We start from the raw sequence: 144,179 nt of genomic DNA, 5'->3' as shown, positions 1-144,179 counted from the left end.
CTGAGGCATCAGTATGACCTGAGACCAAGGCTTCCCCTTCCAGACCTCCATTCCTTTCTCTCGGCGGTGAAGCATTGAACCAAATGACCTCCTGTCCTCCAGCTCCCAGAGCGCTCCCCGCTCCGTGGTACCCATGCTGGTCCGGACAGAGCTGGAGGGTGTAGAGTTTGAGCAGCACCTGTGTTTACACTGTACAATCTGCAGTTTACTGTAATAAAATCATTTAATACAGTCATAATTTTTTTGGCAAGGGGTTGTGTTTATGGTGAGCAAGACGGAGAGGGAATGATTGACTACCACTGATTAAAACGATAAATCAAAAACAAAGGAGGGAGGACTCGAAGAGCACAAAGCCACAGGCAAATCCAATTTAAGTCTCAAGTTCTGTGCCTTTGTGGGAACAATTGTGTCTGATGATGAGCCAGCCCTGGAGGTGGGGGCCCGCGGCGCGGGGTGGGCGAGGTGGAGGCAGAGACTCCAACAGCACCTCTCACCAGGGTTTATCCTCTTTGGTTGGAAAAATAAGGAAATGGTTTTACAAGAACCAGTTTTACAAGAACTAGTTTCCTTGGGCCTCCATTTTCAGAAAGGATTTGGAGGGAGGGCCCGGGAATAAAGGAGTGCGTGTGCGCGTGCATGTGTGTGTGTGTGTGTGTGTGCACGCGCGCGCATGTGTCTAGATAGAATCATTTGAACAAGACCTAGAAGGACTTCTCACCTTCGGAGCTGTCCCTCAAATACAGTACGTGAAACTCCACCACCAGCAAGGATTGCTTAAGATCGCAAACGCTTCTGACCTTGCAAACACTGTCCTTCAACGGCACAGTGCTGGCGACATGCCGGGCGATGTGCCCAGGTAGAAAGGTTACGACAGATTGTTCGCTCTCCAAATGCTAACTGAGTGCCTACTGCAGTGCCAGCACTGTCCTAGGTCCCCGGGGGCGGGGACGGGGTGACAGCAGCGGGAAGGACTCCCTGACAGCACAGAATGGCTCTTCTGGCGTTTACAGCCTCATGATTACGCACCACGTTGGTCCCCAAAAGAGAAGACTCACAGGCAAAGAGGACTTTCCACAACAGTGTGATAAATCCTGTAATCCCAATGTGTGCAAGGGGTCAGGAGCACCGAGGAGGTGACTTCTGAGCTGGCTCCCAAAGAATGAGAAGAGCCATCCCTTCCCAGCTACAAGGTAACGGTGCTCCAAGCAGGGGGTCACGGCTTTGGCAAAGGCACAGGGTCGTGGAAGAGCCTGCTCAAGTGGGGAGGGAGGGAATTGAAACTCCAAGGAAGGGCTGGGTCGTGAGCTGATTGTCGGGTTATGGGCTGGTGAGTTAGGTGGTCATTTAACTGCTCTCTGAAAGCGAGTCTTCAAGAACAGTCAGAGGCCAGTGCCTGGAAGGGGAGAGTCACAGCATCGGGAGGCTGAATGACGTCAAGACAGACCTCCCATCTTCCACAGCATTGCTTAGGATGGTGCGGTGTAGACAACGACTGACCCCTCCAGGTTCCTGCCCCCTTCGACACAGCGACGCGTTTCTGGGGGGTGGTCTTCGCGTCCACAGTGTTCAAGTCCCACACCCCTTCCCCGGCCCACACATCTAGGTCTGTTCACATGACTCACCAGCGGAACGTGAGCTAAAGGGATGCAGTCACGTCCAGGCCCGTGTGATTAAGGACCCCGTGTGCTCCCCGGATAGAGACCCCTCCACAGAGACAGTGGAAGCCAGGCAGTGAGGCTGGGGCCAACCATCTTCAAGGACTCAGGGGAGCCAAACGACCGGAAGCAACCTCATCAGAATTCACATTAGTGATAGAGACACTCATCAGAATTCTCGTTGGTGTTAAGCCACCGAGATTTTGGCATGGTTTGTTAGAGCAGTTAGTCTGCCGTAATACAGCTAGCCAGGTGCCAAGTGAAAAATCAGCCGACGGGCATCCCTATCATAGCCCAGGATCCCCAGGAAAGGTCCGGGACTGAGAAGTGGGTGCTAGGTTTATTGAGGAGTACCCTTGAGACCGACGCCTGTGATGGAGTGAGGGAAGCAGGACGGGGCACAGAGAAGACTTGAACTACGAGGCCGTCACAGCAGAGGCCTGAGCCAAAGCCCCAGGAGCTCTGAAGCTGGCCTGGCCTTTGGTGATGTCCTGCATTAAAGTAAGGCATCCAGGCTCTGGAACCCTGCCTTGACCAGTCGTTGGATGCAGGCCACCACTGAGGAGGGGATGTAACCTTGGGCGAAGCAGTGCCCTTCTGCAGAGGGCCATCTCTGGAGCGTGGGACCCAGTTATGAGCCGGCAGCAGTGAACAAACCAGCAGCTAGAGGTAAAGCATTCCTCAGGCCGAGTGCACCCCATAGCATCCACTGCAGTGCGCGCCCATTGTGCCGCCGCCATTCACTTGCTGAGTACAAGTTCACACCTCCAGGACTCTGGCTGGTCTCCTTTCCCAGGTAACCCAAACCATAGCTCCTACCAGTACACCCGGTCTTAGGGCTGCCACTGATACTCCTCATGTCCTTCTGCGACTACCCATTACAGACTCCCCTCACCCCCCATTAGTACTTCTCCTGATTTAGGAGGCTTATCTGATGGGGCGACTCAAACCTTCACCTTTGAGGAATCTAAGCCCCTGGTCACCATGCCCTTCTCAGGACATGATTGTCATACTTGTCCATTTGCCATCAAAACTGGGCAGGGAAATACCAAGAGATGCCCAGGTGACAGTCAGGCCCTTCCCTGCCCTCATTGTATATCAGCACCCCTGCCCCTGCTGGTGATCAGGGTCAACTACACCTGACAGGGTGGCGACTTCCGCCCTGGCCTTCCTGTCTGTTGGTAATAAGGAGTAGGAAGTTTTTGACACAGAGATTAACATTTGAAGATGAAAGAATCTGTAGTCTATTTTCTTTTTTTTTACTTTATTTTTTTTATTATGTTATGTTAGTCATCATACAGTACTTTGTTAGTTTTTGATGTAGTGTTCCATGAAAAACTGTTTTTTTCTCCCAATATAGAAAAGTTCAGTTATTCACTTAAGAGCTTTAAAATTTTAAATAATACATAATATGACAAAAATAATGAGTTAAAAAAAAAATAAGTAGAAATTGCCCAGGCAGTAGCCATCAGGGGAGCTCAATGAGACGTTTGCTTTGTTTCCTGGCGGCCCTCTCTCAAGAGCGCTACCTCGAGCCCCACGTAGCCTCAAGTTGTGAGGATGGGAAGCAGGTTCCCCCAGTGGGTCGCTAAGAGTGATGGCAAGCAGGACCACTTCTATGTCACCTCAGTTCCTGGCCGCATATATTCTGCCTATCAGAGACATGTACCACATAATGTCGTTAATTTGGAGTGCATACTGCATGTTAGAGAATGTGCTTTATTCCCACTGGGGATCAGCTCTACTGGCACCTCAACTATGTCTTCAGAAGCTTTTTTCCAGGCCAACAATTTCTGGGTTGTATGACCTGTAATAGGACCAGCTCGTATCCTGGTCACATGCCCGCTGTCACCCCTCCTTTACTGTAAGTGGGTCCCTAGGCCCAATGCCGTATTGTACAGGATACCATATGAGTCAAACTTTGCAAGCCCTCAGATACTCATATTAGGTGACATCTCAGGGGCAAAAAAGTCAAACTCATGCCCAGAATACATGTCAGTGCTTGTCAAGATGAATCCCTATCCCTTTTGGGGTAGAAGAGATCCCATATAATCAACTTGCCACCAAGGGGCTAGTTGGTCTCCTGGAGGGACAGGGGCTCAGTGTTGGAATCCTGTGCTGTCAGTGTAGACGTTCAGCAGCAGAAGTATCGAGTTCAACCTTAGTGAGTGGCAACCCAAGCTGTTGGGCAGGCGTAGTCTCCAGCTCTGCCACCTTGGCTACTCGGTGTATGCCCCCCATGGGGCTGGCATGGAAAATGAGGTCAAGAGAGGGAGCTGATAAGAAAGGACCAACTGGCCGAATGATTCTGTCAACCAGATTAAGTGCTTCTTCCATGTCGGGCCCTCCCTAGTGGGCTTTAATATGTGATACAAAGATCACACTTCATGCCTGCTTCCATTGGTCCCGCCCACACATCTCTTCCCCAGAACTCCTTGTCCTTCATTTCCAGTATTTCTCCTGCCAGGTGCATGACCAAGCAGCCAAGCCATTCGCCATTCCCCAAGAGTCGCACATATTCTTACTTCAGGCCGCTCCTCTTTCCACACAGAGTGAGTCACCTGGTGGCCCGCCCACTGGGAGCACGGCTCTTGGCTGCTGTCTTTCAGGCCTCCTCCTGAATGGCACTGTAATTCAGGTGCCATCCAGGTTTGGCTCGCACACACCTACGAGGTTAACCTATCCATGAACCAAGCTCAGCTCTTTCCTCCTCTGTCACTGGTCCTAAGGGAACCCGCTGGCCCCCTGCAGCCACAAGTGTGAGCAGGGACAAGGTCACCCATGAAACATCAGCAGACATGAGAGTCTGAGCCACCTGCTCAAGCAGCTTGTTCGTGTCCTCTGGCACTGCCCATGCGTACCCGCAGATGTCCCACTCCCATCTCATTTTGGATTGCTGTTGGCCTTTCCAGCGTTTGCCTTGGTGGGCCAGACAGAACCCAGCTCCTGATGGCCAGGCTCTGTCTCTACCAGTAACATGCCAAGAGCTATTTTTTCAATGGTGGAGATGGCATGGTCTTACTCTAGAACCCTAGAGGTCTGTATTGTGACTCTCCTATTAAGAGAATGACAACTGTTCCTTTCATAAATACCTCTGACATCATAAAGACCACCAGGTCATACAGCCCAGAAAACAGGGATCTTGCATCTTGGACCTTCTGCAGAGTCTTCTCATGTCTGGGCTCTACCGAAAGCTAAACGCCTTCTGGGTCATTAGGTAAATGGATCAGAGCTATATTCCCAAGTATGAAACATACTGCCTCCAGAACCCAGGTGTTTTAGTAGGTGTTGTGCTTACTTCTCAGGAGTAGAGAATGAGAGATGTAATAATCTGTCCTTTACTTTGAAGAGAATCTCCCAGCCGTGTGCCAGACCACTGGACCCCTAGAAGTGTTTCAGATATGGTGGGCTCTTAAATATTTGCAGGATTTATCTCCCACTGGCTATAGTCTATGCGTCTTACCAATGCCTCCAATATACTTGCCACTTCTTGTTAATCCCAGGTAAGATTATCAAAATAGTGTTAATATCCAGATGGCCCAGGTCCCTTTAGACTTTATTATGACAGAGGGCAGAAGAGGTCATGCAGCCCTGGGCCAAGACATAAATGTATACTATTGTCCCTCTCAGGTGAATGTGAACTGCTTCCCCGATAGGTATGGAAAAAAATGCATTCGCCACATCAACGGCTACATACCCCGTACTGAGGCCATTCTAATCTGTCTAGCACAAATACCACTTCTGGCAAAATAATTGCAATTGGGACTCCCACTTGGTTGGGTTTTCAGGAGTTCCCTGTCATCCACCAGGACACATGTGGGTTTTGTAGAGGCCAAAGTGGTGGGTTAAATGAGGACATGATGGAGACAACCACCCCGGCAATATTTATGTCTTCAAGAATGACACTAATTTATGACATTTCCTCCTTTCAGGATGCAATATTGGTTTTTATTTACTGTTTGGCCAGAAGGGGAGGGAAGATTCAGGGACCACGTGGTCATTCCTATTCCAGTAGCTCTTACCCAACATGTTAAGGAACCAATGCTGTGGTTCTGCCAGTGACTGAGTCTATTCCAATTACACCTTCCTGGCTCAGAGAAATACCCACTGGGTGACTCTGAGGACCCAGTGGACCCACTGTGAACCAAAGGGACTATACTGAAGCTTCAGCTTCCTGGGTGTCAATTTTAACACAGATCCTGTGTCCAAAAGTCCTTGACAAGTCTGAATATTCCCTTCTCCCCAGTGAATGATTACCCAGGTAAATGGCCATATGTACCTTTGAGGAAAAACTGAAGAAATGATTGCCATTATATATTTGCTATGGCAATACAGGGCCCTTTCTTCTGGAGACCTGACCTCTCCTTCAGTTGATGGGTCCCTGGTCTAAATACTGACTCAGGTCTAGAAACTAGGCAAGAAATAACTTTTTATTGGGGGCAACTGCCCTCAGCTTCCTGAGCATTCATCCATAATTTCTTTTGGTTGTATACATTGCGCAATACCCATATTAGCTGCCCATCTATTGTGCCCCTAGGGACTATGTTCTATTAACTATGTTCGTCATTCTCTGCAGGCCAGGCCCCCCTGGCTACTACTGTGTCCTCACTACTCATAATAATTGTGCCTACCTTGCTTCTAATGATTAATTGATGCCAGGTGGCCTCTCTTATTTGGGGATCCTACCATCCCTACTGCTATCAGGGAGTGAGATTCTGTAAGAGAATCTCCCATGGTCAGCCCTAGCCTACAGAGGACAGCCCCCGCTGAGTTTCTCAACAACGCTGCTGATGAGGATATAGTCCTTGTCATTTTCATCAAGGAGGGTTGGGTTGGGGGGGGGTCCTTTGACCTTCTTAGAGAACAGTCAGTGGTGGGTTTTCTAGCCTTTCACAGTCAATCTGCTCCAGCATGCTCACTTCTTTAGCCTTTCCATCCATTTGTCCACTGTCTACCATAGCAGTTCTAGAACTTCTACTTTGCTGAGTATAGGGTCTTCACTTTCTCCAAGCTTCCAGGAGTCCCCCAGGCAGCATGCTAGCACCGTCCTCCAGGGTCCTCATCATGTGGTGAGATCCTGAACAAGAAGAGAGTGCTCCCATAGCAAAAAACAAAAACTGAACACCAACAGAACTCTCTCCTTCCCCCACACCGTTCTTGATCCAACACCTCAGAAGGCAGCTCCAAACACACTCGCCCAGCTCCTGAAAGTACCTGCTGGCTTTGGGGTGTATTCCTTTCTTCCCTTAGCAGGCCCAGATTCTGACCAAATTAAATTGTGACTTTGTTGTTGTTGTTGTTAGGCTGGTGGCCAGGAGGGGAGAGATGGTTGAATCCTGCGGGGCACATGCGGTCTTCAAGGCTGAGGCCTCTGCACTGTCTTCAAGCTGGGGAAAAATGTGAGCCTTAAACAGGAAAGAGTGGGCTGCTTCAGTAGGCCCAGAGGGGTCAGGGAAATCTGGGGACTCAATATTTTTTAGTGTGTCAACTTCAGTGTCCCCATCCAAAATCTCAGGACCTTGGTTTTGGCATGACAGACTTGCTAGGTTTGAGAATCTGATCTTCCCTGGAGCTCTGCTGTCCTTATCATAAAATCCTAGCCCTAATCTTCACCTTTTTTCTCCCCCTTAGCTTCAGGCAAGAAGATTCTCTTTTTGTGCTTCCAAGGAGGTCCGAGGTGTTAAGTTAGTGATTAATGATCCTCAGCCTCTCATTGTCTTTCTCCAATGCATCAGTAGCTCCCAGGAACTAGTTAGAATCACTGCTGCCCCCCAAACCTCTCAAACACCTGAGATACAACACCTGAGAACATTTCCTTCCATCAATATCCCATCTCCTCTCACCGCCAGGGAGAGGTTTAACAACTGAACTGTGGCCGCACACCAGGGTCAATTAGCGCATCCCCACCACCGGAGAGGGGGTCCTGCTTACCAGCTGGCTGGTGGGTGATCCAGCTTCCAGATCCTATTTTAATGTGTGCTTCCTTGCACCCCTTCCCATACCAAGTGTTGTATGTGGGTCTGTCTCCTCCGGAAACAGACTTTGAGGTGGAGATTTACTAAGGAGTGTCCTTGGGAGGGTGTGAGGAAGGAAGATGAGGCAGAAGTTGACGTTCCTTCAGCAGCAATGCAGCTGCATCGGGCCTTAGCCCATCCCCCCAAGAGCTCAGGAGCCGAGATGGCCGTCAGAGATGTCCCACATTGAGGCAAGAGGACCAGATCTTTATGTACCACCTTGCCCAGTCCCTGGACATGGGCCACCCATGGAGAGGGGACACGACCTCAGGGGGGCCACTCCATTTCAGGGCAGTGCCTGCAGGGGGACACACAGAAGCACCATCAGTAGCAATGCTTCCAGCAGCTGGGGAATCCGTGCCTTTGTCCACAAGGGCCATCTGACCACTTGACAGGGACATTTCACCAGAGCCCCCAAACTGGCACAATTATGGGCATCTCTGAAACCTCTATATAAAAATTTGGCCTGCACCCCCATGCCTCAGTGTGTGACAGTTGGACAAGGAGAGTTTGGTCACTGACTGTCTTCACTCCAGCACCACGAGGGTGATCCTCGTGGATATGACGGTCACAGGAAAGAGGGGGCGGGGTGGAGGGAACAGAGGGTATGTTTCTCTTTCATCTTTCCATGCCAAGCACATCTGTCCTTGGAAATGATGCCGTATTACTGGTTCTCAACCTCAAATCACAACTTAAAGCAGAGTGGCCAAGTATTTACCAAAACTTCGCAAAGCATTCTTAGACTATTGGCCCATTTGCCCAACTGCCCACCGAACGTGCGGCAGGGCAGGAAATGAGCAGAACTGCTGGAGAGAAGAGTTGTTGAGTGAGAGAGTCACCCTTGCAGACACACACACACATTCACACACACACAAATGCTATTCTACACTCACACCCAACAACAGGAGGGGAGGGCATCCCCTGGCAATAGAGAAGGAATTATATTTGCTGAATATCTTTTCTATAACACCAGCACACCAGGTGCTTTAAATACACTAGTTCAGTCAAACCTCATAACTCTGTAAAGAAGGCCTTACCTTTCAGAGGCGGAGAACACTAGGGCTCAGGGTGGTTAATGACCTGTCCAAGGTAATGCAGCTGGTAAGCGGAAGAGCCTACATTTGATGGCAGATCCATCTTACTCTGAAGCCCATGCTCTGTCTTCAAGCCAAGTTCCCCCAAAGATGTCCACTCTGCAGAGATAACCTCCGCTGCCTCATCTTCTCCCCTATCTGGCTCCCAGAAGGCCACGCTGGGCCACGTGTGGTGTGCTATGGGCAAAATGTCCTCATCCCCTAAAATGCACTTATATTTGCAATAACAAAAGACTAGGAGTGCCACAGGAGCCCCAAATAGCCACTATAGTAACTAAGCATAATATCCAGCGTTTTCTAGTCTTACAAACTAGAACACGCAAGTACTCAGAACTGGAAGTGTCCTCACTCTGTGATCTAGAATGGTTTTCCGGGTAACAGGGGAGTCTGTTTCTTGAGGAATGCAATTTTTCTGTTAAGCTTTATGCAGTGTCCACACATACTTTCCTACCTCCTTAAATAGGGGTGATAAATTATAGAGCATTAATTAATGTTTATTATATAATAATGACTCCCAGGGTTCCTTGAGCTAAATGACCCAGACTTTTTGCTTTTGGAGTTCACACATGTCAGCTTCTTATAGTTTCTCTGTCTCCTCCCGTGATGGTGGTCACCTCTGACTGGTGTGACCGTCCTAGATCAACCTTTGTTTCGCTGCTTCTACACAGAGCGCGCCTGGAAACTGAATAACCAGGCTTGCAGGAGTTGCGTGTGAAATAACACTAACTAGATTCTAAGGGAGCAACTGAGGGTCTATTCTCTGAGAAATGTATGAAAAGTTAGTGCATTTATTCATTTCACAGCGAGGCCTCCAGCACTTGCTATGGACCACCATGGGCTGGGGACACAGCAGGAAGCAAAAGAAAGAAAAACCACTTCCTTCGTGAAGTTTACATTCTATTGGGACCAAGGACACATTGGCTGCATCTATTCTAAATATGCACAGGCCACTTTTGCCCCTTTGCCAGCTCTGTCCTGTGTCCCACGTGGGTGGGACTGAGAGACAGCCGCGTGGCCTGCAGGTGAGGTCTTGCTGTCCCGTCGGCGGCATGCACACGAAATCTGCAGCACTGATAGGAGCACAAAGCTAACAGAGAACCGTGAGTTCCAGAATTCCAACACATTGTGGATTAAAAAGGCTTTTGTGGGCTGGTCTGGGAACCTAGCCACCATCCATACCTCTGTTTCTATAGGAAAATACATTCCAAGTTCCAGACAGCTGACTTTCAGATGAACTTCTGGAACAGAAGTCATTTGTAAGTCTGGGACTGCCTGTACTTCTCTATAAATGTTCCAAATAACCAGGCCATATTTGACCTAAGGGTTAGAAATGAGAATGTCTGGATACCACCCAGCATCCCCATTAACTAGCTCAGATGCCCCGGGCAAGTACCAAATCTCTCTGAATTTCAGTTCTGACCCATATATATTGGGTTTCATGAAGATTTTATTAAAGAGGCAGGGGTTCTGCTTTAAAAAAAAAAGTTTGAAAAGCACTATGTAAAAGAATCAATAAATATTCTAGGGGCGCCTGGGTGGCTCAGTCGATTAAGCGGCTGCCTTCAGCTCAGGTCATGATCCCGGGGTCCTGGGATCGAGCCCCGCATCGGGTTCCCCGCTCGGCGGGAAGCCTGCTTCTCCCTCCCCCACTCCCCCTGCTGTGTTCTTTCTCTGTCAAATAAATAAATAAAATATTTTTAAAAAAAAGAATCAATAAATATTCTTGCAATGAAAAAAAAGTTCATTCACATTCCCAATACACCTTGAGCAATGTCCCAAAATGAAGAACATTTCCTTAAGAACTGTTTTCTCTTTTTGTCCTTTTATGGTGGCTTCTGATCCAAAGTCCAAATGTTTGTGAAAGAAATAGAATGGTTGTCCTCACTCCTGGGGATCCCAACTGAGACTCTGGGCTTCAGCAGGACCCAAAGGAGAGAGTTATGTATGTGAGGCCATCTGATGCATTATGAGGGCCCAGAACGGTTGGCAATTGCCAAGGGGCGTGCACTTTTTGGCGAAAGAGGCAGAAAATGTGGGATGTGAGAAGAAAATCAAACCAAGAGCGAGCCTCGAAAATAACCATTCCCCTCCCCCCCCACCCTACCCGCCTCCAGGGCTGGGACCAGGTACAGTTCCACCAGCCTTCCCCTGACAGGCAGGGCGGTGCTGGGAAGGGTGGGATGGGTGGGACAGGTGGCCGGCCTGTGCATCTCTAGGCCAGGCAGCTGTTAAAGCCCCCAACCTAGGATTCCAAGGTCACGTTCAGCCTGGATGGTCTTTCTCCCACCTCCCTCTTCTTCAGGCCCCCACCGCTCACCTTACCTGCTCTTCTCCAAAGAAGGATGGCTTCGGGGGAAGGCAGGAACACCAGGCCTTTCTTCGTGCAAACAACACTAATGGGAAAACTCGGCGAAGAAAGTGCAGGAGACCAGGGGAGCTGTCACCACACGTGCCAGGAGGGGAGATTTATGCCGAGGACCAGGATGTGGACATACCAATGAATTATCCTTTTGTGCCAAGGTAAACTGGACAAGGGGAAAAAATGTGTGTCCAGGAGGTGGAGCCTGGGCTTGGCTATAAGCCTCCCAGCACCTGGGGAAGAGATCCTCCCCTACGTTCTCGTAACTGCAAAACTATCCAGAGCCGGTGATTCTCCCAGCTCTCCTGCACAAGAATAACTAGCAGGGGGTGAGGACTTTGTAAGCCCAGCATCTTACTTGCATTAACTCATTTAACCCTCTAAAACCCTATGAGGTCGGGACTATGACTCCGCCCCTGTCAGAGATGAGTACACTGTGGCACAAGGAGGTTAAGTAACTTGTCCAAGATCCCACACCTAGGAAGTGACTAAGCAAAGACAGGAGCCTAAGTAATTGGACTCGAGAGCACGCACCCTTCCCTGCCAAACCACTTGTACTATAGCTACAGAAAGTCCACGGGAAACCTCAAAGCGAGGGATGGTGGTACATCCCCTCTCTCCTTAAGGAAAGACACTTCCAAGCTCCCCCACATGGCCCATGCCAGCATTCAAGGACAAAGACAGCAAGAACTTTTACAAACAAGAAATGTGCCCTGCTTGGTCACACAAGAGAAACTCATTATCTTCTATAGGTGCTTTAAAAAAAAAAAAAAAAAAGGTTTATTTATTTGAGAGGAGGGGAGGGGCAGAGGGAAAGAGAGAGGGAGAATCTCAAGCAGACTCCCTGCTGAGTGTGGAGCCCAATGCGGGGCTCGATCCCACGACCCTGAGATCATGACCTGAGCCGAAATCAAGAGTCAGATGCTTAACTGAATGAGCCACCCAGGCGCCCCTCTCCAATAGGTTCTTAGCAGCCTGTAGGAAAGGACCAGAAACAGAAGAACCCAGGGATTCTGGATGCTTTTTATTTGTAACCTTTTCAGGGGTAACCACTATAAAAATTGTGGTATATTTTCCTCCATCTTTCTCTATGCATTTACAGATGTACCCATAGATTCATAGAGCTATGTATCCTCTGTAAGGACTGACGGGTAACAGACCATGCCCAGCCCACGTCTCAGCTCTTCTTCAAGGGGAGGAGGAGGGGAGGACATGAGAACGAGCATCAGAAGCCAGGGCTCCGGTCTCAGAGCTGACTCTAACTACAGGGACCCCAGCAGCCTTCCCAGCAGCAATATCCCGAGACCCAGATTGCCATAGTCGTCGAACTTCACTGCAGGCCCCAGACGTGAGCATGGCTGGCTTTAGTGACAGAACGCCTTTCCAGCCTCTTTGCTACCTTGTGGGTTCTGCAGGTGCCCCCACTCCTGGGACCCTGCCATGCCCCTCCCAGCATTCTTTTCTTCTTCGTTTTAACAGCTTTATTGAGATACAACTCATATACCATACTTTTCATCCCTTTAAAGTATAAAATTCGATGGTTTTAGTATATGTGCAGATATGTGCCCCCATCTTACAGTCTATTTTAGAACATTTCCATCATCTTCACAAGAAACCCCGTGTCCGTGAGCTACAACCCAAACCCTCCTGCCTCTCCCTCTCCCCTGACTCCCGCCTCTCTCTCCACCATTTGCTTTGACTTGGACCTTGCAGGTGGAGGGAAATCCTGATCCAGAAAAGAAATGCTCTTCTTCATGAGAATCTCAGCATCTTTTCCACCCAGGGAGAGGAAGTGACTGAAAAGTCATCCTTTGTAAGGGACGCAAGAAGCTGGTCAGATGAGAAGACAAAGAGCAGTTGCCACATCCCTTTGCAGACCTTCCAGCCAAGCAGACAGACCCTGCCTTGGGGAGGGGAGAGGGGAAGCTGGGGGCTGATAACCCCCCCACTTTCTTCCCCTTCAAACCACCAGCTCCCCTCCAAGCAAGCCCTTCTGTACTTCTTACACACAACTCAAGCAAGACTTTTTAACTTTTTCCCCTCAAAGCTCTGTATCGTTTGCACAGCACAAAGTTCTGTAAGAAGGAAAAACTTGGAGTAGTTAAAACCGGGTTCTCCACTGGTCTGGGGGGGAGCAGAGAGCGGCTGGAGGGAAAAAGCGACCATCCAACAAGCCAACTGTAAGCAGGGGAGGCCAGGCTGAGAAGGAGCCATGGGGTCCGCTCCTGGGTCCCAGAGAGAGCCCTCCCTCCCCCCCCACCCAGAGAACCCCCTTCTTCTTCCATCCCCGAAGGGCACCGCAGTACAGGGACCGGCTCCAGGCAGCGTGAGCCTCGGAACAGCACAAAAAGAACTCTGAACCCCCCCTCACCTCTTCCCCGCGGGCCTCGGCAGCTTGCAAGCGACCCTGACTTCTGTACGCGTGTGCTCATGTGTTATTACAAAGATACTGTCCGCCTCCCAAGATTGTTAAATCTCTGCTGCACCCAATTATATAAGTATGAACTGTTTCTGCTGGAGAGAACTAACTCTTTCTGTACAATGAGGGAGATCACCACCCCAGTCACGGCCCAGCGGCCCCCAGGGGCTCCCGGGAATGGAGCTTCTCTGTCTGGCTCACCATGTTATATGTTCCCGTATTTTCACGATGACTTTGGTGTAAGAAGCATACACTCCTGGGCCTTTCTGGGTCCACCCTGCTTTGCATGTGGAACCTGACAGGATGGAGTCCCCGGGAACATGGTGTGGCCCCCGGTGCCCATGTCCCTCGCAGACCCGACACGCCCCGTGTCCCGGCAGGCTGACTTATGAGCATCAGCCTCCAGATCTCAGGAAGGGAAGGTGTAGTGGTGTCTTGAGCAGATGGTGGGTTCTCCAAAGCAGTCGGAAAGGAATGGAGGGTCAGGCGTGAGAGGGTTGAAGGGGACAAGGGGAACTGGAGAGCCGTGGGAGGGGTCCTAGGCGGGAGCTGTGTTGTGGGTGACCCTCGGGAGAGGCGGGATTCATGGTGATTTCCTGCCAAAAGCCCGACCCCAGCCGTAGACAGTTCACATGCTAGATATCAGAGGGCTCTCGATAACAAATGGACTTCCTGCTGAGGCTCAGAGACTGAGCTTTGGAACTCCAACCGTGTGGGGGGCAAGGAAAGAGACAGAGAGTGGGTGTTGGTGTAAAGTTTACTCACAGGGCAGCCGGGCCCTGGTCGCTGGGATGCCCCCAGCGCCCCGCGGAGCAGGCTCCAGGCTCCCCGCCCCTTCCGCCCCCCAGGAATGGAGGGCACGCTGGTCACATGCTGGCGGTGCCGGTTCTACAGGAATCTGTGAAATGTTAGCTTGACGTAGGGGGGCACCTCTCCCCCTTTTTTGTCTTTTCCCACTCCTTTTCAGAAACAGGACCTGGGCCTCCACGCCTCTGTTACACATATTGGTTCTGACAGCTCAAATTAATATGTCAGTTGCTATGATCCTCGCTGGCGACAGGCCTTTTGACCCTATCAGCGCAATCTGCCTCCCTGATTGAAAATCTCTGCGCCTCAAATTGATTCAGAGTTTTATAAACATCCTGCAGCCACGATCCAAGGAAGCCACCGATGAAAAACCTGAGGGAGCTTAATTTGCCCCGCTCCCGCCCCAGCCCCTCAAACCAGCAGGGTGGGACAAGCAACAAGGTTAAAAGGAAGGCCTTAGACCAGGCAACCTTGTAAGCTAAGAGTCCCAGGGCACCCCCCCCCCAACCGAGCTACCCCATCCTTGCCCTGCCTGCCTCCTAAAATGCAGTTGGAATGATACGGTAAGAGGGAACCGGATTAGGCATCAGAAGGCCTGGGTTGTCCGGCTCTGCTACTCACTAGCTGTGTGACCTTGAAAAACTTCCTTAACTTCTCTGAGCCTTGGTTTTCTCTTTGTAAAATGAAAATAACCACTCTGCTGTAAGGATGTGTAATAACAGGACTGCTGTAAGGATGGGGTGAGGTGATGCTTTTCTAAAGCACTGATGAAAAGCAGGGAATTTTGACTGGTTTTTATAATACCCCAGGGAGAAGGAGGAAACGAAATTGGCAAAATGTTGATAATTGCAGATGCTGGGAGATAAGTACTACGGAAGGATCCACTCTGCTTTTCTCTCTAATTCTGTGTATGTTTGAAAATTTCCAAACTAAATCCTTTTAAACAATATACGTGGAGCCATAAAGTACGTAAGTTTTAGAAGTGTGTGTGTGTTTGTGTGTGTGTGTGTGCGCATGCTTGCACACATGCACACAGAGAGACAAGAAATCATTCCCCAGTGAGCCCTTCCCTTATCACACATTTAGCGGTCTTGAGAACCACCCATCAGAATGGAGTCAACTAAAAATGGTGATGAGATGAATTTGGATCAACGCAGACAAGTATTTGTGATACATTGTTGGTTTAAAAAAAAAAAAATAGGTCATACAACATACCAGGAAGGGACAATTCCCTGAAAAGGGATCCCAGTGGGAAGGGGCAGAGCTCTGTGCACAGGGATTCCCTGTCTGTGAGGATTCTTCCATGCAGAGCCCACCTGCCATCCTCCGCGTGCACCCAGCATCCTCGCGGGCCTCCAGCAGTCCCTGGGTGCTCACGATGATCATCTGTCCGCTTCCCTGCCCACTCCAGCACAGCTCCGGAGCCCCCGGAGTGTAGGCACTGTGGTGTGTGGTGGAGACCTTGGTCCCCGGCAGCCGTCACATCACATGGCCCATTGCTGACGAAATGTGCAGATTCACTCCTCACAACCACTCAGGCACTCTGCTGGTTTCTCAATGCCGGCAGCGCCCCGCTCCCGCTTCCAGCACTTTCTATCCTGATGCTGCTTTCCCTGCAGCGCGGCCTCCTAGGCGCAGTGACCCCCCCGGGACATCAGTCCCATGACAGGAGCACACTAAGGGTGCTCAGAGGCCACGGGGAGGGCTCCAGGCTCCTGCTTTTGCCTAGCAGGCCCAGCTGATTCTGCTAGGCGCACATACTCTGGCCCAGCCTGGCCGCCATCAGCAGGAGTGTGCCCTTGGCTCGTCAGCCTCTGAGCCCCCCACCCCCGATAACGGCTGCTCCCTTCTCTGTTGATACCGCAAGGGAAGGAATGCAGAATTTTCTCCAAACTTCTCCAGGGCCTCAGGGAAACTCCTGTGGGTCCTCCATCACCCCCACGGAGAGGTGACTCTTCATCCCTTCTACCCACACCTCCTGTGGCTGTCCCACCAGGTCGTGCTTGAGAGGGAGACAGCGAAGGCAGGAGAGGAGAAAGGCAAGTCTGTCACTCTTGGTGATCCTAGAGACACCAACCAAAGGCACACCCACAGCAGGGCCCCAACCTTCACCAGAGCCCATCTTAAACCATAGGGAAGTTCTCACCAACCTTAGTTCCTCGTGGTGGAGGCTGATGGTCAAGAATGTCATGGCTCAGCAGCCCAGCAGACCACTCCTTCCCCCCGGTCACCTCCCTGGGGCCCCGGAGAAATAATGAAGACAGGCACCTCCCTTATTTCCTGACCCTCCGCTTCCCAAGCTGTCACAGACCAAAATGCCTTCCAGCTGGTCTCCTCAAAGATACATGAAGCTACTCACGGCAAGATGTCTCCAAGTGGACAATGACAAATGGATTCAACATTCGTGTCTTCGATCCCATCTGGCTGGAGTGTTCTCGTTCTGCAGCCCAGCCTACCTGGTCCCAGGTGTATCAGGTCTAGGGAAACATGTAGCCCGGGGCTCAGATGCTGGCTCCCCCACTCACTGGCTGTGTGACCTGAGGCGAGTTACTTAATCTCTCTGTGCCTCAGCGTCCTCTTCTATAAACCGGGAATAATGATAGTATTTACTTCCTAGGGATGTTCAGAGGATCCTAGCAGTGTCTGACACACAGTATATGCTCTGCGAATCAGTCCTCCTCATCCTCATCGCCATCATCATCATCACTATTAAGTGTTTGTTGGGAACCCTTGCTTCTGGCTTTCTTGAAATGGATCATTTTTTTTCTCTACTTCCAAATCAAGCTTCCCCACCTCTTCATTGACCAAGAAGTCGGTTCTCAAAGTCCAAATTATTTCTCAAAACTAAAACATGACTTCTCTTTCTCAAGCTCGCTTCCCTCCCACGGGCCAGCCTCATTCGTTCATGGTGTTTTATGACTCTCAAGACACTGGATTTTCTCCTGCAAAGGCAACAAGATATCCTTTGTTCATCCGTGAGTTTGTATTAATAATCGCTGCCGGTTTACAAAGCTCTCTCACTTACACCATGCCATTAATCCTTTACGAAGGCCCCGGAAATGGGAAACAATTGGCCCGAGGCCCTTTCCTTCCCGGTTGATGGCTTGTGAGGGGCAGGGCTGCAGCTAGACCCCTGCCCTAGGGACTCCAGTTCCGTGTGCTCCAAACTTCACCTGCCTCCACGGAGACACAGGGGTCCGCAGGCCTGAAAACAAACCCTCCGACACATGTAGGGGTCCCTCAAACTGCCTGCCGGGAGAGTCCTAACTAAAAATGGTGGTGGAGATGAATCTGGGTCAATGCGAAAAGATGTCTGTGACACATTGATGATTTTCAAAATCGGTTCGGAAACATTATGCACAACAGGACTTGATTTTCGTGAAGAAATAAACACACAAAGAAGCGGGCAGGATGTATACATTCAGTGTTGACAATGGTAGAGATGGCAGAAAATAAGATCATTTTCTAATTTTTCCACAAAAATGCATTATTGCGTTTATAATTTAGACAAATCAAGACTCGGGGAAATGGACACAGATGCGCGAATGCTTTACTGTCCCCCTGAGATGCCCCAAGGTTAGAGCTTTCTCCTCAGTGAGGAGAGACGACCCCTCAGGAGGAGCCTCACCCCTCCACGGGCTCTCTGCCAGATCCCGCCGACATTTCCCCCATTTCCAGAAAAACCTTGGTTGCTCTTCCCCAGAAGAGCGACACCAGGGATGAGCAGCAACGTCCCCAGAGGGGAGAGCAAGCGCCATCACCTCCATCACCATCACTAACCCGGGCAAAGCACTACACGTTTTCTCACGTCATCTGCCCCACAGCCTGTGAGGTAAGTCGGCATCACCTCTCCACGCCACAGATGAGGAAACTGAGACCCAGAGAAGTGAAGGAGTCTGCATGAGATCCCACAACGGGAAGGACCAGGCATCCATAGAGCCCAGGATTCCTGGCGCTGCGTCCGCCTCACTCATACCAGATCCGTTGACGCATTGGATGGCTCAGGCTCTTGTGGCAGGGATTTGAGAAGCCATACTAGATCTCCTGTTTCCCAAAACCTTCTCCCTCGGGGCCTGCCCGGGAGCTTCGCAGCCCCTACCTGACCTCGGAACTTCCTGCCTGCAGCCACCCCTGAGCCAGGTGACCGCAGAAGAGCCCGGGTGTATTTGTTGGCCATGGCTCCCCGTGTCTCCACGTGGTCCCTGTGCATCCATCTGTGATTGAATTTCCCCTTCTTCTAAGGATACCAGTCATATTGGATTGGGGCCCCCCCAAATGACCCCATTTTAGTGACCTCACTAAAGACCCTATCTCCAAATAGTCATGTTCTGAGGTACCAATGGTTAGGATTTCAACGTATGAATTTGTGGGGGACACAATTCATCCCATAATACCAGGTAAAGTCCCCCTTGCCCAGGAAGCGTTCCCCAAACCTCTCTTGGTGGCACCGCAGAAGGGATTGGATGACCAGTTATGCTAGTAACCCCGTGAGTGCTGAGAGGGATGACGTGCCAAGAGGCAGCCGGGGAGAAAACCGGCAGTGACAAGTCCCAGGATTGGGGGCAGAAGATGCAACACAAGGGAGCTGGGAAGATGGGTGCTGAAGGCCGGTCGGTCCCCCACAGGCTGGTGTGAAATGAGAAGTTGGACCAGGGCCTCTGATGGTCCACAAGTCCATGGAGACAGTCATCCCAAGCGAGGCAGATGTATCATAAAACACTTGAGTCTATAAAGGAGGATTATTGTAGGACAATTGCTTTCCTAGGAAGAAAAACTGTTTCAAAGCTCAGGGACTCTGGGCAAGTCGCTTCCTTCGCAGTAAGAGAAGAATAGACCACGTGGTTTCTAGTTTCCCTTCCAGCTTGAATGTTTTCAAATTCTAAGACCATGATTCTCCCTCATGATTTTGCTGGAACAAAGTAGGCGCTCAAATGAATTCAGCTTCCTTCCTCCATCTGCTGCCTTCCATCTCCGTGGCTGTCCTTGGTGTCCAGTTCCTGGTCCTGGATTAAACAACAGAAGACAGAGAAAGAGCAGGGGTTTTCAGGAAAGCCCCAACAGTGGGGACCAGAAAAGACAAACCTGAACGGAAAAGAGAATGATATCTGCGCACACTGACCAGGTTGAGATGCCTGTCCACTTGCAGAGAACCTGGGCCAGACTCTTCTGAAGGTGGCAGGGTAGCTACAAGGCGGACAGGAAAGTCGATGTGTTCCCGGCCCCAGGGACCCAGGGGGAAGGCTCTGGTCTGTCTCTCTGCAGAGCCTGACAAAGCTCTGTCACTCAGCTCACGAGGGCTGGGGCAGAGGGAGGCAGGGCAGGATCAGAGGCCTAGCAGGTCCCAAAGGTGATCCTGACAGAGCCGATCTCATCTCCATGTTCACCAGCCGATTAGTCTCCCCAGATGAGCATGTGGGACCCTCTCATACTTCTGCAGAAGCCTTCCCAGTGCCAAGGGGCACGGGGAAAAGGCAGCTCACCACTCGCTCAGTGAGTCAGAGCTTCTGTCCCCCCAACCTGGCTGAGCCCTCTACACACAACCTCAGAGCTGGGGACCATGGGGCTGGAGGGGGAGGTGGTGCCCAGGAGGACAGTGAGGAGAGGGGACTCAGCTCCCACCGCTGCCGGCCTGAGCTGGGTGTGGGGCATGATGAAGAGGGTGGCAGACCCCTGGGATCAAACCCCTATTCTCACTCCAGGTAAATGTGGTACATCTTTCTGAGAAGTTGATGACAGGGTGCTTTCATCTTCAAAGCATGTTTCCTTACATCATCTAATTTGAGTCTCGCTGTGATCCTATGAGATACTCAAGGCAATTATCATTCCCATTTTACAGATTTGGAAATCAAGATATGTGTCCTGTGTGGGACCATATGACTCATACGGAGCAGAGCTAACACCAGAGCCCATGGCTTCCTGGGCCCAGAAGTACCCTTCCCACTCCTCTAAGGGGCTCCGCTCTGAACACCCTAGCCCTGGGAAGCTAAAACTAATAAGCAGTCAAAAGCCCTGAGTAAACGAGTGCCCTGTGCTTGTTTTCAGAGGCACCCTGAAACATAGATAGGACAGAAGTAGAGTGACCGTCACCCAGACCCAGGCTCTAATGCCACCACTCACTAGCAGGTGACCTAGGACAAGCCAGTGACCTCCCCTGAGCTTTGGTTTCCCTGGGGACCATGTGAGAGGCAGTGTGATTCCCAGGTGAGAGTATTCGTGTCAAACTAAAGGCTGCCTGCGTGAGCTGGATGATGAAGAGGGAGGCAGACCCCCGGGAAGCAAACCCGGATTCTTGCTCCAGGGGAACGTGGTACGTCTTTCTGAGAATGTGATGACGGGGCGCTTTCATCTTCAAAGCATTTTTCAGAGTTTGGGTTTTAATCAGAGCTGCCGCTTCTTAGATGTGTGACCTTGGGCAAATCACTTAACCTCTCTGAACTTCAGATTCTTCAGTTATATAATATGAACAACTGCTAGCACCTAGGCCACGTATCTGTGTCCAGGGCTTTACAGAAATAAGCACTGGGCATAAGCACTAGACCTGGTGCCTCTTGGCACCTCTCACCATGGCTAGTCCCTATATCACCTTTCCCCTCCTTGTCCTTGTCAACCACGGTCCTGCAGACATTCACATCCTGTGCTCCATCCCGTGAAGTCTTGGGCCTCAATTCCAGTGTCTCTCCACCCTAAGTGCTGCCATCATCCACAGTGACGTCCATCTCTGCTTTGGATGACCCATCCCCCAACCTGCCCCTCGGTTCCTTGACTCCATTGCATTGACCTTTAAGCCCACTCCTCTTTAGCTACTCCTTTCCAAGGCAACATCCCTGACGTCATAAATTCATAGCCCATCCTCCTGACCACCCTCTCACTGATCCCTGCCTAAAGCCTCTGGATCTTTGACCCCACCAAACTCGTCAGCCCATAATCACATCCACTCTACTTTCTCCTGTGAGCCCCTTCTGTCTTCATGTTCTTCTCTTTCCAGCCCAGATCCAATGGCCGCCACTTCACCCTCTCTTGTCAACATGCTTAGCTGGCACATCTTGGCTTTATCCAAAGTCCTTGCATACACACCTGGCCAAACCCCAAGCCAGAGAACCCAGGTGTCTGGTCCCATCATGGCCACAGTGGAATCACCAAACACAGATTGAGGAACTCCTACAGGGGTATATACTGGCTTCCATGTTGCCCTTCAGACAAAATCGAAAACCTTACTATGGTTTTGGACAAGTTGATACATTGCACAAGTTGATACCTACTTCTCCAGCCACATCTCATTAATCCATTCAATGGACAATTACTGAGCACCCACCCTGTACCTACCAGGCGTTGTGCCCTTCCTCTTACCCTCTATCTCCAGCCATGATAACCTTCTTCCAGTTCCTGAAATGTGATCCTTCTCGCTCTAGGTTCTATCTGTTTAGATGATTCTTTCATCTACTTCCCCTGACCAAACACCCTCTCATTCCCTCTGCAGGTCTCAGCTTAAATATGGCTTCCTCTGAGCAGCCTTTGTTGACCCCCTACCCTAGATTCAGTGGCTCTGCCAGTCTGCACACACGGCACTGTCCGTTCCTCATTATAGCCCTGTTTTCTTTTTTTTTTTATTTTTTATTTAAATTCAATTTAGTTAACATGTAGTGTATTATTAGTTTCAGGGTTAGAATTTAGTGATTCATCAGTTGCATATAACACCCAGTGCTCATTCCATCAAGTGCCTTCCTTAATGCCCATCACCCAGTTACCCCCATCCCCCCACCCACCTCCCCTCCAGCAACCCTCAGTTTGTTTCATAGAGCTAAGGGTCTCTTACGGTTTGCCTCCCTCTCTGTTTTCATCTTATTTTATTTTTCTTTCCCTTCCCCTGTGTTCATCTGTTTTGTTTCTTAAATTCCCCATATGAGTGAAATCATATGGTATTTTTCTTTCTCTGACTGATTTATTTCACTTAGCATAATACCCTCTAGTTCCATCCATGTTGGTGCAAATGGCAAGATTTCATTCTTTTGATGGCTGAGTAGTATTCCTGTGTGTGTGTGTGTGTGTGTACCACTTCTTCTTTATCCATTCATCTGCCGATGGATATCTTGGCTCTTTCCATAGTTTGACTATTGTGGACATTGCTGCTATAAACATCGGGGTTCAGTTCCCCCCTCGGATCATATGTTTGTATCCTTTGGATAAACACCCAGTAGTGCAATTGCTGGATCGTAAGGTAGCTCTATTTTTAACTTTTTGAGGAACCTCCATACTGTTTTCCAGAGTGGTTGCACCAGTTTGCATTCTCACCAACAGTCCTCATTACAGCACTTTTTGATAAGATATATTCAATTGTATGATCTGAATTGCTCACTATTGTATCTCCAAGTCTCAGGAAATGTTTTTTATTTTTTTCAAAGAAAGGAGGGACATGTTGCAGATTTTAATAAATATCTACAGAAATAAAGACTTTGCTGTGAAATCGCTATGCCTGCATCTTGGGCCACCCATTTGTCCCTGGGGTTGGCCCGCCAGATCCAACTAGGCTGCTGGCCAGTGCTAACCCGGTGTGTCCCTTCATCTGTACCCTTTAAAAGGAGGACCACTTCTCGGTCCCCCAAAAGAAGTCCAAAATCTTTCAAGGCCCATCTGAGAAGAGTATATAGAAGTTGTACTCCCACTTCTGCTTGGGTCCCTATTGGGCCTTGATTTGGAGACCACCCTCTCCCCAACCCCCCACCCCCACCCTAAGGACAAGAGACCAGAGCATCCCTACTCTGACCTTCTCTTTCCAGAAAGCTAAAGCTAAAGAGAAGCCCCCTGGAGTCCACCTGCCCCATCTCAATCTCTCTCCCACTCTCCCTGCCCATGAACTTCTGCTCAGCAGTCTGGTTTCCACACTGTCTCCTTGCTCTCCCTCATGCACAGCTGCTCGTGCTTGTCCCCCACCCCACCATTTTGTAATGACAAAAGTGCTAGGCGAAGGGTCAGGAGCCCTGACATGGTAAAGTACCAGCTTGGGACTTGTGAGATTTGGGGCAAGTCCCTTAGCCCTTAATAGTTCTGCTATTCTCCTCTATGAAAATGAAGGTAATAATACCTAGCTCATGCTTCTGGGTTGTGGGGGGATGGAGTGAGATATGCAAGACTCTTTGTGAAGTGTTCTGTAGATGCTAGACAGTACAAGTCATATTCTTCATCATCCTTCCCCATCCTTGCCAGCCTGTTCTTAGTGAGGTCTCCCCAAATCACCGTGGCCCATATTCTCCCTAATTTCACTGTTGTCTAGGGGTCTTTTCTTATGCATTGGGATTGGGAGGATGTAAATAAATGTTTCAAATGGAAAAGATGGAGTAAAAGTGTTTAATCATATGTTATATGTTCTGAGGAGTGGGGATAATAATGGTACCTACCTTAGAAGCCGTTGTTTTGAGGATTAAATAAATTAGTATGTTATATATAGGAATAGGAATTAAATGAATTAATATGAACACTTAAGACAACGCTGGGCACCTGGTGAGTCTAAACGAGGATTAGCTATTTTTATCACCATCGTCATCACCGTCATTGTATACAGTACCCCAGAATCTGGTGACTGCAGCTGCACCTGGGACAAAGGAACAGACTACTTAGGGGCCAGGGCAGGTGGTAATTTTCCTTTTCCATCCATATTTCTTTATATCTTTTAACTTTTAAGCCACTCGGATGTATACTGCCTATTAAAATAAACTAATTTAAAATTTTTAAAAACTGTAAAAGAACAGTATAACCAACACACATGGAGCCCAGAGCTGACAGCCATTTGGCTCCTGGTCAGCTCCAGCCTGGCCCCACCTGTGGGTCCCAGCTCCCCATCTTCATCACCACGTGGGTGATATTGTCCTACTGAGCTACTGACTGACCCAGCATGGTGCTAACCTCAAACACAAAATCATTTCACCTTCCTATCGGCCTCGGGAGCTGGACAACACCAGGATTTCCATTTCAGAGGTGGGGAAAGCGAGGAGCCCAAAGGACAAGAAACCAAGCCGGGACCCCCCGGAGAGGAAGCAGCAGAGCAAGGATCCTGCCAGGTGATCCTTGGATCCTCCACTCGGGACCCTTGGTGGCAGCGGGCCCCACCCCTCCCACCCCCACCCCACTCCCACTCAGCCAGTGTGGCTGTGTCCCGGCCCCTCAAGCTTCCAGAGAAAAGGTCCTGTGTCATCTCTCTTTACTTTCTCCAGGCCTTTTCCTCCTCTCCATCCCGTAAATAATAATAGCTTTCCTTGCCCTTGGCAAGAATAGGCGCTCATTAAATATTTGCTGAATTGAACTAAATTAAACTTGTCCAGGCCACAGTCTTCCTCATCATTACCATTCTCGCACACAGATATTACATGAGTGTCTACACGGCACCAGGTTCAGGAGAAGATCCACCATGTGTAAGTTCTGGCAGATCTAGAAAGAGCTTCCAGACAATACTTCAGGGAAGGTAGGGGGTAGGAATTTACTGAGCACCTCTGGAAACTTTCTCCAGACGGCCTCTTCTCCCTCCCCATCCCACACACACCCATGTATGCTCAGATGAAATATGCTCTGTTCAGAAAAGGGATTTCAGCCATAAATCTATCATGGGCGGGGGAGGAGTTTTATTGAGCAATTACAGAGCTGCTATTGCCCATAGTCACCAGCACAAGGAGGAAAGCGCTCGCCCTGCTCATCTCCCTTTCCTGCAGGCTCTGGAGACGCCTGTCAGAACCAGCAGAACCAGAGAGCTGCCTTTCAGGTTTGACGTCCGCGTGGCCCTGCTACGTGGGGCTGACCCAGTGGCCAGGCATGGCTTCCACACGGAACGTGGCTTAGCGGCCTCCTCCCATGGAGGGGAGTGTGGTGTAGCTTTCGGAAGACCCCCCAAAAGCAGGGTATGCTCCTTCACCCCCTTGATCCTTGGAGAAAGGGGCCCACCCCGCCTGGTAACCCGGGAATCTGGTCCTTTCAGGCAGGAGTCGGGAGCATTTGGCCCCTGGAGCTTCCTCAGAGAAGGTGGGCGGTCTAAAAGAGCTTCCAAAAGAACTTGGAAAGTGGGCCCTATAACAGAGTACGAGTCATCATCATGGGAACTAACTTGCTCCTATATCACCCTAAAGTTTACAAAACACCTGCCATCCATGATCTGATTAGCCCTGACTCCCCAACAATCCAACGAGGTCGGCAGATCAAGTGTGATACCCCTATTCTTCACATGAGTCACGTGAGATGAGGTGACCTGTCCAAGATCACATCATCGGATAATGACATAGATTAGCTCAGGCCGTCTGAAATCGCCAGGAAAGGGCAGGGGGGACCACAGGTCTTCTCCTCCCTCTGAATTCAGAGGGCAAAGGCAGGTCTTGCCCTGGCAAAGCTCCCCTAGGAGTGGGGGCCAGTGTGTCTGGGGCAGGACCACACACAGCCAGCCAAGCCAGAGGTCTCACCATGGACACGGGGGCAGGGAAGAGCAGTGTCCCCGCCATGGTCCTTCCTCATCCTCCACTCCTCTCAGTGCTCCAGGACCGAGGGGCTGGCTGGTCAGCCTCAGCAAACCCTCCAGTGACCGCCCAGCGAGGAACTGAGTGAAGACAGCAATGCCACTCCTCATCCCAGCTCCGCTGTACGTGCCCCGCTGGGCACTGCACGTCTCCTCCCCACGGAGATCAGCTCTCTCCTCACAGCTTCAGGCGCCGCCTGTGTCCGCCAGCTTCAGCCCTGCGTGTCCATCTCGGCCCCGTCCCCAGGCTCCAGGACCCTCCTCCAAGGCCAGCGTGTGGCTGATGGGTCTCTCTGCAATCTACACGCCTAAAATCAGAGCCATCCTATTCCCCGTCGGTCCTTCCTTGCCTCTGCTTTCTCTCGCTCTCATTCTCTCTCCTCGAGCTCAGTAGCGGGGATCATCCCCAAATCCTCTCCACCCCCTTTGCTCAACCAGCGAAGGTCCCAACCATCATTTACCAGCGTTAAATCTCATCGCATTCTTTTTTTTTTTTTTTAAAGATTTTTTTAAATTTATTTATTTGACAGAGAGATAGCACAAGTAGGCAGAGCGGCAGGCAGAGGGAAAGGGAGAAGCAGGCTCTCTGCTGAGCAGGGAGCCCGATGCGGGGCTCGATCCCAGGAGCCCGGGATCATGACCTGAGCCGAAGGCAGCCGCTTAACCGACTGAGCCACCCAGGCGCCCCAAATCTCATCGCATTCTACGAGAGGTTCAAGGTGACCTACAGAGAGAGCACCGTTGTTCACCTCGTGGGCAAAAGCAGGGAGGCCCAGCATATTTGCCACAGAGAAAGTCTCCCCCTCTCCCTTGCCTGTGGCCCTGACTCTAAACTTGAGCTCTGCGGGGTTCAGTGGGGTCTCTTTCCCTCACCACCCGCACACAGGACCGTGCCTGGCACACAAACTCTCCCTGCACCAGAAACTTGGAACTTAGAGTTCTTAACACGCAGTCCGCCTGCTGGTGCTCTCCAGCTACGGAAAAGAAAGCAGAGAACAGAGAGAAGGGGCAGGTGTTGTGTGCAGGGACTACCTTCACTCTGTCGGGCTTCTTCCCATTTTTAAATCTGTCTGCTGGTTTTCCATTTTTAAACCTGCCTGACCCCATTCATCTGTGCAACCCTACTCCCTGACAGGTCCTGAAAAACATGCTCTGAAATATGAACACATAGATCTCGGTCCAGAGCAGTGCAATTTGGGAAGCAGGGCCCAGGCCTTGCTGCCCTACAGAGTAGGCAACTGGTGTGATTTCAGGGGATAAGAATCATGAGTCCTTGCCTCAAAAATGCATTACCTCTCTTCTCCCCAGTGCTAGAAACTTCATTGACAGGGAAAAAAGGCCCAGCTCTATATGACCAGGGATGAGGCTACAAAAGCAAATACATCTGAGAGAACTAAATATTGGCTTCAGTTCACACTAGCGTGTAAATGACTGCTAGCAAATCCTTTCTTGAGAGGTAACTGATGAGGGGAGCACCTGAAGGGAGGGGTGAGGTCTCCTTACAAAGGAAGAGAAAGAGCAACCCGAGTCAAAGCTGTTGAGGGGCTTCTCCCAGTGGAGAAACCACTGGACCAGAGTCAGAAACCAGAATTCTAGTCCCAGCTCTGCCTATAGTTCACCCGGTGACTTTAGGAATGTTGCTCTACCTCTTAGAGCCTCAATTTACAAATCTATAAAGTGGGATAATTAAACTGGCCAATCTCTAAAGTCCTTGCAAGGTTTGGCAAACTTTGATTCAATTATTTCAGTTTTGCCTCCAGCCTATTCTGTTCTGCATCCTTAATGCAGCAGTGTACATATAACAACTATTTGTCGTGATCATGCCTAAAAATTCCCATTGTTCAGACCACAAGTCGAACAATGCCTTCCAGGCAGACTTAGAAACCAAGGTCATCACGACCTTGAGAAATACAACGAAAAACAGGAGACTGAATCTCGACGTACTTACAACCCTTCGGAGTAACAGGAGTCGAGGCTCCATCAGCCCTGAAATCAGACCCTGCCAATGGCACAGATGAAATGACAATTACCCCTCAGATCTGCAGAGCGATCTACCATCAACCATCTTCTTTCCTGCCCGTTGTCTAATTTGATCCTCTCTAGAACTGCGTGAAGTGGAGAGGGCGAGAATCGTCACCCCATTTTATAGATTTAGAAACCCAGGCTCTGGCACATGAATGGCAACCAGGACTCAGATCACGTGATCTCTCTCCTTCCGCGCAAGCCCCCCCTTCCACCACCACCCACTGCTTCCTGCCTTTTCTGTTTTCCACCTCTAGTTCCAGATCCAAAAGGGAGCTAGTAAAAGGCGAAGGGCGATAAACTCTGGAGAGAGACCCAGGGAAGCTGTAGAGACAGAGGAAGCTCCTGTACCCTGGCAAGCTCTGTCTTCCCTTTCCTCACGCCCCCAGGGCTGGGGAGCCAGAAGCCACCCACCGCCTCCTGCTTCTGGCTGCCTGGACTGGCTCAGCTCACGTCCCCATGACCCGGGCTGGCTGGCTGCGGCAAGCAGCAAGGTGCTTCCTTCTCCTGCAGTGCACCCTCCCGTGAGCTCTGCCCAGCCAAGGCCAGGTTTACTTGGGGATAATTGCCAAGCAGGAGGCTCCTGCCCATGACTAATCAAGCAAGTAAGACAGAGGTAAGAACAAACCCAACCAGGAAAGGGGGTGGTGGGGGGGGAGAAAGAGAGAAAGAAAAATAAAGAGAGAGAAAGAAAGAAAGCCGCTTTAATAATAGGGTAATTGCCCTGTTTAGGATTACAATCTGCCAGCATTTCACTAAACTTTATGACACATGATGACAAGTTAATAAGCCAGATACCTCACTGTGTGCGTTAAACAGATGCCCCAGCCTCCTTGTGCAGGGACGTAACCCCCACAGCACACACACCACCCCCGACAAAAAAAAAAAAACCAACAAGGTGTGGGGGGAGGGGGCCAAGAAGGTGGGGAAACTGGTTATTTCTGTTGTCAAAATGGCCCCGGCAATAAATCACCATTAATAATACTGTCATCTATCAAAGAGGAGCTCTGGTTGCCAAGGCCTTTGAAGTGGCAGCACCTATAATTTCCCACCTATAAAAGGTACCTTTGTGCATATGTCATGCTGGAAGCTGACAGGAGCAAGATGTCGGGGAGTTCATAACTTCTCCACGCCCATCCCCACAGTGAGCCCATGAAGCTCCCCACTTACTCCTGCTCCGCCATAGCCTGGGGGCCAGGCCTGCCTCCACTCACTCCAACACCGGTTTGAAAGGCAGACAGGCTGCCAGGCCTCCAGCTGCCAGTGGGATTGGCAGGCAGGGGTGGGGGAGCGCAGGGGGAGGGCTCGTGTCCGGGCAGATCCGGGAGCTGCCAGCCCCACCAACAATCTAGCCTCTTCGGTGACTGAGGAGTGACATCCACCAGCTTCCCCTGGGGACCAACCCCCAAGAAGGAAGACCTGGGCGAGCCCACTGCCAAGGCAGTGCCCCTCATGGGGTGGACCCTGTCATCAGAGTCACCAGGGAAATGGCCCCTGGGGGCTTCCCCAGACATAACTAGATAAGGCTCACCACGCGGGGTCTGGGCGTGGACTCGGCATCTTTAACAGGCTCCCCTAGAAGAGAGTTTCAGACACACACAGCTCTGAGAAGCACTGGTCGGTGGGCCCTTCCCCTCCACCAGACAGGAACCGGGGAGCCGTGGAAGGGCAGCCATGTTGCTACTCCAGGTCGCAGGAGGAAGATGGTGGAACCCGCGTTCGTCGGCTCTAGCTGCCGGAACCAGGTACCCCAGGGAGAGTGGCTTGAACGACTGAAATGTACTGTCTCACCGTTCTGGAGCCTAGAAGTCCAGGATCAAAGTGCCAGCAGGGTTGTTTTCTTCTGAGACTCTGGTCTTGGCGTATAGATGGCTGTCTTCTTCCTGTGTCTTCACATGATCTGCCCTGGGGGCCTGTCTGTACCCAAATTTTCTCTTCTTATAAGGACACCAATCAAACTGGATTAAGGCCCACCCTCATGACCTCGTTTTCATTTAATTTCCTCTTTAAAGACACTATCTCCAAATACAGTCTCCTGAGGTAATGGGGGTTAGGACTTGGATAGATGACTTTGGGTGGGGGGGTGGCAGGGGGGAACACAGTCCAGCCCATAACAGAGCCCTAAAGCTCAGCATCTGGGGATGAGTCCCCAGATTGGAACAAAGACCCTAAAAGCCACCAATCCACTGGCAACTCCTGAAACTGGGATAAATCTTCTGAATGGATTGAACCCAGTCTTCTCATGTCTTCCTTCACCTTGTAGGTGATTTGTCCCTAGATTTCAGCAGACCCAGCATGTCCATATCTTATGCAAGAGGGGAGAATCCCAGAATGAGGTCCCTTTCATTGTGACTTAGACCAGGACCCCAAGGTGTCTCTAAAGGTGGACATTTAGAGGCACCTGGGTGGCTCAGTTGGTTGAGCATCTGACTCTGGATTTCAGCTCAGGTCATGATCTCAAGGTTGTGAGATCGAACCCTGTATCCGGCTCCACTCTGGGCATGGAGCCTCCTTAAGATTCTCTCTCCCTCGAAGCTAGCAAGTCCTGTTGGGTCAAAGTTCTCTCTATGTCCCATTGTTTTGGAGTGGCCCCAGCAAAGATATACTTACCAAGCACTTATTCTTTCTCCTTTTCCTGCAAATTCCCTTCCTTCCCTTTAAAGCCCCTGACACCTACCCTCTTCTTCTCAGTCCAGAATAACATATATATTCTCTCTCCCTCTGCCTCTGCGCCCCCCCCACCCTCTCTCTCCCTCTCTAATAAACAAACAAGTTAATTAATTAATTAATTTAATTTAAACAATAAAGGCGGACATTTACTGAGCACATACTATGAGCCCAGCACTGCCGTAGGGACTGACATCATTTCCAACTACGAACGAGAAACTGTGAGCTCATTTGGCCAAGGTCAACGGTTAGCAAGAGCCTAGCCTGGCCTGGCCCCCAAGTCTTTGTGACTCCAAATCCCATTCTTCGTCCCTTTTGCTTCTCTGCATCCTCTTCCTGTACGGAGATCCTGGATTATCACCATGTGGCTGCCTCTTTGAGGACCTGCTGAGCAGCTAGGAGTTAAGCACTGGACTTTAACATTTTATAGGGCATTTAAAGCTGCTTTTATCTGCAAGACATTTTCCTGAAATCTTGGCTATATATGTTTATGTGCTTTATATAAGCACAGATGTAGTTTATCGACACCAGTGCTTGTTGTATATTTGTTTTGTGAAGCGGCTTGGGCTTGAGCTCCTAGGAACCGCACACCAGCCCAGGGCCGCCCTCCGCCCATGGCTCTCCCTTCTTCTCTTGTTCCCTTCCTTTCTCTGCACCTCATTTTCCACGGGAATAAGTGAACATCTTAAGCTAAGGTATTTTTATACACCCTTCCTTCACTAGCACTTCTGACTCTTCAGGAAGCCCTCAAGAGGAGAGGGAATGGTGACAGTTTGCCTAAGTGGTCCTTCTACTCTTTCCTGAAGAGTTAAAATAATTAGCACCCAAGTCTCCTTGTGTCCAGAGGCAAATCGAGGCACTTCAAAGCCTCCCATGTATCAGCACAAGAAACTCTTAGAGCCTGCCATGACTGGGATGAGAAAGTCTGTCCAGGCCCCTCGCCATCCAGTGATCTCTGAGACCCTACAGCCTCATTCAAATTCCGCACCAGCCTTGCATTTCTTCAGTCACACAGTCCCTGGGGTCTCTCTGAAAACCCACAGACACCGGCTCCACAAACTAGAGCTTCGGGGCTGGCTCCTCGTTGGGGTGCTGTGAGCAAGCCCCTCATGCTTCTGGGCCTCAGTTTCTTCTTTAAAATGAGAGGCTTGGGTCCAAAAGTTCTTAGGGCGCTTTTGGCTCTGAGTCTGTCTCCCCCACCCCAACCTTCCACTCGCAAAGGAACCCATAAGGCATCTCACGACCCCACGGGTGATGGCACAGTCCTCACGCACACGCACACGCACACACAGGGGCTGCTTCTGTCCCGCTCCCCCTTGCCTCTCTTCCCACTGCTCTGCCCTCTCTCCCCCACCACAGACAAGCTCTTCGTGGCCTCCCGAAGCAGCTCCCAGGAATGGAATGGCCCGCAGTGGCTCCTGAGAGGACAGCTTCTTGGCAGAGATGGGGGTGGGTGGAGTAAAGCAAATTTTTTCCTTTGAGGCCCAAAGGGCTGTCAGCCCTCTTCAGCTGCCCTGGGGCCTGACAGCCACAGAGAGAGAGATTTACGACCTGGGCAGCTTTGATCCAGGCCTCTGATAAACATCAGGCACAGCTCGATGGGAAGGCAGCCTCCCAGAGGAGCAGAGCTCAGGAGGGGGTGCCTGGGGACAGGTTGGGCCTCAAAGTCCTGCCACCAAGCAGAGCCTCCAGCATGCCCCCCCATTCTGGGGAGAGGGAGGTAGCCCCTATAGGATGTGGGGCCTCTGCGGCCACCAGCCACACAGCTCAGAGAGATTCGAAGAGCCTGTCCGAGGCTCAACCTGGAAGGGATGGAGGTGCCGGCCCCGGCCTCCAAAATTCCCTCCCACTTGCTCACCTGTTCTTCCAAACACACTACCCATGTTCCTCCAAACATAAAGAGGCCAGGGAGAGAAAAAGAACCAGATCAGATTTGGCGCAGCAGCCCTGTGCGGTTCGTTGTTCAGGTTCTTGTTGTCGATACTGTTGTTCCTAGCCATGATGGGGGTGCTAAATGGTTGGATTGTATTTCATATCCGCCTCCTGTCAGAAAGGACACGAGGCCAGGACACCCTGTGTGGGGTCTCAGGAACCCCTCGGCCCTTCCGCCTGCCCTGGACTTGGTCCCCCAGGTGGGGCAGGGAATCTGTACACCCTCGTGGAACATCCCCAGCTTTGCCGATTAAAGCGAGATCCCTGCAACTGAGCCACATCCAAGTTTGCAGGAGCCAGAGAGGGTCATCTGGACAACCTCGCGGATGGGCTGTCTAGAGCTTCGAGGGTCAGCCACCTCCACAAAACCATGGAGCCACGGAGCGCCGCAGAGGAGCACTGACAAAGCCAGCCGGGCGTCCGGGGGCCGCGGGTGACCCAGGCGTCGGGAGACAAGCCTCTACAGGGGCACCCAAAGGGTGTCCTCGCTGCTCCTCCTCGTGCCCAACAAACCAGTCTGCGGCCGGCGCATGCAAGAATAAATACATATTTGCTGAGCACCAAATTGGGTCTAATGACCCTGGCCGGTCTCATAGGGTCATCTTGAGAAATAGCTGATGTCAGACGATGAGTGCGAGCAGCTGTTCTCCATTTGCACTCAACAAGAGGAACGGGCCTTAAATTACAGCAGGAGGGATTAAGGTTAAACATTAAGAACAGCTTCCTGGTGAGGAGGGTCGTGAAACTCTGTAATGTGTTACCCAGGGACAGCCGTCAACATTCCTTTTTCAATGAGACTTTAAAGCAGGAGGCTGGTGATCTGCGCAGGCAGTTTTATTAGGGACTTTATTAGGTCATCTGGCCCATCCTCCTGAAGACAAGGGCCTGGACTAAATACCCATCAAGCAAGCCCTCTCTGTGGTTCTGATGCCCGACAAGGTGAAAAGAGGATCCAGAGGCATCCGTGAGCAGTGGTCAACATTAACAATGAGGGGGAAATGGGGTGACTTCTGAACCTTCTGGAGACCAAGACGGACATTTACCAGCCAGCCCCAAGAAAAGCCCCCGCGCCCCCAGGGACAAAGAAGTCATAAAATCATAACATTTTACTGCCAGAAGAACAATCCACCCATTTTACAGATGGGGAGACTGAGACCTAGAAATGGGCAGTGCCTTCACGCATTTCCTTTGAATCCGAGCTGGGGCCGGAAAACCCTGGTGAGGAGCCTGGCTTTGTCACCAACCAGCTTTGTGAGCTCAAGCCTTCAGTAGCCTCATCTACAAGATGGGAATGTGATAAATATTAAATGTAATACACAGGGCACCATCATTAATTCTAGAGCATTCTGGATCTAAGGTTACTGCTCTTACTATCATTACTCTCAATTTGTGATCCTTTCCGTTACTCTTGCTGTCTTTACTGTAGACCTCTAACCTATAGGTGATTCTCCTAAGTTTTCAGATTAACAGAAAAATAAAATGTTTGATCTTTAAGACAAGAGAAGGTATATAATTAGCCTTAGTCATCCTGTTATCCAAGTCCGCTCGTTTTGCAGATGAGGAGATGGAGGGTGCCCGCAGGCCCTCAGAGTAAGACAGGAGAGAACATGCTAGAAGGGGTCGGGTGGGGAAGGGAATGTGAGGGTAAGTTTGTGGGCCTTTTGGTGCTTGCAGGGCGCACCTGCTCCCTGGCCCTGGGCTGGAATTCTGGATAACTTCTTAGGAGCCTCCATTCCATAGCCCCCAATTACCTGATCCAGGGGTGAGCACCCCGAGGGTCCCGCAAAGCCCCTGGCTAATTGATGAACCCAGTGTGGGGGTTGGCTGACACCAGGGGGCAGGAAGTGTGCCAAAGTTGGGCCTTCTCAGCCCTTCCCTCTGGAGCCCTCCTGCCTCTGACCTGCCCCAGCCCCACCCTCATCCCACTACTTCACCTTCCCCTCTCAGACGCACTCTGAGACCCAAGGCAAGAGGCACTAAAAGACACACAGGACATCTGGTGAGCCCCTCTTATTTGTAAGTCTCCAGGTAAGCAAATATTATGTGATTTGATCACCCGCAAACCATCATGCAAGATAGTTATCATCACCCACCTTTCAAGATAAGACCCCGAGAGTCAGAGAGGTTAACCAAGTGGTCTGATCACACAAGGAGCAAAAGCAGCAAATCTAGGGATTAAACCCCAGCCTCCAGGTCCTCCTTTCCGGGGCCCGCTGTTCCCAGCTCAAACCTGGGGCTCCGCACCACGTCCTTCTTTCCGAATGCTTCTGACATGGCTTACCACTTCCGACGCCACAGCCTTCACCTTGCCCTGGGACTGAGTCCCCTTCTCAGTGAAATCCCATGTCCTCTATTCCCCAGGTCCTGGAGGAGTTCCATGATGACTAACAAACCGCCCTGCAGTCACTTGCCCGTCTGGACAGTCAGGTTTTCAGACTCACTGTGAGCCTCCCGCCTTCTGGAGGGTCTGTCTCCTCCCTCTGTTACCCGGGTGTTATCACACCTGCCACCAACCACGTCCTTCGGGTGATTTGCTGTGCCTGCACAACGGGACCCGTCTCGAAACCCGTGTGAACGTCGGCAAACAAAAGTAAATGCCTGTAGCCTCAACTTTCAAAATCACAGACCAGGAACCCAGCCCCAGGCTTGAGGAATCTCAAGGCTGGAAGGAGCCATCTCCCTCCCAATCACAAGGGTCCTTAGGACCACGGTACCCAAGGGTGAACATCAACCTTTGGAATAACCGTAAAGACAGGGAGCTCACCACCTTACAGCAGACCCTCCCAGTGTTGAGCAATTTCAACTTGGTGTTTTGTTTTGTTTTTACCCTGAGCTAAAAGCAGCCTGCCTAGGGCTTCTACGCATTGGCCTGATCCCGGAGCCTGCTGCCTTCCACATGACAGCCCGGCCCCACATTCTCTCCTCCCACACACACCCCCACCCCTGCTCTGGGCACCCTCAGCTGTGCACCTTGGTTTACGGGCCGTTCCCAGGCTGGCAGGTAATGCAAACCAGCCTGGCGCAGTCTTGCCTGCCTCCCGCACCTTTCCTCTCTGGAGCCCCCGGGCGGCATACCAGCACGCACACCCGTGTTGACAGCTCCGGGGGCGGCTCAGCCAGGCACCGCGTGGCCCAGAGCCAAGTGGACGGTGCCCAGGGACAAAGTAGAGAGTGCGGGTTCTGAGAAAAGCCTCCAGACACATGTGCAAAGACAGGCAAGGGAGAGGCCTTTCCAGAATCTGCCTTAACAGAGGCGGAACAGACACGTGGGGCCTCTGGGAGGCATCAGAGAATCTCCTGCTTCTTTTTAAGGTCTCGCACACTTTGGGATGCTTCTATTCCTTTATTCAGTGTAAAAATTGACAGGAGGGTTCATACAGGAAGCCTGCAGTACTTTGGTTTCGGATGAAACGGACGTTGCAGGAGCGCACGTGACAGGACCGGGGTGCCTGGGGAGAGAGACTATTTTGGAAAATGAAGGAAAGGGCAAACCCCCTCTACCTCTCAGCCTGCCTAGAGTGAAAGGAGGAGATAAGTAATATTTATTTTAGGGCCTACCATGTGCTAGGCACTGCCCTTCACCGTGGACCTAAGTGAATATACGTAATCTCTGTAACGACCTTAGTGGTCAGTACCCTTACCTTTTACAAATCAGGAAATCAAGACTCAGAGTGGTCAAGCAGCGTGCGTACGTCACACAGCTAATAAGAGGCAGAGCCAGAAATCAGACTCGGGTCAGACTCAGTGCCAAGCCCTTTCACTTTCCACTGTGTGACCAGACCACACTGCCTCCTCTATATGACCCGAGTCCGCTTCAGGCTGGACAGAGATTCTCTCCATCCCTCTCTTTCTCTCTCCCATGCTCTCTCCGTCTCTCCCTGTCTCTCCCTGTCTCTCTCTCTCTCACACACATACTCACACACACATACACACCTGCGGGTACACACACAGGCTCACAGAGCCTACCCCAGCACCAGGGACCCGAAGCCCGGGAGCCGGGACTCAGAACCAGAACCCGGTTCAGTTCCCTGGTCAGCCTCTCCAGAGCTCGTGACCTCTCTGAGCTTCAGCTTCCCCGTCTGTCAAATGAGGAGAAGAGCACCTACCTCATAGGATTTGTGGGATGACAAAATGAGTTACTACTGGAAACACAGACCAGTGACTGAGCATGGGTCACACACATGCGAGCGCAGCAAGGAGCCCGGAGAGGCCACGAGAGGTCAAGCTGGGGATAATCCATGTCTCTGAGTTCCCATCTCAAAATAGGAAGGTTGTTCCAGACGAAGCCTCGCAGCTTTTCCAAATCAGATATTCCAGGCCACAGCTTTAAGTGCCTCTCTCCAGGGTAGAGGCGACTCACAAGCAGGCAGGAAACAGGTCCCAGAGACCAACGGGCCCTTGGGGAACATAGGGACTTCTCAGCTTTTGAAGAAAAGTAGAGCCACCAGTGTCCCAAGCACAAGGCAGTCTGGTGAAGCCACCCCTGCAGAGGAGCGAGCTCCTGCCCTCCACATGCCCGAGGGCCCCCTGCAGCCGGAGCACTCATTGGTGGCCTGGGGGTGAGCATGAGAACAGGACACCCCCAGTGAAAGTGGTCGGGAGAACCAGCTGCTCTGTCTTCTCCCACCCTATCCAGAGGCAGGACACAGGAGGAGCAAAGGGAAGACGTTGCCCTCGGGGAAGTTAAGCAAGGTCCTGGGGGCACCTCCCTCCCCAGAGGAAGCAGCAGGGCTTGGGGGTGTGCAGAGCTTGGGGAGCACCATGCCCACCTGAGCTGCCGCTCCTTCAGACCTCCCCTTCCTCCACTCTGAAATGGGAAACACAACGGGTTTTTTAAAGATTTTATTTATTCATCTGAGAGAGAGAGAGCACAAGTAGGAGGAGTGGCAGGCAGAGGGAGAAGGAGAAGCAGACTCCTCACTGAGCAGGAAGCCCTATGCGGGGCTCGATCCCAGGACCCCAGGATCATGACCTGAGCCGAGGCAGATGCTTAACCAACTGAGCCACCCAGGCGCCCTAGAAACACGTTTAAATCGGGTTTTTCTCTCACTCAACCATTAGGCTGGAAAGCGAGGGAGAGAGCGCGAGCGAGGGAGGGACAGAGAGAAAGTGAGGGAGAGGGAAGAGACACCGGCAGTATGCAGCTAGCGTTGGGCTTTCCCCCCGTTTTTAGACACTTGGGGACCCGCTGATTTATTTCCAAACATCTGGATTCCTGAGTTTCATCCCACTTTGGAAAAGGACTGATATCGACTCATACGTTCAGTTCAGTCCAGCTCAGCAAATGTTTGCTGCCATGGACCAGGTCCCTAGGGAGATACGAAGCTAAGTGAGATACAGCCCTTACCCTCAAATAGTTTACAGTCCAGTTAATGAGACTGAGGGTAAACAAACAATGCTAATAGAAAAGGAGCTATGATCATTGCAAGATGAGAGGTCCAAACAAAAGTTCCCAGAAGCCCAGGGAAGGGACAAAGAAGTAGATGTTTGCTTTCTGGAAAGGGGTCTGGTGATATTCATAGAAAGCCTTGCAAATGTCTATAATCTTTGACCCAGTGGTTTTACTTCTAAGGATCTATTTTGAGGACATAATCAGAGGTCTGCATGGAGATTTCTGCACAAAGACATATTCATGTTATTTATAAGAGAACATGGGGAACTAAGCCCATATATAATAAGCACATTATAGGTGAGAGAATGGGGGTGGGGAGGAACATATGTAGAAAGGTTGTGGCCAGAGGAGCTCCAAGGACTGAAATAAGGCTACTGGCAAGGGGGGGAGGAGGAGAAATGAGGGGGAGAGAGATATAGAGAATGAGGACCAGAGAGGAGAGAAAAGAGGCCAAACCAACTCAGCTGCGCTGGGCTCTGCTCTCACCCTAAGGGCGATGGGAAGGAAGCCCTTGCCAGATTTCACAGGGGAGGGTAGCATGATCAGATGTGTGGCTCCAAAGAGCCTCTTGTTGCCGTGGAGAAGGTGTGCCATGGGCAGGCATCAGTGCAGGCATTTTCTGTGTATTCCCTTATTGAATCCTAACCACTTCATGAGATAGGGAAGCTGAGACTCAGAGCCGTGGAGTGACCTGCCTAAGGATGCACAGCTAGTAAGAGGCGGAGCCAGGCAGTCTGTGCCCAAGAACATCGTGGCTGTGCTAGGACTGCGGGGAGGGGCTCACGTGCTGCGGGCAGACCCGTTAGGAGCCGCTGCAGGAACTCAAGTGGGAGAGGAAAGTGGTTGAGAGTGGACCGTGGGGCAATGAGAGGGGCGTAATTAGTAGGACTTAGAGATGGGGTTGGGGAAGGGGTGGGATAGGGAGGCAGTGGGGACGGAAGGGTCAAGAGTAACTCCTAGGCTTCTCCGTGCACTTCTCTGATTTGGGGAAGAAGAATGTTAAATACATTCGCAGTTGACCTTTGAACAACATGGGGTTTGTGGCTCCGACCCCCATACAGTCAAAAATCTGTGTATACAAAGGGGTACCTGCACCCCAATGTTTATAGCAGCAATGTCCACAAAAGCCAAACTATGGAAAGAGCCCAGATATCTACTGACTGATGAATGGATAAAGAAGATGTGGTGTAGGGGCGCCTGGGTGGCTCAGTTGGTTGGGCGACTGCCTTCGGCTCAGGTCATGATCCTGGAGTCCCGGGATCGAGTCCCGCATCGGGCTCCCTGCTCAGCAGGGGGTCTGCTTCTCCCTCTGCCCTCTTCCCTCTCATGCTCTCTGTCTCTCATTCTCTCTCTCTCAAATAAATAAATAAAATCTTTAAAAAAAAAAAAAAAGAAAAAATATTTTAAAAAAAGAAGATGTGGTGTATATATATGTGTGTGTATATATATATATGTGTGTGTATATATATATATATATATATATATATAATGGAATATTACTCAGCCATCAAAAAGAATGAAATCTTACCATTTGCAACGATGTGGATGGAACTAGAGGGTATTATGCTAAGTGAAATAAATCAGTCAGAGAAAGATAAATACCATATGATTTCCCTCATATGTGGAATTTAAGAAACAAAACAGATAAACATAGGGGAAGGAAGGAAAAATAAAATAAAAACAGAGAGGGAGACAAATCATAAGAGTCTCTTATGGAAACAAACTGAGGGTTGCTGGAGGGGAGATGGGTAGGGGAATTGGGTAACTGGGTGATGGCATTAAGGAGCTCACATGATGTGATGAGCCCTGACTGTTATATACAACTGATGAATCACTAAATTCTACCTCTGAAACTAATAATACACTATATGTTCATTAAATTGGATTTAATTTTTTTAAAAATCTGTGTATAACTTTTGACTCTCCCAAAACTTAACTGCTAATAGTCTACTGTTGACTAGAAGACTTCCCATAGACATAAAGTTGATTAACATATATTTTGTGTGTTATATGTATTATATATTGTATGCTTACAATAAACTTAGCTAGAGAAAAAAAATCCATTAAGAAAATCATAAGGAGAATATATTTACCCTACCGTACTGTATAATTGAAAAAAATCCGCATATAAGTGGACTCACGCAGTTCAAACCCATTTTGTTCAAGGGCCAACTGCACACATACATATCATACACACAGGAATATATGCTATATGGACATAATAGGCAGAGAAGGAATGTCAGGAAATATAACAAAATGATAACAGTGGCTATCGTTCAGTAGAAGGCTGAAGGGTTACTTTTATTTCTTCCTGACACATGTGTATATTTTTTAAATTTCTTACAATAGGTGTACAGTATTTCCATCATCAAAGTAAAATTAGTTAGACCTCCAAATTATGCGTCAATACATGTATATCTTTGAGTTACCGTATATGTGCATAGGCTCTCAGGCATTATCTGTAAGCACGTTCATCAGTGTGAAGTGTGTGACCATCGGGGTGTCAATCTCAGGTAGGAAATGACAGTCAGCCTTCTGCAAGCTGGGCTCAGAGCTCTTCCCAGGCTCCTCAAAGGTGGCCGATAGCCTGAGGCCAACCAAGCCCCATTCTGAGCCAAGTAGAATCTCACCAGGAATTCCAGACCTCTGCCTGCAGAGGTGGGTGTGACCAAAGTCCAGCAGGACCTAGAACCAAGCACACCATGGCTGAGTAAGGAATGAATCCTCTTGTAGCCTCCACAGTTAATGGCAGGAGAGTCTCCCACTGGGGCTCTAAGTGTCCTGCCAAACCCCCGCTGGGCTTCCTCCCCAGATGGACCCTTAGGATAGCTTCCCTGCCATGTAGGTGTAGGCCGGAGGGTAAGTCCCAGAGAAAATGGCTGGGAAGAAAGAAGCAAGCCATTCCTCTAACTCCATCTCCTTGAGAACAGCGTCGGGGTTCAGAGAACAAAGTCTACAAGAGACTCAAAAAGGCCAGGAGACTCCCGATCAAAGAGTCAGGAGCTGGGTGGGCCCAGCTGAGGGCGTGAGCCAGGAGGTACCCTTAGTAGCCCAGGGAAGCAAAGTGAGCTCCCTGAGAAACTGGCCAGCAGGGGGGTGCTAACGAGATTGGGGCTTGGGGTAACCCTGGGAAGAGGGTCCGTCCGCCTGGCCGGGGCCTCTCCAGGACACCAATTGCCTCTGCTGCATTTGCTTCAGGTTTCCTGAAAGAGTAGAGTCAGCACACCTCAGTTCAAATCCAGGCTCTGTGACAAGTTAAAAATGACTATGATCAAGGCAACGGACTTCCAGATAACGGGGAGGCCATAAGACACCAAGTGGGAGCCACAAAGCCCAGCCTGCCGATTCACACAGTAAAGGATGGTCTCTGCTGGGGTCTGCTGCTGGGTGATGCTTCCCAGGTGCTATTCTTGAGACCAAGCGTGCGCACACACACACACACACACACACACACACACACTCTGCCCCATATGCATAAGTGTCAATATTCACATTCAGAGTTAAGACATAACCCTAATTATAACCACTTAAATACACATAAACATGCACAACCTGTTTACTCACATTCACATCTAATTAATAATCATAACTTAAGGGCAATTTGCAACTTACAAAGTGCTTTTCACCTGAACCTATCTCATTTGATTATCAAGAATTACATCGTGAGGTAGATAAGCTAATTGTTATTATCCAGCTTTTACAGACGATAAAACTGAGCTCGGTGTGGCGCAATCTCCCAAAGACATACGATTAGTAACATACAGCGTTAGACTCAAATCCAGTTCTAAACTGTGCTTTTCCACTCTGCCATGCGTGTATAAACACCCCTATTTCCTCAATGGATATTTCTTGGCTGCCAAAGAGAAAGCAAGGAATCAACCCCCCAGGGGAGAGTAGCTACAGATGAAGAAGCCGAGAGTCAAATAAAGAAGGGTCCCTCCACCATCAAGCAGGCACACACAGCCTCTCAACGTACCCGCTGAATCCCCAGCCTTTATTTGGGACATTCTTCCCACCCAGGCCCCCATCCCAGACTCCCTCCAGTCCCGTCGAAATCAAAACCCAGCTCAAGTCCCATGTTCTCTGAACACCTCCCTTCCCCCACTGACCAGACCACACATCTCTCTCCTTTCTCTGATGTCCCATCATACATTGCATCCTCAAAGCTTAGCCCCTGTGGTTCTCCAATTGTTTTCTCTGCATCTGAAGAATGAGTCCAAGGGCTCTGCCGTCAGCCAGACGTGGGTTTGAGTCACATCTCGCCCATCCTAGCTGTGTGGCCCTGGATAAGCTGCTTCACACCTCTGGGCCCCACTCTTCTTGGTATAAAAGGGGGATAACTCCAGAACATAGGTCTTAGTTGTGAGACCAGGTGTGAAACTCATGCCTGACACAGAATAAAAGCCCGATCAATGTGACCTAGGAACACAGTAAATGGGAGTTCATGGAGCATGGGACATGTTCTCTCTGGAACTCCCTAAAGGGGCTGGGTACAAGCAAGTCATTCACCGGCTAGGCGAAGTCCCAGCTTAGTCACAGGCTAGCTGTGTGACTTCAGGTGAGCCGATTAGCCTCTCTGGGCCTCAGTTGTCTGATCGGCCGGAGGTCAGCAGTGTCTCCTGACCCCGAGCCCGGAGTGGATCGACACCCCACACGCTCAACGGTGGTAGCGAAAGGGGAGTGACTAACTGCACCAGTGGGAGCCATTCAGACCTGGGTTCGAACCCTGGCTCCACCTTGAGTAGGTCACACATCCTCTGATAAGTTTCCTTATCAGTAAAGTGAGGTGACCACACCATGAACCCGTAAGAAATGCCATTGGTGGCGGAGGCTGCCATTGTTTGGGTTATCATTGTTCCTATGAGTTCCGAGAGCGAAGGGCAAAGAAGGTAGGGGGCATTCAAACCACAGCTGCTCTCACAGGAATGACAGAGGATCGGGAATAGGTAGTAAAAATTTGAGAAATAGTGAATTAAATGAACCCCAGGATCTCTTTTATCCCTCACACTCAGGGCAATGGATTGAGCCTCTCCCAGAACCGCCTCCCCCGAGGTACAGAGACAACTGAAAAAACAGCTCTTCCCTGGCCTGTCGTGGACCTGCAGACCCTCAGCGCTCTCTGGGCTCGACCGGAGGCTTGTCCAGCCAAGGGCCCCAGGCCAGCAAGGCGCGGTCCTGAGGCAGCACCTGTGAGGTGTGGTCCGCGTCAGGGCCGAAATCACAGCCACCCTGCGCCCCGGACACCTCCCTGCCTGCCTGAGGTCCGTCTCCAAAGAGCAGAAGTGCCGGGCAGGGGACGAACAGCCGGGACTGAGGCCGGCAGCCAGAGCGTCCCCGGCTTCTCCCAGTGCTGTCACCCAGCCAGGCAGCCCAGGTGACCTTGGTGACCCTCCAGGAGAGGGCCTAGGTGGAGAAGGAGGGCAAGGAAAGACTCTCAGGGCCCCCAGCTCTGAGCACTCGCAAAGCCCGCCCTGACCCCACCGACCCAGCTCTCCCCTGGGGCCATGTGGCAGCCAACGTGAGCCTGGCCCTTTGCCAAGCCTCAAGTGTCGCCTTTGGGTTGGGGAACTCAGCAGCTCCAAGGTGCTGACCTTCCTTCCAGGGCCACAGCAGACACCTGCCACAGGCCTGAGTGCTAATGACAGGCCCAAGTGAGTGGCATTAAGGTTAACACCTGCACTGGTGACTTGCCTTTCAGAAGGTCAATGGTGCTAGTTTAAGCAGCCGGAGGGAAGGAGGGAGGGGGACCGGTCACCCTTCCGTCCAAGCAGGTGACTCTATTCCTTGTGCTAAAGCTCTCCCCAATCATCCATGTAATTGAAGGAACTCGGGGGATTTTCTCCCCTCAGCCTGCAGCGGGAGGAAGAGGAGGGAGAAGGGGACACATGTGTCTTAAGTAGACCCTGTTGATTTGCTGCTGGGAAGGTGGGCTCTCTCTGTGCTTGCGGGGGGGGAGGTGAGGCCAACACCATCACTCCTAGAAATGTTCTCCTTCCATTAACCGTGAAGTAAGCCCAGGATCACTGCGTGAAGTCAAACTCACCATCCTCTTTGCTCGCCTCCCAGGATCAGCCTGCCCCGAGCTGCTCACTCAGGCAAACCGTCTCCCCTTGCGCTCTCCTTGGTCAAAGGGATGCACTGCAGCATCCTCCCCTGGCCACCTACGGAGAGCCCACCTGTCTCCATCTTGGGACTTGGAGGTAGCTCATCACTTGCAGAGAACAGGAGAGATTTCAACCAAAGGCTCCCCCGAAGCAGAAATCATCACCCTGAAGCGGGTCTGAGACTTCTAAGTGGAGGGAAGTGCCAGCAGCAGCAGGTGATGCTCGTAAAGGTTCCGCAGGGTTCTTCACAAACAACAAGGCACGATCACTTTCCTTCCCGTCATTGAACAGACGAGAAAACTGTGTGACGGGTCTGTTCTGTGCCAGACACTGAGCTAGACTGAGAGGCAAGAGACACAGCCCCCCGAAAGGGAACCCAACTGTAGTTGGGTGGATAAGGTGGTATTTAAGGATCCTTGCTGAAAAGAAAAAGAGAAAGATGCCAAAACGGAGGTGCAGGTAAAGTGTCGTGGGAGCAGAAGGGAGAGACCGCAACCCACAGGGGGAATGAGGGAGGGCTTCTTGGAGGGGGTGGCATTTGAATCTTAAAAGATGAAAAGATTTAGATGTGAGGCAATGGGGCAGCACATTTCCCCTGGAAAGAAGAAAGAACACAAGGTCTATGTAGAGGGAAGGTGTGACAGCGTGTTCCTGATGACTGCATGCCCTGGATGGGCCAAGCGTTGACCTAAAAGTCGGGCGGCATTTATCCAAAGATAGCTGCTCCATTTCAAGAAAATGGAACAGGTGTCCCAGGGAAAAAAAAAAAACTCCGACGCTGATTTTTTAGGGGTCTGTGCATGTGACACATGGTGGGTGGTGTTATTATTGCAGAAAGATGTCAGGAATAAACCACAGGCCTCCCCACAGATGCCACGGCCAGATGGGAAGACTGGCAGCATTTTGACCTCACTTGCACCCTGCGTCCCAGGATTCTCCCGAAGCCTGCCCCAAAGGGCCCAGACACATGTGCTTCTGTCAGCAAAACAGAGAAGGAGAAGGAGTAGGACAGCAACACCCAGAGTTTAAATAGACCCTCTGTCTCTGGCCAGGGCAGTTTCATTACTCACCCTACATGTGACATCCTCATCTTCTCCCAGACCTCCGACTTGCCGCATGAGGCCATTTTCCAGTTGGGGAAAACTAAGACCCCCATCACACAGCTTGGCTCCAAGCAGAAACCAGGGGTTGTGCTAATGGTAATAGGTAGTGATGGGTCGCCTGGGTGGCTCAGTCATTAAGCGTCTGCCTTCGGCTCAGGTCATGGTCCCAGGGTCCTGGGATCGAGCCCCGCATCGGGCTCCCTGCTCAGTGGAAAGCCTGCTTCTCCCTCTCCCACTCCCCCTGCTTGTGTTCCCGCTCTCGCTGTCTCTGTCTGTCAAATAAATAAATAAAATCTTTAAAAAACAAAATGGTGGATGCCTGGGTGGCTCAGTCGTTGAGCATCTGCCTTCGGCTCAGGTCATGATCCCAGGGTCCTGGGATCGAGCCCCGCATTGGGCTCCCTGCTCCGCTAGAAGCCTGCTTCTCCCTCTCCCACTCCCCCTGCTTGTGTTCCCTCTCTCGCTGTCTCTCTCTGTCAAATAAATAAATAAATAAAATCTTTAAAAATAAAAAAATAAATGGTAATAGGTAGTGATGATGGCCCCCTCGCTATGTGCAGGATACATGCTAGGCTATTAGGGCATGGAATCCTCACCTGATGGTAACCTCAATTTTATAGGTGAGAAAACAGAGAGATTGAGGGAATTGCCCAAAGTCACACAGCAGTTAAGTGACGGGGACAACTCTCAAACCAGTCCATTCTGACCCCAAGCCCCCCAACTGCTATGCCCAAGTGCAAATGGGCTTCAAGGCCCGGATCAGGTCTGGGGCTGGGGGTGGGTGGGGAGAGATGAACCACCAGGGAAGGCTTTGGGGTGGGGTGGAGAGTCCAATACTTGCTTCAGAGATTTTCTTGCGTCTTCCCAGGAGAGAGAAGTTCCCGAGGGGGGCCAGAAGGGAGGAAAGCCCCGGGCTTTAACCCTGCATTGGTCTAAAGACAGATTCCAGTGAGGGGAGGGCAGGGAGAGGAGAAGGGAAGTCCAAGCAATAAAACTTCCCATGCCCCTGCAAGCAGGTAACCAGGGAGGAAACACAGCGGGCAGGAGTGTGTCCCTCGATCCATATTTCATAGGAAAGGCGATAACAATTGGACATGTCACTCCCGAAAACCAGAAACTCAAAGCAATTTCAGATGAACTTTCAGAATGATAAAACAAATGGCCATGTTCGTGTTATACACCAAATAAATCACACCAAAATGATAGTTGTAATTCCCAAAAGTACACAGAGAATTGATTTTCCTATGACACTTATCATGATGAACGGATATACCCCTAGATGGGCCCATCCTAAGTGGCTCCTGCTTAACCCCTGCCCTCCCAGGTCTAGCTCGGTGCCTCGTAGGGACCCCCCGGGCCCTCCCCGCCGCTCCCTGAGCCCGGGGACACAAAGCCTGCCCCCTGAAGCCGGGCTGAGGCCTGGCTCTGGCCGGCGGGTCCCCCCCCAAGCTGGGTCACCAGCAGCTTCCAAGGGGCCGGGTATGCCCAGGGGCAGCCAAGACACGGAAGTTGACTGAGCTCCTGTCTGAAATGGAAAGGAGCCTTTCTGGCTGTGTCTGTGCCCGTGTCTGAGAGGAAAGGAGGAAAGAGCTGTTGTCACTGGTCACCTTAATCTTCACAGTCACCTGCGTGCTGGATGTCATTACTTGCTCCCCTTTTCAGTGATTTAATTGAGCCTCAGAGAGGTCAACTTACCCAAGGGAGGGAATAAAGGTCTTAGTGACTCTAAACTGGACTCTCTTCCCAACACATGCTGCTTGTGCTTGGCGTTACTGAGATCCTCCTTCCCCCACCCCCCACCCCTGGCTCTGGGCAAGAACTTCACCCACTCATTCACTCAGGGTTCAGCAAGTATTTATTGAGCACCTATTAGGTACCAGGCCCTAGGTTGGGGATACAGTGGAGAATAAGACATTATTTCTGCCTCATGGAGCTCAACGTCAAGTGCGGGGTGGGGCACAAGTGAACAAAAAATTGCAATAGTGATTCAAGGCCTCGTGGGGACACGTGTGACGCTGTCCCACCTTACAGGAAAGCCGCCTACCTCAGGAGGGGCAGAGGAGGCTTCCTGGAGGAAGTGACAACGAATCAAGAGCTCAAGGAGGAGGTGGTGCCAACCAGGGAACCGGACGACTGTACGCTGGGGACCAGGGCCTGCGGGCAGCCGGGGTGGCTGGAGTGGGAGAGGAGATAAGAGAAGCAGTTGTCGGAGGAGGCTAGAGGGACAGGACAGCTGCCCCAAAGTGTCCACATGAAGCTGTGGAAAGCCACTGCAAGGCCTGAGCGGGGAGGGGGGCACGATCAGATTTGTGTTTTTAAAAGCTCACTCTAGTGCCGATTCAGGGACGGTTTGGAGCACAGAGGCCAAGCTTGTCTGCAGCCTGCGGGCCTTGTCTCCTTATAGGAATATTTGCATTCTACAAACCAGAGGTCAGAATTCTATTGCTCACCATCAAAGGCAGCTGTAAGACTCGGAGAACAAAGAGTAGATAGAACGTGTTCTATAAAATAAGCCATAAACACCAACTCAGGCCAAAATCAAAGACAGTTTCTCAAAATAAAAATAGATGGCGTTTCAGAGTTAACGTCATAAACAAAATCTCCAGCTCTATAGTGCTGTGTGTTCTTACACTTCCCACTTCAGGGCTGAGATAACTTTAGCTGCTTGTTCTGTCAAGGCTGTTTTTCTGGCTTGGTTTGGTTTGTTTTTGTTGTTTTCTGTCTTCTCTTTCCTTGATGCAGCTAGTAAAATCCCAGTTCTGCCTCTTGCTACGGCTTTGTGACCTTGGGCAGAAGCCTTGGCTTCTTTGAACTTCAATCTTGCCACCGGTTCTAAAATATTATGCTCCTGGGGCGCCTGGGTGGCTCAGTTGTTAAGCGTCTGCCTTCGGCTCGGGTCATGATCCCAGGGTCCTGGGATCGAGCCCCGCATTGGGCTCCCTGCTCCGTGGGAAGCCTGCTTCTCCTTCTCCCACAACCCCTGCTTGTGTTCCCTCTCTCGCTCTCTCTCTCTCTGTCAAATAAATAAATAAAATCTTTAAAAAAATAAAATAAAATAAATAAATAAATAAATAAAATATTATGCTCCTATGGCATACAGAGTTTCTATAAGTGACATGCATCTCTATGCTTGTCAAATTCCAGCTCTGGGAATTTACAGTTAGTCCAACTCCAGAAAACTCCAGAAAACAACTAACAGGCCTCACGTTGTCAGAGATGAGGAGAAATGGGGCCGTGATCAGAATCCAGTCGTCCCCAAATTATAAAAGGACTAAAAAAAAAAAAAAAGCAGGCTCAGATAACAACCCTCCCGGTAAGTGTCCTCTCTCTCAAATTCCCCAAGTTATAAGACAAACATTTAATGAATCACACTAGAAAGGAGAATTTCTAGAAATGTCACTCCCCTACCCCAAACAAGTTTAAAGGAAGACAATTAACAGTGACGTAGCATAAATTAGCAATACCGAGACACAAGTTCCTACCAGATGCTTTAAGCCAGGAATTTTCAAACTGAAGTAAGTGAAGGATGAGAACACATTTAAAGGGGGAAAAAAAAAAATCTCACAATCCCCATGGAATAGACCTAAGTTATTTTACAGTAAAGTTGATACATACAAACACTAACCTAGGTATAAATCCTTATGCTTCTAACTCTAATGCAAATATTAAAGAAAAACGAATTTATAAAATAAATACAATTAAAACTACCAAACCGATAAAATTCAAATTAACACATTACTGTGATGAATAACGATGCTTTGCAGAGGTTAAAGATGTTGGGCCTCCCAGCAAAAAGATATCATTGTTATACCTGTCACTTATTGTCAGCCCAATTCTTTGGACTTTAACATGGTAGACCATCATTTAATCCAGAGGGCTGCAAACATTTTTTATAAAAGGCCAAATGGCAAATATTTTCAACTTTGCAGACCATATGGGCTCTGTCAAAGACTACTCAACTCTATCACGGTAGCATGAAATCAGCCATAGACAGTGGTAAATGGATGAGCCTGGCCGTGTTCCAATAAAACTTTATTTACGAAAACAGGTGCCAGGCGGGATTTGGCCCGAGGGCCATAGTTTACTGACTCCTGATTTCATCCATCATCTTTATTATGTCATCATTTGGCCTTTTGCCTTTTAACAACAAATTTCACTCTTAACTATTGATTTATTATTTTTATGGGCCAGGCAATTCAATAATTCACTCCAAAATTTCAACCCTGAAAAAAAAAAATTAACAGAAAATATTTCTTGCCTGTTTACTACTCAATCACTGCTAAAGAATTGATATGAAAAAAGGCAGGGTCTGAGAAATACATCATCTTGCCAACGTGGGCATGGGCACTTTTGGGTTTTGTGTTCCTGTAAGTCCCTTGGACCTTGCAGCAGCTCTTTCTCTCACTTCTTTTCTTTACTCGAACTACCGACTGGACATCAAACAGCGACATCCTCTTGCCTTCATTGGCCATGAATGTATTATTTAAGATAGTCAGCCTCTTCTATTTCCTCTTTATTTTACCAGTCCATCACTCAACACCAAAAACAATTATTGAGCACTTACAAACATCAGGCGCTATTTTGAGCACTTGGGATCTTTTTTTCATGTTTTTAAAGTATTTAGGATTTTATTTTTTTATTATTTAAATTCAATTAGCCGACATATAGTACATCATCAGTTTCAGATATAGAGTTCAGTGATTCATCAGTTGTGTATAACACCCGGTGCTCATCCCATCACCAGTTACCCCATCCCCCACCCACCTCCCCTCCAGCAACCCTCAGTTTGTTTCCTAGAGTTAAGATTCCCTGATAGTTTGTCTCCCTCTCTGATGACTTCCCATTCAGTGTTCCCTCCCTTCCCCTATGGTCCTCTGCCCTGTTTCTTATATTCCACATATGAGTGAAACCATATGATAATTGTCTTTCTCTGATTGACTTATTTAGCTCAGCATAATACCCTCCAGTTCCATCCACGTCAATGCGAATGGTAAGTATTCATCTTTTCTGATGGCTGAGTAATATTCCATATATATATATATATATATATATATATATATATACACACACTACATCTTCTTTATCTCTTCCTCTGTCAATGGACATCTCGGCTCTTTCCACAGTTTTGCTATTGTGGACATTGCAAGTACTTAGGATCTTAAGACCCAAAGAATCCTGCCCTGAGAAGATATTTGCAAATGATACATCCGATACCGGGTTAACATCCAAAATAGATAAAGAATGCATATAATTTATCGTGATGAACCCAGAGTAATGTATAGAATTGGTGAATCACTACATTGTACACCTGACACAAATATCACACTGTATATTAGTTATACTTGGATAATAAATAAATAAACATGAAAAAAATACCAAAAAAAAATCTGATTAAAAATGAGTAGAAGACCTGAATAAATATTTTTCCAAAGAAGACATACAGACAGCCAACAGACACATGAAAATATGAAATGCAAATCAAAACCACATTGAGATATCACCTCACACCTGTCAGAGTGACTAGAGTCAAAAAGAAAAGAAATAAAGAGTGTTGGCAAGAATCAAGAATGTGGAGAAAAGGGAACCTTCATGCACTGTTGTTAGGGATATAAATTGGTGCAGCCACTGTGGAAAACAGTATGGAGATTCCTCAAAAAATTAAAAATAGAATTACCCAACAATCCAGCAACTCCACTTCTGGGTATTTACCCAAAGAAAAAGAAAAAACTAATTCAAGAAGATACGTGCACTGCTATGTCGATTGCAGCATTATTTACAATAGCCAAGATATGGAAATAACCCATGTATCCATCGATAGATAAATGGACAAAGAAGATGTGGGGTGTGTGTGTGTGTGTGTGTGTGTGTGTGTGTATAATGGAATATTACTCAGCAGTAAAAAAAAAGAATGAAATGTTGCCATTTGCAACAACATGGATGGGCCTAGAGGACATCATGCTAAGTGAAAAAAGACAGAGAAAAACAAATACCGTAGGATTTCACTTAGGTGTGGAATCTGGAAAAGAAAACAAAACAAACAGCAACAAAAAAGAGAAACAGACTCATAAAAATAGAGTTGCCAGATGGGAGGGTGGGTATGGGTGAAATAAGTGAAGGGGATTAGGAGATTACAAACTTCCAGTTATAAACTAAGTCCCGGGGATGAAGAGTACAGCATAGGGAATACAGTTAATAACACCGTAATAACTCTGTGTGGTGACAGATGGTAACTGCACTTATCGTGGTGAGCATATCCTAATGTATGTAATTATCAAATCACTGTGTTGTACTCTATGTTGAAACTAATATAATATGTTAACTATACTTCAATTAAGAAGGAAAAAAAAGGAAAAAAACACAAAAAAACCTGCCTTCACAGATCTTACATTCCGACTGAGGAGTGGGCAGTAGAGACAGACGGTGAAAATTCAAATAGCATATGGATACGTCAACTGTGGTGTTGTAATGAAATTGAGTGAAGGTCTATATTAAATAACTTAAGAAGCCAGCATCTTCATCTCAGATGATCGGTTGCGAAGGAGCATCCCGAAGAGCAGCGTTTGGGTTCGCCTGGTAGGAATCCCACAGCAGACAGGGGTTGCTTATTTTTGTTTGGCCACGAGGACAGGCCACAGGAGCTCCCACAGGAGCCCGGCTTGCTCACCAACCCATCAGGAACCCCGCGCTGTCCCCGCTTGGGCTCCTCAGGTGCCAATGTGGTCAAAGCCCCTGCGCACCGGCACTGAAAGTGAGCGGGACTACGTGGTCCATGCCCGTGACCTAGCAGGTCCTGGCCTTGTGGTTTGTTGTTCTGCTCCTTCACAGCCGCTGACAATGTGGCCCCGAGAAGCCCAAAGGAGGCCTCGCAAGGCTTTGGTGGGGTCCTGGCTCTGCCCCTGGGGCCGTGGATGAGTCAGCCACCCAAGACAGGAAAGCCTGTGCTCTCTCCCTCATAGAACTCTTAAGAGAACCAGATAAGATAAATGATGAGTTTTGTTGGTTTTTTTTTTAACCTGATGAGAGCTGGTTTGACCCCGGGGGGGGGGGGGGGGCGGGGGAATGGGAGACCACCAGAGAGGGCAGATTTTTATTGATATGCAACATAGTCCTCCATCCCCTCCAGCCCCCTGGACCCCGGTCATTGCACTGGGCTCTCACCTTGGGTCAGGACTATACACAGGCCGTCTCTAATGTACGGCCAGCCGGCCGCTGTGTTGCTATTATTAGTACTAGTGTTATTACATCAGCGTGTTGGATGAACTACCAAAGCCCAAATTTCTAGGATGCTCACATGGGTGAATCCTCTTTACAAAGGGGAAACCCTTACCGCCATTCACATTCATCTTAACTTCATGAACATAATTAGTTACCAAGCCTACAGATTTTCTCTCTCTTTTTTTTTTTTTTTTGGTCTGGCAAAACCTTTCACAGACTAACAATATATATTATTCCTATTATCTTTTGCTTTAGTCAGTTTCAAAAAACTGTCCCCCAAGCCCTATTTCTATTGTATTTTCCTCAGGTCTTTGAAGAAGAAAAAAGCAAAGCGAAACAAAACTCCCTACTCTATTTCTTCAGGGTCATGGAGTTGCATATGAATGAATACTCATATTTACTGAATATGAATGGGCAGGAGGACTTCTTGCCTAAACGCTCTCAAGCTCAGCCTATTCGATCCCTACTGTGTGAAAGCACCGAATCGGAACAGACACAGGAGGAATCACTTATTTTAAGCCTTGATTGTATGGATCACACTGTCCAATATACATCAGTATCAACCAGGACAATTTCCTGAACCTCTGTTAAAGGAAAATCACTCCGCTATACACACCTATATAAATACAAACATGCACGCTTGTCTCTCTCTCCACTGTCTCTTTCTGTCCCGTGTCCTCCAACCACAGACCAGTTGTTCCCAGTGAAAGGCTGCCGGATCATATCTCATAAGCGCCTGGGGCGACTGCCTGAGGTTCCCAAAGTCTAAGAATAATGTGGTTTCCCAAGAGGAAGAAAACACCATCCTCCCCCTTTCCCCCCTCCCAGCCACCAGACACCCCACTCCCAGGAGGCAAACACAAGCCAGACAGCCCCAAGAAAACAACTCCCCTAAGATGACAACATTTTCAATTTGCAATCTGATTTTTTTTTCTTTAATATGTGTGTTGTGTGCTTTTCCCTTTGTCAAAAGAGCACAAGCCTTTCATTTTGCCTTTTATTTGTCTTGCTGGCGGTACAGTGAAAATGTATTGGCTTTTCAGTTAGTGATTACACATCATCACATACCCAATTTATAACACCATGCCCCAAAGAACAGATGTAATAAAGCAAGGGCAGGAAGTAGCAACCTTATAAAACAGAGCTGCCGACTCAAAGGTCTTTGCATGTGTGCAGGAAAGAAAACAGTGCCGACTCCAGGCCTGGGAACTTGTATTTTGCAAATGATCGCAGATGTTATGGACACAGGTCCAGTGAGTGGGTGGGACAGGAAGCAAAGAAATCAGGAGACCCGTTTCCTGGCCCAAGGACAGAAGACTACAGCCTCAGTGCTCTGCAGGGAAGAACAGTGTTAACTTCATAGCTGTGACCATCCCAATCAAACCAAACTGTCCAGGACCAGCCTCCTAAAGTTAAGGAATCCTTGGCTAAGAGGTCAGTCCACCTCTCTAATGGTTTGGAATTTTATTTGGTTGTTCCAGGAGGTTACGTGGGCTTAGGGTCTTGAATAGGGCTTTTTGATGGGCTGGTGAGACCTGCCCAGGGGTTCTTCTCAGAGACCCCCAGACTGCAGGAAGAATCTACCTCAAAGACCCCAGTAAATACTTCCTTGGTTCCATGGCCCATCAGTTGTGTCTAATTTGATTCTTTTTTGATGAAGACAGTTGATGAAATATATAGCTATATGTAATTTATTTGCATGTCTGAAGTAAATCAGGAAGGACCCTTGTTTTTGGCCCAGAAGCCGTGGTCCCTTCACCCAAGGCTAATGAGGCTCACCTTGGCACCATTCCATCAGTGGTCTCTTCCCTTCACTCAGGGTGGCCTCAGACCTCACCTGCAGAACAATCTCCATCTAGGCCCAGACTTGTCTGATGGAGGCAATTAGCCCTCAGGCCCAGAAGTCTGGTTCCCTACTGGAAACTGGGCACCAGGCTCCCTGGACACTAAGTCAGAGGAGACCACAGACCAAATGCCCTCCACACCTGCGTACACCCAGTTCTTTTCCTTTCTGGTCACCTCCAGAGTGAGCACCCCCATCTTTTATCTTAGCCAGAGTCTGAGCCATTTCCCTCTGCTGCTCTAAGCGTGGGGTTCCCTGGGCGCCTCTGTCTCTCCGTTCCTCCTCCCTCCTCCTTCCCTCCTTTCTCAGGAGCCTGGGGAGGTCCTCATGTTCTTCCTCTCTAACACGGGACCCCCTACACTTAGTCACATACTGTCACACACACACACACCCACGCACATGCACACTCGTGCTCTCAGGCTCGCTCACAGAGACACACTCACTTCCCACATTCATGCTCACACCCACTCACACACACACAGTCACTCACTCACGCACAATCACACATACAGACATAGAGCATTATTTTCCAACTGTTCCATGCACGCTGATCTCAGAATTTAAACTCTGTACTACACTGTCTACCTGATTACTGTATAAATGTTTTCTGTGTGGCAGTCACACATACTTCCCCCAAACTCTGCCCTGAAACTCCATGAAGTCAAGCCAAAGGCATATGCTTCCTCCATCCCTTCCTCACCCCACTGCTTTTAGCAAAGACCTGGACTTAAGGCAAAAGTTCAGCAAATTTTTTAAATCACTGAGCTGAGGGAGGTCTTGGAGATCACCAAGTCTCCTATTTCCCCACTCCAAACTAGATACAGGGATGGATGGATGGAAGGATGAATGGATGCTTGGATGGATGCATGGATAGATGCATGGATGGATGGATGCATGGATGGGTGCATGGATGGATGGATGGGTGCATGGATGGGTGCATGGATGGATGGATGGGTGCATGGATGGGTGCATGGATGGATGGGTGGGTGCATGGATGGGTGCATGGATGGATGGATGGGTGCATGGATGGATGGGTGGGTGTGTGCATGCACTGACTGATGCCTTCACGGACTGGCAGGATTGGAACAACAGTTTGTGGGCTCCAGAGTTATACTGGGGTTGTTACGCTATACTTGGCGTTTGGGTGGGGTACTGGGCTCCAGGGCCCTGCCCTGGACACCCTATTCTGGCCCCCAGCCAGAGGGGCTGTGCCAAGGATCTGCCTGGTGGCCACAGCCACACACAAACTGGGGACGTGTGGTCTAAGAGGCCCTTGACTCCAAAGGGTTCCAATGCCCTCATCCATAGAGGGCAGGGGCTTGGGATTTGAGAACCAAGAATAAACGTATGAGGAAAGTTCCAGAACAGACTTAGGTCACACTTTGAGAATCTGAGTAAAGAGCTTATTCGTTTGTATTTTAATTTTAAACCTCTTTCTGATTATAAAAGTAATCATAGAAAATACCAAAAAGCAAAGGCAAATATAGGTGTAACTAGTATGCGTATGTGTGTGTGGGTGAGGGGTGTGTGTGACTACTGTTAACTGTTCCCACTTGTTTATCTTAACATAGTTGAGATCAACCTGTATAAAACATTTTACATCTGTTTTCCAGTTAATGTTACATATTATTACACAATTAATTTCCCATATCATTAAAAGCTTCGTTAATGACATCACCTTTAATGACTCCATAAACACTCCCTCAGTTGGAGACCACTAATTTATTTAACCATTCTACTATTGGCCATTTAGGTTGTAACCGCTTTCAAACCCAAACAAACTCTGAAGCACCTTGAGGTACAGTGCCCCTGCCCAGAGGTGAGGACTCTGCAGACTAGGGATCTCAGGTGTCTCTGCCCCCACCCCAGCTTCACGGTGGGGCCATGCTGTAATTACAGGATGAAGGGCAGGAAGCTGCCTCCAAGCCACCCCTTTGCCCACTTTTCCAGAATTAACATCTTAATGGCGAAAGAGCAGCACCACGATTCTCACGGACATAATTCTAGTCAATAAGATAGGCTATCTAAATTGTAAGGGAATCAATTTTTACTAGAATTCTATAAAGTTTATTGAATGAAATACAGCCCATAAATCTTTTCTTTTCTTTTTGTCTCACCTTTGATCTGGACTTAGTCCCAAACTCTTTTGATTGCAAGGATCAGAAACCACTCAAACAAGCTCAAATAAAAGGTTGGGGTTATTGCAAGGGTACACGGAGGCCCTGAGGGAAACCAGGAAGTATTGAATCAGACCTCAAGAAGGACAGGAACCAGGGATTTGCTCTCCAGCTCTCTTTAATCGCCCATGATTTCTCTGCTCGTCTGGGTGCCCCCACCCTCCCCCTCTCCCTCCTGACTGGCTTCTCTGAGTCCCAGTTCCTTATACACTCAGCAAGTACATAGTCCCAAAATGGCTGCCCTTATCCCACCTCTACGTGGCCTTTCAGTACACGTGCCCAGCATCAGCCCACAACGTCCTTCTCATCCCTGGTTCAGATTCCCCAAAGAAGGAATCTTATTGGCTGAGAAGAACATTGTGTCCCAATCCACAGAAGCTGTTGATTGTTCTCTGGCCAGCCCATAGTCAGGCTACTCCTGGCTCCCATGTCAACATCTGGCCCAATCATTGGTGACAAGGAAAGAAGGGTCACATGAACCCTGCTCACTCAGCAAGGCCTTGGGAGGACCATAGATCCCCTGAGAAGGGCCAACAAGAAGCTCCCGTGTCTAATTCCTATACCAAGGACCATAAACCGAGTCAGATATTTTATTTCCACACAGGTTCTAGAAACATAGTCTTCAGGAAACTGCCAACTAATGCTATCTCTTCCCATAATCAGGACAACAAATAACATGGTCCCTGGAAACCATAAGCCCTGGGTACCATTAAGTGAGCCCCTGATTCCAGTCAGGAGCCTTGATCCGCCAGCAGGGTCTTCAAATCAGCCAGAACCTGTCTTACCTGCAAGCTCAGGGGCACTCCACAAGCATCTTGGGATTGGACTGGGGGTGTCCTGACAGGCACGCGGCTATCTTGAGTCTTCCCCAGGATGCTCATCACGCACCCCAAAGATTTCATAAGTCCCACACAAAAAAAGGCATGAACAATAAGAGAAAGTGTTGATAGATTGAACTATGTCAAAATTGGAAACTTCTGTTCGTGATAATATAATAGTAAGAGGGTGAAAATGCAAGCCACAGCGTAGGAGAAGGCATGTACAATAAATATATCCAGGGGTGCCTGGGTGGCTCAGTTGGTTAAGCGACTGCCTTCGGCTCAGGTCATGATCCTGGAGTCCCAGGATCAAGTCCCGCATCACGCCCTGCTCAACAGGGAGTCTGCTTCTCCCTCCGACCCTCCCCCCTCTCATGCTCTCTCTTTATCTCATCCTCTCTCAAATAAATAAATAAAATCTTTTTTAAATAAATAAATAAATAAATATATCCAACAATATATTGCAGTTAAAATATAAGAAGAACTCTCACAGATTTTTCTCAGTGCAACAGAAAAATGACCAAAAGACTTAAACCAGCACTTCACAAAAGAGGATTTGTAAATGGCTTACGAATGTACAGAAATGTGCTTAACCTCAGCAGCCACTGGGGAAATGCGAACGAGAAAACACCATGAGACAGCACTGTGCTTCATCAGAAAGGCAAAAAGAAAAGACCGCCAGGACCCAGTGTGGGAAGACAGGAGAAGCAGAAGCTTGCGCACTGCTGGCGGGGGGAGGAAGTTATATAAAACTCCATGACAATACCTATGAAAGCGGAGCCGTATACTTTCTATAGGACTTGGCAATCCCACCCTTAAGTGTGTGCCAGACAGAGATCCAGGCAACAGAACACCAGGCAGAAGTGCCAAAAACTAGAAACGACCCAAATCTCCATCAGTAGCAGGTGGACACATCAGGCTATAATCGTACCGTGAAATAGTATATAGCAAAACAAAGAGATACACTACCACTACGTGCCGCAACAGGGATGAATCTCACGAGCCAAACAAGCCAGACACCAAAAAAGTCCATGTGGTATGATTTCGTTTTCTAAAGTACAACAACGGGCAAAACTAATCTATGGTGTTAGTAGACAGGATCGTGGTCGTTTTGGAGGAGGAGACTGGGGAGTGGCAGGGAGAAGGCAAAGGGGTTTCTGGGCTTCTGGTGATATTCTAGTTCTTCATCTGGGTGGTGGTTACATGAGTGGGTTCCCGTTGGGATAGTTCATCAAGCTCTATGCTTATGCTCTGGGCAGTTTTCTGAATGCATATTACACATCAGTTTTTTAAATATTCATTGTTTAAAAGGTAATTACTGTACAATGTGATACACGCAACTATCCCCAAACCTTATTGTCTTTCATACGTGTATATGACTCCTGTGGACCAGAGAGGTTAAGTGATTTCCACAAAGTCACACAGGTAGTTAGTTAGTGGTGTGCAAGTTCACCCAGATTTTAAGACTCCAAGGTCAGTAGTCTTTTCTATGATACTCTGATGCTTCCATCTATGTATCAAAACCTCAACGCTACCCCCTTTCCTGGCAAGACTGATAAAATATGCCTTCCACCTCACAGAAAGAAGAAACTATTGATATTCAAGACATCCTTTGAGTCATGAACTAACCTTGATGTAATGACAGCTCTCTAGTGGGCATTGGCCAAACTCAACACTCAATTCTTTTGCCTTGCGTATATAAGTCATTCCTGCAGCAACACCTCATCAGGAAGGCACCAAACCCAGGCGGCCCCCCTTCCAACAGCCTGCCCAGACAGCTCTTGTGCTGCTGACCTCATGTCTGACTATCGAGGCTTGGGCCCCTGTCCCATAACTGCTCTTCCCAGAGCCACTGTCGCTTTAAGGATCGGTTAGGTTCAACTTAAAACAAAAACAACAAAAACAAAGGGAAGAAAGAGAGAGAGAAAATGTAAAATTGCACTGAATCAAAAAAGGACAGAGCGTCAACTCACTGGGTTGCACCTGGACTCCATGTACCTCTTGAGTTTGTGGTATCCCATGGGAAAAAAAGAACAGAGAGCTTTGTCCCAAGAAGAGTTTAACATCACAGAATTCATCGCGGTTGAAAGAGACTTTTAAAGTTCATCTTCTAAGAGCAGAGAATGATAAAGACGACACATGGAGAGCATTTTACAGGCTCTAAAGTCTTTTCACATGTCTGTCTTGATTCTCCGGGCAATCATTTCAGGGAAGGTATTATTATCCACCCCCTCCCCCGCTTTGAGAGACAAGGAAATCAAAACTCAGGCCATTTGCCCAGGGGCTAAGTGGTGGCCTCCTGTTATTGGTCTCGGGTTGGTTGAGTCCAAATCCCAAGCTCTTTCCACCCCATCACACTCCACCCCATAAACCACACCATGCTCTGTCGGAACACCTGAAATGTGTCATCAAGATTCTCGAGAAACCTTGGAGCCAGAGAGCAATAGGGTTCCAAGACAGCCAACTAAAGGACACGTTAACCCAAGTCTGGTTGCTTCCATGCTGAACGTCGGTGGATTTCTGCAGATCCGTCCATGCATCTGTAACACACTGTGCTTAGACAGAGTATCCGTCAGTCAGCTCTCCCAGTCAGTAAGGTTTAACCCCTTCAGAGGACTTACCCAGTTTGGTTGCGGCCCAGGTTTGCATTAAGAACATTGCAAAGTTAATGGAGAGCAAGTGGGCTCTGCATAAAGGATGCAACCCTAACATCCTTTGTTACTTCTCTCCCTAGACGCAAATGCTGCCCCCAGGAAGCCAATATCTGCAGCTAACAAAGGAGCCACTGTGCTCTTGAGCGAAGCCACAGGGCACAGCAGTCAGAAGGCATGTTCCAGAAGATGGGCAGTGAGCACACACACCCCACAGGTCCAGGATGAAGGCCTGTCCAGAAAAGGGACGGGAAGGTCCCACAAATTCCCCACTGCTCCCCCAGAGCACCTCAGAGCTCTGCCTCAGACCAGAAAATTCTCTGCCCAGATTTCTCCCAGCAGCAGAAAAGCAAAACCACCAGGAACCCATTAAGAGTTCCCTCACCCCCCATCACCATGCACCCTCCAGGGGCAGGAGCCTGCCCTGGGGTGAGGGAGGCCTACAGTGTATTTATAATACGTGGGGTGTGGATCAATGCAAAAAGCAATTGCTTTTTAACAGTGAGCTTTCTTGTTCACAGTCTAGCCCTAAACAACAACCAAGGTGAAAGAGACTGCTATTTACACAGAGGAAGGGGGACTCAGAACACTGTCCCTTGTGTTACAAAGCTGGCAGCTATAAAGAACATCCTGTTTCCAGGATTGCCTTGCGTGGCCCACATGGTCCGACTGCCCAGGACCAACTCTCTTCACTGGGCGAATTGGAGACAGGCAACGTTTTAAATATTGCTGCAGCTGCTGCTGGGCTGCCCCCACGACCCAGGAAAGAGGGCCCGCGGAGTCAGTGTGCTGGGCATGGCCGGCTGGCTGGAGGCAGGTCAGGCCAGGAGCCAAACCCCAAGTAGCCATTCACGGCCTTTCCCTCACTGAGTTTCCTGAAGTTCTGATTGCACTCCAGAGGCCCCAGCTCTTCCTGGATGGATCCTGAACTCACCCAGTAGCCCTGGGCATGCCACGGGTTTGGCAGAAGGGGCCCCGGTGAACTAGTGGGCCTGCTCCCATGGCCAGGAGAACTGGGCCAGGCTGGCTTTCAAAGGAGCTTGGGTTCCAACCCTTTGAAAATCTTCCCTATAGCAAAGTGACCGTGGGCTGGTGTTTCCCCTGCCGCCTCTGCCTTTGCAATCAAAAGGAATGAAAATGTGGGCCTGGAAAAGTAGTTGCTGTGGGCTACAGCCCAGCCCAGGACGGCAGACACCCAGACATCTGTCAGGAGCGAGTATTGACATTTATTGACTGTCTGCAGACAGAAGCTGCAGCAGGAGCTCCAGGGGTGATTGACGATCAGCCAGCTGATCGTCGGTCACCCCCAAAGAAAGGCCCAGGAATACCACGTTACCTGCGCAGAACATTCTTCAAACCCTAGCCTGTGCCAGGGGCTTGAGCCTAAAACTTGCAGTCTTACCAGACACAACACATATCCATCAGCCAACAGAAACACGTACCACCATCAGGCAGGGGTTCCCTGGTCCAGGGTTCTCAACCAAAGCCGTGCCCACCCCCTCCTGGGCCATTTGGAAATTCGGAGAATAGAGTCTGGGTTGTCAGAGTACCTGAGGGATGCGACTGGCCTTTAGAGAGTAAGCACCAGGGACGCCAAGCCTCCGGCAACGCAGGAGACAATACCGCGCTAAGAATTGTCCTGCCCAGAACGCCGACACCTACCATCCCTCAGACCTAATTCACAGCCTGATCTGTCTTGTCTCCCTTGAATAAACATCACGTGGTGCCCTGTAGTTGGGGGGGGTTCGGTGGGGCAGCCATGGAGAGGCTGTTTCTTCAGGTGTGGTGCCAGTGGGCATGAGGAGCTGTGTGGTAGAACGTCATAAGCGGGGGCCTCGGGAGCCCTCGACGTTAGGTCCTGCCTGTGTGACCACGGTCAGCATCCCATCTGTACGTGTGGATAAGCACCTGCTCTTCCTTCATAGACTTGTTATGAGGGGTCAGTGAGATCATGTGTTTACAAGACTGAGTTCAATAAGGATAGTGATGTTCACTATTTAAGAACTGTTAGCCCAAGAATCTAGATCTGAATTTGTCAGTAGCGGACACAGTGTGGTCACTGGAATGAAGATTGATTGAACTTTAGAAAATCTATCAAACCCCAGATCTACTTTTTTACCTGTAATGTCTTAGGCCAATCAGTTGACCTCTTCAGAGCTCCATCTTTTCGCACCTGAGAAAGTTCTGGAATGTTCCTGAAATTAGGAACCGAGAGTGATTTACCTGCTGTAAGGAGCAGTACAAAGCACCCACCACACATTTCATCTATGGAGAAGCATCTAAAGCTAGACTATCACACCCATAGGTCAGTGTTTTCTCCTTCACTTAGGATGACATCATTTCCTCCGTGATTAAAAGTAATCAGTGCAAAAACATACAGAAAGATGTTCAAGCTCACTAATAATAAATACAGAAAGATGTTCAAGCTCACTAATAATAAAAGAAGCATATTAAAATATCAAGAGACCATTTTTCATATAACATGTTGGCAAAGATTCAAAAGGCAGATCATGCTCAGTGTTGGTGAGGGAAACAGGCTTCTTATATATAAACACTGTGGGCGGAAATATTAATTGATACAATATTTCTGGAAGACAATATGGCAAGACATAATAAAAATTATATGCATATATAATGTACGTATGCATATATACACACACACATATATATATAAAGGAAATAATTAGTACTTACAAATACAAAATACTGTACAAAATGTTTATTGCAGCATTCCCTCCAACGGATAAAAGCTGGGGATAGTCTGAATGTTCTTTAACTGGAGATTGGTTAAATAAATAATGCCACACCCATTTCTTGGAATATAGGCAGTCATTACAAAACATAAAATAGAGCTATATGCAGTCTCGTGGAAAGATGTTTAGATTAGATTACTAAGTGGTAAATAGCCAATTATTGGACAGTAGTAACCACAGTACATTCCCATCATGGCAAAAAAAAAGGGGGGGGGCGTGGTTTATAGCTATATTTCACAAGTCTGAAAGAAAACACACTAGATTCGTTGGTTACCTAAGAGAAACAGACTAGGCATTGGGGACAGAAAAGATTTTCAATTTATATCTGGAGGTGCATTATATTTAGAGGTACGTTTTACCTGAATGCCAAGCGGTCAAGGGTTAAAATTCAGGCCAAACCCTACACGTAATTTTATATTTCAACTTTATCCCAACTTTGATTAAGATTACAGTGAAATTTCGAGGGCTCACATGGAGTACAGAAAGCCTGTTTCTGGACAATCAGCTTAGAGGGACGTCTGCCACCCTGTCGCTGCCCGTTCATGTCACCGAGGAGATGGCCACTTTCAACCGAGGTAGGGCAGAAGCAACATGCTTTGAAGGGAGTGTCTCACTTGTCTCTTTTTCTTCGATCTTCTCATATTCTCTATTATGTCCGCATCAAGGATCGTTGACCATAGATGCTGTACGTGATTTTGGTGTGTTTCTTCCTTTTGAAACATTAAGGTGGTAAAGCAGCCGTCCTGTCTCTTATTCATCCTCACGAGATGTGCAGCCTTCGCAGATCAGGCTTTTTCTTGAAAGATTTGTGGCCTAAAGAGAAGTAAACATTTCCAAGTTAAAACTGTTCTGAAAGGTTGTTTTGTTTAATGTCATGAATGTTATTACAACAAATAATTCTAAAAAATGAGACTTAATGACAATCTAATTATCTTCATCAACTGCTATCACAAATTACCATAGACTTAAACAGCAAACATTTCTTTCTCACGGTTCTGGAGGCTGGAAGTCCTAGAGCGGGTTGCCAGAAGATCCCAGGTCTTAGAAGGGCCCTCCTCCTGGTTTGCAGACAGCCCCTCTTGCAGTATCCTCACTCAGCACAAAGAGAGAGCCGGGTCCCTGGGCCCTTACAAGGGGCGCTCGTCCCAACATGGGGCCCCACCCTGGTGACCCTAAGAACCTCCCAGAGGCCTAACCTCTAAAACCACCACACTGGGGGTCAGGGTCTCCATGTATGAATTTGGGGGAAATACAAACATTCAGGTCATAGCACTAACCTACTTTTTTGTCTTGTTATTTTTTACATTTTCATAAAATTGTTGGTTCCCGAAAAGGATATAAGGATATACTGGTTTTTTCCCAAAGTCGTCTAGCTAGTCAATTGTCTCCTACCCTGCACAGGTAGCTCTTTCCCTATTTATTTAACTATTCGAAAGTTCATAAATTTGTGCATAAAATTAATAACTTCCAGTCTCGTGGTTACTGTAGCACTTCATTTTTACAATAATAAATGCACATTTGTACTTCAACTGATAGATAACATTTCAACATATAAAGCGCAAAAGGGATTCCCACTCCAAGTTTCATCTAGAGGGCTTGCCTCTCTTTCAAAGCAAATGTGCAGCTATTAATAAATGGGAATGCCACGCCTTGTTCATAGCACCGCTGTTGTTGTGATTAGATACGAAGCAATCCCACAACCGTCAATCACACACAGGTTTGGGGATGCCAGAAATGATGTTGGAGTTGGCATCAACTATCTGGCCCTCCAAAGGCCAAACCCAAAGCTGACGCCAAATATCAGATTTGGACCAAATACCAAGGCCGAAGTTGGCCTTGAGCGCATCTCAAACTTATTCTTATCTGCATCGTTTGATTTTCTTACAAGAAGCAAGTATTTGTTTTATGATTGAACAGATATTTCTCTTAAAATCAACTAGTTCCCCATCCCTGAAAAAAAAAGTATGGGTAGGTAGCAATATTGGATTAGACCTCCCAATAGTTCCCAACCTTTTGAATAGTGGTTGTTGTTTGATTATTATTTGGTTGTGGATACAATCTTAGGGCTTGCAGTCTCCCCTGAGATCACCACCACTCAGAAGTTCCTCACGGGGGCAGCTCTCTGCCCATCACCACTGTCCCTCACCGCCCCCCTCCCCTGCGCAAAACTTCCTAGGACTTCTCTCACTGACATAGAGCCTAATCCTTAGGGCGACAGCATCTTCCAAAAGATGGCCCCACCCTACGTTTCCCAGGCCCCCCTTCCCTCGCAAACCATGCTCCCAGCACCCTGGACTCTCTTCCTCCTGCTGCCATCCCCTCAGCACTATCCCCGGTGAATCTGTACTTGTCCTTCAAGATCCCGGGTCAACATCACCCCGTCCATGAAGTCCTCTTCCTCCATGTTCCAGCAGAATCCGTCTGTCCTCGTGGCCAGCATGAACACAGTGCCCACCCCACTCATCTGCAGATTCCTGAAAACAGGGACCACATCATGGCCACCTTCAAGACCCAGCCTCCCGCACAGTTGTAGCAAATACGTCCTTCCAGCAAACAAGGATCTCAGCAAATGTGGAGAGAAAGAATAAATGAATGAGCAGAGATAATTAATCCCAAATCTTTGTGTGAATCTTACACCCACCCCTTCATATCAATATGAATGTTCCGAATAGGTTGCCAAAGCCAGAGGTGGAAATCACTGGGCCATTGGTTTTCAAACCTTGTTCGCTGGAGACTGAGCGCTGCTGTGGGTGCCGGTAGAAGCAGAGTGCCCTCCTCACCCACTGTGCATAGAGCAGAACCTCTGGGCTCCTTACCTCCAGATTCCTGGTGACGGTGGTTGGCAAGGGGGGAAATGTACTGCTGCCGGAAAGAGGCTGAGAACCACTCTTTGGTGACCAGGCCTGATCTGAGAAGTTCACCTCTAACGCAAGAATGTCATTGAAATAAGAGGTATCGGCTTGAGAGTGAAATTGGAGTTTCCTCTGAAACCAACTGTGTGTCCTTGGGCAACCTTCTGCCTCGGTCTCCCCACATATAAAGCAAGGCTACCAATGCCTGCCCGTGTGTGACTGTGAATGGGGTAAGGGGGAAAAAACCAGGTGTTACAAATACAAAGCTTGTTTGGGGCCTGGGTGGCTCAGTCGGTTAAGCGTCTGTGACTTCGGCTCAGGTCATGATCTCGGGGTGGTGAGATCGAGCTCTGTGTCAGGGCTCTATGCTCAGCGGGGAGCCTGCTTCTCCCTCTGCCCCTCCCCCTGCTCATGCTCTCTCTCTCATATACATAAATAAAATCTTTTAAAAAAATATGAAGTTTGTAAAGGCACTAACCTTAAGTTTACAGTGATGGGTTTAACTTCCGTATGCCCTGGGTCATCTCCACTCAAACCAAGCTATAGAGCCATTCATTTCCAGCACCCGGCAGGGCTCCCTTGCATCCCTTCCCACTGTGTCTCCACCTCCACTCCCCCGCTCAGCCAAAAGGAAGGACTATTCTGACTTCTTTCCCCACAGATCAGTTTTGCCTCTTTGTAAACCTCACATAAGTTGATCCTACGGCATGCATTCTTTAGAGGCTGTCTCCTTTTACTTAACATAATATCTGGAGTTTAGCCCATGCACTTGTACGTTTCCTTTAGTTTCTTGAAACAGCCAAATAGAACATCAAAGAAGAAAAGAACTGGGAAAGCATAAAACACAAAAATAGGCAAGGCGTAGTATCAGTAGCTGAGTCTCAGGCCGTCTGTGGACTGGAAGCTTCCCGAGAGTGAAAATGATGTCCTGTTCCTTTTTCAGTATTTCCAGCCCTCAGAATTAGGCCTGGCTCATAACTGGGGCCGGACACATTTTGCTTGACTTGAAAATTGTTATGACTTCGTCGACCATCTAGCCTTTTAGTCGCCGTGGGTTTTTTTACCCACAGCCCAGTTGCACCCCCAGCTCCCCAGCGCAGTCCCACTGTGCTGGACCCTGCCCTTTGTCTCTCCTCCCACGGGCTGTGTGAGGAAGGTGTCCCTGTTTTCGGCCCGGCTGCTTCGCTCTCCAGACACTGGCTTGACTCACCCAGTGGAGAGAGGGAGCGAGGAGGGAGTGGGGGTAAGCGGCACCAGGTCCTAGACAGAGAAGTCTCTCGGGAGAGGCTCCCTGGCCAGGCCTGGGGAAAGAGCTGGAAGCTGCAAGCCCACATGCGGCGTTCAGGGGGGCCACGGCGCCCCCCCTGGTCTCCCTCTGAGGCCCATGACCTTCCCCCCTCCGTGGGCTCCACGGCCAAGTTTAGAGCTCACCGCAGCTGCTGGGGCACACTGTCACTCCAGCTGTTACTGAGCAATGGATTCCTGTTGCCAAGATATGGATTTGGTTTTAATAACAGTTAGTGCAAACACTGTAAATTTACTGCTGCGAGAGAGAGTTTTTGAAAACGTCCACTCTGGCTATAATTTTTCAGCCGAGCCAGCTGTTTGTGCTCAGCTCATACCTGACATGGTGCTTTGAAATAGCAATCACTGTATTTATAAGAAGGCAAGGACTCATAAATATGTCACAAGTGGAATATACAACGCCATATTTCACCATTCTCTATTTTAAAATTGTGAGTTATGGCTGCAGAAATGCACACCCATTAAAGGTGATATGATGTATTTTCTGCCCTGTTCAGGAGTCCATCCATCATCGAGACAATAAAGAAAACCGCACTTACTTTTTTCCTGTCGTCTGTAATTTATGATCCCCAAAAAGCTGTAACCTTTTGGCAGGCTTTGCAGAAACCACTGCACTGTTAGCAACTAAATAACCTTTTATAAGGTTTTAAATGTGTTGCTACAATCTCAATGCACTTGCTGTATTGATCCAGAAGATCTCGGGGAAAAAAAAAAGAAGGAAAGGTAGGGGAGGAATGGAAGATGATCTATAACAAGATCGATAACGGCATATAGATTGTTGAAAGATGCTTCTAATGATTTTTGCCAGCCATCATCCTTCAGCACGCCACGCCCTATCTCTTAGGCTTTAGTCTGGGCTGGAATTGATTGACCTTGCTTTCCTGCTGCCTCCTCCCTCCCTCTCTTCTGTCGAGCAGCCAGACAGGGAGAAACAGAATGTATTGGCCACCACAGGCTATTTGCAGGAAAGCTCTGAGGATCACAGAGCTGGAAGGGGCTGGCAAGACTACTTCAGTATCCGGATAAGGAAACTGAGGCCCAGGACGTGTCTGTGACTTGCCCAAGGTCAAAAGGCAATTTAGGAGCAAGAGCTCAGACTCGGATTCCTGGTTTTCAGTATACCCTGTTCCCCAGTCAACCATTCGCCATCTCATGTTTGCCCCACAGGAAGAGGGCATGCACCGAGCAGGTGGATGCTTTTCTGATGAGTTTGGCAGCCCCAATAAATCTGCCTTGCAGTGAGGCGTAGTGGGAAGATGACAAGCTCGGGAATCAGATAAAACCAGGCTGAATCTAGATTCCCCACCCCTCCCACTCCTGTGGGCAGTAACTAACCTGTCTGGATCTCTGCTACTCCACTTGTAAGATGACAATCACAGTCTACCTTGTAAGGTGGTGGAGAAGATTAGATGTGGTGTCGGGGTGACACCGAGCTCAAAGCAATTGGCTGCCATTCTGCCCCATCACTAGCGTTTTCTGGATTCTTTTTCCTTGCCCTTTGCTCCCCCCTTATCCTCCAGGACAGTAGCAACGGAAACTTCCAGGCAAGAGCCAGCTATGGAGGAAAGTGGACCAGTCTTTCCAACCAAAAAATCTTTGATTTGGAGGCATTTCCTTGCTCATCACAGATGAAGGCAGCTAAGGTGAAAATGATTCTTTCCCTCTCTCTATGCATAAGCTGAGCCAAGCCCTGGGAAGTATGGAAGTATGGAGACCAGGTCTGGGCAATTCCCTTTGGAGGAGCCCTCAGGAGGCCATGGGTAATTGAGCTTTTAACACTATATTCTTGGTAGGGAAAATTTGCAGGTAAAAAAAAAAAAAAAAAACATTCTTGTGAAGCAACCAGACTATGGGGCAATGCATATATCTCCTCCAGACAGCCCTGCGTTCTTGAATTCAGTGCTCCTAGCCCTGGGGACATGCTGCTTTGGAGCAGGAGTTGACAAGTTATGACCTGCAGGACAAATCTGGCCACAGCCTGTGTTTGTAAATAAAGTTTCATTGGCACGTAGCCACGCCCATTCGATTATATATTGTCAAAAGCTGCTTTCAGCTACACCTACCCAGGTGAGTCTTTCCGGCAGAGACCGAGAGGCGCGCCAAGCCTAACATCATTACTAACTAGCCCTTTCTGAAAAAAAGTTACAAACCCCTTATCTAGAGTCCACCCAACAAGGCTGTGTGCCAGAGGGGGCTTCCCAGTAGAAGGCAATCAATAATTATGATCTGTATGGCAACTTGTAGTTTACAAAATCTTTCACAAACATGATCTTGGGTAAATCACCCAACAATCCTGTGAGATGGAGATTCTGATGATTTTCCCAATGGTACAGAGGAGCATCCTGAGACTCAGAGAAGCAAAATAATTTGCCCAGTTCATACAAACTGCCAGAAGCAGAGCTGGGAACTGAGCCCAGGCTGGACGGACCTAAGAGGCCAAGCTTCTCCACCATCCCACCCTGAAATGGGAAACCCGTGCCCCTCCCGTGCAACCCCCCCCCCCCGCCCCAGTGCTACAGTTCACCAGCCAGTCACCTGGGAAGGTCACTCAGCCCCTCTGGACCTTCTCTTTCTCATATCCAGAATAAGGAATCACTAAAATACTCGTTTGGAAAGATGCTAAGGGACTTTCCAATAACACAGGCACTTTGTGAAACATTTCCTAGGGCAAAAACACTATTTCCTTCACCCAATCTAACTCCTGTTCCACACACGGACAGACCATAGGAGAAGCTAGTGAGGCACGTCTGAGGTGGGAAGGAGGGGGGAGACGGAGCCCACTATACAGACCGGCCCTCCTAAAGCCTGCTGAGTGCCTCTGGATCCCACGCGCCACATCAGGGGCAGTAACTGCAGGCCCAGAGAGGCTGCCGAGCACATGCAAGACTCCTCCCTGGCTCCTGACCATTTGGCCTCCAGAGAAAGAGCAGTGTGCAAGGCCCCCAAAGCTCCGGCTGCCTAGTGCGGGGGCGCGGGGGTGTGGGGTTGGGGGGGCAGGTGTTGCCCCTCACACCTGGTGGGAGTGTGGGTCAGGAGCAGGGTAACAGAGCTAAGAGCAGTCACCCCTCTGCCACAGGTCCCGCCATCTGTGTCAGAGTCTCTCTCGCTCTCTTCCTGCGCTCTCCCAGAGCACCCCCCAAATCATTATTAACATTATAAATAAAAACGAAAGGCAAGTTATTAAATGTAAAATATGCAGAGTTCCTCCCAGAACTCGCCAGGCAGTTCATAAACGTGACGGCTTAATTTTGCTGCTGATCCAGGCAGCTGATGAAACATCTCCAGCTCCTGGGCTAATTGAAGCTGTTAACGAAGTAGAGGAGAGAGAAGACTGTGGGCGGCTTCTGTCCTGCCTGCCGGGGATCAGAAGGGCGGCCTTGGGCCCAGATGGAGCCCACAGTCTCCACATGTCGCTTCGGCTACCCACACCAGGGACCTAGGAACTCCCAAAAAGGGAGCCCCTTCGCTGCATTGACACCTCCACTCCTCAGCTGAGCCCTCAGAACGTCCACCTGGAGCCCGCTTGAAGAACCAAGAGGAGTTCCTCCTTCTTACCTGGAGAAAAGTATTTTCAAATAAGATCTAGATAAGGTTGATTTTTAGGACAACCCAGTGATTCTGGCCCTAGGATCCTTGTCCTCAAAACACAGGCTCAGTGGAAACGACCCAAACCTCCATCAACAGATAAATGGTGAATAAATTGTGGCATCTCCATACAATCCATACAATGGAATATTATTCTGGCATAACAAGGAATAAAGTACTGACACATACCACAACATGGATAATCCTTTGAAATCCTTGTGCTAAATGAAAGAAGCCAGACACAAAGTCACATATTGTGTGATTCCATGTATAAGAAATATCCAGAATAGGTACATCCCTAGAGACAGAAAGGAGATTAGTGGTGCCAGGGGCTGGTGAAGGGGAGAACGGAGAGCGACTGTTTAGAGCAGGTTTTATATCCATGAAATTGGCTCCTCTTCATGGGTTTCAGATTTTTCAATCCAGAAACCCATTCGACACCTAGCTCCATGATCCTGGCTCCCTGTACGGAAAGGGGTGACCAGTAGGCCTCCAGCTTCTACCTCTTCCACCTATCCAAGCATAAAAAACAACAGCCAGCCTTTTGTCCCACGTAGGGCAGGAGCAAGGGAGCCTACGGGAAAGAGAGCTCAGTATAGCAGAGAGAACTAAGAGTCTCAAGTCAAAAGAACTTCACTGCAGTCCTGGTTCTGCCATGGTCGAGCTGTAAGATCTTGAACAAGTCCCTCAGATTCTCTGATCGTCAGCTTCCTCCTCTAGAAAACAGGGCTGTGACGGCCTTGCCTTCTTCACGGATTTGTTGAGATACTTTGTATTATTATCGGTAACTCTTTAAAACCCAGTGCACTGGGACACCTAGGTGGGACAATCGATTAAGCAGCCGACTCTTGGTTTCGACTCAGGTCATGATCTCAGGGTCATGAGATGGAGCCCCGTGCCGGGCTTGCACTCAGCACAGCGTCTGCTTCAGATTCTCTCTCCCTCTCTCTCTGCCCCTCTCACTTGTACTCTCTCTCTCTCTCTCAAACAAATAAAATTTTTGTTTAAAAGCCCAGTGTACTTACAAACAAGTATATATTAAACAACTACCAAACTGCTAGCAGTTGGGCCAAGTAAGGGGAAGCGAGTTGGGTGGGGACTAGATGGGGTAGAGAACAGGGGTAAGAAGGACTGCCCTCCATATAGGAACGCAAAACCAACACAAATGACACCATTGGAAAGCAAAGAACAGTGATATACAGTCAGTGGGGGTGCATTCCTGAAGGAAACATTGAGAGCCCAGAGTCCTGGGTTCTAGGCATGCTCTGCTCCCACCCCTATGGGCTACTTGAGAATCACTTCAATATGTTGGTTTTAGTTTCCTCTTTTCTCAGATGAGAGAGTCAAAGTCCTCAAAGATTTAGCTTTCAAGTACTGATACTAAGCAAAATTAAAAGACAAAAGACAAACAGGAAATACATTTTTAATACCTATGTCAGAAGACGGATGTGCTTAATATGTAAAGGGGCTTTATAAAATCAATAGGGAAAAGATGAATACCCCAAAAGGAAAAAAGCAAGTAAATAACACACGACTTTGTACAAAGATTTTCCTGCTAATTATAATAAAGAGAAATTGAAAACAGTCTAAAGCCAAAGCAATAAGAATAGTTTTCATTTTAATCAGGCACAGTCATATTGCATAGTTACTGATAATCATATTTTTCATAATATTTCATGATAAAGTGTTCATAATAAAAGAAAAAAGAATGAAACTTTCAGGATACCAGTTTTATGTTTTGTCTTTCCAAAAAAAAAAAAAGACAGTTACAGAGAGATGATAAAGAGTCTGGAAGAACATACACCAAAAGGTTAACAGTAGTTATCTCTGAGTGTAGGTTAATAATTTTATTTCTCCTTTATACTTTTATGTTTTTCTGAATTTCTATAATGAGCACATTATTTTCTAATTTAGAAAAAATACGTTTAATCTATGATGCAACAGAATAGCAAATTCAGGGTTTTACATTCAGCTCCATTAAAATTTTATTCTAGCACCAAAGTGATAAAACCTTCACTAAAATAAATTTTCAAAGGTTATTAAAAACGGCCTTTATTATTCTGCAACTGTTTCTCTGTAATAGCATCTATCTCACTTAACCGCTGATTAACCTGCCTCTATTCTCAACTATTCATAAAATTTCTTGAGGACAGAAATCTAGTCAAATTTATTCATAGCACCAAATACTATATTAGGTGCTCAATAAATGTTTGTTGAATAAATGACAAGAATGCAGAGATCATTGGTCTGGAAGAAATCGGGCAAGAGGCAATAGAAAGTGAAGTGGGCCATGGGGCGCCTGGGTGGCTCAGTTGGTTAAGCATCTGACTCTTGGTTTCAGCTCAGGATGGTGAGATCAAGCCCCACACCAGCCTCCATGCTCAGCAAGAAGTCTGCTTGAGATTCTCTCTCCCTCTTCCCCTCCCCCCAACTCACGCTCTCTCTTTTTCTCTAAAATAAGTAAATGAATCTTTTTTTTTTAAAGATTTTTTTTATTTATTTGACAGAGAGAGACACAGTGAGAGCGGGAACACAAGCAGGGGGAGTGGGAGACGGAGAAGCAGGCTTCCTGCCCAGCAGGGAGCCCGATGTGGGGCTCGATCCCAGGACCCTGGGACCATGACCCAAGCCAAAGGCAGACGCTTAACGACTGAGCCACCCAGGCGCCCCTAAATGAATCTTTAAAAAAAAAAAAAAAAAGGTGAGGTGGGCCTTGAAGAATGGAAGCAGCGGAATATTTATAAATTCATCCATCTATTCGGTGAGCCCTGCGGGCCCCAAGCACTGTGCTGGATCCTGAGGCTGCTGAGTTAAATAGGACCCAGAGCCTCACAGGGAGGGACTCACAGCTCAGGGATAGAGGCAGCTGCATGAAAAAATGATGGGAATAAAAATAATAAAGTTAGACCATGATGCACAAAGGAAGAAGCTGTCCGTGCTGTTGGTGCTCAAGAGCAGGAAGAGAAGCAGGCGAGAAGAGACAAGGCCATGAGGACAGTGTTCAAGGGACAGGGAGACGGAGGGCAGCAATCAAAACCAAAGCTGGGACAGGGAGAGAGGGGCAGGCGTGGGCAACAGTGCACCCCTTAACTCCACATCCTTCCCTGTCACCCATGCCCACACAAAGTTCACAGGTGGGGAGCCAAGGACTAGAAGTGCGCACACCTTCACTTCTGCATGGAAGGCAAACCTGGGTTGGTGTCCCAGCGACTGAACCCAGCGAGCTCCCCCTGTGACCAGCTTGGCAGGAATCCTGTTCCCCCACATGCTGGTCTGGCCGTATGTGGAAAATGATTTTAACTTTGAGAAAGGGTGGTCCTTAAACTGGGGAGCCCATAACCATGCTGTCCGCATCACCACGCCATCACCTCATGGTGAGAGAAAGACAGAAGGAGGATCTTCCTTTCGTGGTTGGCTCTCTGATTCTAAATGGGTTTACCCTACAAGGTGAGCTGGAGGAACTTCTCCCAGACAGCCCTGAGAGCACACCCAGTCTCCTGCACACCAGGAAGGGGGTTTCCTCCATCCAGGAAATGCCTACCTCAGGGTCTGCTCCCAGGCTGTGAGCTGGAATGCATGGTTGGAACACAGGCAAATGTAAATTAATGTAGTCTTCAAGCTGGGCTTCTCAGCAAGGTAACAAAATGTTGACATCAGCCTGAAAGTCAAATTAGGCTTTGCATTATGTGGTGCGACCTGAGGTGTTGACACCCTGGCCGTCTGCCTTCCGTGCTTCAGGAAAACATGTGATTGGGAACAGAGCTCATGACTTCAGCTGCTTCCCAGAACACCCCTAGACAGCGAAGAATCCTCGGTGAGCAAATCTGTGATGTTGCTTCAGCCTCTTCCAGGAAATGTGCATGATGATGCATTTAGTCATTCTTCCCACCATCACTGAATATCTACTATGTGTCTGATACTGTGATAGGTAATGGGGGGCAGCAAGTGACCTCCAGAGGTGGAGCAGATAGAGACCCAGCCTATGAAACCTTCCCAGGACCATGGTGGTCTCTAGCTACCGCCCCAGAGCTCTCCTCCCTTTCCTGGTCAAGTTGGTTTTACCAGGTGTCCTCCCTGCCCTGCCTCCCAATCACCCCTCAGCCCACCACCAGCTGCCTCTACCCACACCTGTCCATGGAAACTTCTCCCCTGGAGGACACCAGAATCTCCTCACTGTCACACCCACGGATGGGACTCATTCCTCAGGTTACCTGACCTTCTCTGAATGCTTGAGGTTTCATTTTTGAAATTTTTCCCTTTCTTGTCCCTACTTCCTTATGGTTTTCCTACAACCTTCCTGATGTAATTCTCCTTAGGCCCCCAAAGGCCTCCCCATGTCCTACAACTGTAGAACCCATGCTTGCTGGTAGGAAAACCTCTTGTGATCCAGCTGCTGCCAGCTTCACCAGACTCCTCTCCACCTCACTCGCCCCTTCTCCCCATACCCGATGTTACAGCAGCCCCAAACCACACAGGATACCCCTCCCAATGCCATGCTCCCTCCTCCTCCCCTGGAATACCTTTTTCTTCCCCACCTGGCGATCTACCTGGTGAACCTGGACCGTTACTCAAAACCTAACCATCTGCCACTTCCTTGGTGAGGTCTTCCCTGACCAGCCCCCGCCCCCATGGGTTCCAGAAAGAGTCCACTGCCCTTCCTCTGGACCACCTCTGCCCCCTGCACTCATTTCCACTGTCATGCTTATCCCATTGTATTGTCACTGTTTCTGTGTCTGTCTCACCCACCAGGTTCCAAACCTTCTCAGGGTAGAGATGATAACCCACTCCTCTCTGTATCTCCAGCTCCTGGCACACTGTCTAGTCCTCAATTGAATTTTGAGAAATATTTATGGAGCAACTTTATGGAGCTTTTTGCATAGGGAAAAGATGCCATTAGCACTGATTTCTGAAGAATTTAGATTTTAGACACAAAAGACATGGGGGATCCAAGGGCTGTAGCAGGAGGAAGAAGCCAGAAGAAAAGCCCAGAGGCCGGAGGTCCTGCGAAGAGATGGGGGTGTGGGCCGGTCAGTGTCTCCCCAGGGTGGAGGGCGCAAAGGTGTACATGGGGAACCAGAGGAGAGCCCTTTCTTGTTTCCAGGCTCCTCAGCCCCTACCCAGCTGAGGGGGCACCCCATTCCTCAGGAAGGTCGGCACTTCCCCAACAACTCCCTCTCATCCCACAACCAGACTCTGATCTTCTCCCATGAATTCACTCCCTCCCCTGCACTGCGAGCCCCTGGATGGGGCTTGGCATTTGGAGCCTGGCTGGTTAGACAAGACTTACCTGCAGGAAATAATGAGAGAACAAACCAAGACAACACACAGGATAAGAGCTAACTGGAATATCACTGAGTGCCAAATGCATCCGTTAAGCAGTAACGGCAATGGGAGACTGATGAAACTTTCAGGGAACGTTTATGGAGTTACTAGGACACCAGCTGTTCTCTGAAGGAGAATGCTTCAGAAATAGATGGAAAGTGTCCAAGCAGGGGGTTCACCTGGACCAAGGCGCAGAGGAGGAGGTGGCTCAGCACCATGGGCCCTTCAGGTGCGTAGGTAGTGGAGTGTGGTTTCCTCAGCCAGGAAAGTCTGTCCAAAGGCTCCCCCTTGTTGAAGGGGGGCTACTGGAGCTCTCCCAGCTTCTCCCTGGAAGAAATGATGTGAGGTCTCTTGCTAAACCCACTTAGAACTCTTGCTGTTGGCAATTTCTCGAGGTGATGAGGAAAACCTGAAATAAGAACATTTACCTTCCATGGAGCCTCTTGGGCAAAATTTGGACTGTGGGACAGCATCTCTTTTGAGCTGCGGGCAGCCACCTCTGAGAGGCTAATCCACTTGGAGCACGTTGCTCTGTTTTAGCGCTGAAAGCACCTCAGTCAGAAAGAGGCCTGATCACTAGGCACTCAGGTGGCCTTCCAGTCACTGTTTGGATGGCAAAATAGGAAACAGATGAGAAGACTCACCAGGGCATGTCTAAGGACGACTCAGGGTACTTTTGGTCCTGTGTCTCAACCTATTTGGACAGGACAAAGGGGGACCCTAAGGTCCCGGAAAAAAGTAGGATCACCCAGGAAGTGAGTTAGTTGGTGAGCAAGGAGTCCATCCCAAGCCCTAAAATATTTGAGCAGAAGTGGCGAAGGTGGGTTACAGATTTCTTTGGCGTGGCGGTCACAGTTCCGTGCACAAGATGGAAGGCCGAATTTTGGTCAAGTTACACCAAAGAGCTCATATTTTGTCTTCATTTCTATTTTCTATCTTGACGAAAATTGTGTTTGTTCATTTGGTTTTTTACCCTGCCACAAGATAAATAGAACCATGACTTATGTTTCACAACTTGCAATGATTTTATGTGCATTTGAGAGTTGGGGCATGTGTCCTGCTGCTGTGATTTTTTTCCCATCTGGAAAGATGGAGGGGGGTTGTGTTCATGTTCCCCACCACTGTGGCACTCCAATGTCATGTCTATGCCATGCTCATTCTCCCACCTACCTCCCAGCCCACTAAAGGGCGTAAATCATAGAGGCTAAGCACCATTTTCACATCAGTCCCTGTCTACCCCCTTGGGGCAGGAACTATTAAGAAATAAAACCAGCTGTGCTCAAGAGCCCCAATGTATGGAGGAGTGGACCCTCTTGCCTTAGCCACACTAACACGTCCTTTTTCAAACCTCCTTGAAAAGGTAAAACCCTGAGCTCTGACAAGAGGCCAGATGACCGGAGACTTGAAGAAGGGCTTTTCAAAAGTGACATGGGAAGTGGGGCGGGGCGGGGGGGGTGGGTAGTGGAAGAGAAATGTAAGAGCCCAGTGCATAATGTTATGTTTTAAACCACATGCCTTTTTCCAGACTGGGTTATTAAATTAATTCAGAACTTATGCTCACACTTAAAAGATTTCTGTCATATTTTATGAACACGATGATCTCAGAGTAATTTGCACTGGAAATGTGTCATATTAAATCAGGGGCACTAATAAACTTTATTACTGAAACTCCACATGGATCAGACGTGGCAGATAAACCATCCTACTTTTGCACTCATATTCATGTCATTGAAATATGGCTCTTCCTATGGGAAAACATAAATAAGCTTGCTAATATTCCCTCTGCCCCACCATAAATGTACCCGTCCAACCCAGAGGTGTCACTTGCCCATCCTGCCCTCCACACAGGAGCTTGTTCTAAGAGTGGGACAGATTGACCCAGGCAGAGATATTTCTTTGGGATTTTAAAACACTTTGACTTCCGTGACTTTATCACCTTCCATTCACACTGGCATGGCCCTTATGCTGGACTGTGTATAACTGCTAAGAATTGTTTTATAGGTACAAGTATGGTATAAAAAGTACAGAGTGGTCAGTTACAACACCTGAGTTCTTCTGGTTCTGCTACCAGCCAGCTCTGTGATCTGAGCACAAGTCAGACAGGGTGGTATAACAAGGAGCCCGTAGGCACTGGGATCAGAGGTTTATTTCCATTTAACAGAGGTTTTTTGAAAGCCTAACATGGTCCAGGCCAAGTACAAGGCACTAGAGATGCAAGAATGAATAGGAATTCAGTTAGAATCCCAACGGGATTACTTGAGAAACTAAATTAAATTATCATAAAGTATGTACAGATTTGTACAATTCCATAGAAATATTTGGTGCCTTTTTTTTAAAAATCTATATAAAAAAATTAATGTCTGAGAATAGCCAAGTCAATTCAGAAGGGTGGGAGAAACCTTGCCTCACCAGATATTAAATACAAAGCCAAAATGTTCCAAATGATGTGGTGTATGCAAACTTTCAACCAACAAACCCATGGATATGAGAACCAAGGTGGAAAAAGAGAAGAATTGGAAGTCTGTATTAGGAGTACATGGACTTCCCAGCAGTCCTCGCCAGCACAAGCAGTCAAGCATCTAGTTTCCTGACTATGCAAGGAAACTGGGAGTCTTTTCTCTGAAAAAAAAAAAAAAATTAACCAAAGAGGTCTGATAAACCCAAAGGACAGGAGCTAGGGACAGAGTAAAAATAGGGAAATTCAGTGAAGGTCTACTCTTTACCTGGTGAGGCATAAGACCTTCTACCCTTTCCTGCTGTGTTTCTAGAAGGTAAACAGCCAAGTACACCCTGACACATACCAACAGAACTCTGAAGCAGGAGACTGGATGACACTTCTCTAGTAGGGAAAAAAAGACCCCCCACATGCTGACACAGGAGGGATGTAGTGCAAAGGGTCACTGCAACCTGATCTGCACCCTCCCCAGGGAAGCCCCTCCCCCTCTGCACAAACAGCCTCCACTTAAGTGTGAACAGAGAGCCAAGGATCATCAGACCCTTAAGGAAATCCTTCTCATAGAAGATACAATCAAACACAAACATGAGAAAAAGAATTTCGAAGAAAAGTAGACCAAACAATAATATCCTCAAGAGAGAAGATGATTTTTCAACCATAAAGCAAAAGTAAAATGCTATTCAAAAGGCCCAACTTGAAAATAAGAAAGAACTCTCAGAAATTAAAATTGAGAACCAAAATAACACTATTCAAAAGGTCTAAAATTAAAAGTTAAGGAAATCTCCTGTAAATTAAAACTAAATGACAAAAGAGTAGAAAATAGAGATAGAAAACATATGAAAATCTGGTGTAAACCCAAAGAATGAAAAACCAAATAATAAGAATCTTTAATAAAGATAGAAGAGAAACATTCATAGCAAGAAAAATATTCGTGGAAAAACTAAATAAAATTTCCCAGAACCAAAGGATGGATACTCTGAGTGATTAGCAAAGTGAATGGGGGGTAAAAAAAGATCCACATCAAGGAACATCATTGTGAAATTTCAGAACTTTCAAGATAAAGAGATAATCCATAAAAATCTCATGGATCAAGGTGGGAAATGAAGGGAGCAAGTGCATATAAAGAAATGGGAATCAGAATGGGTCAGACTTCTCAAAAGAAATTTTAGATGTCAAACGATAGTGGATCAAGGCCTTAAAAGTTACAAGGGCAACAAAAATATCAGTTGTACCTCCATACACTAACAATGAACAATCCAAATAAGAAACTAAGAAAACAATTTTATTTACAATAACATTAAAAAGAGTAAAATACTCAGGAATAAATTTAACCAAGGAGGCAAAGGACTTGTATACTGAAAGCTACAAAACATGCCTAAAAGAAATAAGAAGATACAGGGGCTCCTGGCTGGCTCAGTCAGTAGAGCATGCAACTCTTTATCTCAGGGTTGTGAGTTCAAGCCCCATGTTGAGTGTAGAGATTACTTTAAAAAAAATAAATAAAATAAAAATATTTTTTAATTGAAAAAAAGAAGAAGACACAAAAATGGAAAGACATCCCTATTCATGTACTAGAAGACATAATAATGGTAAGATGACAATACTGCTCAAAGTGTTCTACAAATTCAGCACAATCTCTATCAAAATCCTAACAATGTTTTTGCAGAAATAGAAAAATCTATCCTAAAATTCATATGGCATCTTAGGGCACCCCAAATAACCAAAACAATTTTGAAAAAGAAGGACAGTGTTAGAGGAGGTCTCACACATTCTGATTTCAGCACATACTACAAATCTATGGTAATCAAAACAGTGTGGCACCGACATAAAGATAGACATATAGACCAATAGAACAGAATGCAGAGCTCAGAAACAAACCCTAACATATTGGTCAGTGATCTTTGACGAAGATGCCAAAACTATTCAACAGTCCAACAAATGTTGTTGGGAAAACTGGATATCCACATGCAAATTAATGAAGTTAGACACTTAACCTTATGCCATATACAAAAATTAACTCAGAACAGATCAACAACATAAACAAAAGAGCTAAATCTATAAAACTCTTAGGAGAAAACATAGAGGGAAATCTTCATGACATTGGATTTGGCAATGTTTCCTTGGCTATGGCACCAAAAACATAGGCAACAAAAGAAAAAATAGGTAAGTTTAATTCATCAGAATTAACTTTTGTGCATCAATAGACACTAACAACAGAGTGAAAAGAGAATCTACAGAATGGGAGGGGCGCCTGGGTGGCTCAGACAGTTAAGCGCCTACCTTCAGCTCAGGTCGTGATCCCAGGGTCCTGGGATCAAGCCCCACATGGGGTTCTCTACTGAGTGGGAAGCCTGCTTCTCCCTCTCCCTCTGCCTGCTGCTTCCCCTGCTTGTACACTCTCTTTCTCTGTCAAAAATAAATAAAATCTTTAAAAAAAGAGAGAGAGAGAGAGAGAACCTACAGAATGGGAGAAAATATTAGCAAATCATATATTTGATAAGAGATTGATATTCAGAATATATATAAAGAGCTCCTACAACTCAACAACAACAAACCCAATTCAAAACTAGGCAAAGGACTTGAATAGACATTTCTCCAAAGCAGATCTACAAATGGTCAATAAGCACATGAAACATCACCAATCAGCAAATCAAACACAATGAGATACCACTCTAAACCCATTTGATGGCTATTATAAAATACAAGCTTTTTTAAAAAACAGAAAATAGCAAGTGTTGGCACGGACAGAGGGAAATTGGAACCTCTGTGCCTTGCTGGTGGGAATGTAAAATGGTACACTGCTACAGAAAATGGTATGGCGATTCCTCAAAAAAATTAAACACATAATTACAATGTGATCCAGCAATTCCACTTCTAGGTATATACCCAAAACAAGTGAAAGCAGGGACTCGAACAGACATTTGTACACTCATGTTCATAGCAGCATTATTTGCTATCGCCATTAATGCTATAGCCAGCATTATTTGCTGAAAGCAGAAGAAAGCCAACCATCCATCAACAAATGAATGGATAAACAAAGTGTAGTATAGCCACACAATGGAATAGTTTTATTCAGCAATAAAAAAGAACAAACTACTGGGTATGTACCCCAAAGATACAAATGTAGTGATCTGAAAGGCACATGCACCCCAATGTTTGTAGCAGCAATGTCCACAATAGCCAAACTATGGAAAGAGCCTAGATGTCCATCAACAGATGAATGAATAAAGAAGATGTGGTATATATATACAGTGGAATATTATGCAGCCATCAAAAAATGAAATCTTGCCCTTTGCAACGACGTGGATGGAACTAGAGGGTATTATGCTAAGCAAAATAAGTCAATCAGAGAAAGACAAGTATCATATGATCTCACTGATATGAGGAATTTGAGAAACAAGACAGAGGATCATAGGGGAAGGGAGGGAAAAATGAAACAAGATAAAACCAGGGAGGGAGACAAACCATAAGAGACTCTTAATCTCAGGAAACAAACTGAGGGTTGCTGGTGTGTTGAGGGGTGGGAGGGATGGGGCAGCTGGGTTTTAGACATTGGGGAGGGTATATGCTATGGTGAGCCCTGTGAATTGTGTAAGACTGATGAATCACAGACCTATACCCCTGAAACAAATAATACATTATATGTTAATAAAAAAATTTTTTTTAAAATTAAAAAATAAGACAATACGGGGGAATCTCAAAAACATTATGGAACAATATGGGTGAATCTCAAAAACATTAGGCTAAATTAAAGAAGCCAGGCATAAAAGAGTAAATGTTATATGATCTCATTTACATGAGATCTTTATTTCTAAAGAGGGAAAATTTGTAGAAACAAAGTAGATCAGTGGTCGACTGGGGCACAGGCGGCTGTGGGGGCTGACTTTAAATGGGCATTCATTCATTACTCATTACTGAACTCATTCAACTGTACATTTAAAATGGATGAATTTTATGGTATGTAAATTGTGCCTCAATAAATCTGTTTTTTTTTAAGTGTTATTCTTCCCAACACCTACTGTACTTCCCAAAAAGCTTTGTTCACTTTGTTCTGAAATTCTGAAAGTGAGCAGGGAGGGGTTGCAAGGGTGAGGGAGGCAAAATGAAAAAGATTAAATCATCCCCTCTAGTACCTAATGATACCCAGAAGGAAAAACTGCAGGCTTGGGGGGCTGCCATGTCATGAGGCGTCAAGAAGACATATGGTGGAGCCAGAGCTCCTCGTCGTACAATGGGAACATGAAAGGCAACAGTGCCTTGCGAAACTCAGGTGCTATTTCTCAAGCTCCCCTTGCGGCATCAGAACACTGGCGCAAAGTGAAGTCAGCCCCAGGAAGAGGGATAGGGCTTCTCCTCACTCTCCCATTGCCAACTTGCAACTTGAAGAAAGAAGAGAGGAGTCTCCGTCATAAAGTAATAAGAGTGAAAGAGGGGAGCCAAATGTGTATGTGTGTAAATGTGTGTGTATGTGCCTGAGCACACAGCTAAACCCATCTACACAGACTCGTGTGTGTATGTGACATAAAATACAAAGCTGCATCACAATTATATTACATATTTTTAATTATAGGGGAATGCAAAAATGGCAATGCACTCAAATGCTATTCTAAGTTGTTAATTTTTAACTAGGAAGTTAATGTTACTAAAAAAAAAAAAAACTACCCTTTTTACTTGGTCCACATGCAAATTCACGATTTTATGTAATGAAATTAATGCTAATACAAATAAGATTTTTACAGAGCCTAAAATGTTAGTTTCAAAATTATCACTGTTAATGAAAGAACGGACATACTGGAAAACAAGGAAACAAATGATAAACACAGTCAATGGGTTAAAACAAAAACTTTCACCAGCTTCATGAGTCTGGAAATCCACGTTCTCTAACACAACCAGAGGCTGTGGTTGCTATTGTCACTGTTAAGTGTGCAAGAAGATGAGGAAGACCAAAGAGGCAGAAGTAAACTCTGTGCAGAGGAAAAACCTAAGTAACACAGGTCCCCAGAGATAATTCTGCTTGTATTTCCAGAGTGGCCAGTTCCATAATCGGATTAGGCAAACATTCATAGAATTTCTACTTTCCCATTATGCTTTACAGTCATAACAAACGGTGTGATTCGTTTGTATGGAAAAGTTCACCGAAAGCGAACGTAGAACTAGGTTTGATTCTGCTGCTCACGGGTGGTCAAGCTAGGCGTGGACCGGCTTATGCATGTGTGAGATATGAAGAATAACTCGTACCTCTCAGGATTGTCTTGAGAATAAAATGGTGCCATTGCCATTAAGAAGCCACCCAGGAAAGGGTGAATCTTCCTCCAGTCCATTCCACATTGCACCCGCGGCTCACCATCCTGCGTGACCGCGCACGCACACACCGCACAGGTCTTACCCTGAGAAGCTTTGCGAACATTTCCCATGCAGAAAAAGAAAGGGACCATCTTTAAGAAACCCAAACAGACCCACAGAAGATTAGCGCGGTAAAGGGCATTTCTGCCCAGGAAAGAAGAGCTGGTTACTGGAAGCAGCAAAGGACACTTTATTCCCCTGCCCTGCAGGGTTCTGAACAGGATTAGGGGGCGCCAGAGAACCCAAATCTGGCTTGGAATCTGCTGAGTGAAAGGCGGTGCCTGGTGAACGCGGCTGATGATGAGGTCAAGGCTACATATTCAAGCCGCATAAGGAGATTTATCCTGGCAACAATCTTCCTCCTGGCCCGACCAGCGCATACATGTGTCCCATTGGATGGAGAAGTTATGTCTGGGGGTTGGGAGGAGAAGCAGCTAAATGCAATCTGTTCCCATCATCAGGAAGGAAAAAAAAAAAAAACTCAAACCATTGGCCCTACTGACAGCAAGGCCAGATGTCCTTTTCAAATATCGGTATCTGACAGGGGCTGCAACTGTATTCCTTAGAGAAAACATTCAGCTGCTATAGTAAAAGTCCCAAAATAATGGTGGCTTCCTCGTGATAGTTCACTTCCTCCACACCTAAGGATCGAAGTGTAAATAATCCGGGACCGTAAGGCAGAGCCACAATATACAGACTCCAGGTTGCTTCAAGCATACGGCCCTCACAGACTCAACATGTGGTTTCCATTTTGTAATTTAAGCTGGCTACTGTGGCTCCTCCATTCTATGTACATTCCAGCCAGAAGAAAGGGGAAAGAGCAAGGCAAGGAACCATTTTTCCCTTGTGTGTAAAGGTACAACTAGAAAGTTGTGCACATCACTGGAGTTCACATGACTAGAACCAAGTAGTAAGGAATGTCAGTACCTAGCTGCAAGGGAGGCTGGGAGATGTAGTCTTACATTGAGCGGCCACGTGTGTAGCACAATTTGGGGGTATATTGGTTTCCTAGGGTTGCCATCACACAGTACCACAAACTGAGTGATTTAAACAACAGAGATTTATTGTCTCAAGGTTCAAGAAGCCAGAAGTCCAAAATCCAGGTTTTAGCAGAACTGGTTCTGGAAGCTCTGAGGGAGAAACCCCCTCATCCCTCTTTCGTAGCTTCCAGTAGCTGCTGACAATCCTTAGTGTTCTTGCCTTGTGACTGCATCACTCCAATTTCTGACACCACGGTCACATGGCCTCTGTGTTTCAGGATCCAAACCTTCCTTTCCTTTCTCATATAAAGACACCGGCCACCTTAATGTGAGATCATACTGCTAAGACACTATTTCCAAATAGGGGTGCATTCACAGGTACCAGGAGTTAGGACTTGGACATATCTTTCTGGAGGCTACAATCCAATGTACTACAAGGGGTTACTGCTGAAGGAAGAGGAGAATGGGGGATACTGGTGAACACCTGCCCCAATACACTGGAAAACTGCATCGGGGGGCATCCACTGTGACGCCAGAACTCACTTTCCTGGTCTAGTCTGTCTAGAAGTGAACCCAACCAGCATTCCTCTTCTGCAGACCCTTCATCTTCTAGACAGTTCTCATGTCTTGTGTCCCCCAGACTCATCTGTTCTTCTCCCACAGATCCACCTCTGGGAATGCCCTCCATGCTTCTCCCCCCAGCCCAGCTCCAACCCAAGGCTTTCTCCTCTGCCCAGGGGACAGTAGCAAACAGCTGCCACTCTGAGGAGGAGGGCCACATATGGCTTTTGTGGAACCTAGATGCTTTGCATTCATTTCCTCTATTAAAAAAGAAACGTTAACTATTAAAATGTGCATTTAAATGTTTATATTTTAAATTTTTATTTTATGAATTTTATATATTTTTATAATTGTATATGAATATATGAATATATAATAATATATAAATTATTTTATATAATTTAAAAATTATATTTTTACTATATTGCTATAAAATTAATGTATTGATTATTATATATTAATATTTTATATTCTGTATTACATATTAATATATTAATTTTATATTATATATTAATATATTAACGTGCATATTTAAATGTTTATATTAAAATTCTATTTTATGACTACATTGCTATAAAAATTAATGCATTAATATTATATATAAAAACATTTCGGGGCACCTGGGTGGCTCAGTTGGTTGAGCGACTGCCCTCGGCTCAGGTCATGATCCCAGGGTCCTGGGATTGAGCCCCACATTGGGCTCCCTGCTCTGCAGGAAGCCTGCTTCTCCCTCTTCCACTCCCCCTGCTTGTGTTCCCTCTCTCTCTGTCTCTCACTCTCTCTCTCTGTCAATTAAATAAATAAATAAAATCTTAAAACATTTTCTTCAACCGAAAAAATTTTTTCTCATCATTTCAAAAAAAATTAAAATATGTTCATGAATCCTTAAAAGTATGTAGACACTAGGCACTGATCTCCTTGCTTAATGGTAAGTCATGCCAACTGGAGAGCATGCTAAAAGGAACAGCAGAGAGAGCAGCCACCGGATCTGACCACAGACTTCTGATCAGAGAATGGGAAGTGCTGTCCACCACGTCCCCCCACCCCTTAACAAACTGTTAACTTTATTTGCTCTCACAACAACCTAGGAGCCTACAATTAGGCACCAAACAACTCATAGTTAGTTCAGAAAGGGCAGCCTCCTTTCAGAGCTAAGAAACAAACTTCCTCACTCCAACTGCGTTGCCACCACTGTTGTCGACCACAACATGAATTGGAAGAAGCGTGCCCACACATACAACATGGTGGACACAAAGCCTTTCTTGAAGGGTGAGAGAAACTGCCCACTCTACAACGTCATGAACTGTTCAATTCTGCACCACAAATCTGACTAATCCCCAAATACATTTCATCCCACACTAGTCAAATCTAGTATTTCCTGATGCGTTTAGTTTCCACTCAAAAACTGACCTAGAAGATATATTTGCTAGGGTGACCGACTCATCCACTGAAACTCGTGTATCCCACAAAATCCCTCAGTCTCAGGCAAACCAGAACAGCTGATCAACCCATAATGATATCTAAGTGTCATCATCCTCTACTGACATTTATGTGTTTAGACCAACAAAATGAAAAGTGCTGAAAATTTTTTAAAGTAGTGATTGTAGTTCTGGAAAGTTCAAGTAGAGAGTCCAATGCCACAGCTCAGCAAGATGTTTGTGGGCAGTTAATGTGGCCAAACCAGGTCCCCCTGGCTTTCATGGCATCTTCAGTGTGGAAAGGAATGACTGTGAGTCAGCTCCCTCTTTTCTGGGCTCCCTGGAACAGTCTCTTCTAGAAATATTTTAGATGAATTGCCAAAGGAGAAAAGAGAGTTGGGCTGTGGTTCTCAAACCACAGTGCACTTAAGAATAAGTGGAACTTGTTAAAAGTATGCTTTTTTGAGCCCTATCCCCAGAAAGTTTAGCTTGGGAGAGTCAAAAAGCAGTCTTTTTAAACAAGAACACCAGCAATCCTGATGAACATAGTTAGTGGGTGGACCACACTGTTTCAAACTCTGGAGCAGGGGGGAAGCCCTGAGAGCTGCTCCGTGTCTCAGCCAGTAAAGCAGAACCGTGCACTCATGAAAAGGGAGGCACTTAGTGGTAGGACTGCTGTTATCTAAAAAGCACATTCTTGTAAATCTTGAGAATGTTGCAAAACATATCTCGGTTAATCAAGATAACTATGTTCTACACATATATATATATACATGTGCTGTGTCGTACATTTACCTATAATGTATACAATGACGTAAATGAGATAACAGCCACTAAAGTGACTGTACGACAGTATTTATTCATATATATGCCATGGTGATGTTTTTAACATATACCTATATCAACAAATCCATAGTCCCATTTTGACCATGTTAAATCTGAGATTAACATGGCCATAAGATAACCAAATACAGTTGACAAACAGGCAGCTGGATATAGGAGCCTACAGCTCTGGAATTTGGTCAGGGGTCATGTTAGGGCTAAAGATACAGATTTAGAAAATGATCCACATAAAACTTCCAACGCTTCAATAAAGCACAAGCCATGGGGGCTGGGGCTTTAATGCTAAGTCAAGGTCAAAGGCCCCATGACCTCACTAGCATGAGCTGGGCTCTCTACATGAAACCAGGAACCAGTAAAGCTTAGGCTAGCCATAAACAGAAATTAGAATGTTTATCAGCTCAGGATATAGTTCCAAGGCCATGTGTGGAAGTCCTTTGCCTCTTGAGGTAAAAACCCTAATTCATTTATAGCTCAGTACAGAAACTCATGGGCCCCAGGCAGAGGCAAGCACAGGATTATCCCACAACCCAAGACATCAACAGGAAAAAAATTCTCACCTACAACATCCCCAAGGGAAGATGCACTCAGGCCAAAATCACAAAATATATGAGGAAGGCCAAAAACAGGGCAAGCAATTTACAAACCCCACACTGCCAAACCCATCCCCAAAAAGAGGGAAGAAATTATATCTGCAGAGCTAGAGATAATAGAACAATCTGAAAGGAACTTTGAAATTGGTTCAGTGGGAAATAGAAAATCATTTAAAGGTTTTGAGAAAAAGCTGAACAGGCTGAAAGTAGTGTTTTAGAATTACTAGGGTGGCAATGACATAGAGAAGTTTGAGATTGGAGCAGCAGGAATACCAAGAGGATTTATACCATCTACCTACAGGTAGTGTTCTCTTCCTCTTCTGAACTCCCCTGAAATTAACTGGCACATCTCTTATGACCTTATGACCTCACCACTTTATTCTGTGTTTTATAGCTACCTCCACATATGTAAACCATATAAAGGAACTCACCAAACTCAAAGCTCCTTTGCAGCAGGATAGATGATACATATGATAGATACATAAATGATGATAGATAGATGATAGATAGATAGATAGATAGATAGATAGATAGATAGATAGATAGATAGATAGACACTTTTCTATATCCCCCACAGCACCTAGGACCTGATTGGATGCTAAACTTGTTCTCTTCTTAGCCTATGTGTACATCATCTGTCAGTATATTTAAAAGTCAGCTGAATTCAGTGATAGCTTTAAACCCTGTAGCACTGATGAAAATCTTTTGCAATGTGTGGATTTCCCTGGTGCAGATTGCTATGTTACCTGTCTTCCTCTTCAAATTGATTGTCAGTCCATAGACATTTGACTAATCATTATAGTAGGCCTTGCCCTAAATCTGACTACCCCATCCCTAATTAGTAGAACCTTTCTCCTTCCCTCTTCGAGGAAAAGGTCCTATGTAATGGCCAACGCCTAGAAAACAGCAATAACTTAGGAACTTATATAGGGGCACAAACTGGCCACACTGAAGAGCATAATAGCAAAGATTTTAGGACTTCCTGTGAGGCCCAGAGCCATGCTCATTTCCAAAGCTTTCCTCATTATGGTGGTCGTGATTGATAATAATGATGATGACAGTGATGCCAATGACACAAAGCTATCTTTTATTGAACATCTGATATTGCCAGGCATTATACTAGGCATTTTTTCATACAATTTGGCATGTAATCCTCACTAGAATCCAGCTAGGAAGGTACTAGCAGGTTTACCTTACAGATGAGAAAATTGAAGATGAAGAGGTTAAATAGATCTTTTGGTAAAAATCTAGTAGGTGTCAAAGTCAAGATTCAAACCTAAGTCAGTGTGAATGCAGTTTGCATTCTTTCCACTTCCTCACACTGCTTCCGCTATACATGCCCATGCTCCAACAAACCCTCAGGGGCATCCAGACACTCTGAATAATTATCTCAAGGATTTCAGATGACGAACATGCATTTTGGAGCTGGAACGGGTTTCCCATGAGACTGGAAGCATGAACAGGCACAAGCTTCCTGAGTTTTTATTCCAATTCCATTCATGGCTCCTTCAAGAGAAGGACTAAATGAATCTGGTCTTATCATGCTCCCTCCATTTCACTCCACAGAGAATGAACTGATCCAGTCCAGCTCCTGATTTTTGTATCCCCATTGTGAAGGCAACTACCCACCCACATGGCCAAAGCAACTGCAAGCAAACAGCTCTGAAATGTTAATGGACTTCTTTGGGGATACAGAGTAAGGCCATAATAGAAAAATCATACTCACAGCACTTCTAGTACTTACATCATTGAAATAGTCCATTGCCAGTGTGGTCCAAACACATTGTACTGGCTTGCTCTCTAGGTTGAAAGTAACTACAGAATTAATTATTTTAAATGGTTTCAAGAAGCTTAGAATGAGTGATTTTTTTTTTAATTACTCTACTAAGCACCTGACCATCAACAAGACAATGGGAGAAATAAACTATGGTCAATTCACACTACAGTATTATAAATTAGTAAAAATATATGAATTACAGCTACTTGCAACAACATGGATGAATCTTAGAAACATAATTACCAAGCATGCCAAGAAATAGGATCAACTGACTCAAAATCCAGAGGGGAAAAAACAAATAATAGGAAAAAACAGTGATGCATATTAATTAGAGTTATCAGATAGTGACTTTAAAGAAACTATGATTAATATGTTCAAGAAAATAAAGGAAAAGATAGAGAATTCCAAAGAACTGGAATCTGTTAAGGGACGAGTCAAATGGAAATCCTAGAACTAAAACAATAAAATTATTGAAATTAATAATTAACAGATGGGTTCAAAAGCAGATTAGATATAGCCAAAGAGAAGATAACAAAGCATAGAGGAAAAACAATGAAAAATGAGGGGTGAGGGGGAGAGCATAAGAGGTTTAGGGACATGGTAAATACATCCAGCATATTTATCATTGGAGTCCCAGCTGGAGAGGAGAGAGATAATGAGATAGAAGCAATTTTCAAAGAAATACAGGCTGAGAATTTTCAAAAAATGATGAAAGACATCAAGCCACAGAATAAAGAACTTATACAAACATATACAAAATATGTAATAGCATTGTCTAAAAAATGTACATACTTTAATTTAAAAAATACTTTATTGCAAAAAATGCTAAGCTAAAATCTGAGCTTTCAGGGGTCACAGATCACTGTAACAAATATAATGATAATGATAAAGTTTAAAAGATTGTGAGAATTACCAAAATGTGACATAAAACACAAAGTGAACAAATGCTGTTGGAAAAAAATGTCACTAATAGGCTTGCTCATCACAGGGTTGCCACAAACCTTCAATCTGTAAAAAATGCAGTATCTGCAAGGTGCAATAAAGCAAAGAGTAATGAAATGAGGTATTCCTGTGCAGCAATACATCTTAAACATAAGGATACAGTTAAGAAAAGCTATGTGGCAGGTTTAAAACATAGCCACAAATCCTTTGATTCTCCTCATTAAAGGTGGGGGTTTAATTCCCCTCCCCAATTTGGACAGGTTTATGACTCCTTCAGCCAATAGTGTATGGCAGAAGTAACACTCTGGTTTGCAAGGCTAGGTCATAAAGGCTCTGCAACTTATGCCTTGTTTGATGAAGCACTCACTCTTGGAGCTCTGAGCCTCTTTGTAAGAGTCTGACCACCCTGATCCTTACATGCTATAAGAAAGTCCAAGCTACATAGAAAGGACATGGGCAGGCACTCTACCAACAGTGCTAGCTGAGCTCAGTCTCGAGTTAGCCTGGTCCAAGTACAAGATGTGTGTGTGAAAAAAAATGTCCAGATGATTCTAGCCCCCAACCATTTAAGTCTTTCCAATCACAATTCCAGACATTGTAAAACAGAGAGAAGGCATCTCTGCTAAGCTCTGTCCAAATTCCTGACCCATAAAACCTCTGAGTTGTTGGTTAATGCCACTGTTTTGGGGTGCTTTGTTATACAGCAACAGATAAGTGGAAAACCATTGAAACTAAAAGGATGGATGGGAAAAGATACACCAAGCAGAGATTATTCAAAAGAAAAATGGTGTATCTAGACAAGTATCAGACAAAGTAAACTTTAAGGCAAGCAGTTTTATTACATTACATTTCCTAATGATAAAGTGGTTGGTTCAACAGAAAGATATAGCAATATTAAATGTGTGCACACATAATAACATAGCTTCAAAATATATAAAGCAAAAACTGACAGAACTAAGGGAGAAAAATATAGATCTACAAGTATAGTTGGAGATTTTAACATAGGTCTTTGAGCATATTTTGAAGGACTGACATTATTCAGAGTATATTCTCTGATAACAGTGAAATTGTGCAAGAAATCCAAAATAGATAACTAGAAAATCCCTAGATGTTTAGAAATTAAGGAATATACTTTTCTAATTAACCCATAAGTCAATGTAAAAAAAAAAAAAAAAAACCTACATTAAAATATCAAGCTTCTAGCCAACAACAACAAAATACCATTAATAAAGAGAAAAGGCAAATCACAGGATGGGAGTAGATATTTGCAATACATATGGAGATTAGAAAATACCCTTAACTGAGTGGCAATAAAAATAACATCAAAAATTATTGGAGGCAACTAAAATAGATATAATGAGAAACAACCCACTATACCCACCAGAATGCCTAAAAAAATTTTAACTAACAATACCAAGTGTTGTCAAGGATATGGAGGAACTAGAATTCTCACATACTGCTGGTGGATATGTGAACTGGCACAACCACTTTGGAAAATTCTTTGGAAGTATTTATTATAACATGTACATACCCTAAGACACAACAACTACACTCCTATTATACCCAACACAATGTCCACTAACAGTAGAATGAATGGGCTCTCTGCTCCTCCACATTTGGCAGACAGCCACTTCTGGTGCAATGCCAGCCACATTCCCCAAGACACAATGGTGAAGGTCCAAGTAAACAGATTTAGCCATATTAGGTGCCTGGTCACTAGTGCTTTTAATTCTGGCAAGGAGGATATTGTCACCATTAATGACCCCTTCATTGACCTCAACTACATGATTTACCTGTGTTGGTATGATTCCACCCATGGCAAATTCAGTAGCACAGTCAAGACTGAAAACAGGAAATTTGTCATCCATGGAAAGTCCATCTCCATCTTCCAGGAGCAAGACCCCACCAACACCAAATGGGGTGATGCTGGTGCTGAGTATGTTGTGGAGTCCACTGGGGTCTTCACCACCATGGAGAAGACTGGGGCTCACTTGAAAGTGGGATCAAGAGTTCATCATCTCTGCCCTTCTGCTGATGCCCTCATGTTTGTGATGGGCATGAACCATGAGAAGTATGACAACTCCCTCAAGATTGTCAGCAATGCCTCCTACACCACCAACTGCTTGGCCCTCTGGCCAAGGTCATCCATGACAACTTTGGCATCGTGGAGGGACTCATGACCACAGTCCATGCCATCACTGCCACCCAGAAGAAGTAGTCCCTCTGGGAAGCTGTGGCATAATAGCCAAGGGGCTGCCCAGAACATCATCCCTGCTTCTACTGGTACCACCAAGGCTGTAGACAAGTTCACCCCAAGCTGAATGGGAAGCTCACCAGCATGACCTTCTGTGTCCCTGCCCCCAAAGTGTCAGTTATGGATCTGACCTGCTCCCTGGAGAGAGTTGCCAAATATGATGACATCAAGAAGGTAGGGAAGCAGGCATCCTGGGCCACACTGAGGACCAGGTTGTCTCCTGCAACTGTAACAATGACATCCACTCTTCCACCTTCGATGCTGGGGCTGGCATTGCTCTCAGTGACCACTTTGTCAAGCTCATTTCCTGGTATGACAATGAATTTGGCTACAGCAACTCAGTGGCAGACCTTATGGTCTATGTGGCCTCCAAGGAGTAAGAGCCCCCTGGACCACCAGCCCCAGCGAGAGCAAGAGGAAGAGAGAGACCCTCAGCTGCTGGGGAGTCCTTGCCCCAACTCATCCCCCAACACACTTAGAATCTCCCGACCTCTACACAGTTTCCATCCCAGACCTCCTGAAGTAGGGGAAGGGTTTGGGGAGCCCTATCTTGTCATGTACCATCAATAAAGTATACTGTACCCAGCCAAAACACACACACACAGTAGAATGAATGAGTAAATTGTATGATTTATTCATACAATGGAATACCACTCAACCATGGAAAAGAAATGAACTACTAACACATATAACAACATGGATGAATCTTGCAAAGATAATGCTAACTGAAAGAAGGCAGACATGAGAATACATACTTAATAATCCAAAAACTTGTCTATGGTGATGTAAGTCAAAACAGTGGTTACTTTGCAGTGAGACTGGGGAAAAAATTGACTGGGAAGGGATATGAGGGAAGCTTCTAGAATACTAATCATATGCCATATCTTGATCTAGGTATGATTATATAAGTGTATACTTTGTAAAAATCAGTCAAGCTATGCACTGAAGATTTGTGCATTTTACTCTTATTTATGTTAGACTTTAATTTTTTTTAGTTTTTAAAAAGCAAAGGGATAATAGACACAAAATTCAGGAGAGTGGCCACTTCTGAAGGAGAGGCCATGGAATGGGATAGGAAAGAAGTATACAGACACTTTAAGTTTACATTCATGATGCATACAAATACTCTTTTGTATATATCAAATATTACATTAAATGTAATAAAAATTCTTTTAGTAAAAACAAATTATTCAAAGAGTTTAAACCCATGTGCTGAACTCAGGAAGAATTTTTAAAGTAAAATTAATATAAATGACTTTCAGTGATATTCAAATACAGGAAGACAATGCATTAATATAGTGAGTGTCTTCCTAGCATGGTGTTGGTTGTACCTTCAAGAGCTCCCTCTGTATGAGCTAGAGCAGTAAGAATGGCAGGCATTCTTGAGCATGTACTGTCTATTGGGCACTGTTGTGAATGTTTTACATGCATCTAATTGTCACATAACCCGATGAAGCCAGTACTGTTATCACCCCAATTTAACAGATGGGGAAACACACACAGGGAGTTCAAGTGATTTGCCCATGGCCTCACAGCGGGCAAGCCAGAGAGCCAGCATTTGAAGGCTGGTTTGAATTGCCGTCTGGTTTCAGAGCCTATTCGTTTCACCTCTGCACCGCTCTGCCTCTTGGAAGAAGCATGTCCCCGATTTCTGAAAGTTCTCAACCATACCTGACTCCTGACAAGGCCTGAAATCGAGTTCCAGAGTTTTATAACACCTGCCTCAGAGAGAGGGGTGTTGTGATGTGTCCATAATTACAACGACAATGAATTACAGTGTCATTACCGCCAATAACAATAACAATAAACATTAAGCCCACACGGTACTACATTACAGAATAGATTTAGAAGTTGCCATGATTGAACAGTTACCGTGTTTCTTAATTTCAGACCTTCGCTAAGAAAGAAGTAACCCGGATAAATTACCTTTTCTCTCTGAACTCTCTCCTGTCCTTTCCCGGCTTATGGCCCCTACCACTTCAAACAATGCATCCGATTTATTCATGATGTGTGTCTTCCCTCTCCTCCAGGAGGATAGGATTCGTTTTTGATTCTTCCTTGCCTCCTTGTGGTACACATTACTTAGACGTAGTAGGTGCTTAGCAAATATCCTTGTCGGGAGTGTATGCATGACAAATAAATAAAAATTAGGTCAAACACCCCAGTACTTTGTAAAAGCTTCCACATATCTCTTGACCTTACCCATCATATTCACTGCTACATTCCCAGGGCTTCGAGAAGAACTTCTAAGTTGTAAATACTAAATACCTGTAAATGTTGGTTGAATGAATGAAAATATGAAGAATAGATAATTCTCCCACATTGTAAAGTAGCTGTAAACCATTCCTCATCCCTGTGAAAGGTCTCACTGACACTCTGGATGGGTGGTCGACACGTCTATCAACTCAGAGGAATAAGGAATATGCTGCTGCACTCTGCTGCGTCTTGATGATGGAATGAATGAGTTTACAATGGAGCAATGGGTACCTGGCTTGAGAGAAAACTGCACACACTGGCCCAATCACGTGGCAGTGGTGGTGGTGGCCTGTCCGCAGGAATTGCAGCAAGCAGTTCTTATCATGCAGTCCTGGAGAGGATGAGGATGAATGTACATGTCTTGAATGTCTTTGAGAATTTTTTGTTTTCCAGCTTGGTTGAGATATAATTAACATACTACATTGTTTCAGTTTAAGGTGATAGACTTATCTATTACAAAATGCAATATATACCACCATACTGTGAGCGAACAGCTCCATCTTGTCACTTCATTACCATTTCTTTTGTGGTGAGAACATTTAAGACCCACTCTCTTTGCAAACTTCAAATCCACAATACAGTATTTTAACTAATTGTATTAACAATAGTTAACTAACAGCATTTTAATATGCTATAAATTAGATCCTTAGAACTTATTCATCTTATATCCAGAAGTTTATACTCTTTGACCAATATCTCCCCAATTCCCCGACTCTGCCAGCCCCTGTAACCACCATTCTAGTCTCTGTTTTTATGAATTCAGCTTTTTTTAGGTTCCAGATATACATGAGAGCATACATCATTTGTCTTCTCTGTCATTTTTTTTACTTAGCATAATGCTCTCAAGGTCCATCCATGTTGTTCCAAATGGCAAGCTTTCCTTCTTTCTCATGGCTAAATCATATTCCATTGTACATATATATATACAACACGTTTTTACCCATTCATCCACTGATGGTCACTTAAGTTGTTTCCACATCTTGGCTACTGTGAATAATGCTGCAATAAACAGGAGAGTGAAGACATTTCTTGGAGATCCTGTTTTTATTTCTGTTGGATACATACCCAAAAGTGGCACTGCTGGATCATCTGGCAGTTCTATTTTTAATTTTTGAGGCACCCCCATAGTGTTTTCCACACTTGCTGCACCAATTCCACCAACAGTGCACAAGGCTTCCCTTTTCTCTACATCCGCCCCCCGCCAATGCTTGTTATGTCTTGTCTTTTTGATGATGGCCATTCTAACAAGAGTGTGGTCATATCTCTCATTGTGGTTTTGATTTGCATTTCCCTGATGATTAGTGATGTTGAGCATCTTTTCATGTACCCGTTGGCCATTTGTTTGTCTTCTTTGGAAAAATACCTATTCAGTTCCTCTGCCAATTTTTTAATTGGATAGTTTGGGTTTTTTTATTGTTGTTGTTGGTTTGGTTTGGTTTGTTGTGTGGGTTTGTTTGATTTTGGGGTTTTTTTTGTGTGTGTGATAGAGCTGTCTGAACTCTTTTGGATATTAACCTCTTATCAGATATACAATTTGCAAATATTTTCTCCCATTCAGTAGGGTGCCCTTTCATTTCACTGGTGGTTTCCCTTTGCTGTGCAGAAGCTTTTTAGTTCGATGTAGTCCCATTTGCTTATTTTAGTTTTTATTGCCTTTGCTTTTGGTGTCAAATCCAAATAAAATCTAGGTCATGGAGCTTACTCCCTATGTTTTCTTCTAGGAGTTTTAAGGTTTCATGTCTTACATTCAAGTCTTTGATCCATCTAGTTGATTTTTTCGTATGGCGTCTGCTGAGGTCCTGTTTCATTCTTCAGAATTTTGTCTAGTGAGAAGTCATCTAGACTGGGCGTCAAGGTCCATGATAGGGTCAGAGGAAGAAGTTCTCTTCTTCAGTCTTTCCTGCTCCACTTCCATCTCTTGATTTCTTTGGTGTATTATTCTATCAATTGGGAAAGCCTGTGATGGCCCTTTTAAATGTGAAACATCACCACTCAGAGTGAGCTCTGCCTTGGGGCGGCTCTGGAACAGCCATTTGAGGAAAGACTGTTCTTTCCTTCCTTAAAAAGCAGGCCTTGTTCTCCTGGGCTGGAAGCTCGACCTTCTTCCTGACTCCTCCCCTGCCCTTCACCTCCTACCCAGCTCCTCCTTCCAGCCCAAAATACAGCTGTGTCGTCTCCTCTTCTCCCTACCCCGCCTTTCTTTCTGGTCTGCAGTGAGGGGAAAGCCAGAGTTTGATCTCAGAGCAGAAAGAATCCACAAAACAACCCACAGAGCCTAGAAGAAAAGCGCTGGAACAAAGTGTTTCTTAGCCACTCGCTCAGGAGAGTGATCAGAACCTGACACCCTGGTCCAGTTTGTTCGTTCATACCCTTTTATTGCAGAAGACCAAGCTCTGACCAACCTGTATTTTGAGGTCTGATCCAGGGCATCGCTTAGCAATGCCCTGAGCTTCTGCGCCCTCCCTACCACCATTCCCTTGGCTAAGTGACATTTGGGGGCTGCCAGGGGGCATGGGAGGAGAGCTGGGGAAACAGCTCACTCTCTGAGACTCAGAACCCAGTGTCCGAGAAATGCCATCCAGAACACCTCCTGGTGTTCTCGAGGCGTCTATTCGTTCGTAACATTCTGGTGAGTTTTTAGGGCACCTGTCTCAACCAACTTCGGGCCTCTTCTTCCAGTGCCTTCCATCTTGGTCTGTCGTCTCAGGCTCTCGCTCCCCAACTCTGGGCACCGTGGCTCCGTCGGTCACTCGGGAGGTCTACCTCTGTGCGTCACAGACCTCGTGCCCCGGCCGCCCAGCCTCGCGCGCGCTCCCGGGGCCGCGGGAAACGCCTGAGCGCGCCGCACGGCCGCGCCGGCGCTTTCATCCCGATCCAGGTGGCGGCAATCCAGTACAGGATTTACGGGGCCCTGACCCTGAGCCGTCAAGAAGGAACAGCCAGATTAATGGGGTGGGCGGGCTGGGGTAATAATCGTTTGTTTGATGTGACAAGCCTGATAGGCGTTGATTTACTTACAGACTGATGGGCTTTTAATTGAGCACCTCCATCCCAGTCACTTCAAAGGCAGGGGAAGTTGACAAGGGGCCCCTTTCACCGAGGGTTCCCGGTGACTGACAGCCCCCCTCCGCCGACGCTCGGCTCGGCCCACGATTGGGCCCGGCGGCCCCGGCCCGGCCCTCTGGCGAAGTAACACATTTTCGGTGTAACTCAGAAATGGCCTTTTGTCTGCTGCCAAGGGGGGCAGGCCCCGCTCGGCAGGCCGCGCGGCTCGCGGGCGGGCGAGGGCCGGGGGCGGCGGGTGGCCGCCCCGCTCTCCCCGCCCGTCGCCGGCCCGGCCGGCTCCCACCTCCTCCTGGCCCGCCTCACTTCCTCCCTCTTCCCAAACCCGCGCTCCGCTCGACCCTTCCCGCCCCCTCCCACCCCTCCTCTCTCTCCTCCCACTTCCTCCTTCCTTCTCCGTCTCAGGAAAGGCCCGAAAAAGTGGAGTCGGCGCCTGCGGTCCCTGGAGGGGCCTGTGAACACCGGCCCCCTCCTGTCCCCCGGACAGCCACCCTGCCCCTGTCGGGCCTTCAGATCGGGCACCCTCGGCCTGGGAGGCCAGGCCTCCAGGGAAGGGGCAGGGGCCACAGACCTCCGTGACTAAGGTCCAGCGGGACTTCCAGCCCATTCTCCTTTGGTCCAGAAGAGGCTTTCATAATATCGGCTTTATTCTGCGTGAAATACTAGGAAACGTCCTTTATCAGGGAAGTTCTGTCAGAATGGATTTGTTTTGGTTTTGTTTGTTTGCTTTGTGTTGTTAAGTTCTGATTTCCTGGCTGCTGAACCTTACTTGGGCGGGGAAGAAGACATGCCCATAGCCCTCCGGTGATGTCTGCTCACCTGCAGCTGCTGGGCTGGGGTCCAGGGAGAGGGCGCCGGGAGTAGTGGGGGCTAGGACCCCACCCCCACCCAGGGGGCCGAGTCCCTGAACTCTAAGGGTGGGGCCTCCAAGCTTCCTCACTGGGGGGGGGGGTTATTGAGACCCCCTTGGAGGAGGAGCATCAAGTTCTAAGTCAAGCCACTTTAGTGACTGCCCAAGACTGGGCAAGGCCCCTCCCCTGTGTATTTCTCTTTTTCCCGTGGAATGACATGTCCCAGCTCATACAGCCAGGAAGGAAAGGCTAGAAAGACAACAATAATAACTCACATTTGCATAGTATTATTTAGTTTGGAACACACTTTCGCATATATTATTTTAATTGATCTTTTAACTGTGTGAGGTAATAAGTGTGTTGTCCTTATGCCCATGTAGACAGATGATAAAATTGAGACTCAAAGGATAATGTGCTCCGGAGAGGCAAAATTACGGCCCAAATTCAGGTATCCTCCCTCCAAGTCAGCTCCTTTGTTCACGGCACCTCGCTGTATCCCAGAGACTCTTGTCCCATTCCTTTTGAAGCTGCTTTTGTGGTTAATTCTTGTTTCCCTCCCTTGTTTTCTCTTTTCAGGCCCTCCCCTGGCCCTTTACCCTCCTGGTCTGGGTGTCCAAGGACAGAGCCTCCAGCCTAGCTTTGGGAGGCCAAACATCTCCCTTAGTCTCCGCCCCAAAAGCCACTTCCAAGCCTTCCTGAGAGCATGATGCTCCCTTAAGATCTGCTGCCCCCAGCTCTCCTCCAGTGTCCATATATGAAATGGCCATAGGAGAGGCCCCTGTGCATTGTGTTCTCCACTATTCAAACCCATTCACTGAAGTTGTCCACTGCCTATCATCTCGAAGCCAAGAAAGCACGTGTTTCTCCTGACCTGCCAGAGGGGTAGTTGGGACTGCAGAGCTGAGCCCTAGGACAGAGGCTTCAGAGGAACTAATCATCTCTCCCTTCTCTGCCTCTGTGCCTGGGAACGGATTTCCACCGATGCACTCTGATGAATACTGCAAGATGTGGTCTGTTTACAGTCGGTGTCCTCACTGGAGTCCAGGCCTCTAGGACAAGTACGCATCTTTTCATCTTATATCCCCAGTGCCCAACACTGAAATTTCTTTGAAACGTGTGTTGCTGAAATGGTTGTCAAAAAGCAGTATAGAGTCGGGGTGACATCAGATAGCCTGGGATCACATTCCCAGCTCCACTGCTTGTCAGCCACACAGCCTTCGGAGAAGTCATTTAAATTTTCTATGCCTCCATGTGCTCATCTGTAAAATGGGACAAAAAGAGCACCTACCTTGTAAAGTTATTGTGAGGGCTGAACGGGTTAATAACATATCTAATCCACAATGCACCGGGATTTTAGATCCAGCAAGGAAAGAAGAAAAGGCTGTGACATGATGCTTTATATCAATGTCAGAGATGTTTAAAAATGTTTTAAATGTCTACATGAAACCCTTAGAGGGGCGCCTGGGTGGCTCAGTCACGTAAGCGTCTGCCTTCGGCTCAGGTCATGGTCCCCGGGTCCTGGCATCAAGCCCCGCATCAGGCTCCCTGCTCAGTGGGGAGTCTGCTTCTCCCTCTCCCTCTCCTCCTTGCTTATGTTCTCTCTCTCTCTCAAATAAAGAAAATTAAATTAAAATAAAAACACTTAGAAGAGTAGCTACTGCCATTGTTGAAATGCATTCTCCCAAAAGCCCCATGATGAGTGAGTTAATCCTCACTTTACAGATGAGGAAACAGAGATTCAGAGAACTGAAAGAGCTTGACCAAGCTCACAGGGCCAGTGAACCCTCCGCAGGCATTTAAAACCTGCCTTTGAGGTGCAGTAATCCACGGTTATTACAATAGCTGGCAGTCGCCCACCAGGCTACCAGGGAGTTGGGAGCTGGGTTTTGTTCTCAATTGCATTAGCTTTCCTTAATCTAAATTTCTTACCCCTCTGGTATAGTAACTCTGCTTCTTCCTCCCCCTCCTCCTTCGTACTTGGCTCTGATCTTGTTACTTTTCTGTTAATGGCTTCAGGTTCTACTGTATCTGCGATTTAAATTGTAAGCGACCTCCTATCTTTTATGGAGGTAGGAGGGGTATAAATAAATATAAAGGTCAAAATTAGCTTTTGAAGATGACATGTAGCAAGAAACAGTGAGAGAGAATATGGCCACGATCGCACGTGGGGATGTATATGTGGACACCTGAGGGACTGCCCAAAATGCTCCCTCCAGTGCTTCCCCAGAGAGACTCTGATGCTCGGTGTCCTGATGCAGTGCAGAGCTCAGCGGGCCCCTTGATGTGGCGTATCTGTCACACCAGACTCTGTTTTTTCCCATAACCCAATGAGACACTACCGAGTGGAAAGGCAGAGGAGCTTGGGAAGTTACGGGGGCTGGAGGCAGTGAACTTTTCTAGTACCTTCTCTGGCTCTCCTTGGTACCCCCTCCCCAAAAAAAGAAGCATCTACTTGAAAGAGTGTAACTTTCTAGCTCACTATTGCAATGAGTCTGAGGCAAGGGAGAGCATCCAATGAGCTCCTAACCAAAGCAATGTAAAAGGTGTATCGCTGCTTTCAACATCAGAAAGGGAACCACCAAGATATATTTTGTTTGGAGTTTTGCAGTCTCCCCACAGCCCTCGTGGCAGCCCAGGATCCACAGCTGTCAAGGTCACAGAAAGATGCCACTTGCCATTTCTGCCCTCCATTTCCCTACACGAGGAACCCCAGGATTCTACCTCTTCTGCCCAGCTCATAATACGTTAAAAGATAATGGAAGATAATGGTTAGAATAGAGCATAGCATCGTACTGGGGTTTTGCTTCCCAAGTAGAGAGGCCATGGGCCAGCTAGAGGGTCATATTTGTGAATTTGCTTGGGTTTTTCAGGATGGGATCTGGGTGGAGAGGGCTTTTCCAAAACTTCTCTCAATTCTCCCACAGGCCCTGAGACCTGTTTGAGCAGAGCAGAGCCGAAAGCTGGGTGAGCAAGGGAGTTTGAGAAGGACGATTGCATGGGGAGCTTCGCTGGGGGCAGCAGGGAGAACATGCCATCCCTCAGTACCCCTGAATGGAGCCTACTCTTCTTCCTCCAAGACTGAATAAAATGTATTCTATGCTCAGATCCACGAGACAAAGAAGGAACATATCAACAAAGGCGGGGAAAGACGAAAATGGTTGTTCAGCGATTCATTCACGTAAGCGTAGTTCATCTCCAAGGCGTCCAAGGAAGCAACTGCGCACCAAATCCCTTCCAACGCTGTCTGTATCTGAGCCTCCTGTGAAATAATCCTCTTAATGGAATATTTAAGAAATCCGGATATAAATCACCAACCTTTTATCTCACCTGAAGATCCACACTCCATAGGGCGGATGGTGTATACGTCTATCTGCATATGGGTGGTTGCAAGTGCCTTTGTGAGCGGATGTTGCTATGTTTTTAGGCTCCTTATGCTTTTCAATATCTAAATCTATTTTTTTTCTGAAATAGGTGTGTAAAATTATAAATCTTAGAGATCAGAGCCCAGAAAACAGCTGCACCTAGAGACAATTAAAACACACATCCCTAGGAAAAACCTTTTTTGTCATTTGCAACCAACAAAAATGCCTATTATTATGACGTGCTCATAAATAACTTGAGTTTGGCGTATGCTTTTGTACCAAACAGAAGATGAATAAATTAAATTTGATTTACAATCTTTTTTCATTTTTATTAGCACTGCTCTGAAGAGTTTATGTAAGGGACGTGCCAGAGCAGTTATGCCAAATGTTTTAAGGCGTTGGTATTGATATTATATAAATTAAGGTGTTTTAATTTGCATTCTTTAATTAACTAAATACTGGCAGAAAAATAAAACACAAGGGCAGCCCTGACTTATTGCCTCTATTAAACTGCTGACATCTCTGAAAAGATGCTTTAAGTAATCCAATTCATGCAGAGTGGGGGAGGAAGGGGTATTAACACTCTGATTTAGCAAAATACATTCGGGTTTAAGAAACCAATATCCTGCTTTGCTTGCACAGTGGTTGAGGTGGTGCGTGTGTTCTAAGAAGGTCTGCATCCGTGTCCCCAAGGAAGAAGTGGTCAATGTTTTAACTATGCATCCTGCCCAGGTCTGAGCTGAAGGGTCAAGGGGGAGCCCAGCCCTGCCACTGGGTATAAGCAAGCTCCTGGGTGCAGGGCCTGCAGACCTGGGCTGTATCACTGCCAGTCTAAAAAGAGACAAGCTGGTTGAATTAATCCAGTGGATCCCATGTCAACATGATCATGTCCAAAAACCAAGGAAAGAGTCAAAGATCCTTCAGCACAGTAAGCTGCCTCTGATCCATGCTTCCCATCACACGCAGGCCCCAAACAAAAACAAAAACAAACAAACAAAAAGCCTTTCTAAAAAGATGGGCCAGGAGTATTTCAATTCCTTTCCATGCTCTGGGTCATGTCACCAGCTCCAGAGACTTTCTTAAAATTCACTCTTAGGGTGAGGACAGTAGCTTCTTTCTCGTCCAAGTTAGAATGAACTTTTCCCTAATTTCCCTTCTTTGCTCTTAATTTTTGCTCTCGGTTTCTCCTCTCCTGTAGGGTCAGAGTCAACTGTGGTAAGGTCTCAGCTTCTGTGATTCTCCCTCCAGACTGGTAGGGAGGAACAGCTATAAGAAGGAGATCACAGTTTCCCGTGTTGGCCGTAGGAAAGAGATTTCTCCTAAAACACAGGGGAGAACATTTTCTTTCTCTTCCCTAAACCCACAGGAAAAGAGCCATCTGTACAACAGCCCATACTATTCTCTCGCCATTCTGAGGGTGTCCAGCTTGCATTCTCTGCCTGGACTGCAAAACATCATGTCCAGGGCGGGGATCTTGGGGCCTCACAGACAGACACCCACTGAGTTGACTAGAGACACCACACAGGGAGAGGTGGGGCTGGGGAGCAGAGCTCAGCTCTCTCCTGGCCCCCACACTGCCTGTCCACTGGCATACAGCACCGTGTCTTCTGAAAGCCCAGTAAGAAGCAGGTCAAGGGCAAGCCCGAGCAAGCCCGAGCAAGCCCAATTGTCCAGGCCTCCGAGTCCTGTCATTATGCAATGTCCCTACCCCAGTTTTCTTCCTCGAGGCTTTTCTTGACTTGCTGCAGAAATAAAGGATGAATTCCAACTTTTTTTTTTTTTAGATTTTATTTATTTGACAGAGAGAGACACAGCGAGAGAGGGAACACAAGCAGGGGAAGTGGGAGAGGGAGAAGCAGGCTTCCTGCTGAGCAGGGAGCCCGATGCAGGGCTCGATCCCAGGACCCTGGGATCATGACCTGAGCCGAAGGCAGACGCTTAACGACTGAGCCACCCAGGCGCCCAAATTCCAACTTTTAATAAGGAAAATACCGTTCTCCTTTGCCAGCATCCAATCCCCCCCGCCCCACCCCCTCCAAAAAAAAAAAATCGCACCTTCTTGTCGTTTTCCATCTTGCAGCTCTGTCAGTTGTTTTAAAACAACTGTTTTAAAACATGTCTCCTGTCACAAATAAGATTGTCATCATGCATTTTGACTGCAGTGGTGAAAAATTCACCCAGCTTAGAGAGAAGGGAGGGACCTCTGAGAGCCCCTTCAGGCCTGCCGCAGGACAGGAATGAACGAAAGGAAAAGGACACAGTCCACTCATGGTTTTGAACTACTGTACTTTTTCTGGCTGTGGCTATTCGGGCTGTTTGTTTGGTTTTTGTTTTGTTCAATTATTTGTTCATTGATTTCTTTATTTAAGGAAATTAATGAGAAAAATGAAGACAGCCTGGCAGAAACTGGTTGTGTTGAACTTATCAATGACAGGCCCCTGGAGACATGTGAGAGCTGCCTCAGGATGCCTGAGGAAAGTTCTTCAAGATGTTAGATTTTTACTTTAGACCTCCTGGAATGTAAATGTATCCCGATTCCAAGAGCTTATCAACACTCTGCCTGGTCCCGACGGTTCTCCCATCGCCACAGGGTCAAGGTTACTAAGGAAAAGTGAGCTTTGACTCAGAGGCCCAGGCCTAGGACCAGAAGTGAGGGGACCAGAGTAGTGCTCCTGCTGGGATTCTTGGCAACGAAACACTGCAACCCTTGTTGAGAAATCATACATGCATGCCCTTTCGTACCTTTGAATTTTGCAGGTAATACCTCTTCAAAGATAAAAAATAAAAATAAAATGAAAATGAAAACTGCCTTGGTGAGCACACGACTAACAGTAATTGTTGATTTCATGATTTGATGTCTTGCAATCCTTCACAGGCCTCCTTCTGGAAATTCATGGTTGGGTCTGGAGATAAACCTTGACTGATACAACCAAAACCATTTTATGCATTGTCTTTGACACAAACCTTTGCCTTTCAGTGAGCATAAACAAGAAAGGTCTAGATGATACAGAGTTCTTATTGGGGCTCACTAATTGGAAAGTTGGCTGTATTAAAAGGTGTATTTGCCAATATCTTGGATTCTTTCAGGCCAGACTTGAATATTCGTCTCCTCCTTTTTCTCCTACTAAACGAGGGAGAAGGTGGGAAGGGGAGGAGGCAGGGTCATGAGAAGCATGCTTGTTTTGTTTTGTTTTTAAATCCAAAGATGGAAATGAGCCTTTCAAGTTCTCCACATGAATGTCACCAGAAGGTCCTGGAGGTGTCCCCCATGTTTCCTTGGCTAAGTGTCTCGGCTGAACTTCTAATTCACCCCAATTGTCTCCTCCCAACCCTCTTAAATGGAGTGGGTTTTTTTGGAACATATGTAGTTTTTGCCCCAGCAATTCTACTCCTAGGAATATCACCCTATAGTTCTATTGGCACACATGGAAAATGATATATATTCTATATATACCCATATACTTATATCTGATAAATCACTGCAGCAGCAAGATTAGAAAGCATCCAAATGTCCACCAGGAGGGGACCAGTCACATAAACTGTGGCACATCTGTGTAACAAAGCCAGGAAACTACAAAATAAATAGATATGAGGAAATCTCCAAAATATATTAAGTTTTTTTTAAAGCAAATGCAGAACAATTTCTTTAATATGTCACCATTTGTGTACTAAAGAAAGAAGGAATATACACGTATTTGCTAATATAAATACAAAAGATCTCTGGAAAGATGGGCCGTAAACGCCTAGCACTGATGCACTGGGGAGAGAGGCGGGCTGGTGAGAGGGAGGTATTTTCACTGTACATTCATTCTCATGGCTTTGGAATTTGGCGCCATGGGAATGCACTTCGTCATAAATAAATAAATGCATTTTTCAACAAAATAAAAAATAATTTAAATCACGTTCAGAGGGAGTTCATTATGTAAATCCCCACTCCCAAATGGACCACTAGAGTTGGATCCTTCTGGCCTGGGGCTCGGTGGGGACCTGGCCTCTTCGGTTTCCTTCTCTGAGCAAGGCTGGCAGAGGGCCACCGAAACAAAAACTCCTTGAAATTGTTCTGACATCTTGGAATTTGGTTTCATCAAATACAACCAGTGATAATTGAGCCACTGCCGGAGCAGCTCACCCTTTTTTCTCTAATCGTCTCCGTTGAAATGAGTTTGAAGCAGCACATCCCAGTCGTGGCAAGCCCAGCCCAGAGAGGTGCACACTTTTGGCAAGTTTAAAGGCTTACCTGGCAGAGGTGAGGGACCAGAGAAACATCATTCTCACAGTCTGCCACCTGCCAAGCGAGGTCTTCTGGAGGGCCTGGGGTGCCCACTGGTTCCAGCTGGTGGAAACTCAGCAGGCACATTCCCTGCATCTCTTTCAGGGGCCTTTGCTCTACTCCGGGACTCCCCTTATAACTAAGCAAGAGACGGCGCCTGAACACACCTAGGATGGTTTATAGTGGCACCGACAGGGTGCTCCCTTAATGTTAGTGGATCTGAATTTAACTTTGAGTAAATGCACTTAAGAACAGTGGGTAACTAAACTACGGGGTACTGAGCAGGATTAAGTTCAGCCCTCCTGACTTTTTTTTTTTTCATCAGCAAAGAAGCACACAGATCCTTTCCTTCAGAAGCAAGGGCTGCCCGGCATTTCAGGAGCTGTGGACTGTGCGTGCTGGCTTGCTCTGGACCTCACCCACCTTGGGGGATCACCTCAGGCCTGTGATCAATAAACAGTCATTGAATGGATTAATTCAATCCAGTTTCATTAATTAAATGCATGCTCCCCTCACTTCTTTCTCTTCCTCCATTGCCTCTCCACCATCTTGTCCTTCCTAGGGATGAAAGGGAATTCCTGATTGAGAAGACCAGAGCTCTGGAAAACAATTAAAGTCATTTGTTTTCAGTTTCTCCCTGCTAGAGGCCTCCTTCTCCCTCAGTTCTGCACACAGTAGATTGGCCCAGGAAGCAACTACTTGGGTTTGAATCCCGGTTCTACCACGTTCTAGCTGTGTACCTGGGGCAAGTTACTTCACAGCTCTGGGCCTCAGCACCTCGCCTATCACACAGGCATAATAATAGTGCCCATCTAAGAGAGTTATCACATGCAAGGAGTTCAGAACAGCGTCTAGCACACAGTAGGTGCTCAATAAATGTTATTATCACCCTGGGTGACACACTCACTGTCTGCTAATCATAACTGGGGCATTGGCTGACTATTAAAATAGGAGTATTTGTAATTTAAGAGGAATCCCCAAGAAATTTGAAGGCCCAAAGGAGCAAAGTAGTCAAGGGTGAATGCCCAGGGCTGAGGCTGCTGTATGGGGCGTTCGGGGCGGGGCAGAGGAAGGGGGAAGAGCTTCAAACGCACACCTACTCCCACTGGTCTCCCAGGCCAGCCCTGCCTATCTCCCTGGGGGCTGATAGGAGATAAATGAAACAAACCACTTCTTCAAAGCACCCTGCTCAAGGACCCGGATCAAACACCAGGGCTTGGAAGATAAGCTCCAGCCTACATTTCCTTTGTCCATTCCTTCCCACCACATCTCCAAAGGAAATTCTAGGGGGAGGAAAAGTAGTTAATTCCTCTTTCTTTTATCAAAAGGAGTTACCTCCCCACTACACCACAATGGGCCCTGATAGGAGAAGGGGGGTGCTTTTCTCGGGGGCTCTGCCAGGGATTCACTGTGTGACTTTAGGCTCCCCCATAAAATTCTCGGTGTCCTGTTCTTCATCAGTCCAAAGGGATGAAAACACCTGCCCAAAATAACTCAGAAAATTGTTGGGGGGGCGTGCGGAGGGGGGAATGATGAACACGGAAACACAGATTTGGGAAAAGATACTTTCACAGGTTTGTATAGTTGACATTTTGAAAAACACCAAGTTATCCACCTTGAATCTTTTTGGGAATCCAGTGAGGTGAGATGTAAACAAATAGCACTCTACAGGTAAAATTCTCATTCATTCAGCAACAAACATTCACTTATGACGGACGGCCTAGATTCACTTCCCAGCCCCACGTCTCAGGAGCTGGGACTTTGGGCAAGTGACTGAACCCCCACATCCTCCTCTGTGAAACGGGGTGAGAGAGGACCCATCTCTTCCGGCTTCTGCAAGGATTAGATGAGATACTGCGGGCAGAGTGCTTGCAGCGATGCTTGGCTCTCGGTGCTGGCCACTGGGAAGCTATCGCTAGGCAGTGAGAATACAAAGAGGCCGCGGACAATTCAGAAGCAGTCACAGTCCAATGGGAGAACGGGCAAGTCGACAAACGAGGGCAGATGCTGAGTGAGAAGCGTAATCATAGGACACAGTAGGCTGTGAGAGCGCAGAGGAGGGAGCTCCTTGAGCAGGCTCCCCGCGAGGCTGGTTGTCCTCGCCCCTCGGGCCCTCTCCTGCCCAGGGCTGTGTCTGAAGCTGGGGATGGGGCAGACAGAGGAAGTGCCTGCGAGGGCCCTGAGCGCAGGGCTCTAAATCAGGGCTCCGGGCCAAGGCGGTAATTGTCAGCCGATGAAAGATATTAAGCGCCAGGGAGGAAAACCAAGTTCTCTATGAGGCAGACTTTTCAGAGTTCTTACAGCTTGTTAAAAAAAAAAAAAAAAAATGTAAATAGTTACCCAGTGAGATATTATTTCATGTTGTTGCCATTAGGGTTTGAGTGTTATGCAGAGAGAGGCGATCATTCAGGCAATTCTGCCTCAGCGAGGACTGAAAACTCCACATTAACCCCCACACAACAAATTCACCACCTCTAGCTCTCAGCCTGACTCAGGCATTTTCTCCTGGGCGGTGAATTTTATGTAAATTGAAGCAGTGAAAAAAAATCTATAAATATTCAGAATTTCCTAAAGGATTTTCTTGATGGCTTGGGGGGTGGGGGACATTTTTTAAAAAAACACATTTTGACTGGAGGCTGGGGGAGGGCTACTCTCATTTCGGGTCGAATTCTGGGACGGCTTGGGTCTTGCGGGCGGGCGGTCCCCAGTGCTAGGAGGCTCCAGATCCAGTTACTGCCGAGACTGGTCTCCAGAGTGCCAGCCCCACGGATGCATGGATCACAGCCATCATTCACCTGGGACTCCCCTTGTGCCAAGGGCTGAACATGTGGACACACGTTGTCTGCTTCTGGCCTCCTGACTCTTGGAGGCCACTCTTACATTTCATACATGGGGAAAAGGGAAGGGAGGTTGATCGCCCTGGCCCAGGCCCACCACAGCAGCATGGTTCGAAGGCCTGGCTCTGAGAGACCCGATTCCAAGTGACCGCTCTGCCACTCACCGGTCAAGTGACTTTAGGGAAGGGACTAACCTTTCCAGCCTCACTCTCTTCAGCTGGAAATGGGGAGAACAGTACCTAAGGCTTATGGAGAGCCTGACACACGGAATGGCATGGGGCATCCTCCAGCAGCCTTCACCCCATCCTATCTTAATGGTGCTAATCACTCCCAGGGCAACCTGAGCAGGTCCTGGAGAGAGGGAGGCTCCTTAACCATACATCTGCCACTTTTCTGCAAGGCCAGGACATGGGCCGTATGTCCTGTACAACATCTTGCAGGGGCTTTTGAACCACACCCTTTAGCGCCATGCTATATATGTCATGCCTGAAATAAATATGGCCCAACTCAATACTGAGCCTTACTCTCTCCCAGGTGGCAAGCCATTCCTCTGAATAATGCCCTTGCTGTAGGCCACTGGGGCCCCAGTTAGGACTCCATAGGTTAGGGCTTCAGCTAAGTGAATGTCAAATACCGATTGCAATCATCGTCTCTTCGTGTTTTAATTAGGCCCCTGGTCTAAGTATGGTATCCCATTTCCTCTCCTAAGGCAATTGGGTGGATTCAGCCAGAGGAGAGCTGCTGCTCTCACCAGCACCCTGAAAGGAAAGGTGTCCCCATTCCCTTGCTAGCACTTTCCAGGAGAGGGGAAACAGGCCTGGTCTGGCCTCAGTGCTGTCAGGCGTCCACTGTTCCTATCTGTGATCACTGCTGTGAGCTAAGAATGTGGGTGGGGTTTTGTGGGCATGTGCGTGTGCGTGTGTGTTTAAGGACCATATATTACTACCAAGGCAAACTGCTCACCTCCCACCCAGAACCTGCCCATTCTATCCTCATCCCCACCTTTCTCCTTTCCTTTCAATCATTCACTACCTTTTCCTTCTCTTTTCCTCTAAATATTCTGTCGTCCTCTATTCTCCCCTCTCTCCTCTCTGCTGCCTCCTACCCCTCTTTTCCTTCCAAATTCCTCTTCTCTTTCCCCTCCCCTTTGCTCCCAACTGATTTCCCATTAATCATCCCTAGCACACATCTGCTTGGGTCCTGGAAGGATTTTTTGGCTGGCTCTCGCAGCTGGGCTGGTTACAATAATCAAGAAGGAGTCTTTCATCTCTCTCTGCCTCCTGGGTCTCCTCTCTTCCCAGCTCATCCTCCTCCAGGGTGCCTATGGAGGCCCACCCTTTTCCAGTCTGTAAGGCTTTCTTCTGTTCTCAGTCTGGGTAGCAATTTCCCCAAAGCCAAACAGGCTTGTAGGTTGCAGCAGCTCTGCCATGGACTTTTGAATGAGGTACTGGCATTGGCAGTGAAGTCAGAAAGCACAAAGGCTGGCATGGGGGGGGCCGCAGAGACCACCACATAGATGGGATCACCCCCCCTTCTTGCACCCCTCTTGCTGCAATATGGAAGACACCTCACAGCCCGGGCATCCCTTAGCATTGGTTTCAACCTGACTTTACCAGGATTAAAACTGGGGTAGGCAGAGCCTGTGTAATTTCTAAGAGATCTATGCATACCCCAAAAAACAGCAGGGATGCAGGGAGTACATTTAGTTTAGTGTATGATTGATATGGCCTGGGAGTGGTGCCTGCTGCCTCCTTTCCTGAGCATGATAAATGGCCGGGATTGCTATTTGTTATTTCCGAGAGGGTTCTTTCTTTCCGTTTGGAGAACCCCTCTGAAATCACCTATCCCCATCTTGGGTTCTCATGTTGTTTCAAGGCGTAGATCAACGCGGCAGAGTCAGGGAGGGGTAGTCCCGGAGAAATATGCCCCGAGTGACAGGCCTGACAATCAGCGTGATGGATTGGGTCTGAGAAAGTGGTACTCGAAGGGAGGCAGCGACACCAGCGCGCCTCCACTGGCCGCTGAGAGCACGGGAAAGTGGTCTCCCTAGAGGCCGGCGCACAAAGGACCAGCTTCACCTTCTGATGATCCGCCAACCGGGAACTTTAATGTCAGTACTTATGACTCTCTAAAATCTCTGCCAAGCGCGAAGCCGGCAATACACACTTAATCTAAAAGGCGGGGGGAGGGAGGGGGAGGGTATTCTTATTTTTAACAAAAGTTTTTATTCCAAGATTTCCCTGGGAAAAGCTAGTGCATTTTCCCCCACGAGAAGAGAAGACGGGAAGGCGCAACTCTGGAGTCTGTATCGACGTGCAGCACGTAGAGAGAGATTCCCACCCCCCTCCTCTGAGATACTGGCCTCTCCAGTGATCCTGGGTCCCCCCAAAATAGCAGCTAGGCGCGCTGCAGTGAGGGAATTGTGCGCCTCTAAACAGACACTGTAAGAAACCTGAAACACACCCAGGACCGAACCTATAAATCAGTGTGCAGGCAAGGCTCGCCAGGCGCGTCCGGGCGGTGGGCACAGCCTAGGACACCGCGCTTCGTCGCGACCATCTCACCCCGGAAGGGAGTCCTCAAACTTACAGGCTTCGGACAGGACAGGCTCAAAGTAGTTGGAGCGGCGACGCCGCGTCCCGAGAGCCGTGGACGCCTCCAAGGCTCGGGCGCTTCCAAGTGAGCACACCAGGGAGAAGCCAATTAGGGAAAGAGAGCTGGACCGGAGCAGAGCCGGAGCTGAGCCGGAGCAGAGCCGGGAGCAGGGCCGAGCTAGGCTGGCGCTCTGGAGGCGTGGCCCGCCCCTAGGCGGCCTCCGGGAGAGGCTGGGACTCCGCTGCGACGGAGCCAGCGCCTTGCGCCCCTACCCCCCCCCCGCCCCACCCCAATCCGCCCCACCCCAGACACACTCGGCTGGCGGGTGACTGACCCGGCCAGCACCACCCCCGGCGGTGTGAAGGGAGAGGGGAGGGAGACAGGAAAGCCAGCGGAGGATAGGGCGCGGAGCCCAGGGTCCTGGAGAAGTCTCGTCCTCTATGGGACCCCGGGGCAAGGGCGGCCCGGCTGGGGGGAGGGGAGGAGTACGGCGGGTGGTAGAGGCCGAGGCTGCGGCGGCGCGCGGGCGAGGCCCCTTTAAGGTTCTCCCCTCCCACCGGCGGCGCCGGCCTCCGCCCGCCGCTCTCCCCGCCCCGGGGTCCCGGCGAGAGCTGCGATTGGGCGGGCGCGGCGATCCCTTTGAAGTGTGGCTGCCGATCGCGGCTATTTGACGTGCGGCTCGGGGAAGGCGAAGGTTTTTGTGTTGCTCGCCGGGGCTAGCGGCTGCGGCGGCGGCGGCGGCGTCGGTGGAGGAGGGGTGGAGGCGCAGCGACTGCTGCACCGCGCTCGACGCTGCGGAGCGAGCCCACCCGCCCCGGGAGCTCGCCTCCCTGGTGCTCCCCCTCCCTCCCCGCCCCCCCAGTGGCGCTGCCTCCTCCAAATGAGCGATTCGCCCGCTGGATCTAACCCAAGGACACCCGAAAGCAGCGGCAGCGGCAGCGGCGGCGGCGGGAAGAGGCCGGCGGTGCCGGCGGCGGTGTCCCTCTTGCCCCCGGCGGACCCCCTGCGCCAGGCGAACCGGCTCCCTATCAGGGTCCTGAAGATGCTGAGCGCTCACACCGGCCACCTCCTGCACCCGGAGTACCTGCAGCCGCTGTCCTCCACTCCCGTCAGCCCCATTGAGGTCAGTCTCCTGGTCGCTGCTCGCCCAGCGCCGGCCCCATTCCACCCACCACGGCCGGGCCCGCGGCCCTACTCCCTGCGCCCCGGGGCTCGGTGTGACGCCCAGGTCCTGCCACGGCGGCGGACGGGGTGAGGAGGGACCGAAGGAACAGGGATCGGAGTCCACCGGGTTCTCCCCAGGCTTCTCCGTGGAAGGTTTCCCCTTCCACGCTCGCCTTTCGGAGCTATGTGTTTGCTTTTGGATTGGGTTTGCTCTTGGAGTCTCCACTGGGTCCTTTACTTTTCCTCTGGCACCCAGTTTCCAGGCTAGAGATGATCTCTCCTTTCCTGCCTCCCCCGCTCCACCACCCCTCCTCCCACACACACACCGGTTTGGTCTCTTTGACTCCGTATCGCCCCCGTCCCACTCCGCCTCTGTCCCATCCGGTTAGAGCGCACTACGCCCCGGCACTCCCGATCCCAGGTCTTTCTTCCTCCCACTTCCCTGGGTGCCCTCCCCGGGAGGGAGGGGCTACTAGGAGAGCGCCAACGGCAGTCCAAGCTTTAGACTGCGCTTCTCCCGGCTCCTACCTCGCGGCGCCACGGCCAGAAACCCGTCCCAAGCGAAGTTCCCCAAACTGAAGGAATAAGTTTTCTCCTGGGCACAGGGGAGGGGAAGATGAGAGGGTAGGGGGCGAGTCACAGCCCCTCCCCCAGCCCCGACTCCAGACCAGTCACCTCCTCCCGCGGCGGCCTCTGGTGGACCACTTCTCCTGCCCCATTTCCCCGGGCCTGAGCCGCGCTCTGGGACCCGGGGGAACGAGGGATCCCACTCGGGCTCTGCGAGCGCAGTTCCAGCCTGCTGCGCCGCCCCGCCCGGCCCTTGCTCTCAGACCCTCTCCCCCAGGCCTTCCCGTCCCGTCGCGCCGCCGCCGCCGCCGGGGCTCTCCGCGCCCACCCAGCTCCCCAGACACCCCGCTTGCTCCGTCGGTTTGCCGGTCTCACCCCCTTCTCCCTTCCCTTGCCGCTGTCTCCCACAGCTGGACGCCAAGAAGAGTCCATTGGCGCTGCTGGCCCAGACTTGCTCGCAGATCGGCAAGCCGGACCCGCCGCCCTCGTCCAAGCTCAACTCGGTAGCGGCGGCGGCCAACGGGCTGGGACCGGAGAAGGACCCCGGCCGCTCCTCCACGGGCGCCGCCTCCGCGTCTGCGGCCCTCAAGCAGCTAGGAGACTCCCCTGCGGAGGACAAGTCCAGCTTCAAGCCCTACTCCAAGGGCTCCGGCGGCGGCGACTCCCGCAAAGACGGCGGTTCCTCCTCCGTGTCCTCCACCTCTTCCTCGTCCTCCCTGTCCCCAGGAGACAAGGCGGGCTTCAGGGTCCCCAGCGCCGCCTGCACGCCCTTCCCCCCGCATGGAGCGCCGGTCTCTGCGTCGTCGTCGTCCTCCTCGCCTGGTGGCTCCCGGGGCGGCTCCCCGCACCACTCTGACTGCAAGAACGGCGGCGGGGGTGGCGGCGGGGAGCTGGACAAGAAAGACCAGGAGCCCAAGCCCAGCCCGGAGGCTGCGGCCGTGAGCCGCGGCAGCGGTGGGGAGCCCAGCGCACACGGGGGTGGCGCGGAGGCTGGGGCCTCCGGGCGCAAGTCCGAGCCGCCCTCGGCCCTGGTGGGGGCCGGCCACGTGGCGCCGGTGTCCCCCTACAAACCGGGCCACTCCGTGTTCCCGCTGCCACCCTCCAGCATCGGCTACCACGGCTCCATCGTGGGCGCCTACGCCGGCTACCCGTCTCAGTTCGTGCCTGGCCTGGATCCTAGCAAGTCTGGCCTGGTGGGAGGCCAGCTGTCGGGGGGCCTGGGCCTGCCACCGGGCAAGCCCCCGAGCTCCAGCCCGCTCACCGGGGCCTCCCCGCCCTCCTTCCTGCAGGGATTATGCCGCGACCCCTACTGCCTGGGAGGTTACCACAGCGCCTCGCACCTTGGCGGCTCCAGCTGCTCCACCTGCAGCGCGCACGACCCCGCGGGGCCCGGCCTGAAGGCTGGGGGCTACCCGCTGGTGTACCCCGGGCACCCGCTACAGCCCGCTGCGCTCTCGTCCAGCGCCGCCCAGGCCGCGCTCCCCGGCCACCCGCTCTACACCTACGGCTTCATGCTGCAGAACGAACCGCTGCCGCACAGCTGCAACTGGGTGGCGGCCAGCGGGCCGTGTGACAAGCGCTTCGCCACCTCGGAGGAGCTGCTCAGCCACCTACGGACTCACACGGCCCTGCCGGGCGCCGAGAAACTTCTGGCCGCCTACCCCGGGGCTTCGGGCCTGGGCAGCGCCGCCGCGGCCGCCGCGGCCGCCGCCTCCTGCCATCTGCACCTCCCCCCGCCCACCGCCCCCGGCAGCCCCGGGTCGCTGTCATTGCGGAGTCCACACACTTTGGGGCTAAGCCGGTACCACCCCTATGGCAAGAGCCACTTATCCACAGCTGGGGGCCTGGCCGTGCCCTCCCTCCCCACAGCCGGACCCTACTACTCACCGTATGCGCTGTACGGACAGAGACTAGCCTCAGCCTCCGCACTGGGATACCAGTAACCACAGCTCTTGCACCCACCCGCCGCTCCTCTCCTTTCCCCCTCCGCCTCCCTCCCTCCCTCCCCCCCCTGCCGCCTCGCCGCTGCAACCTCCACTTCTGCTTGTCCCTGCCGGGATCCCCCGCCCAGACCCTCCCCACCGGACTGTGTATTTATTTACTATAATGTTAGCTTACAAGCTGGGAATATAAGTGCATTAACGGCCCACACGAGTCAATGGTATGCAAAAAGTCTGTGTTCCCCAAATAATAATATTAATCACACAAATAACTACATGTTCCCCGCCCCTCTTCCTTTATTTTTTTTCTTTTTCTTAGATGTAAGATTCTTTTTTTCCTTTTGCTTGGTTTTTTTTCTTTCTTTTTTCTTTTTTCTTTTTTTTTTTTTGATTGGTTTGGTTTTAGGGGGAGGAGGGAGTGTTGGGGTTCTGGGGTTCTTCTATTTGTTTTCCCTTCCTGGGGAGTTTCTTGCATGCTTCCTAACCGTTAAGACTACATTTCCCCCTTCTCTTTTCCCCTCTTTCCCCTTCATTTCTTCTTGTTTCCTTACATTTGAGGTTCTGTTTTATCCTTTGTACAAGTAACAGAGAGGAGATATTTTTTGTAACGTGTTTGGGGGGTGCAGGGATCCGCCTTGGTGGCAAGAGGTCTTGTGTTCTGTTGACCCAGAACTCTGCTCTGTGATTCGTCCCCTGCAACCCTCTCCTTCTGGGGTCCTTGGTCTGCACCCTGGCCCCCAAAATTAGAGCCTTGCTCCTCTGTCTTGCTCTGAGCACTGAGAGCCCTGACCCCACCAGGAGGCTCCCCCTGAGAGAGAGGCCCAAGTGGCCTCTGAACAGCCTTTCTACCTTCCAGACTTTTCATGGCCCCAAACACCCGGTAGTCACACTGCCTGCAGGTGGGGGACCTGTAGGGCTCATCTTATTCAATTAGAAGTCCTAGGAGGCCCTGCTGGTGTGAAACTTTGCTCTTTATATTTTGCAAAGTGCATTGATAGTCCTGTTTTATTCTCCATTATTGGGGCAGTGATCCCTCTCCTGATGGTAGGGGTAGGGTCAGTGATTCTTGCTAGATCCCTCCAAAGCAGACCAGTGGCCATATCAGAGGGCAATACAACCTTGGTAGCTCCATTGGGGGACAGCTGGGGAGTCGGGGAGTACACGGATCACAGTAGCCCCATCACCCCCTCCCAGGCCTGACCCAACAGAATCCCCAAAGTTGGCCGTGGGCTCCCTCAGTGACTGGGATTGAAGACTCGGACCCCTGGGTCTTCTCCCCACAACTTCCCTCCCTCCTGGTCTTATGCAGCAGTGCGGGGGGGCTGTGGGGCCTGTTTGGGATGAATAGAGCTCTCCCTTGGTAAGACTTATTTTGTTAATAAATGGAATACTTGGCTATATTCACACCGTGGTGTGTTTCTCTCTTGCCTCACCCACTGTCCCACTTCCAGACACCTGAGCAGATGTCCTTCTTTTATTCTTGTTTAAATACCTTATGGTTTCCTTCTGAGATTTCCGTTCAAGGTCGAGTTTAATGCCTTTCCTCAAGAAAGGGGTGGGGGAGGAAAAAAAACAAAACTTCTGCCAACGCATTACAAATAACATAAAACCGCCTTTATGGTTTTTTTTTTTCTTTTCCACTTGGTTATTTAGCTCCCAGGCTCCCTTCAAAGTCCTTGACATTTCCTGGGGACTGGGTGGAGGGAGTGTGTAGATGCGGTTTCTCCTCTGGGCCAAGAGTCGAGGTACAAGGGGCTGGGAAAGGAACCAGGACGCGGGGCTCAGGCTCCTGGCAGCACCGGCCCCAGAGCCCTGCAGGTATGCAAAGTCGACGTGCCTCTGGCGCCACCTAGTGGCATAAAGACGAGTGACGGATGCCAGCCCCGACGACGCCTTCCGCGCTTCCCACTCGAAATGCGAATAATTTCCTCTTCTTGACTGCCTTTTATACACCTTGAAATCAAAGAGTAAATGCGCCTGCTGAGACTGGTGTTTTGCAAGGCCTGGGGGCTCCCCAAGGCCAGCGCTGGGATGTCGACCCCAGTCATTTGCGCCTCCAGAGACTTCTCTGGACAGGGTTTGTGGTTTTGCTGAGAAGGCGCGGTGATTACTCGGGACTCTGAAGCCACTCTCGGTCCCTGTTGTCTTGAGCTCATACGACTGACACTGGCTTGGGCATCCTCGGACAGGCGAGGATGGGGCGCCGTTGACCAGGATGCTGGGACCAGGGCCGGGCACCGCCCCACTGCGCGGGGACTCCGCGAGCCCGGAGGAGAGGACGGGCCACCTGCACGTCCATCCCCGGCGGTGAGCCGCCAAGGCCGCCAGCTCTGGGGGCACCCGGCCGGGGCGCGCGTGCTCTCGGCCTCCAGCACCTGGGACGCGCCTGGCCACCTGTTGGGCGCACTTCAAAGTGGGCTGCCTCGCCCCCTCCTGGCTGCTCTCCGCGTTGGCCCCGTGCCGCTTTGGGATCGGTTGTTGTGCTGTAGTTTCGCTTGGCTTTTTCTGTGAGGATTGCGACTTACCGCGCAGTTGGTGCGAACTGCGTGCCTCTGAAACGTCGGTAGACCCGAGGTCAAGTGCGGAAGGGTGGCGTGGAAGGGATGCTCTCTCCGCCCCGCCGCGTTGCTTGAGACCACGCCACACCCCGCTAGAGAATCGCAGGAGGGCCTCGGGACTTGACAAAACCTCAACGTTAGATGGTTTGGGGGGGGGGTGATTACTGTTTTTTGAAGTTTTGCCACTATATCTTTGTTTCTGGACAAAATTCCTTCATTAATCAAGAGAACCTCAGGCTGCTTCTGCAGAAAATGTCAGTGCTGGCCACCGTAAGAACTTACGTGTGTCCCCGGGGAAGGGACCTTGGCTGCTGGTGTCTTTGGGCACGTGGGGGCCGCAGGGGGAGTCAGGGAGAAGGGCTGGAGAATGGGCTGGAGAAGCCGCCCTGGGACCAGCTCAGGGTCTTCCTGGGGAATTATCGTTCTCCGAGTTCTCAAAGTTCAAATTGGCCAGAATCTTTAAAAGCCCTGAAATGTTACGAGTAGCTTTGTTTTTTTCTTTCTCTCTGTTGTTTTGTTTGCTGTTGGTTATTTCCTATCTTCCCTTCCTCTCAAGTCCTTCCCTTTCCTTCAGATACCTTTTTTTTTTTAATGCCTGCTAAAACTGCTGGAAATTGCTCCCTCTGCAGGAAGACTTGAACTTTTCTCTTTCTTAAACTTTGCGGTCTCCAGACCTCCCTAGCTAAGTTCCTCTTGTTGGGATAGAGAAAGAAATAGATTCGCTGTCTCGAAGAGTGAACTCTCTGTATAGCAAAAGTCACGTTTCTAGAGCTGCTTGGCTCACCTGGAGCTTAGAAACCTCTCAGACTATTGAGTTTCCCCAGAAAATATATTGGTGGTCTTTGCAGACTGGGAAGGATGCTGTGTGCCTAGTTGGAATGGGCTGTCCCCAGCTACCATTGTGACATCAAAGGGCAAGCAGGGTAGTCTGGAGTGGCCCAGTTCTCACCCTGAAATGTCAGCCCTGCTCACCAGAAATGGGTGCCAGTTCCTAGGAAACGTGGCTGTTTTAATTAGCTGGTGGAGAGTTGGTTACTTTCAATAGCTAAATTCTCATTAAACAAAGTTGCTGTTTTAATAGAGATAATACTCCCCACCAACTGCTTATTTGCATAATTAATTCATCCAGCAACTCTTTTCTTCAAGAATCACCTCCACCTTCTATTTCTCCACCTCCTTCTCTTCCTAGCCCTCCTCCCCCCTCTTCCTCCTAATCTCTCCCAGGCGCCAGAAATGGGGCCTGTGTTCCCAAGGCACCAGGAAGGGTGGAAGCTCGGAGCTGGAACTTGAGACACTGGACGTTCCTGGCTCCGGTTCAGATTTTCACACCTCTTGCCTGGTTATTTTTGTGGCCTCGTGGGCAGCAGTGGGAGGAGAGGGAGGAGAGGCTCGCTCTCGGATACAGGTTTGACACAAACAGAACAGCGTGGTGTTCGGTTTTTAACTTGCCAGTCATCGTCCCCCCCCCCCCAAACCCACCTCCTGAGAAATCCGCAGCTGAAGGGGGAGGCTGGGGCCACCATAATTGCCTTGCCCTACCCAGCACACTGTGACGTGTCTCTCAATATATGAGCTAACTCCTGCCTGATGTATGTCTGGGTTACCGTGGAATTCGTCTTGCAATAATCCTGAGGCTCTGCACTTTATTAATCATTCTGTAGGGGAAGCTGCTCTCCAGTTTTCTGTTTGATTTGATTTCATTCATCCTGTCTTTTTGCAAAATAGATGGTTGAGTGCATCCGATAATGTATGGTTTAATTTGGAGCACTATGGGTTTGAATTACCATTTTCATAATGTGCTGTGCATTAATGTGTTACATCATTTATAAAGAGGAATGTGCTGGGTTTCAAACTTTCTCCGGAAAGCCAAAGTCACCTAAAGGAAACAAAGCCAAATCACATCGACCCATCTTCTTACCTCGCTGCCAGAGAAACTCCTGCCTCCCCAGCCCGGGCTAAATCTGCCAAAGCTCATAAAACCCAACATGAGGCTTTTGTGCTCACATAATGCAGGTGGGTGTCGAGGTTTGGGGGGAACTCGCACATGGCCGCCCGGGAGCCGTCAATGGCGATACAAAGCTCCCCCTCATTATTGTGTAACAACAGCTTTGCAGCCAACCCGGTTTGAGGAGACCTCCAGTGGATGGCTCTCCGTAGACCCTAATCCCAGCCCTCCCTCCCCAATGGCTGTAATAACACCAGCTGTCTGTTACTCAAACTCTGACTGAGGAGGAAAAAGCACTGATTATCCAAATACAGTCATTAAAGGGGAAATGTGTTTTTAGGACTGTCAGAGTGATTAATGAGGGCTAGCTGTCTTTGCAAATGCACTTGTTTAGTCTAACTGGCAGCTTCTATTTTCCTATTGATTTATTGCAGCCGTTGCCGGGCCCTGGTGTGTGCGGAGTCAGGGCTCTTCACAACTGTGCCCTGTTTAAACAGGAAAAGCATGCACCATTTTGTCCGGGAGGGAGGGAACAGCCTCGAGTCTCTCCCTTCGGGGCAGTCTCCCGGGGCCCAGACCAACAAAGGACACATTACAACCCTGCAGCCTAGAGAGGGAAGGAAGCTGCCTCCCCTCAGTTGTCCCCAGTCACTCCATTCCAAGGTCAGTGGAGACTCACCATGGCCCCTGGACAAAGCCTGTCCTATTGTGACACTCAGCATGCCCACATTTCCTCCTCCAGTCCCCCCAGACCAGCTGTCGGCCCCTGGGTCCGAGCACAGGAGGGGAAGGCTGCACAGGAGAGGGGTGCAGCCAGGCCAAAAACAGAGAACTGAAGCAAACCGCCCCCCCCACACACACACACACATCTGCCCAGGTCCGGGGGTGGGAGCAAGGCTGGGGGCTTTGTGGGAAACTGATTGATAGAGCCCAGAGGTTGATTTCAACTTTTCAAAAGAGGTCGAGGGACCATGAGAGTGATATCTACCTCTTTCCAACTGCACATTTAATGTTTTGACAAATGATGTATCTAATGACAAAAGTAGAGAAATGGCAGCTTGACACTAGAGTGCTGGTATCTGGGGACTTATACTTCCAGGCGGTCAGTCATCGAAGGCCACAGAATCTGCAGGATTCCTGTTACGTGCCCAGCACAGTGCTGGATGCCATGAGACGCAGGAGAAAACTCAGACGAAATTCTGGTCTGATTTAGTTGGGGGAGACAAGACACACCCATGAGACAGGGAACAAGACAGCATTACATATAACTGCATTTATGCTGATCTAATAAAGTGCTGAATCGTACCGTGCAGACAGCGGAGAATAGGACAGGATGTAAGCCGGTGCTAATTGTGAAGATCAGATGGGCAGGCTGCGGGGGCCGGAGGGGGAGACTACTGGGGCTGATGTGGGGCACTCTGCCATGGACGCTTCAATCTGTTGGGAGGCTCCCCAATTCCTTGGAGGCCCTTCCTTTTTTGAAGGCTGGAAGATGGATGAGGCCTTCATTCCATAGGGATAAGAGAGCTGGAACTTGAGCCCCTGAGCCGGTAATTTCCATTTCTAAAGCAGACCAAGGACCAGGCTTCACTAACACTATATACAGCATATCTGAATTTCCTTCCACCCGCTTTCTCCCTAATCGACTTGCACCTTCCACAGAGCATGCCAGGCATGGAAATGGTTTGTACTTCTTCCTAAATGACGTGCCTTTCTGAGTTTTCCCAGGGTGGAGGTATATCACCGGCATTATTAACACTTCCTAAAACAGGAAAAGCTGTCAGTGGATTTGGATCACAGATGAGCTGGGAAAACTTTCTCTTAAAAAAAAAAGTTGAGGGGCACCTGGGTGTCTCCGTCGGTTAAGCATCCAGCTCTTGATTTCAGCTCAGGTCATGATCTCAGGGTCCTGGGATTGAGCCCTGCGCTAAGTACAGAGCCTGCTTCTCCCTCTCCCTCTCTCTCTCCTCTCTAAAATAAATGAATAAAATCTTAAAAAGAGGAAGAAGAAGGAGGAGGAGGAGCAGAAGGAGGAGGAGAAGGAGGAGGAGAAGAAGATGAAGAAAAGAAGAAGAAGGAGAAGGAGAAGAAAGAAGAAGAAGGAGAAGAAGAAGAAGAGGAGGAGGAGGAAGAAGAAGAAAGAGAAGAAGGAGAAGAAGAAAAGAAGTTGAACCTACTGGCTGAGAGAAAATGAAGTGACCATATTTCATAAACTTCAAAATAGAGACAAATGGTAGAAATAGACTTTGGTAAACTTTAGGACACTCTAGGAAACTCCAGAAAGTCTAGTCACTGCATATCTGGTAGAACGAGCATAGACATGGGAGTCGGAAAACTGGGATTTTCTTCTAGCTCTGGAATTTAATTGCTGTGTGACTTTGAGCAAGTCACTTAATCTGAGTCTATTTTTCTATTTCTAAAATGAAGCTGTTGGGCCCAATAATCTTGAAGCCCTTTCTAACTGGAATATTCTGAGTTTCTCAGTCCCTGGTCCCCAGTCAAATAGAATTCTAAAGTTCCTATCAGGACAGTGAGTGTGAAAGATCCAGGGAAAGAAACTTCGTGACTTTACCTCACTGATGGGGTGGGGGGGGGCGGGGGGGCAGCAGGTGGAGTGTACAGAAGAAAAATATTGTCATGTGAATTTTTCACCCAGAGAAGTGACTCCAACAAAGTGAATTATGAAAATATGTTTTTAATTTGAGGAGATGCTGAGTTTCCAGTGATGCAGGTATTTCAAAGACTGTCTGGGTGCTTAAGTGGGTCAAAAATTATTTAAAATAATGTGCAGAATCCTAGGAGGTTAAACCAAGGTCTATGAAAAGAATCACATGTTTTGTAACCTACAGCTGATTGCTTTTGGAAGGTAGAACTGGCAAGAGAAGAAGTGAAAAATAGATAAAAATCAAACCATGGAGGGGTGGGGGGGACTTCTGCTCTGAGTGAGCACTGGGTATCTCCACAGCTCTTTGGAACATAAGATAAAATGATCCTTCCGGAGTTTAACTCAGAGCCAGATTTTAGAATGCGAATAGTAATTTGGAAAATGTCAATGCCCATTCCCTGTGTCCCGTTTGCGCTCCTGGGTATGTGTACCTATAAATGTGTGCGTGTGTGTAGTGCGAGTTACGTACAGGTTTATACCCTGTCCATAAATAAATGGTGTGATCATGCTCTTCCTTTTTACCTTTGACAATTTTGTATATAAAGACCGCTAAACAAATGTGCAGAAGCAATAGGCCAGGCCCACCTAGGGTTTCTCAAGAAGCACCATTTTGAGTGCTCCATAGCATGGTTAAATATAATGATATATGCTGGGCATTTAATACTTACAATAAACCCCTAGTTCCCTTTGCTGAGAAAACCACCATGTGGAGAGGTTAAGCAAGTTGCCAAAAGTCTCACAGTTAAAGAGCTGTGGAACCAGGATGCTAACACAGTTCTGATTATAAAACTCTTTGCACTAAGCCAATAGCTTCAGACTTTGTTTCGAAGGGAGTCTAGATGGTACAGGTGGATAGACTACGGGGATCTGTCCCATCAAAACGTTTTGGCCAGTATGCCTGCATGGGTTGGGACTGTGCTAGATGCACTTCCAACTACCTCGGTCCTGCCTCTCCCTTCCAGGAGCCGGGATGCTGCTCAGTGCAAGGGGTTTGACTCACTGGGGAAACATTACAGAGTCCCCACTGCCTACTAGGAACTGTGGTCTTCTCTGGGGTCTAGAAAGATGAGAGAGACATGGGCCTTGCCTCAAGGATCCTACATTCCAGTCGGAGTCAGATGTGCAAGCTAAAATATATGATGGACCAAGAGCTCTATTAATACTGTCGTGGTGATCAGTATAGGCCAGATTACACTGCCGTAACAAACAAACACCAAAATCTCAGGGACTTACCACAACAAAGGCTTATTTCTCATTTCTACTGCACCTCCCTCATTGACAAGGATCTCTGTATCAGTCAGGGTTTGAGCAGAGAAGCAGAACCACTAATAAAGGAAGGCATTTATTGTGAGGCATTGGCTTATGAAACTGTGGTGGCTACTCAGCAAGTTGGAAGTCTGTCGGGCGGGAAGAGCCAAGGCTGAAAATATTGACATGAGCCCTTTGGAGTCTCTAAATTCAGGGAAAACCTAGCCTCTCTTTTAAAGGGCTTGCCTGATTAGGTCAGGCCCACCCCCAGACAGCCTCCCTTTTGATGTACTTAAAGTCAACTGATTAGGAACTACAATCGTATCTGCAAAATTCCTTCTCAGATAACCGGGGACTGTCTAACCAAGGTGACACATCAGAAATCATTACAGGGTTGCACATAATTTATCAGACCCAGTGACTAATGAAGGAACATCCTCGGTCACAGCAGGGGAAGAGCTGAAGAATCTTGCACAAACAATTACGTGTTTCAGGCCAAAATGACATATGTCACTTCTGTTCATCTGTTCGTACTCCTCTGGCTAGAACCAATCACCTGGCCCCTCCTAACTGCGAGGACAGGAGGATGCTGACCCCCACCCCTCGTGCCCAGAAGGAGAGAAGAGCTAGAGGGGGTTGCACAGGTGCTCCCTGCGAGCTCTGACCAGCTTCCATCCTGCCCTCCCCGTGCTCATTGTACACAGGGGGAAGCTGAGTCTGTGCTTGAGATGAAAGTATGCATGACTGCCCACGGCCACACGTGAGTAAGGCCGAACTCTCCTCTCCCTCCCTCCAGCTCACCTCCACCCTGCTTCCTCGGGCCTCAACAAACAGAAACTCCTTCCAAACCCACTGAGCCCTGTTTACCTGGAGAAAGTTTGCATCCGAAATCACAGGAAACAGGTGCCTCCAGGGATGGAATGCTCCAGCCAGACAAGCGTGGCCTTGGATCTCAGAGCTATAAGACCTTGAAGTTCAAAGAGATTTGTGACCTTCTGCATACTTTGCAGTCCTCAGATCTCCACCAGGTGGCTTGCAAAGAACCACCTGCTGGAGCACTGAGGCAGCATATTGACAAGCCCTCCTTACGAGAAGGGTAGGGACCTCCTGTGTATTGGACTCTAGGAATGCTTTCATCTGTGAAACTTACGAAAAGGTAAGGATTGACTGAAAGTGATAATGATCGATGGTCACTGGCAAACAAGTACTGTTTGATGAACTGTATGTGCTCTCCATTGAAAGGAAAACAGTCTGGGCAACAGGGACCAGACACGGCCTTCTCCTTCTCTAACACTGATGGAGTGCTCATGGTGCACCGGGCACTGTGCTAAGCACCTTCCACACAAGGCTTCGTTTACTCCTGGCAGCAATTCTCTGTGGTGAGTCTATTAGGGAACACATTTCGCCCAAGGTCACAAAGCCAGTAAGCCGTAGAAGCAAGATCCCTAGCAAGTCTATCTGATTCCCAAAACCTATACTCTGGTCACGAGGGCCACCATGTGCTCTTGTGAGGCTGGTGTCCTGCACGAGAGCATCCGGCCAAGGGTGCAAGTGAGGTGTCGACAGCCAATGACACCTGGCCTGGCTGCATCAGCGTTGAAGGGGGACTTTCTCGAAACCTCCCAAAGGCACCAGATGGGTGGGGGCAGGGTAGGCAGGGCCTTGCCATCTTCAGACCCTCTCCTCTAAAGACTATAGGTCAGAAAAGGACTTTAAATCCCCTGATCCCAGGCTCACCTCCTGACGGTCACACCTGAACTTTGCAGTGCACTTGTACTTGCAGAGATATTTCTTGAAAAACTACTACCTGTGCTAAGTGCTATCAAAGGACAGAAGATGGATAAGACACGGCCCCTCCTATCAAAGTGTTCCGTACAAACACATACTAATAATGTGAAATAAGGTCTGACAGTAACACGTGAAGGGGACTCACAGAAAGTGCCAGGCGTTCAGAGCACCCTGGGAGCTGGAAGGAGTCATTCGTTCACCCGGCCCCCAGAGGAAGAAGGGGAGAGGTCTTTGAGGCCAGTGGGGCGGCCTGAGCAAAGCCCGAAGCCAGACTGTGTGGGAGGATGTCCCTCCAGCTCACACCCACAGGCTTCCATCGGCAGGGCTCACGAAGGCCAGTATGGTTTCAGGCAGTCCGTGCCTCGGGGGCCACCAGCACAGGTGTGGCACCCAGCAACCCCAACCCCAGCAAAGGCGGGCAACAGCCTCAGGGCGGACAGAGCACAGGTAAGCACAGTGAAGGGGCTGTGGCAGAGGGAAGTGAGGCTCTGCACAATTCAGCTCAAGGCTCGGAACTGAAACATGCATCACTGTGCTGGCCCTGCTCGTCCAGTTCCAGCCACCCGCCCTGGGTGCTCCTACTCCCAGGGTCCACCTTCCTGGCCCCAGTGACAGCGTCAGGGACCAGCACACAGAGAGGGTCGTGGTGATAGGTGGGGCCTTCACACCCATCCCCTGCCTGATACTCACCTGTCTTCCCTGACCCCCGTTCCCTTCTCTGGGAGTGTTAGAGCAAATGTTCTTGGAGAGCATCCTCCTTTGCACCCCTTGCTCCAAACGTCACCCTCCCCTCTGTCCCACCCCCAGTGCCATTCCTCCCCCCAACACACACACACACACACACACACACTCCCTCTCACCTCCCTTCCCTCCCCCACCCCTTCCCCTCCATTTGTTTCAATGAACAGCCCCTTTTATCTATTCTGTAGGTACAAATGAAGCTGTCAAATTTGATCAGGCGCTTGATATGACAGGCCGTGGGAGTCAGGACCCCTTGAACAGAGTGGGCCTTGTCTGTCACAGCCTGCCTGACACTTCCCATAATGCCCAGACTGATGAGATTCTGAGTAGGGCCCAGCACATTTTCAACTCTATTTTGGGTGAAAACCCTTCCTGAAAGATCTTGAAAGGACCTGGCAGTTCAGCCGCCCGGATGATTAATGAGGGTTGGCTCCGCTGGATGGATTTCTCCTGGTGCCAACAGCCGTCCTCCCAACAGGCTAGAACGTGTTGCCGTTGACTCCCCCCCCCCCACCACCGCACATTCCCCTCGGCGACGCCCCCCCAAAAAACCTCTCCCACCAACCCTCGGACATCACCGTGGCCACCCCCCGCCTCCACCCGCAACCCTTCTGGCCGCACATCTCTCGCCCATCCTCCCTCATTTTCTGATGCAGGGGCAGGCCCGGCATATGGAAAAAGTTAACCAGCACAGCTGAGTGAGGTCTGGTGTGAGCGCATGGGGCTCCCGGAGAGCTTGGCAAGCTTGAGGGGTACAGCAGGAGGGCTGAGAGGGCACCAAACAGGACAGTCACCCAGGTTCTCCTTGAGCGCCATGTCGCATGCTCCAGTGGACAGGGTAGGCCTGTCCCCTTTTCCTCCATGGACCTCAAGAGCCCTGGGGACAGAAACCATGGGGTATCTAAGTCCCCAGAGAGATAAAGCCTTAAAGTCCTTGCTTTTCCGCACTCGTCTCGTTCTGTTTCTCAGAGGGGGCGCAATTGACATTTGGAGCAAGACAATTCTTTATTGAGCAGGACCCTCTGGTGTAGGGCAGAAGATTTAGCATCCTTGGTCTCAAGACACTACTCGTTTGTAGCAACCCGCAGTCGTGGAGACAACCACAGCCATCCCCTGCAACTCCAAATGCCCCTGGGGGTGGTCCCAGCCCTGCAGAAGAACCACCATCAGGATAAAGAGCCTCCCTGCCTCCCTGCCTCCCTCGTGTCTTGAGGGCCTTGCCCTCCCCTCTGCCTCCTCCAGCTCTCACAACCCTCAAGGTCACTCAGTGGGGAGAGTACCTTGAAGGAGGGGAGAGAAGGAAAGAAGGGTGTTCTCCTGCCCACCTCAATACTAACTTTTCCCCTCTGCTGCTTGCCGCAGACCAGCCCTGCTTGAAACCCTCTAGTCTTCCCTTCCTCTTCTGCTTTCCTATTTTCCCCAGATTACAGCTTAACCATGCTTTGGGTGAAAGAAGGGTGCCCAAAACCTCTTTGGGCTTTCTAAGCTCAGAATCCTTCAGGAACAGGCCAGTGACAAGTAGTTGGGGTCAGGAATATGCTGTTTCTTTTCGGAACATCCATAGATTTCTTTTTCAAGCCAGGCTCCAAGGTCCGGGGACTCTATCTGAGGAGAAGGAGGGTTCCTATAACCAATGCCGTCTCCCATGATCTCTTATGGAGCAGATTCCATGGGGCCAGGCCATGAGAGAGGGTTTCCAAGAATACCAACCCAAACCTACTCTCCTCACTCCATGTTTTCTTCTCTCCCTTTCCTTCTGAAAAAGAGAAGGAAAAAAACCCATAGTTTACCCACTCCCAAGCCACTGGGTAAATGCCCAATCCCACCCTTTACCAATGGCCCAGTCAGTGGCTAGGTGCTCCAGCCCCCAGATGGACCCAGCACCATCAGTGCCTTCATTCAGTACCATCTACTGAGCATCTACTACCTACCAGGCACTGGGCTCCAATCTGGGCCTGCAATAGCGAGCAAAAAGACACACAGCCCCTGCCTTCATGAAGCTTACAGACTAATAATAAGAAAAAAAAATGAAACAGATCAATGTAGGATTATAAATTGTGGTAGTAGCAATGAAGGAAAAGCAAAGTGTTTTTTACAGCGCATCCAGAGAGGGTGTAGCAAAGAACCCTTGTTTAGAACGAAGGTCAGAGAGAGCCTCTGTGGGATCATGACCATGAAGCTGAGACCTGAAGACTGAGCAGGGTCAGCCAGGTAATAAAAAAGGAAGAGTGTCTCAGGCTAGGAAAATCCACACCTGAACATCAGCCGAATGCTCCTGTCGTGAGATCCTTTCCTTGTAGCCGTACCTCCATGAAAGGACAAAAACTCAGTAACTCAGCCCGAGCCCTGGAAGAACCAGAAGGGGGGGGCGGGGAGCTGGGAGGAGAATGTGACCGCCCAGTCACTCCACGGTCCAGAGCACCAACAACCATCTCAGCAAGCAAGAGGGAGACAGGAGACTGGTCTGCGGCTGACAGGACCTCTTCCCTGGAGTTTCAGGGAATGCCCTGGGGCCAAGTTTTGAGGTTCTCTATCTCCTGGAACTGTGATGTGGGCAGCTGCTGATGGAGACAGAAATTGAACTAACAATGACACAAATTAACATATAATTACAAGATTCTTGCCCAAGAGTGAAGCTTGTGGGAGACCTGGCTTTCTCTCTTCCAGGAAGATAATATTTTAATGAAATACAGGAGAATGTGTTTCTTACTCTTGGAAACCCATAGGCCTTCACTGGCTCCCCACTGTCTAATCAAGGCCAAACCTTTAACGTAGCAATCGAGTCCTCCATGGAATGGCCCCCACACCTTTCCACCCGCCCCTGCCGGAACCTTTGCAGGAGCCAAACATGACGACTCACTGTTTCCTAGACATCCAGCTCTTGCATCCAGTTGTTGTTCCTTCCTCCTAAAAAGCCTATCCCCCCCTCACAAATTCACTGGTCTCATTTTTTACCCCAATTGGTTGCAGTTTCCCCTTGCTCTGAATCTCATGAACCCCTTATTTTATCTCTCTGATAGTCCTTCTGTATGTCAGGACCCCTCATCGCCCGTCACTGGACCATAAGTTCCTTAAAGGCAGGAAGGGTCCTTTACACACATTCACATCCTAGGACAGTGCCAGGCACAAGGTAGACAATAAATGCTTGCCAAATTCCATTTAATTGGAAAAGAGCTAAAGAGCTTAAGCAGTTGTCAACATCTTTGAGCTGAAGTGACTAATTTGATGAGAGAAGAGACCTGGGAGGTAAAACTCAAAGAAGGAACAAGAGGGACAAAAGAGCAATCAGGAAAGAAAAAAAAAAGATGCACACCCTTTACCAGTGGCCCAGTGGCCAGTTGCTCCAGAAGCCTTCCCTTCTCTCATTCTCTCATTGGTCTCCCCATACCCAGAACAAGAGAGGTGGTCCTGAGGGCACAGGGTTACTCTGAGGACCTTGGCTATCGTGGCAAACCCTAGAGGCAGGCAGAGGACGCCCACTGAAGTATGGGCCATCAGTGACCTCCTTCCTCTGCCAACTTGCCATGGTGGCTGGAATTCCTCACTCCACCCCACCCCCCACCCAACTCATTTCTTGGAGTTAAGGAGCAAAGTCCTGAAAAAAAAAAGATCCTGAAAATGTGCTAGGAATGGGGTAGAGGGAGAAGACACCCCTCTTAAGACATCAGTGTTCACTAAGCCTGTTTGGGAACAGCCTACACCTAAGCAGATGGAGAGCAGAGCTACCGGAAATGGGACGTCAGACTCTCGAGGGGTCTGGTCAGGAAAGCTCTGGAACATGAACGTTTTCCCAGGAATGGCAGCTCCAAGGTTGGTGCCTCCGGGGAGGACCTGGCAGCCAGAAGGCAGGGCCAGAGGACTTCCCTCCAAGGAGCGACCCTGCCTCAGTACTGACTCTCTATTTGATCATTATCTCACCCACGAAAAGCCACCAGCACGAGGGAGGGACCATGCCCTGTGTTTACCGCTATGCCCACAGTGTCCAGTCTCTGCCCAGCATGCAGCAGGCACTCAACAGAGATTTCCTGAATAAACAAATCAATTAATAAGCCTGTAAGAAGGTGCTAAGAAGGGACCCCAAGGAGAAACTAGTCCTTGCTCTCAATTCCGCGAAGGGGCCCAGAAGACCTGTGGACATTCAGACCCACGTTGCTGGAAGCCATCCCCGACATGAGCCAAGCACTCCCATCTAGCAGACAGAGGTCCACACCTGAGCAGCTTGGAAAGGACACATTTGCAAACTTACCGCACCAGCTTTTGAAGCAGAACCGACCTCCCTGCTGTCTTTCAGGATTTCTTGAAGGAGAAAAAGAATTTTCCTGGCCATTGGGCCAGAATATAAAAACAAGGCTACATAAAACAGGCCTAAGAGGGAAAGAGTAGGCCAAAAACAATACGCTCCTCCCCCCCCCCCCCCCGTTTTCTTAGGACCTCAACCTCTTTTCCCCATGAGGAGGAGGAGGAGAGCAGAGCCTAATGACCCTCTGCCCCCTTGCTAGGACAGAGGCCCTCCTCACAGGCAGGGAGTCAAAGAAAACTTTTCCGAGACTGATTACCAAGAGGGTAACTAGGTACACAGAGCACATGTGAACAGGCTCCTCGTTTCCAATTCAGGACTGTCAGATGGTGATTAATGACTAACAGCCACAGAACAGCCTTGATTGCCAAGTGCCGTATTGTTAATGCTGACATTTAATGAGGCCGGACACAAGTCCAGCACAATTCCACACCATCATCTGCAAATAGCGCTCAACAGATTTAATTGGTTAAGTATTTGTGTGTGTGTGTGTGTGTGTGTGTGTGTGTGTGTGAGAGAGAGAGAGAGAGAGAGAGAGGGAGGGAGGTAGGTAAAAAGGGCAGAAGAAAGGGATAAGATGTCGGTGTGTGAATTTGCCCTACAGGGACACCTCTATTTCAGTATGTGCATAACTGTGTGATCCCACGAGTCAGGTGGAGCGAGTGCATAGGACTGTATCCGCAGACCCGCAAGATGACCTCAGTCCCCGGCAGGCAAGTCCGATAGGGTGGCAGCTCCCGCCGCCCCTCCCCACCCCCCCAGCGCCTCTGACAACCGCTGTGGTCTCCCTGCCACCACCCACCAGCATCACCGCGGTCTCTCAGGGGCAGCTGGGAACTGGCATGTTTGTGAAGTGAAAACACATGAAAGAGAGTTGAAAGAAGAAGTTGTCTAGAAGTGGGCCTGGATCCAGGGCGCTCGAGAAGCCACTTTTTCACTGGACTCAGATCAATGGTCCTTTGGCCCGCCTGACTGGGCGGCTTCTCCTTTGCCAAGAAAGAACTGTTAGCCCATTCCGGAACTCAACACGCTCTTAGGAGAGGAACGGAATCCATCTTATTGTTCTAGAACAAGAGTCCCTGGCAATAGGGACAGAGAGACTGGCCCAGCGAGGGTTCCGCGGGCCAGCTGAGCAAGGTGACGAAGGGCGCAGAGAAAAGGAGACGTGGGCTCGAGGCAAGGAGCCTGTGCTCCCGGAGGCCTGGCTCTAGTCACCATCTGTGGCATGGCCTTTCGGGGACGCAGAGAAGGAGGTGAGACCCAGGCAGCCGGCACTCTAGTTGGGGAAAATAGAAAACGAACACAGAAGAACAGCCTAGACAGTGGATGCTTAGGGCCAAATGGGCAGCAGGAGGTGGTCAGTGTCTCCAGCATTCAGAGGAGAGGTCAGCTCAGAGTCGGGGGCTAGAAATGTCTAGAAAAGGCGGAAAATATGTAAACTATTTGAAAGATGGAAGCCCTCAGGTGGAAAGAGCTAGCAAGGCCATTATCCAGGTGAGGACTTTCAATATTTGAATCGCCATTAGTCCCCCCCTTTAAAGCCTTGTTCCCGCAGGTGTGGCCCTAACATTAGTGACATCACCATGGCCTTGGCGCCTGTTAGAAATGCAGAATCTCAGGCCCCATGCCTGACCTGGGGCTCTAAAGCTGCCTTGGAACAAGATCCCCAGATTATCTGCATGCATGTCAAAGTTTGATAAAGGTTGATAAGCTCTAAATGCCCTGGTCAGGAAGCCACACACAGGTAGCAGGTCTGACCCAGGGGCTGATACGGCTGACATTCATCCACCGTACCGCTACGTCCCGCAGTGTCCCCTGGGTCCCGCTCAAGCCTGGAAGAAGACCAAGACGACAGCATCTGTCCTGTCCACCTTGCCTCACACCCTGTGGCCCACTCCGAGGCTGGAACACCTCGGAGGATCGTCAGTGTGGATCCCGTGCTTTTGTTGCTCCTTTCCATTTGGAGCAGGGGCAGGGCAGGACGGCTGGACAGCCTGTCTCAGGCCTCGCTACCACGGGAAGGCCCTGGGAGGCTTCACGAGCCTCACCCCTGCTGGCCCCCACTGCAGGCTGGAAGGCTGAAGTCACAGGCAGGAACAGGTGACTTTCTCCTGTGGGTGTCCCACGTCTGGAGTCTTCTTCGCTCTGGCCCAGTGGTCGGTACCGTGCTGGGGAATGCTCCGTGCTGAGGAATTCAGTTCATCACAGAGTCCCCCTGTGATTACAGTCCGCCGCTGACCTTCATTCTGTCAGGCATTCCTGACCTCCCGGATCGCCCGGGTCCTGCCACCCTAGCTGTGGGAGGCTCAGCCTCAGAAAATAATCATGAGGGGCGCCTGGGTGGCTCAGTCATTGGGCATCTGCCTTCGGCTCAGGTCACGATCCCAGGGTCCTGGGATCGAGCCCCGCATCGGGCTCCCTGCTCAGCAGGAAGCCTGCTTGTCCCTCTCCCACTCCCCCTGCTTGTGTTCCCTCTCTCTCTGTGTTTCTCTCTGTCAAATAAATAAATAAAATCTTAAAACAGAAAAAAAGAAAAGAATCATTAAAAGCTAATGTTTCCTCTTGAGACTCTGTGCCCAAGGGTGCCCTTGCTGTGACCCAACCTTCCAAACCCCTTTCCATGAGCCACCACACCTTCCCTGCCTAGGCCTCTCCTCTTTAAGCAGCAAACCATTAGGGGCTCTTCCACTAGCTGCTTTTTCTTCCCCCACCCGCCCCACACCCCGCCAAATTAGGCTGTTCCCCCACCTTCATTCACTGCTCCCCTAACCCGACCCCGCTCCGACAGTGTAGGGGCCGAGGGGGAGCCAAGACACCTGGGTTCCACTTCTAGCTCCTCTGGGCCCCCACCCAGGGCAAAGCACATCCCACATCCGTGCCTCGGTTTCCTCCCAGTAGAGGGAGGAGATTGGATCAAAGGGATGATCTCTAAGGCCCCTTTCAGCTGTAATAGTCCACGGTTTTACTTTAGAGAATTATTGGGAGGGCCATATGAAATGCGATAATGGGTATTTTACCAGGTTGAAAAGTTTCAAATGATACACAAACAGGGTACTAAAGAGTCTCTTTTCCTCCAGTCACCCACCAGCTTGTCTTTGCAAGCGTCCTCTTGTTTTTGTGGTTCCTCTATTTCTCCACAGACTGAAGGCGGCATGAAGACAGAGACAGCAGTTTCTATTTCTTCTGTATGCTCGCTCTGTGACTAACACTCACAGAGACCGCTCAGCGGTGTTGCTCACTGGGTGACAGACTGATTACCCCCTAGGGCTGCTCATTCACTTAAATGGACTTGTAAGAAAATCACAGGAAAGTGGCCACCTTTGCTTTTTAGGGGGTGAAGGGAACGGACCTCTCTTAAATATGCATGTTTCCTTTCTCTTGAGGAAAAAAGATAGTTTGCCCCCTTAAAATCAGTTGGATCTGGAAATTCAAACAGAATTTTTAATACTGCCTTGCAAATTAGCACAAACCAGCAAGCCCAGGGCTTAATTCCCTTCCTCAACTACTTACTGGGCATGCTGTGTGCTGAGTGCCAAGCGTCTGCTCACTCGTAGGGCAAATACAGGAGAAACACTATAAAGTAATAGAATTTTTTTTAACGAACGTAACAGGAATTAGATATCAAAATAAATACTGTCCCATTCAAAACAGTTACTTTGGAATGATCTACACTTACTCAAATATCTTATCGTGCTCTAAACAGTTTGGCATTCTTTGAAAACCATCTCCAAAGCCGGTCACATTCTTTACTGACAATGACAAATCTTTATGTGTTGATTAGGTGAGAGAAATGTCTTTTGAAGCCAAGCCCGGTGCATAAACTGGCTGGTCGGGCTTATTGGGTCAGGTCAAAAATCTAAATAACGCGCATCTTCTAATAAAGCTCTTAATGAGCATATCCAGGCATAACGTGCACCCCTCGCCTGCGGGTATTCTGAAGGTCTTCGTCCACCAAGTTGTGTGAGTTTGGCCGTGTGCGTAGCAATCAATCCCACGGCAGCCCTCCTCGCTTCCATCCTTGCCTTCCAGCCCACCGGAACCCCCATACTCTGTCTTCAACGCAGCAACCCCAGAGCCAGATCACGTCACTCATCTGCTTGAAACCCTGCAAGGGCTCCCGTCCCACCTGGAGTGGAGGCCAAAGTCCACAGGGTGGCTTCCAAGACCCCACATGAGCCAGCCCCCCGTGCCCCTCCAGCTCCCCCCCCAGCACTGTGGGCTCCAGCCGCCGGGCCTCCCCGCCATCCCTCAGGCACATTAGGCAGGCTTCCGCTTAGGGGCTTTGCTCTAGCTGTCCCCTCTGTCTGGAAAGTTTCTCTCCCTCATAGCCATGTGGTCAACTCCTTCATTTCCCTCAAGCCTTTGATCAATTCTCACCTCCTCAGTGAGACATGGTCTAACCTTCTATTTAATACCTTCCATGTGATAACCATACAAACCTAGGCACACATGCATAGTCACCTACCCACACCCACCCTGATCCCCTTATCCTGTTCCTCTTTTTCTTTTCTCTATGGTGCTTACCACCTTTCACTAGACTATATAATTTATATTATTTATTGTATTCACTGTTGTTTGTATACCCCGGCTAGCATCCAGGCTCAGGAGGGCCAGTGCCTTGACCTATTTAGTTGAATCCCAAAAGCATATGCTTGGAACTTGCTAAATATATAGTGAATTGAATTGAGTTGAGTTGAATTGATTTAAACGGAATTGAATGACAGGTCCCAACTTACATGAAGTATGGTCCCAACTTACATGAACTATAGTCCCTGCCTTTTAGCTGCTGACAGATCTGATGGTTAGAAGGAGACACACACACACACACACACACACACACACACACACGAGAGCCGCTGAATAATACACAAGGATACTTGGCCACATGGGATTCACACTCATGCTGCAGGAGCCGTGGCAGGGCTGGGTACAGGTGGAAGGAGACTGAGCCTTCCATCTGATCAAGCAAAACTTGTCCTTGTCCCCAGCACCAGCCCGCATCATTCCAGCCTCCGGAATACTCACTTGCTCATGCCCTCTGCCTACAGTCCTCTACTCTTGCTGTCCCCTTACCCACAACCTACCCACCCATCAATGCTCAGGCCCTCCCCTTCCTCCATACAATCTTCCTGACTTCTCTCTCCTCTGAGCTCCTGGAGCACATATACTTTGTATCAGACAGTTTAGTCTTTAAATAATAACACTATGTGTGCACACTGTATTATTAAGGACGTCTTTTGCTGCTTCTCTCTTTTGAATGACGTCAGCACTGTTCAGGCGTGGCGTGGCCCCTGACACGCATGGCTCCCATTGGTTGGGTCATCAGTCAGAGAGAAAGGGGGAGGGCATTCCAGGCACAGGAAACCTCAAAAGCAAAGATACTGTGTGGTATGAATTGACATGGATGAACTTAAAGATACTACACCGGTAGTTCTCAGCCCAGCTGAGATTTGACCCACCTGAAGAGCTTTTAACAGTAACTCCACATGGAGGCCTGACCCCAGACAATTTTATCAGAGTACCAGGGAATGTGGCCGAGGCATCACTGTTTTGTAAAAGCTCCTCTAGTGATTCTAACGTGCAGCTGGGGAGTAAGGACAGCCGTACTATTAGGGGAAAAATAGGGAGTAAAAGAAAAAGGGGTATAAAAGATCCTGGAAAATAGGCCTTAAAAAACTATTATCGTGTCTGTGCTTTTTTTCCATTTTGTTTCTGTTAGTTTGTCATGGGAATTTGTCTTTGTTGGAGTAGTCTGGATGGATCGGCGCTGTGGACAGATGATTCTGCCCCCTGCCCTGGAGAGAACAGGCAGCGCCAACAGATGTGGGCATGGCCAGGGTCAGTCGGAACCCACGGGAATCAGAAAAGTCCAGGGAAACTAGAGGACTATTTTAGACCACTGAGAAATTTGTGTTGCAATCTCTCCCCCCGCCAGGTTGTTAGAATTCAGTTTACTCTATCTTGCGCCTGCCCATCCAAAGAGCCAAGAAGTATACCAATTATATTCAGGCTACCGGTTCAGAAATCCCTGGCTAATTCGTCACACCCCTCTTGCCCCCACATCCTCTGAAATGGAGAAGTTGCACCTCCTCGCTCTAAAAGGCAGGCTGGCTCAAGGACACTGAAGAGCACGCCAGCAACTTGAAGGCTATGTGCGTCCTCAGCTGGTCTGCTCTGGAGATGCTCTCTCTGGCACACCACTTTTCCAGGCTTTTCCCTCCCGGTACCGGCCCTGAGACGACCAGCACCAGAGGCGCACTTCCCAGCGCCGCCGCCAGGGGCGCCAGCGCAGCCTGGGCCTGTCCCCGCCCGCCCGCGGACTGCACCTGGGCACGCAAAGTAGCGCCATCACCAAAGTCACTGTTCTCCACCTGCCACCGTTAGGGAAGAAGCTGACAGTACCCGCGCCTCTGGGAAGGGACACGGGCTTACACTGAGGGTGAGACGTACAGGACTGACTGAAGTGAAAACTTGTCCTGCAGGACCTGCTTACTTGGGAACAGAGGGTGGGGGCAAGGAACGGGAGCGAAAGGGAACATACAGGGAAACGTGTTGGCACTTAGTGGCTGAAGGAGGGAGGGAGGGGAGTGCCAGGGAACGAGGGGGAGGGTGTGGAAAGACGAGGCCCGAGCGCTGACGACAGGCTTCCCCAACCCCACAGGCTTGCCAAGGCTCAGCCCTGGATCCCAGAGGGGTCACAGCCCAAGGCTGACCTCTGAAGCCACCTCCTTTCTCCCCTTTGCTCCTCGGTCTCTGTGCAGAACCATGGTCTGCCAGGCTCTGGCCAACCTGTGGCCTCTCCACACTGAAAGGGTCCCCTTGAAAAGCCAAGGGGGAAGCAACCAGCCCCCAGCAGAGAACCCCATATATACCGAGAGGTAACTCGAAACCCCAGAATTGGGCCAGGGAAGGAGGGGGAGGGCAGAGGGGGATGAGGTTTTTCCACTTCCTTTCGCAACTGTCAGGCGGGTGATTAATGACCAACAGGTTTGGAATCGCCTTTATTGCCAGATCAGTATTGTTGCCCGTGACAGCTAATGAGGTTGGACAGGCTTCTCCACACTGAGCTTTATGGGGCCGGCTCCCTCCCCTGCAGAGCTCACAAGCCCTGCCAGCTTTTGTGCACAGGAATGTTCCAGCCCCCCCCAACTTCTTCCTCCATCACGACCTCCCCCCAATGCCCTGAACCACCCATCTCACCCAGAACCTGCCCCGTTCACAAAGGAAGCTGAGTAACAGGGGTTTCGATCTCCAGCCCTGCTCACAGAGACCCATCTGTTACACCCATACCCCAAGCGCCTCCTCCCCACCCCTGCTAGAGCTTGAGCGGTGGGATTGGGGGAGTTCATGAAAAAAAAAGGAAGGCAGAGAAACAAAAGCAAACATTACAGCCCTGGGTTTAAGACAAGGGGAAGATGCTTCTGTCTGCTTGCTCTGGACAGTCTGACCAACAGCCTTAACAAGTCACTCCACAGTTAGCTGTAAAATTCGAGAAGTATTTTATACACTTACCACTTCAATCCCGCAAATGTGTTGAGGAGGTGAGGATGGAGGGGTGAGGGAATTTAGGAAAAGGGTTTAATAACAGTTAATAATGTTTTTTAACCAACCACCTTGAACCCAGATATACACAAAGCTAGATTCCACTGCAGAAATCAACTTGGTCCAAGGTCTCCGGGTGAGGAAACACCGGCTTTGTTTTCTGCTCTCTTACAAATAATCCTTACCTTTGTGCTAGTTCACATCTTGATACGGTTAAGCACGTGTTTGCCCGGGGTTTAATATTTGAAGGAGTTGGAGCAATGTAATAAGCAAACAGCTTAAAAGGCCCAGAAAGACCCCCTCAGCTTAAAACTCTATTACTTTTCAATGTGACATAAATGTATTTTGCTTCTGCTCAGAGCAATTTCCTAGTTTACTCTTATTAAACCAGGAGACGGCTTAGCAGAGTTCTTGATTTATGAAACACATACTAGATTCATTAAAACCTTAAAAGATTTAATACATTTTATCAGGACATTAAATCTGTGCAGGCTTTTTAAATCAAATACCTGCCATATTTCATCCCCCACACCCTGCACACTTACTTAAGAACACTAAAATGTGGACTGACAAACATTACGGGTGTTTCAGGCCTGATTTCTAAGTGGCATTAAAGTCCTCCCCTCTAGGATTTATGGCCTCGCCGCTCCCCAAGGCAGATCTTCCCTCTTTGGAATTCTGTTCAGTAAGTTAGCTGAGATCTACATGTCCCACCCATACACTAATGTTTCCACCTCTCCCGGCTCCCAGCCCATGGGGGTTTTATCCTCATACCATTCTCTAGGACCCCACCAGCAATACCTGCCCCCCCGTCCTTGACTCCTGGGCTCTGCTTCCCTGCGTCCACCCTCAGGGCCTCTCCATCCACACTCCACTCCCCAGACTCTCTTAGCCACACAGAACTGCACCCAGACAACATCTGTCGTGCCTGGAAAAGCTTGCTTTCTTTCTCGAACCCCATTGCTAAGTCTTGCTATACAAAGGTGGCTCTCGGCTAGTGGGAATTTTGGCCCCCCACCACCACCACCAGCCCAGGGGACATTTGCCAATGTCTGGGGATGTACCTGAGTGTCACAACTGGGTATGGGGGAGAAAGACAGTTGTTAGTGGCATCTAGGGATAGAGGATCCAACAATGCACAGGATAGCCTTCCCCCCACAAAAGAACCCCGAAGAACTACCCAGCCTCAAATGTTAATAGCAGGGTTGAGAAACCTGCCATTGGACCTCAGCAGGCACAGGTGGCCCCTCTCACTCCTCCATGCTTTCAACACGTAGGACTGTAGCTCACAGCTAGTAGGTGTTTAATAAAAGTGTACTGAGTTGAACTAAACGTCTGTCCTGATACACTGACATTTTCCAAATTCACAAATGTGGGGCAGAAGGGGGTACTGGATCAAAATCACATGAGGAAGTGACTTACCTGGCTCACCTGCACATCCTTGTTTGTAAAATGGGGTTACAGTCATACTATCCTCACAGACCGTTAGGAGGTTCAGATGAGCTCATGTAACTGAAAGCGCCTTTTACGTCCCAAAGGGTCATGTGATGTTTACTATTTTGTTCAACAAGCACGTATTGAGCGCTGCTTATATACTAGGAATTCTGGTAGACCTGCGGGGTGGGGGTGGGAGACACAAAGAGGAATAAAAAGAACCCAGGAGCTTCCATCCCTGTACACGTACGGACATAACCAGAATGTTTCAGCATATTGGAGGGGGTGCCATAGGAGAAGAATGCACGGATGCTGTGAAAACACAAAGAAGAAGCATTTAGAAGGGTCTTGAAGGGTAAGAGCTGGTCTGGTAAAACACACACAAGAGCCAGGGAATAATATCACAAAAGCTGGAGGTGTAGGTAGGGGATTACCTCACTGAAGATTGTATATGACTAAGAGATGGGAAGTTTTTTCTCGATAGGATCGGATTTGGGGGTTTTAAAAAATATTTTATTTATTTATTTATTTGCGAGAGACAGAAAGCACGAGCCAGGGGGGAGGGGCAGAGGGAGAAGCAGACTTCCCACTGAGCAGGGAGCCCGATGCGGGGACTCAATCCCAGGACCCTGGGATCATGACCCACACCAAAGGCAGACGCTTAACCAACTAGGCACCCTATGATCAGGTTTTTAAGCAGAAAGGGTACACGAAGATCACATGGAACACAGTGCAGAAGATGCGCTGATTTAAGGGTAAGCTACAAGGTGGAGTAAGGAAATCATTAACAACAGATTCTTACAATAATCCAAGTGAGAAACGATAAAGCCGTGAACTAGAACAATGTCTAGAGAGGAGGGGTGCAGTGTCAAGGAACAATGAGAACTTTGTGACTAAAGGAATGGGGCAGATTAAGATAGAGGCTGAGTGGCTGGCTTGCAGGGTTGAGTGCATGGTGACGCCTTCCGTGGGAGCAGTACGTCTGAGGGGACCTAGCAGTTCAGTTTGCGACCTGATTGGTTTGTCTTCATCCCACATCCAAAGAGATGGTGAAGTGAGGAGATGATGGAAAGCTCTCAGTCCCTGAGGACAGAGGAGGGATGAAATGAGGAATCCAGGTGGAAAAAGGCTGGCCGAGAATAGAACATGGATTCCCTTAGCCTCTGAGATTCACATACCAAGTATCTAAGGTACCTCTTTGTCCACTGCAAAAAGGAGTCTATCAATGAAACAAAGAGATGTATAGATAAATATATGCAGACAAAATGCATACAATCTTTTCTTTTAACTCCTAATATTATTATGGACTCAGAGATGTCAAAAGAATGGTCATCCCAGGCAAAAGAGGCCAAGCCACACTTTAAACCACCAGGCCTCTTGGACATTTCCCAGAGCAGCAAGCTGCTTTCTCTCATTCCCCAAATGCACTGGGGACCTTGACCAAGTCCCTGCCCTGGAGACTTCCTCCCCTTTGCCTTCTGTTCTTACATAAATGGATTGTATTAAAATCACAGGCAACGGTGTGTATGTCCACCAACAGATGAATGGGTAAACAAATTGTTGTATAGCTGGACCATGGAGTAAAACATAACAGTAAAAAGGAATGAACTGTTGATATACTCAACAACATGGACAAATCTCTCAATAATTATTCTGGGTAAAAATATATATATATATTTTTTTTTTTTTTTAAAGAAGCGAGACACACACACTCTCCCAAAAAGAATCCACACTGCGTGAATTCCATTTGTATAAAATTGTACAAAATGCAAACTAATCTATAGTGACAAGATCAGTTGTTGCTTGAAAATCGGGGTTGCAGGATCATGGAGAGGGGTAGGAGGGAGAGACTGGAAAGGGGCATGAGGAAATGTGGGGGCATGAGGCATGTGTTTATTATCTGGATTGTGGTAATGGTTTCACAGGTATATACATATGTCAAAACTTATCAAGTTGTACACCCTATATGTACTTTATTGTAGGGCAATTATACCTCAATAAAGCTGTAAAAACATATCATCACAAAATGATCTTTAGGTGACTTCCAACCGACTTCCAACTCCATTTTTTTTCATGATTCCTCTTTGATCCCTTTACCAAACTCCTTTGGAGAAAAATTATTAGCCCCGAGCAAATATCCTTTTGTTCTTAAAAGGCACCAGTCCTGGTTTTTCCAACTGAAAATAAGAGAGGAATGTTGTAAGTAACCCCCTTCATCATTATTAAGGATATAGTTCTTCTCTTCTCCCACGCTCACCAAAATCTTACTGGGATCAAATGTCCTTAAAAAAGACCTCTATTCCCTGTTTTAGGGCATAAAGAAGAAAAATCAAAAACTTTTTCCAGAAACTTCCAATCTTGTGATATAAATGAAGTGAAGACCAAGATTTTAAGAGTTGCCTGGTTCCTTCGGGGCTCACCTGGTTATTAATGATTCTGCTCTAACAGTGCAAAGAAGGGGGTCTCTTCTCCCTTTGGACTGGCTCTCTCACCAACAACAAGCTTGGTAAGAGGACTAAACAAACAGCAATCCAGAGATAGCAAGAGGTGGGTGCCTGGGGTGGGAGTACTTTTTTATCCTGCTGCGATCCACAACTGCAAAATGAACTGGCCCGATATAAAGGTTTTACAATTTTGGGGTGCCTGGGTGGCTCAGTCGTTAAGCTTCTGCCTTTGGCTCAGGTCATGATCCCAGGGTCCTGGTATCGAGCCCCGCATCAGGCTCCCCGCTCCACTGTGTTCCCTCTCTGTTCCATTGTGTTCCCTCTCTGTGTCTCTCTCTGTCAAATAAAATCTTTAAAAAAAAAAAAAAAAGATTTAAAGGTTTTGCAATTTCTGACCACTGGTCTACATTCCTGAAAGATTACATGTGAGATAAATGTGGTCACTCCATGCGTGTGTGCATTTTAAGCTGAATCATTATTTTCTCATTCATTTACTATAATGAAGAAACAGATCTTCTTGGGATCACTTGAATTCTGCTTTGCAATTTACAAGCTCTGTGGTCTTGGGCAATCCCTCGACTTCTCTAAGCTTCAACTTCCTCCTCTAGAATGGAGCTGACCTCAAAGGGCTTACCTCAAGAGTATATAAAATGAGAATGGCGTAGGGCCTGGTACATGGAAAGCACTCGATAATGCTTTATGAAATTTGTATTGTAAGTAAGTATCTGTTGAAGCAGAATTTCAGAGTCCCTTATCTCTCCTTCTGATAAGCCTTCATTTGGTTATGACTCAATACCACATAACTTTAAGCTTATCCTTCTCTCACCTTCTGTCACATTAATAATCCAAATCCACAAACAGACAAGAACACATTACGGGAATTTGCTATTTAAAACAGCAACAGCTAACATGGGCGCCTGGGTGGCTCAGTCGTTAAAACAGCAACAGCTAACATTATTGAACACTTAAAATGTGTCCAACATTGTGTGCTTTTTTTCTTGAAGTATACGTGACATACAATGTTATATTAGTTTCAGGTGCACAACACAGTGATTTGACAATTCTATACGTTACTCAGTGCTCACCATGGTAAGTGTATCCACCATCTGTCACCATACAACATTATTACAATATTATGGACCATATTCCCTGTGCTGTACTTTTCATCTCCGTGACTTAATTATTTTATAACAGGAAGTTCGTAGCTCTTAATCCCCTTCGTCTATTTCGCCCTGTACCCCCACCCATCTCCCTTCTGGAAAGTACCAGTTTGTTCTCTGTATTTAAGAGTCTGGTTTTTTGTTTGTTTGTTCATTTGTTTTGTTTTTTAGATTCCAAATATAAGTGAAATCCTATGGCATTTGTCTTTCTCTGTCTGACTTACTTCACTTACCATAACGCGCACCAGGTCCATCTGTATGGTCACAAGTGGCGAAACTTCGTTTTGTTTTTGTTTTTGTTTTTTATTTGTCAGAGAGAGAGAGAGAGAGAGAGCACAAGCACACAAGCAGGGGGAGTGGGAGAGGGAGAAGCAGGCTCCCTGCTAAGTAATGAGCCCAATGCGGGACTCAATCCCAGGACCCTGGGATCATGACCTGAGCCAAAGGCAGATGCTTAACGACTGAGCCACCCAGGTGCCCTGAAACTTCGTTCTTTTTTAATGGCTGAGTAATGTTCCATTGCGTATATACACACCACATCTTCTTTATCCATTCATCCAGGGATGGACACTTGGGCTGCTTCCGTATCATGACTATTGCAAATAATGCTGCAATAAGCAGAGAGGTACCTGTATCTTTTCAAATTAGTGTTTTCATCTTCTTTGGGTAAATACCCAGTAGTGGAATTACTGGATCATATGGTATTTCTAAA

The 144,179-nt window shown here is 48.4% G+C and overlaps 1 protein-coding gene and 3 long non-coding RNA genes across 5 annotated transcripts; 2 read left to right on the top strand and 2 right to left on the bottom strand.

Annotated features, from left to right (window-relative positions):
* Window positions 1-62,464: 62,464 nt before the first annotated feature.
* On the bottom strand, window positions 62,465-112,200 carry LOC144381291 (uncharacterized). 2 transcript variants are annotated; one of them, XR_013446200.1, is made up of 4 exons: window positions 111,969-112,200; window positions 65,330-65,434; window positions 64,789-64,987; window positions 62,465-63,326 (listed from the first exon to the last, which is right to left on the bottom strand). It is a non-coding gene; the product is annotated as an uncharacterized LOC144381291 (long non-coding RNA). The 2 variants fall into 2 exon arrangements; XR_013446201.1 differs by lacking the exons at window positions 62,465-63,326; window positions 64,789-64,987; window positions 65,330-65,434 and adding an exon at window positions 108,094-108,845.
* On the bottom strand, window positions 93,355-98,261 carry LOC144381416 (uncharacterized). The gene is made up of 2 exons (XR_013446635.1): window positions 98,015-98,261; window positions 93,355-97,913 (listed from the first exon to the last, which is right to left on the bottom strand). It is a non-coding gene; the product is annotated as an uncharacterized LOC144381416 (long non-coding RNA).
* LOC118546909 (uncharacterized) lies at window positions 98,359-102,587 on the top strand. Its single transcript, XR_004922826.2, has 2 exons — window positions 98,359-99,968; window positions 101,835-102,587. It is a non-coding gene; the product is annotated as an uncharacterized LOC118546909 (long non-coding RNA).
* A 427-nt stretch (window positions 112,201-112,627) lies between the features above and the next one.
* Window positions 112,628-117,045, top strand: ZNF703 (zinc finger protein 703). Its single transcript, XM_036109920.2, has 2 exons — window positions 112,628-113,097; window positions 114,116-117,045. The coding sequence occupies exons 1-2, from the start codon at window positions 112,855-112,857 to the stop codon at window positions 115,646-115,648; spliced, it is 1,776 nt and encodes a 591-aa protein (XP_035965813.1). The 5' UTR covers window positions 112,628-112,854; the 3' UTR covers window positions 115,649-117,045.
* The last annotated feature ends 27,134 nt before the right edge of the window (window positions 117,046-144,179 follow it).

Source organism: Halichoerus grypus, chromosome 3, assembly GCF_964656455.1.
Source record: "Halichoerus grypus chromosome 3, mHalGry1.hap1.1, whole genome shotgun sequence".
Classification (NCBI taxonomy): Eukaryota; Metazoa; Chordata; class Mammalia; order Carnivora; family Phocidae; genus Halichoerus; species Halichoerus grypus.
Note: the sequence above shows the minus strand (reverse complement) of the source record. Positions and strands in the feature narration are given on the sequence as shown.

Excerpts from the sequence above, each read along its gene's own strand:
- ZNF703 (XM_036109920.2), top strand. The coding sequence starts at position 112,855 with ATGAGCGATTCGCCCGCTGGATCTAACCCAAGGACACCCGAAAGCAGC. Across the intron at positions 113,098-114,115 it reads CTCCCGTCAGCCCCATTGAG|CTGGACGCCAAGAAGAGTCC; the intron begins GTCAGTCTCCTG and ends TGTCTCCCACAG.